We start from the raw sequence: 144,179 nt of genomic DNA, 5'->3' as shown, positions 1-144,179 counted from the left end.
ACAGACACAACAAGCTCACAGACACACATCTACACACTCACAGACACACACCCACAAACAGACAGATATCACACACTTAACAGACACATGCACAGACACCACATACACACGTATCTACAGATACACAATAACTAACACTAAAACAAATACTCCTCATATTACAACAGAAACACTATCACTAAGACATACACTATCATTATCACTAACACTGACACAAACTACAAATAATAACAGTAATGCTATCATTAAAACTAACACTACTACTACTGTTAATACTCTAACAGTAACACTATAATTATAATTAATATTAACATGAATTCGAACATTAAAACTAAAACTATCAGTAGCGCTATCATCATTAATACTCACATGAACACTAGCATTAAAACTACCAGTTGTACTCTCATTAATATTAACATGAATACACTAGTATTAGTATTAGTTGCTACCCATGACGTCACATCACTCTTTGTGACGAACGCGAGACACCTAGACGCGCACAGTGACCTGACGTCTGTTGCTGTGGTTACCATACTTGGTATGCATGTAAACTGTTACTTACATACATTTATCAACTTGGAAAATAATTTTCTAGCTCTAGGATACAGTTACCTAAATAATAATATGAATAATCATTGTTTAATTTCAGATTGAACATTATTAACATTAAACGAACTATGGTAATTGATCGATACAATCTTTATTGACTGTTTTCTAGATATTTAAAACAGGGTCAAGAACGGGAAAAGAATCAGTAGTCACCAATCGGTGAATTTAATCGATTATTCTACAGTTCTTCAGGTGAATTAATTGTTTGTCGACAGATAAGTGATCAATAACTCTCCTCCGTGCGCTCCGCGCTCCTCCCGCGGTCTCGTTCTCTGATCCCAGCGCTCTGGCTGGTGTCTGTGACGTCACAGCGCTCTTTCTGACAGAGCAGAGCGCGTCTCCGCTGGACGAGACTCCTGTCCGGAGCCCGGGGGGCTTTTCTTACAGATATAACATCTCCAAAAAGAACACACCGGGCTGTGAAGAGAAGCGATTTATAACAGCTGGAGAAGGAGAGCGACAAACCGAGGAATGAAAATCATTAAACAGGAAAAAAAAATAGTTTACTTCGCAGATTAATGTGTTACAAAGCATACCCGTGTGGAGCAGTAGAGAACGAGCACAAGTCCCTGTAATAAGCGCTTTTAAATGTTTTAAACGAATCATCAGAGTATAGGAGCCAGGAGGAACAGACTCCTGATCCTGGAGGTTAAAATGTGTATCCTGGCTTTATTTCCAGCCAGCTCTCAGTTTCATAGGTAGTCTGATGATTGAAATTAACTGTATAACTGTTACAAGACTTCATTTAATTGTAAATTTATAAGACTGTCTGCGAGAGATGTGTGGGAGACGCTGAATCCCAGGGCTGGTGTGGAATCACACACAGACAGGTCTTCTTCTGTGTGATCTGAGTACCACTGCTCAGAGCTACAGACTGGTCAACTAGTCACTATTGGAGACACAACCATCAGACCATTGGCTACTAATACTCAATATACTGATCAGAGTGTCACTACTGGTGTTAATTACATAAATACTAAGATAATTCCACACTCACGTGTGTTATAAAACATTTATAGAACATGTCTGGAGGCTGATATACAGTAAAGAAAGTAATACTAAAGGGTTGGAAGTCCTGGAAAGGGTTAATAGAAGCTTCTTGCTTCTGCCCTGGAACAGAGCCCACAGCTGCCAGATCAGTGACCCCTGAGCCCAGTTCACAGAGAGGAGAACCAGGAGCTCTTCTCTGTCTCTAAGCGGCTGTGAGGAAGGAGAAAAGGGGGAGATGTGACCCGAGTCCAGGCTGTTCTGTCTGATATTATTCATGTAGCAGCACTGATTGTCTGAAAATCTTCTGGTTCTGGACTGTCAGGATGGAGACCAGTATAGAGCTAAGTGTCAGTCTGAGTGTGAGTCTAAGCTGTGAATCTGACTGAGAAGAGAATAATGATTTTTTATTCTGCCTCTGAGAATTCTTCTTCTTTGCCAAGTGGTGTTACATCCCCTTCAGATACTCTGCACAGACTGCCAGAGTGAGAGAAGAGGAGAGAGAGATGGACAGATAAGAGCACACACAGCGAGAGAGACATACTTCTTGATTTACTTTGAAGCAAGTGTTCATTTCTTTTCTGGAACAAGTTGTTTCTGAACTTCAAGAAATTCATACAACTTCTGAAAGATAAAATACAAATCTTGCTTATCAGGACAGAAGAAATACTGCAAGAAAAAGCAGGTAATTTTTCTCCTTTTAATGAAAAGTGGAGCAAAACAACGGCAGTGCATCTCCGTCGGCTTGATTTAGTTTAATACAAGTATTCACTTCCTTTTTTGGAAATTACAGCCTGCGAAAGATGAAATAAAGTTCTTGGTTATTCTTGGTCAGTGCCGAAGAAATACTGCCGGCTGGCAGGAAAATGTCAGCATTTTATTTTCTTTAACTACAAACGTGTGAATATTGAAAAGCAACGGGAGTGTGTCTCTGTATAGCTATTAAACAAAAGGCTGGTGGTTCAAGCCCACTCAGGGACGCGCTTCGGATTGTTTCAATGTGAACATAATCTCCGCTAAAAACCCTCTTGAACTTTGCAGGAAATGAGCGTGTTTTAAACCATTTTCACGTGTGGAATTTTATCTTCAGCTGGCTGTAGGGAGAATGCCTTATACACCCGTTGTGTATCCTTAGCAAAAATATTTTAAAATTATAACACAGAGTTGTTGGGGAACTTGACAATCCTTGACAATCATTATTAAATGAGCATTGTACAAATGTACATTGATATTTTTGTTGTATGTACCTTAATTTTAAAATATATAAACATAATTGTGCTGATATGGATGTTCATTTGAAGGATTTGAGGAATCTATAAAGGATCTCAGAACAACCAAAGAAACATTTGGGCATCTGCGTATTTGTAAAGATTAAAGAGCGCCGTAAGTGTGAAGTTTGCACACACGAGAGAAGAAATCAGTTTCAATGCACTTCATTAAACTGATGGTTTGCTTATCAATCGTGCATAAAATGTGTATAGCAGAGGATGGCTCTGATCCATCGACCTCTGGGTTATAGGCTTAGCACGCTTCCGCTGTGCCACTCAGCTATGTTTAAGGCAACTGCTTATGCACCTGAGAAGAAAAGTTTCAACGGTAAACGCAGACGTCACTGAGCACTTGGTCTTTTGTAGTACAAATCATCACAGGCTGCTCTACAAGCTCTACAAGCTGCTCTACAAGGGCGTGTCTTCAAGATTCCTTGTACAACTTTACTTGCCCGCTGAGTAGAGGTTAAAGCAACGGCAGCAGAAGTAGCAGTAATAGCAACAACGTGGTTAGAGTGTCACAATACACTCTATGAAAGTATTGCGGCTTCAGATCGTTTTGTTCTGTTGAAGCTGCCTACAGGCTCCGAATTGCTGACATTGGCTGTGATCTTTTTTCAGGTTTCATGAAATTCTTCACATATTTGAAATATTTAATTCGGGTTCGCCTAATACACGGTGCAAACCGTACCTGCAGCAGAGTGCTGTGGCACATGAAGCCGTTTTGTTTATCGTTTGTAAGGATTGAGGAGCGTACTACAAATCGAGCAAGCAAAAAGAAAATTAAACAGGAGTCACTTTTTGGATTGCTAATCCATTGTGCTCTGCTCGTCTAGGTTCAAATCCCATCCTTGTCACGGTTAAGGCCTGAGACGTGTGTGTTTTTTCTAAACGGTGTTCGCATTTGTTTCCTCTTTCTCTCCTGTAAACTCAGGATTTTTTTTCTTTGGTGGCAACAATACGCTTCTGCAATACAGTAAATCATAGACTATGCTTTCAAAATAGCTGCACCAGGCATTCGGATACAGATAAACACAGGGATTTAAAATTCAGGAATATGAATGGCCAATTGCTTACAGCTAGGGTTTTTACGTTTTCTTATTTAGCGATTTGTGTATCAATCTTTTAACAATTCATTAAAATGCTAACAATACGTAAAATCAAAACAACAGCACCGTTAAATGCTGGGGAGACAGGTAGTTTTTTTTTTCAGTCAGATGCCAATCTCTAATGCTGTGTGTGAGAGCTTACGTACCTTTCCTTTTCTCACATTTTCTGACAACTATTCCAAAGGGGCACCCTGTCAGCTCCTAAAACTTTTTTTTTAACTGTTTGGTTATTGTCGTTTTATTTAGAAAAAGTTCAATATTGATCATAACTAAAGAAAATTAGGATCACGAATAAAAAAAGGGCTGAAGATGCGAGTCGCTCTTGAATCAGAGCTGGGTGACACGGGCTTTTGTTCTGATATGATTGTACGAGAAGCAGGAGGAATTTCTTCTCTCCTATGGAGCATGAGCTGAATCAGGAGTGAGACATTTCGTATGCTCGTGCATATGTTAACGCATGACCTACATCGTAAAACTAAATTAAAAACTAACATTAAGTGGTCAAAGACATTCATTTATATACAAACAAGAGACAGACAGACATAGTAATGATTCTACATTAACTTGTCCTACACTGATCAGACTAATTGAAATGTATGAAAGCCCGTTTCCGGCAGGGAGTTAAAAAAAACGCGCTATGGTATTGCAGAATTCCGACAGAGTAACTCAGAATTTTAACTTAGTAACTGAGAACTCCGACTTTATATCTCACATTTGCAACTTCGAAATAACCCATATTTAATTGGGTGTCATTTTGTTATTATGCCAGATTCGGGTTCTAGGGCTTGTACCCTTGCTACTCCCACTCTAGTTCGTGCCTCACTGCATTGGCTCGAACCCAGGTCTTGCCAGCTGAGCTAAAGAACACTTTCTTTTGCCCCGGCGGCCAGCATCCCTGTTATGCGCAGGGGAGGGCGGTGCCGTCACCACACTGCAACCAGATTGTACAAATTGTATGTCGCAGATGAACAAGTAATAGGTTTATTCCATGCTGAAAAAAGGAAGAAAGAAAACACGTTTCAGCCGATAAAAATCAAATTAATTACATTATTTTTTTATGGAATCCCATTTCCGCCAGTGAGGCTTCCATAGTACCCGGATGGAATAGTGGACGGTGGGCTTTTTTAAAAAAAAATATTGAAACACCAGAAATACAAAAGCGGAGACAGAATATGATATAAGATAGACAAATAGACACTTCACATCCAGAGGAATTCACAATTAAAAAATCTGAAACTTATACTTTTTACATATTTTCATTGTATGTCCTTTTTTACTTAAAAAAGAAGGTCTTCTTTAGCTCAGCTAGCAAGGCCTGGGCTCGAGCCAATACAGTGAGACACGAAGTAGGGTGGGAGCGGCGAGGGGCACAAGCCCTGGAACCCGAATCCGTTACAATAACAAAAGGACAGACAATGAAATATGGGCTATTTCGAAGACGCAAATGTGAGAGATAAAGTCGCAATTACGAGATATAAAGCCGGAATTCTGAGTTTTTAAGTCGCAATTCTGAGTTTTTAGGTCGCAATTCTGAGATTCTAAGTCAATTCTGAGATACCATAGCGCGTTTTTTTTTTTACTCCCTGGCGGAAACGGGCTTCCATTGGTTCTCAGTGCTGCGAAGCAAAAGCAATCTCTGGAAAATCAGACAAATTATTATCAGATCATGTCAAAAGCTGATCAGTATTTCTTTACTGGGAAGCAAAGAAATGCTTGTATTACACATTTTAATATGACATGCAATTACACATGAAAAATAGTAAAATTATTTTCATTGCGGTACGTGTTGATAGAACAGCCCCCTCGATAAAGCAAAGTGTGGACGGACGTGTCGCATGTTCCGTACTCTGTCTGACAGCGAGTTTAACACACTGTCCTCGGAAATTAGAAACTAATTGAACAATAAATTAATCTGAACAAATTTTACACGTGTGGGTGATTTAATTCTGTCGAAATTGCGTGGAACTCCTCCGCTGAGGTCAGATACACACGGGAAAGTGTGCAGGCGGCTTCACGGAGTCCCGCCTCAGACTGGAAGCAGGTTCTAATTAGACGCTGAGAACAATCCGGGTCTCTGTGTGTAACTGATTGTGTTGATTGAGCGGTAGTGTGACCAGGTGTGTGGAAGCAGGTCCTGCCAGTATAAAAACCTAGTCACAGCATTCACACTTTATGCTCTCTTGCTTCAACACAGTTTGGTGGTTTACTTATCTTACTCCTGTAGCAATTTAGCGGGACGTTAATTTGGCGATGCGCTCGTTTCTCTTTATACTGTGCCTGTGCACAGCGGCCGGGCTCCCCGCACTGATCTCTGCTGGGCCGGCTGGCTGGGACTCTCGGGCATTAGCGCTCCAGGCCGACTTCCCGGCTCTCGAAGACGCAGCCCAGTCGGAGGACTTGAACCTGGCAGATGCGCCCTCCGAAGACCTGTCTGCAAGCGAGAACGACTCGCAGTCCTTGGCTCCCGACTTCCGCCGTCTTCCCGTGTCCAGAGACGCGTACTCGCCCTACTTCGACAAGGAGAAGATGAAGCCCGAAGCCGGCAGCCGGCCCTTACCCGCCTACATCAAGAGCGTCCTGTTTCCTCCCCAGCGAGGGCGGCAGCCGGCTCGCCCGGCCATCGGGGGCACCCGAGGAGTGGCCGTGTGGTGCGACTCCAGGAGGATGTACGTGAGGGTCAGTCGGCTCCTGTTCGGCTTCAGCTGTCGGCCATCGGAGGTGACCTTGGGCAACTGCAGCGTCAGCCGAACCACACGCCGTTACTTCTACTTCATCTACGGGCTTCACGAGTGTGGCACCGAGCGATCGGTAAGCGGGGCTTCATCTACAGGCAGTGTATCGATGTGAGCTGTAGGGCTAGTGTCAGGGTTGCCTTTCCTGGGAATATCCCTTCCTCTGTAACCCTGCAGGTTGTCCAGGGCCGCCTGGTGTACTCCAACACTCTCCGCTATGCACCGCCCTCCTCCAGTGCGCCTGTGCATCGCTTCATTCCCTTCTCTGTGCCGGTCCAGTGCTCCTACAACAGGTAGGCAGGGCTCTGCTGCTGCTGAGAAGCCGCTGGGACAGTGTCCAGAAGCCCCTCATCCCCTCTGTCCTGCAGGTTCCACTACTCCTACAAGGTTGGTTATGTCCCCACGTGGGTCAGGAGAAGGACCTTCTTCAAGGACCTGAAGAACAAGCACAGCTTTGTCCTGCTCACCACCAACTGTAAGCTCCTTGAGTGAGTGGCTCCTCCTGCCTGCAGGGGGTGCTGTGTGCAGGTGTAATGCTGCCTCTCTCTCCAGCCCGCTGGATCCGGCTCTCTCCTAAGGATGAGTACTTCCTGGGTCAGCCCATGTACTTCCAGGCCACTGCCTACTTTGCCACAGTGGAGCAGAGGCTGTACATCCACTCGTGTTACGTAACGGAGAAACCAGACCAGCACTCCCAGCCCCGTTTCCCTGTGATCGACAACTTGGGGTATGGCCCCTTCTGGGAGGAGAGGTGGGCAGGAGCCCTGAGAGCCTGCAGGGGTTCATCCTTGTCCTTGTCCCCAGGTGCATGGTGGACAGCAAGGCAGATGGCTGCCTGTCCAGGTTTGTCCCCTCCAAGCAGAAGGATATGCTCCGCTTCACAATTGATGCCTTCCTCTTCCAGAAGAAGCTGTCCAGGAAGGTACTGCTTTCAAAGGCTGCTCAGCCTTCTTGCTCTACTGATCCATTGTCTGCTTTTCCATCCATGATCTAGATGTGAACCAGACTGTGGCAGCTGTAGTGCCAAGAGCTGCCAGCTTGCCTTCACTGATGGCAGAAGGTCCTTCTCTGTCCCTCGATTGGCCTTGATCCCTTAATGCTGTGACCTTCCCTCTTGCAGCATGAAGTGACTGAGCTGTACATGCACTGTGTCATGGCTGTGGCTCCTGCTAAAGCAACACCAGGGACCAAGTCCTGCACCTACAACAGGGAGGCGAAGAGGTACTTCTGCAAGGAGCCTGCTGAGGGTGCTCTGGGACATGCCAGGTGGAGGCCTCACCTGTCCTCCTCTCCTCCAGGTGGGAGGAGCTGTATGGTGACCATGAGGTCTGTGCCTGCTGTGAGTCCAAGTGTGCTGGCAGTCAGAATGAAGGTGGGTCTGGTTCTCTATCCCTTGTGGATGCATCTCTGCCCAAGAGACAACCATGCTTGGACAACTGAGGAATGATCCTATGCTGGACAAAGGGACTATTAAGATGAGTAGCATCACTGTGGGACTCTGGGTATAGCGGATCCCTCACTCCTGGGTGCTGCTTGTCCACAGGTACCAGGAGCCTGGTGACCAGCAGTCGGGTGGCTGTGGCACCAGTAGAGGGTCCTCTGGATGTGGGAGCTGACTGGACTGAGGATGAGGAGGGAGACCCTCAGAGCTCCAGTGAGGATGTGGAGGGAGCAGAGGGCTTTGGAGATGTTGGCGAGTGGACAGGTAGGGTCTGGCAGGAGGAGCTCCTGTAGGGGTGGGTGTCCTGCAGTTCAGCTGGATTGTTCTCCTTCTTCCTCCCCAGGTGCCTGAATGAAGGCTCCAGCCTGGCCCTTGTGACTCTCCTGCCTCCACTCGCCTTGTAATGGCAACATCTCAATAAAGCTGTGAAAGACCCTTCTGTCTGCCCTTGTTTCTTTATGGTTTATAGGTTTGAATGGGGTGGAGGAATTCAAGGGAAGTATTTGTGGGGGTTCCCCTTTCAAGAATGCTTCCCATATTGCTGCCAATGAGGACTGAAAATGGCTGGAGTAATAAAGCATTGTACTGGGGGAAGATGGCCACACTATTCCTTGGGCAGGGCAGTGTGACTTTTTTTTACTGTGGGAGAGACAGAGGTGTTCAATATACTGGAAATCCTCCCATTTCTGAGAGGGGTAGTGCTTATGGAGTGTGAGTTGCTACTGTAGTGCCCAGTAAGAGTGAGATCTGGTGCCCTATTCCAGGCTGCACAAACTGACTAAAAGAAACACAAGGAAGAAATTGTCAACAGGGGCTTGGTGTGAAGTAGGCCTTCCCTTCCTTAGCAGAGGAACAATACTGGTGCGTGAACATCAGTGAATAATGGTACAGTTAGAATCTCGGAGGTCTTATCTTATGGGTGTTGGTTTCACAGCAGTGGTAGTGGACAGTCATGAGAAGTATTAGGATTGAGACTGGAGATCCCAGCACTTGATCCGGAAGACGGGTGTTCACAACCACCTCTACCAGCAGCACAGACTGTGTAGATTGAGACTGAATGCTTACTACACAAAGCCTCTCCACTGTTTCAGTGTCCCATGTCATGGATTTCAAGTGAATCCTAGTCTTCCTTTGTGACTACCTATTATTTGCACGAATCATGATGGCCCACTAAGGCTGTCAATTCTTAGCCCTACTGCAGTGCCCTATTAAAGTTTCAAGGATTTAGAATAAACTATTTTATATAATGGTTCCGAAGGTGGCTCCTCAAAGCACTTGACAGAATTACAATTAGAATACACAGGATAAAACAATTCCAATAGACTGAGAAGACCATGGATGGCGGTACTAAGAAAAGTAGAAGCAGGGGGGTAAAGAATAGAACCAGTTCAGTAAAGGCTCTTCTACAGAACAAGGTGTTGAGTCTGAATTTGAAGGAGTTTAGGGAAGGTGACTCTGGTATCCTTGGGGAGAGAGTTCCAGAGCTTGGGGGCATAACAGCAGAAGGCCCTGTCACCCATACAGTGTAGAGGGGCTTGGGGGACAGTTAGGAGACCAGAATTAGAAGAGCAAAGGTTATGATGTGGAGAGTAGGGTGATAATAGATCAAAGTGCTACTGAGGTGCAACTGAAATGTGAAGGCATGTTCTACAGTTTATGCAAGAAAGGGTAATGTTAGGCTTTTATGGGACGGGGGTAATGGCAGCACTTTTGAGGACCGTTGGTACAACGGCAGTGCTCAAGGATTCATTTCTAATATTGAGGACAATGGGTTATATACCCATCGTTCTTACCAAAGGATCAGAGACCTTTTGCTATATAAAAAGACTCCTTTCCACCACTAATATATTCAGGTTTGGTTCGTTTGGGTTTTATCAGTTAAACATTTAATATTGTATTTGTCAGTTTGTTGATGCCTGTACTGTATATCACAGTGATCTGCACACACACCTTTGACTGAATATGGGCTGCCAAACCTCTCCACCAAACTTATGTATCACGGTATGTACATAAGAAGTTTATTTGTAATAACAGGGGTGTTGGTGCCAGTAGTCAGATTGGGTCAATTGCAAGGTAAGAACAGTATCACATTAACTGGAGATGATCCAGAGATTAACATGCAGCTCTGTACGCCAGATTAATACCGATTTGCAACGCGCTCGTCTGCTGACTTTAGTCCCCTGCTCAGTAATCACAATGTTCCCAATTGCAATGAGCCCAAGGAAACAGCTGCTGCTCTCTAGAGGACACTACAGGACAGGACTAAGTACAATTCCTGCAATAGACTAAGCAGTTTAGTGCCAAACTAATGGAACACTGAATCCTATGGGACAGTTCCGAATGTAGTAACAGCTTAATACTGAAATAATATCGTAAACACCTTGTGATCTTAAGAATCTGTCGCTCTTAAAAAGTATTATAATAAGCTAAAATTGTACTGCAGCCACAACACAGTGGACCTGCAGCTCCTCTCCTGATCATACAGAAAGATGTCATCACTATAACACCTGTTAACAAACATAGCGCCTGCAGTCTGTGAAAGAGAGCTCTGAGGTGAATATTCCTTGCAGGGAAGTGAACTGAAAAACAAGCAAATACATCACTCAGATGAAGAGCAACGACTGTCGCTAAAGAAAGTGAGCGAGGGTACACCTATAGTAGTTCATCCACAGAAATTCAAACATAAATTCGTGATGCACCAGAGTACCACAAAGCTAGAAGCGTGCCTTCAACTGGAGTATTGTAGCATGACTATTTATAAGTAATATTAACTTATTCCAGGCGTTCATCTGGTTTAAGAATACGAATCGATGCCTTCAAATAGACCTTTAACAGTCCTTTGATGTAGAATTATGAAAATGGGGAATTATTTGATCCCATTCTCAATCCAGTAGTTTATTGACAGGCGCTCTCAGCGGACTGTGTGCAGGAGTGATGGGTGATGTGGAATTCTATGGGCTCAGTGGGACTCTGGGAGTCAACTCAGGGCTCTGCTGTAGATTCCTGTAGAACCGGTGTGAAATGATAATGTATAGTTGGCTGGTATTGTTAATGTAAAGTTTACTGGTACGTTTCGGCCAAAACATATTTTCTTTCTTCTTTTTTTCAGCATGGAATAAACCTATTACTTGTTCCTTTGCAGCCTACGCATGCTGACGCAGGTACCCACCTGAACTACAAATTGTGTCGGTCGTTCCATTACACTATAATGATGAATCGTACAAGATCATAGGATCTATAGGCCTGAAGACTTGTCTTGTACAGTGCCCTGATAAAAATCAAATGAATTACACTAATTTTTATGGAATCCCATTTCCGGTAGTGAGGCTTCCATAGTACATGGATGGAATAGTGGACGGTGGGCTTTTATTTTTTTTTAATTTAAACACCAGAAATACAAAAACGAAGACAGAATATGAAATAAGATACAGAAATAGACACGTCACATCCAGGAGAATTCACAATTATAAAAGCTGAAACTTATACTTTTTACATATTTCCATTGTATGTCCTTTTTTACTTAAAAAAGAAGGTCTTCTTTAGCTTAGCTAGCAAGACCTGGGTTCGAGCCAATGCAGTGAGGCACGAACTAGGGTGGGAGCAGCAAGGGCACAAGCCCTGGAACCCGAATCCGTTACAGTAACAAAAGGACATACAATGAAATATGGGTTATTTCGAAGTCGCAAATTTGAGATATAAAGTCGCAATTACGAGATATAAAGTCGGAATTCTGAGTTTTTAAGTCACAATTCTCAGTTACTAAGTCGGAATTCTGAGATACCATAGAGCGTTTTTATTTTTACTTCCTGGCTGAAACGGGCTTCCATAGAAATGCAAAGGAACGAGTAATAGGTTTATTCCATGCTGAAAAAAAGAAGAAAGAGAACACAACGTTTCGGCCGTGGAGCCTTCTTCTCCACGGCCGAAACGTTGTGTTCTCTTTCTTCTTTTTTTCAGCATGGAATAAACCTATTACTCGTTCGTTTGCAGCCTACGCATGCTGACGCGGCTACCCACCTGAACTACTTCCATAGAAATGGTCAGATTCAGAGCCATTGCAGTTCGTGCTAATTACAACAACGCCAGTACTGAGCCCTCAGCACCGTACTGACTACTGAGCACAAGTTCAGCTGCTCGCCAGCTTTGTTAAGCACAGTTTTGCATTGCTATTGAGCTCAGAGCAGGAGCTGATCTTCAGACAGTACCGTGTTAAAAAAGCAACATAAGCAAAAAGTAAAAAAAACGTTTTCTATACTTGTCTGTTTAAAAATATTATATCTTTAAAAAAGACAAAGGGTTTGTGTGTCGCGCTTAAGTTTCGATTCATTTCAAACGCACAGAAAAAACATTTTCTTCCAAGAAATCATAAATTTGTCTCATCCTCCATACTATAATTCTCTCTTGTAGTAGTAAAGCATTTTGAGTCAAACCGAACAATATATTAAAGGAACAAGTAATAGGTTTATTCCATGCTGAAAAGAGAAGAGAGAAAACATAACGTTTCAGCTGTGAAACCTTCTTCAGGTTTGTTTTCTTTCTTCTCTTTTCAGCATGGAATAAACCTACAGTATTACTTGTTCCTTTGCAGATACGAATGCTGACGTAGCTACCCACCTGAATATATTAAACGTTTCATCTATATGATTAACATAATGTTCTCTTGAATAAGTACTCGAAAGAAGCCGCAGCTCAGGTGTTAGAGAGATTTGAAATCGGATCGGTGGATTTAGAGTCCAGACTGCGAACCGACAGCTGATACAGGTCTTTTATAGAACCGTTTTGATTTTCTCTACTTTGTCCCCGTGACGTCATTGTCCTGCTCGCAGCCGAGCCCGACACACGGTACCGTCTGGTTTCTGTCGCTGGGCGGGTCTGTGTGGGTTCTAATGCCCCAGTATAATGACGGGGACACTAAACTGTAAACAGGTGCCGTCCTTCGGCTGAGACGTAAAACCAAGGTCCTGACTCTGTGGTCATTAAAAATCCCAGGTCGTCTCTCGAAAGAGTAATGGTGTAACCCCAGCATCCTGGCCAAATTTCCCATTGACCCTTACCAGTCATGGCCTCCTAATAATCCCCATCTCTGAACTGGCTTCATCACTCTGCTCTCCTCCCCACTAATAGCTGATGTGTGGTGAGTGTTCTGGCGCACTATGGCTGCTGTTGCATCATCCAGGTGGGGCTGCACATTGGTGGTGGTTGAGGGGAGTCCCCATTACCTGTAAAGCGCTTTGAGTGGAGTGTCCATGAAAGCGCTATATAAGTGTAAGCAATAATAATAATAATTATTATTATTATGTAAAATGCAATAAAAATATCATATTTGATTCAAAATCGATTAATGTAAAAACTGATAAAACTAATGCTTTTTTCAGGGCTATATCTACTTTTTTTTATCAAAGAGAAGTCTGTCGCGATTGTGAAAGTTAGAGAAGGTGTACCAGCGGGTGCCTTCACATCTCTAGCTTCAGTCTCGCCTGTAGCTGCGAGAAGGTTAAAAGCGCACAAGTGATCTGTCTTTCGTCAAAGGAATTGCTGGAGCAGTAGGACGCAGAACAATATCTGGCAGCAGTAGATGTCTGGGAAAGAGAGATTCTGTTTTCAGCACAGGAAGTGAGAATGAGCTCAGTCCAGCTCCCAGCAGAATCTATTGTAACGCAACGGGGGTTCAGGCGGGCGCCCTTGCCACATTAGGTCGGCTCTTCACCGTCGGGGGCTCGAACCCGGGACTCCCGCGTCACTTAGCAGGGACCCCGCCCGGTGAGCCAATGAGGGATCTCTCCACAGCCCAGCGGCTGTGGTCCTGCTATTACTGGGAAGGGCGGTGACGTCACCTGCTCTGGTAAGCCGGCTCTTACACAGTACCTGTCGGCCGTAAGCATTACACTATTCTGGTTTGTTTACTGTGCGACAGTGCGTCTGAGGCTCTTTGAATCGCAACGTGAAAAAAACAATTGCTCACATCGTATGACTTCCATAACAGGAAGGGAAGATATCACTTAAAAAAAATCAGAACTGAAGATTTGGATCCGGGGCCTCAATTTTATCAAATTATTAAAATAATAATTATTAAAATATCAGATTGTGTTTCTGCAACATTTCGTGCACAGTACGCCATTTTTAAAAAAAAAAATAAAACAACAGTCACAACATACACGCAGTCTGGAGATATTTTCCCCTTTTATATTTTTGCCACTTTATATCGAACCTGTTTTACTCCCAAAAGTGCAAAGTAGCGTGAACGTAATAAAAATGTACAATTCACCGCTGGTATAAACAGATGTGTGCCGTGTCTGCCTTCGTAAGCATTTGTTTAAAAAAGAAGTTCACAATACGATAAAAACACAGAAAGCACAAACTTAATAATACAACGATACAAAATCAATACCAAATCATAAAGAAAATTAAGTACCTATCCTTTGAAAACAGAGAACACCTTTATATCTAAAATAATAACGTGACATTTGTATATACGTTTGAATAACAAAGCAGACAGAGTAGTCCCTGAATTCAAAGATCAGATCTTGGCCAAAAACAAGAAAATCAGGCAGGAGCTGAATTCGGAACAATAGCCTCTGCTTCGTCGTTTACTGAGCTTTTGATCAACGTCTGAGTGAAAAAGATTCCCTATTTTAACTCTTTGATTAAAGTACACAAAAAGCACCTTCTTTCGAGCCAGAATCAAACTAGCAACCTAATGATTTCCCGCTGTTTTCACTACAATCTTTCACTCTACCAACTGAGCTATCGATCGAAAATCAGATGCTGCTCTCTGGCACATACTGCCCAATGTAGTGAAATGTTCCGGGTGATTTAAATCCCAGTTCGACATTAAGTTTCAACTCAAGACTTTCCTTAGTCTTGTTTACCTTAAATTTTAGTCAAGAACCAGGATTCTACTGTATAAACTTCCGAGATATTACAAAATGTTTGATGGGGCATCAATCATTCCAGGGGGAAATTGATTCCTTTTTTTTCTCGAGGGATCATATTAAACATTTCATTAGGATGGAGAGGAGGACCACCATGAGACAAAACAAACAGTTTCTTTCTGTCTTTTTTAGAAAGTAGCGTTTGTGCTACATTAATAATATTTTCGTGCGAATATAGAAGTTGTAAATTTTAAAACTTATATTTGAATCGAAATGTGGTTTTGAGTTTAATATTAGCGTGTTCATGTAATTAGTTTGTGTTTGTGTTTGTCATTACTATATACTATATACTATATACAGACACACTGACTGACTGCACACTCCAGTACATTAACACTGCACTGAGAGAGAGAGGGGTTCATACAGACACACTGACTGGACACTCCAGTACATTAACACTGCACTGAGAGAGAGAGGGGTTCATACAGACACACTGACTGGACACTCCAGTACATTAACACTGCACAGAGAGAGATAGAGGGGCTCATACAGACACACTGACTGGACACTATATTGCAACGCTTGGAGCGTCACATTAGTATTTTGACGCACAGCTCATAAACAGACAATTTGCCATTTCCAGTGTGAATCGAATCGGCACAACTAGTATTTTAAAAAGTATTTGTGTTCTCTGCAAGCCCGTCCTGTTATTCCTCTATGTGCAATCGTTTTGACAGTCAAAATATCACATCATAAAATGATCTTTTATTACTGTTTAGTAAGATAAACCAGATTAAACCTATATAATCAAGTACATTCGAGTATGCCTTTATTATCGGGAGGCGCGACAGATGTTAATATAAACAAAACAAAAAAATATAGCTAGCTTTCCTCTTTGATCTCTGTGAATTCTTTTTAACTTGCTCTCTGTCCTCTGGAAATATCTGTCCGTTATGAGGGGAGATTAAGTTGAACAAGCACTTTTATATATACAGTGGTGTGAAAAAGTGTTTGCCCCCTTCCTGATTTCTTATTTTTTTGCGTTTGTCACACTGAAATGTTTTAGATCATCAAACAAATTGAAATATTAGACAAAGATAACACAATCACACACAAAATGCAGTTTTTAAATGAAGGTTTTTATTATTAAGGGGAAAAAAAATCCAAACCTACATGGCCCTGTGTGAAAAAGTGATTGCCCCCCCCCTGTTAAAACATAAATCAACTGCGGTTTATCACATCTTTGGAAAGCTGAGTTCAATTTCTCTAGCCACGCCCAGGCCTGATTACTGCCACACCTGTTCTCAATCAAGAAATCACTTAAATAGGACCTGCCTGACAAAGTGAAGTAGACCAAAAGATCCTCAAAAGCTAGACATCATGCTGCGATCCAAAGAAATTCAGGAACAAATGAGAAACAGAGTAATTGAGATTTATCAGTCTGGAAAAGGTTATAAAGCCATATCTAAAGCTTTGGGACTCCAGCGAACCACAGTGAGAGCCATTATCCACAAATGGCGAAAACATGGAACAGTGGTGAACCTTCCCAGGAGTGGCCGGCCGACCAAAATGACCCTAAGAGTGCAGCGATGACTCATCCAAGAGGTCAGAAAAAACCCCACAACAACATCCAAAGAACTGCAGGCTTCACTTGCCTCAGTTAAGGTCACTGTTCATGACTCCACTATAAGAAAGAGACTGGGCAAAAATGGCCTGCATGGCAGAGTTCCAAGACGAAAACCACTGCTGAGCAAAAAGAACATAAAGGCTCGTCTCAGTTTTGCCAGAAAACATCTTGATGATCCCCAAGACTTTTGGGAAAATACTCTGTGGACTGCTGAGACAAAAGTTGAACTTTTTGGAAGGTGTGTGTCCCATTACATCTGCATAAAAGTAACACAGCATTTCAGAAAAGGAACATGATACCAACAGTAAAATATGGTGGTGGTAGTGTGATGGTCCGGGGCTGTTTTGCTGCTTCAGGACCTGGAAGACTTGCTGTGGTAAATGGAACCATGAATTCTGCTGTCTACCAAAAAATCCTGAAGGAGAATGTCCGGCCATCTGTTCATGACCTCAAGCTGAAGCGCACTTGGGTTCTGCAGCAGGACAATGATCCAAAACACACCAGCAAGTCCACCTCTGAATGGCTTAAGAAAAAAAAAATGAAGACTTTGGAGTGGCCTAGTCAAAGTCCTGACCTGAATCCGATTGAGATGTTGTGGCATGACCTTAAAAAAGTGGTTAAGGCTCGAAAACCCTCCAATGTGGCTGAATTACAACAATTCTGCAAAGATGAGTGGGCCAAAATTCCTCCACAGCGCTGTAAAAGACTCATTGCCAGTTATCGCAAACGCTTGATTGCAGTTGTTGCTGCTAAGGGTGGCTCAACCAGTTATTAGGTTTAGGGGGGAATCACTTTTTCACACAGGGCCATGTAGGTTTGGATTTTTTTTCCCTTAATAATAAAAACCTTAATTTAAAAACTGCATTTTGTGTTTACTTGTGTTATCTTTGTCTAATATTTCAATTTGTTTGATGATCTGAAACATTTCAGTGTGACAAACATGCAAAAAAATAAGAAATCAAGAAGGGTGCAAACACTTTTTCACACCACTGTATGTTTATATGCACATTTTATGTATTAATAAATGTATTCTCGTGTATTAGTACCTGTGTGTGTGTGTTGTTTGAGTTATCCCGCATGGTTGGATTCTAATGCCATTAAAAGAATCATTTTGTGATTTACTGCCACAATTAACAATTGTCCCAGTAAATGCCCAAACCCCTAGATTGACTGGTGCCTCGTGAGGGGATACTACACCAGTAATCCACTGCATGTGAGAATGTGTTCTAATGGCAGCAGTGATCAGCTCATTAACTGATCTCCACCTGGTGTGTCTGTTCATAAATGACAGATGGCCTGTAGGGGTGTAGCAAATCCTTTCCACTGAAATTGGAATCTTGTTCATCTCTTGCTGTGCTGTACAAGTCATCAGCTGTACTGAACAGCTCAGGTTTTCTGTGCACTGCACTCAAGATAATATATTTGCTATGCCAAAGTCTGTATTCATCAATGTATGTGTGAAAAGAACACATTAAAAGCAAATTCCATTGAGATGAAGCTTTTAGATCTATCCTTGCTCATTTGAGATTTTGGGCTCAAGCTTTTCTTTTGGTGGTGGTGGGGGGTTATTGTTAGTGGAAGAAAAAATAGACTAATGACTAAATTTAAGAAGTAAAAAAAAGTGTTTAAGGACTGAAAATATTTTCCCTATCATTAAAAAAAACATTTCAATAAAAAAATACAATATATAATTATATACAAGACCTTGGAAGAAGTCACGCGTGCTCTTGATTTTGCTGTTCATTCTGCAGCTGCAGGTGTTAAGGATCACATGCAGTGCTTTTCCTGCGGAGGGCGGCTGGGAGACTGGGAGGTGGCCAGTGACCCCTGGAGGGAGCACGCCAAGTAGTTTCCAGAGTAAGCATTGCAGATTCGCTGTGTTTGACGACCAGGAGGAGAAAGAGCACACCCATCGAATAGCACTTTAATCACTTCCAGGTCATCGCATCAATTTCAGCTCCCTTTTATCCAGTTCAAAGTCACAGTGGCTCAGAGCAGCAGTGCTAACCTCTGCGCCCACTGTGCTGCCCTGCCCTCCATTTCAGGTGCTGAGGTGTAACTTCTAAATTCTGTAACCATTGACACTGAATGTCAAAAGAATCTAGAAGCCTGAATGCCTGCAAGCTTCAGAAAAAAATCAAATATTAGGTTTCAAGATATCTACTCTACAGATTTTGGATACTGATTAAAACTTTGTCATCTTTTTATTTCATCATTCATGGCTGTCTAGGACACACTGTACTTGAGTGACTTTGCCTGTTACACTAGAGCTCAGCCACCTCATTACATCTTGGAACCTGGAAGCTGGAGTCGGTCACCTCTGGTGCACCTGCCTGCAGTGGAGTAGAGTCCTCTTTAGCAATGAATCAATGCAGTCAGCCTTTGTGTGGATTTATGGGAGCCTGAAACAGATCTGCCTAAACAATATGAGTGTCTAATCACTACAGAGCTCTTGAGTGCACTTTACTACTTTGTTCAGACCCTGAGAGCACTGCTGCACACGTTACAGGTTCGTTTCAGCATGACCGAGTTCCAGGAGCACAACACGCGTTACTCACGTAGCATGGGACAGCTTCCTTCTGCGATGAGATGCATGCAGTGATTGCCCTACGTACCGTACATGAGCCCTGTAGAAGTCTGTAGGACTTACTGGGACAGTGTGTGTTGTCCAGTGGTCTTTCAGCCCTAGACAACTGTACGCTTGTCCTCCGTATCTGACATAATGGAGAGGAATGGGACTGCCTCCCATGAGACAGCATGTGTAGCCTGGTACCCAATATAGAGTATGGGATGTTCCCATGGGGACATTTTAATAATCAATCTTTTTAGAATGGTGGCCCAGGGAGAGAGTCACATGTGCACCCGAACGGTAGAACCCGTTTTACAGTGTAGTGATGCTAATCTCCCAGCAGAACAAAATCTAACCAGAGAAAAAGCTCTGGTCTAATTTGAACTGTGTAGCAAGCTCTTCTCTTCTCTCCTCTCTCCAATACTAATATCCAGGCAGCTAGGCTGCTTATTGGGCTTATTGGGCTTGAAAATCCCAAAAACACATCTGCAAAGTATATTTCTCATCTGCCAGTAGCCATGTCACCCTGCAACTCACAACTGGCAGCCCCCCACTAAAGCTCAGCAGGTGTGAGCCTGGTCAGTACCTGGAGGGGAGACCTCCTGGGAAAAACTAAAGTTGCTGCTGGAAGAGGTGTTAATGGGGCCAGCGGGGGGCGCTCACCCTGCGGCCTGTGTGGGTCCTAATGCCCCAATATAGCGATGGGGGACACTATACTGTAAACAGGCGCCGTCCTTCGGATGAGACGTAAAACTGAGGTCCTGACTCTCTGTGGTCATTAAAAATCCCAGGGTGTTTCTCGAAAAGAATAGGGGTGTCATTGGCCTCCTAATAATCCCCCTCTCTGAACTGGCTACATTACTCTGCTCTCCTCCCCACTGAGAGCTGATGTGTGGTGAACGTTCTGGCGCACTATGACTGCTGTCACATCATCCAGGTGGGGGCTGCACATGGGTGGTGGTAGTGGGATTCCCCATGACCTGTATAGCGCTTTGAGTGGAGTGTCCAGAAAAGCACTATATAAGTGTAAGCAATTATTATTATTATTTCAACCAGACTTTATGGTTCCACACAGAATCCTGTCTCTCTATTGTGAGATATTCATTGAAATATTTCAGTCCTTCATGTGAGGATCTTACATGCTCTCTTCACCTTATTTGGTTTTAAGACCCTAACTAAAACAAACTCAGGAATATTGTTTTTTATTAATTATGCTGTTACTCTTTTTTTATATAGCTATAGGCCAAACATTACTTTGTCAACAAAGTGAGTGAAGAAACTGAGATAAGGAGAGGAGAGTCAGAAAAGTGAGTACAGAATGACTGGTCTAGCAAAGACTACCTGGAGAACCTGAACTTCACTCCAGACTCAACAGCATTTAGAATTATTATATCAATCCATCCATTTTTTAACTGCTTCAGCCAGTGTAGGGTTATAGGAGAGCCGGAGCCAATCCCAGCAAGCAACAGGTGCAAGACCTGCCCAGGCACACACCCTGGACACCCAGTCCATCACAGGGGACACACACACTCACGGCAGGGCCAGTTTTCCCAGAATCCAGTTCACCTACCAGCATGTCTTTGGTACCCCAGGAGTTGAACCTCTGGCCCAGTGTTGCGTGCCAGCAGTGCTCACCAAGGCCATTACCGTCTCCACAGCCTCGTCAGAAGAGATCCTCCGTAACGTATTTGAGAACGAGTGCTCTCGAATTGAGTCCTACTTCCAATGGCCAAGCGACTCAGCTGCAGTCCCATCCAAACTGGCGACAGCTGGCTTCTTCTACACAGGTGAAGAACGGTAACTCACAAATCTAAAAACAACAGCACTGTCATCTGGCATCTGTGCTCACCCGATGTCAAGCTTTTTATACATATCAGTTTAGTAGCAATTTTGTTATTTTTTAATAGAAACACTGGTGTGCTTATCCCATATATGATGTGGTGTTGCCGGGGGAAAACAGGTGTAAAAGAGATGTAACTCACACCACACTGATCTTCTTTGTTCTTCGTCCGTAAGTCTCTCCAAATCCGTTCCGCAATCCGTTGCCAGTATCCTGAAACGATCCAAATTCCCAAGTCCGTATGTCCACACTACTCCGCGCCGTATCCAAGCCGTAATCCTTAATCCTAGTCAAAAACCGTATTCAATAGTCTGTTTTTCTTAAATTCCTTCCAGCACACTCCTAAATCTCTCCTTCTTTTCGAAACGCTTTTTCGAAAGCTCATCGCTTCTGGGGGATTTATATCCTGTTTCCTGATGTAGTTCAGCTGTGTCTCCTTGTTTCGCTGCATAGGCTTTTCCCAATAGCAGGTTAGCTGGTTATCCTGGGTGGCCATCTTGCCCAGGTCTATATCGAGTATTTTCAGTGTTTCGTTCCGGAAATACCGGTTATAAATGACCCTTCCCCGGGTCCTCTTACAACGATCACAACTGATTTTTCTAAAGTCTGCTGTTCTTGTCGTGTTTTTATCAGTGTTTTTGTTGTGGAATTAGTGGACAAATTTAATTTCGGTGTGGCTGGTAATTTTAAATCAGTCAATCAGTCTTTTGTTTTCTCTGGAGCCCTTTGTAAAAATGTCACAGAGTGCCTTACAGATTGCTATAGCAGGTAAACGGCACCTGACCATGTGGCCAGGAAAGAGGAGAAAACAAGCCCTCCCCCGTGGGTGACAAGAAACCTCTGGAGGTCCCAGGCCCCAGTGGCGACATCACCCACCCCTCCTTCCACTAATGTTTTTTTTTATACATTGATTATCTTGAATCTGGAAAACCTGTGAGGTCCAGGGCTGGTTTCCTGGGTCTGCCAACGTGGGTGCAGTATGCTCAATGTTGTGTTCTTGCGCTGGGATCCAGGCAGTGGGAACATTAAATGGTGAAAGAGCGCATTGCAATAATGGGCGGGTTTGTGAATTGTGACAAAGGACACTTTTTAATGTTTTCACAAGTACTGCACATGCGAGTCATCTCCAATATCCTCTAAATCCAACCATTTAGTTTGTTTTTACAGCAGTGAAACAATAAAAAAAAAAACTTCTGATAGCACAGGGTTATCTCTTAGATTGTTTCAGGACGTTCTACAATTTAGTGGTCCTGTAGCTAAAGACAGTGCCCCCAGCAGTTATTTTGTAATTTCTTGGGTCCACTATGTAACCGCTGTGCTCTGCTTGGTCTGTTTTTAGCAGATCACTTAAATAAAGGGGCGGTAGACCCTTAAGTGTTTTGTGAAGCAGAAGAAATGCTTTAAAGTCTGTATTGTTTTTTTTTTAATTCAAGTTGAGAGACACGTTTCAACATTTTGAACAGGGTGAAGTCAGGATATAGTGCAGTCTTCTGTACCAGACAGCAGCAGGTTACAACAGTCTGGTCTTTGTAGAAAAAAGTCAATATTGTTAAGATCTTTCTGATGTGTAGATGTAACTTGAAAATGTATCTAGGTGACGAGGAAACTGTTCAGTGTTTTCAGTGTGGTGGGAGGATTTCACATTGGCCTGGAGGAGCTGATCCATTACAGGAGCAGCAGAAGATCTTCTCACAGTAAGTTATTCTTCCACAGAACAGATTTTTTAAGTTGCTAAGAGTCACTGAGTTTGCTCAAATCAACCTGTTGGACACCTGCAATAAAACTTCTAACTGCAGTTATTAATGTCCTGCAGCACTGAGTAGCATGAGCTATTTTCTACAAGTTTTCACTTTTAGAGATGCATATTTTCATTGCGCAAATCAGTCTGTGAGCTTGAGAATGGAAGCACCTAGACGTATAGAATTTTAGATCTTTTTGCATATATGTGCAATGGTATTGAATTTCCTCAGGAAGGATTTTTAAAGTATCTTTATAAGGTGTCAAGATATATCATTAATCTTATGTTATTAATATACAAATAAACGTCTGCTTTCAGATGCCAATATGTTATTAACATCAGTCAAAATCCTCAACAAAGTGAGACTGCAGTTAGCCTCAAAAAGGTAAGGGTTTGGATAGATTTTAAAACTTCCACCTTTCCATCTTGATTATTCAGCTCTGATCCTTGGAGTGCTATCTGTTTCAAGATTGCTCAGAATCAGCTGGAGCACTAAAAAGACCTGAGAGTTACTGAGATCAAAGACCTAGAGAGGAAAAAGGAGGGAGGATTAACAGATGACTTCTGACAATTCAAAAATGTAATTGTTTCCAACTGCTTGTTTTCAATTCCTCACCCTCTTAATGATCTTAATGACTGAAGCCTTAATTTAAATAACGTGTTGATTCATTGGAGTATTTTTAGAAGTTTTATTTTTCTACCCCAAAGTTTGGAATTTGAGATTACTTATGAGTAAGTGTTAAAAGCGACCAGACATGTTGTCATTTCAAATTAATCCTATTGCTGAGTCAGTAAAGGATTCAAGTGTGTAACTGAAACAAAATCCAATTCCAACCATCAGAACAGTGATTGGAGAGTGATTAGAGAACCTGTCTTGATTTAAAAACTTAAAACCTCAATCAGAAAACTTTCTTCCAACTCATTGCAAAATTCTATGAAGAACAGGAACACAAAGATGTATGCAAAATCCAGCTAAACAATAATGATAAATGATGAAAAAGCTAGAATCACTATCAGGAAAACAGGGCATCAGGAAATTTGGGGGATTTTCCAAGACATTATTTTAGAGGCATCAGGCATGAAGACCAAATACTGTAAATCACTAATCTTAGAGAAAACATCAGCTATCACTCAGGAAGTGAAAGTGCATGAACAATTGGAGGTATCAAGTGATATCATGAAAGGAAGACATGAAAAGAAATATTGGCACAAAAGTTTCCCAGATATCATCAGTGATTTCAGGGCTTTATTTTACATTAGCATTTTAGAAAAAAATCTAGGAAGCTAGTTGTCTTTCAGTGTGTACTGGTGTTGTAAGATGACCAGAGGAAGGGTCATCCAGGACAGGTATTTCAGGAACGATCTGCTCACTATACTTGACTTAGACCTGACCAAGATGGCCGCTAAGAGAAGTCAGCTGACCCGCAGATGGAAAGAGCCCAGTTCACAGAGTGGAGATCCAGGAGCTTTGCTCTGTCTCTAAGAGGCTGTGAGGAAGGAGAAAAGGGGAAGATGTGACCTGAGTCCAGGCTGTTCTGTCTGATATTATTCATGTAGCAGCACTGATTGTCTGAATATACTCTGGTCCTGGATTGTCAGGATGGAGATGAGCTTCTGTCTGTTCAGGAAGGAGGAGTTTGGGTAAAGTACTGAGGGACTCAGAGCTCTGTGTGTGTCTGAGCTGTGAATCTGACTGAGAGGAGATAAAGATTTTTTTTTCTGCCTCTGGGAAGTCTTTTCCTTTGCCAAGCAATGTTTCATCCCCTTCAGATACTCTGCACAGACTGTCAGAGGGAGAGGAGAGGAGAGAGAGAGATGGACAGATAAGAGCACACACAGCGAGAGAGACTGGATGGGGGAGAGAGGAGAAAGAGCAGGAAGACAGTGCAGGTGTTCAACCACATTGTGACCACAGGAGACAGGAGGCTTTTCTCAGCTGCTGAGGAGCTCAGTGCTCATGGCCACTCAGGCTCAGAGGCTCTGGCAGCAGTCAGGTCTGAGAGCTTCTCCTCATACTGACACTAGAGCTCTGAGAGTCAGCCTCCATTCTGACAGGAACAGCCCCTCCTGTTCAGCCCTGAGAGACACACTGAGAGAGCTGTGTGGGGAGAAGACCTGTCACCCTGTAGAGCTCTGAACACTGGACTCTCCTGTGTCTCCCTGTGCAGCACTGGAGCTCTGAACACTGGACTCTCCTGTGTCTACCTGTGCAGCACTGGAGCTCTGAATACTGGGCTCCCTGTGTGTCTCTCTGTACAGCTCAGCTCTCAGCTGCCTCATCACACTGACACCCACAGCCTCACAGTACAGCCTGGCTTCCTGTGCTGGAGGAGCTCGGAGGAGCACAAACCACAGACTCACTGCAGAGCCTGACCTGTAGCTCCAGTGAAGCTCTGCTTCAAAGCACCGTTGTATTAACAAGGACTAAACTTTGTTTTTCATAATTTTGTTGCTTTTTCAAATTTGAAACTGACTCCTGCTCTGCGGCTCCTGCTGCTGCAGCTATTATGGTGAAGCTGTAACACAGAACTCTGCTATATTGAACAGGAGGATTTAAATACAGCATAACTACTAATACTACTCCTGCTACCACAATTGCTGCTGCCGCTGATACTACTAATATTTTACTGATGCTCCTACTGCTGCTACTACTACCTATAAGAAAGGTGGAGGAGGTGAGCTGTGTCCTCACTCTCTTCAGCTTGGTGGTGTATCAGTGTATCAGTATCAGTTCAGCTCCACTGTGCTGTTAGAGAGTCTCAGTCATGCAGTCGGCTCCGCACAGAGAGACACTGGGGCCACAGCTGGAGGGGCTGGAACATCTGTGTGGACTGGAGCTGCGCAGGGACAGACTCAGGGTCTGAGGGACTCAACTGGAAGAGCTGCTGTCCAACAGGCTCAGTACATAGGGGGCAATTACTGCTGAGCTTTTCTTTCTTTTTCATTTAAACTATTGATCTCTGATCACAGTCACAGGACAGCCAGTTCTCATTCAGTCCGCCTTGTCTCCGTATTCCTGTGCTGACCTGAATGACCTTACTGCCACCTTGAGCACAGGCTCTCCTCACACTGCCCTTGACCAGGACCAGAAGACATTACTGTCTGGAGACACAACAACTCTGTGACTCACTGCAGGACACCAGTCATTGGACACTGCCTGACACTGACAGCAAGGCACACAGGACCATATTCAGGACACCAGTCACTGGACACTGCCTTACACAGACAGAAAGACAGGACCACATTCTAGACACTTCCTGATACAGACAGCAAGAATTACAGGACCATATATACATAATTGATTATCTTGATACTGATTTAAAAATATAATACTTGTCTACAATTTTTTTTTTAGTTTAATATCTGATCTCTTCCTGCCCCTGCAGCACCTGTAGCCCTGCTGTCTGTATCTGTATCTGTGTTTCCTCCAGTGAGACACAGAGCTGCTCCTGTCTCTCCTCCCGTCCGCACTGCTGGGAATGTCTTCAGGAGAGGAAACAGTGATGTGGCTCTGATATATTTGGAGAAGACTGAAAGGGCCCTGTCTGATTGGCTGTCCTGCCTGTGTGAGAGGTTCCTGCTGTCAGTCTGAAAAGGCAGTGCTGTGTGTGATTGGCGGGGCGGGGGGCTGTGTTGTTACTGGGGGTCCGGGGTGCGGAGCAGCAGCTCAGTTGCCCTGTTGGCTCAGGAGTGAAGACAGGGGTCTCAGCTGCGCTCTGTCCTGATGACAATGGAGAGCTGCCTGTCCATCTTCTCTCTCGCTGTCCTGGTGCTGCACAGCTCAGCCAGTAAGTGACCAGTCTTCTCCTGTCCAGACAGACAGACAACAACTGGAATTAAATTAAGTAAAGTTTTGATGTAAATGGAGCAATAAGTGGGTTGAACAATTTTTAAATGTTAATTTTACATTCAGCTTTGTGGGTATTCATAAAAAATATTAGAACTGTATTTTATCTTGGTCTGTAAGTAAGGAAATATAATTAGGTGTGTCTAAATATAATTAGTTGCTTTTAATTTTTATTGGATTTTATTAAAATATTCTTAAGATTTCTAAACATTATATAATAATAATGTTTTAGATGGAGAGAGCAGAGGCTGGCCATTATCACCCTCTATTGATAATTTGTGAAAACATGAAGTGTATTAAATCTTTAAAAAGTTATTTAACTTACTCGTTACTGTAATAATAAACTTTATATATAAGTGATAATTTGAGTGATATGCTGTGACGTGAAAAAGTCTTCATTTACTCGAAAACAAAAAAAGTGTGAGCAATAAAAAATGTTTCTAGAATAATATCATATTATACAGGATGATTCAGAAATACCCTGGGTTGTTTATTGTTTTATTGTGATCAATTCTGACTCCTCAGTATTGTATTATTACAGACTGGTGCATTAATAGAGATACACGTCTTTTTAAATAGTGAATTATTATTGAGACTGATATTAAATTATTACAGACTGATGTATTAATAGATATACAGTAAATGTGTCGTCACCACCTAAAGTGTTTATGCTAGAGAATTAAGACTGGAGTTTTAATGCTGTCGTTATACTGTATCTTTGGCGTACTCAAACAGTCCAGGTTTCTATCGTTAGGCTGTGTGATATTCAGTTGCTGTGAAAACAAGTAAAAAATGATAGGAAGTCATGAGTGTGAATTCTTCATTTTAAAGGCATACAATTACATTTTGAAAATGTAAAGCATTTTTAGTCATAGGACAATTAGCTCTTGTATTTTTATACTGTGAAAATAAAATTGATATATGTATTACTTGGTTCATAAAGCCCAGGTTTGCTTGTTTTCACATTGAAAAGCACAGGCTGATAAACGTTACATTCATTATTGGTTTATAAGCTATAAAATGAAAAATATTTACAAAATTATAGAAATTCTTAGTATTGTAGGTGTATTATTATTAACTGGGGTCTCATCAGAAACTGAGGTGTAACATTAATAATTTAACAGCTACAAGACATTGTGGCATTACTGGAGGAATTAAAAAATGGTAGTTGTGTTTTGTGTTTATACAGAATTTGTCTATTATTTAACAGCTGAATAATTTAATTTGTGTTTTTAGGTTAGTTATCCAATGACAGGTTTTTTTTTTGTAAATTGTGAAGTTTTAATAAGAATGCTTTATTGTTTTTGACTACATTAGAAATCTGAAATTATTATCAAATGCAATTATATAAGTATGAGTAATACAAATTAAATATTTCATTACATGTTATCATACAAATGCAATATTTAAAAATTAATTCGTAATCACAGGACTCAAGTTTAGATTTTTGAGCAGTTGCTCAGGACAACATCACAATAAATGTATCTGTGTCTATTTGTTAAACCTGTCTAGTATTTTTGAAAAATGTTGTTCTTTAATATGATTTAATCAGATAAGCATGTGTTAAGTTTAGATGTTGGAAGTTAAAGGCTAGAAAATGGGAATATACGCCTCACATACATTTCAGCACAACATGTGAAGCACAGGTCAGCCTCTGACCACTGTAGTGACCACAGGTCCCACTAACACAGTAACACTGGTCCAAGGACTTGGAAGCCACAGAGTAAGTACAGTCATTGTCCAGTATGGTGACAACAGCATCCTGGAACCACTACAGTCATTACAGCCACTGCCCACCGTAGTGAACACAACATGCAGAAGTGCTTTTCTGTTTAATTTAAAACTCAGCTTTATGGGTATTCCTTAAAATTATAATTGATTTTATTCTGGTGCTATAAATAAGGAAACATAATAAACAATTTGCAGTATTAACAAGAACTTCACCTCTACAATTAATCATAATTAATTGTGATTAATTGTATCATCAATTTCCCTACGGGATTAATAAAGTATTATCCATCTATCTATAATATTAATTCAGTTTATATGTTTTTTAAACTATTTTCTATTAATGCTGTATTAATAGTTTTATATGCAGTTATACACTATTACACACAACACAGACTAAGGATAATGTTTTTTAAGTACTAACATATAATTATTATAACTATTAATATTGTAGATATTTAGCAACCTTATCAAAACTGTTGTACAACTTGACAATCCCTTATCTATTACCATAATAATAAAATACCAAATTTTGTTTGTAATTTGGGTCAAGTGCAAGGACTTGTGGAAATTTTCCCATTTGCAAACAAAAAGGAATACAAATGTTTTAACAATAATACAATGTCTTCAAAATATTTACCAGGGGTTGTTTATTTAATTGTGCTCAATTCTGCCCTCTCTAAGGGGTATAACAGACTAGTGTATTAACAGAGATCAGAGTGTTTTTAAACAGTGTTGTATTGGTCTGACTGATATTTTATTTTGCACTCTGATGAATTAATATGTTTTATTAAAGTAATTAATTGATGTGTTATTAAACACTGGAGTATTTTTAGACTAATATTTTAACTGAGATGTGTTATTAAATACTAGAGTATTATTGAGACTCCAGTATTATTACTATTGACACATTTTATATTTACTGTATTATTAAAGTAACATTAATAATAATAACATTATAACATTATGGAAGTGTTATTAAAAAATAGAGTATTTTGAGAGAAGGTGACAATTTTAGTGCAAAGAACTATTACAGACAGGTGATCAGAGATAAAAGTATATTTAAGGCCCGTCTCCGATTAAAAAAATAATATTAGTAACTCGGGCCCTATTGCAGGTGAATGTGCTAATACAAATAGGAGTACTGAAGGTAAATGTATTAAAATATTTTTGATCCATGGTTATTTTTGAGAATGATTACAGTAGTTTTAGATACTATGGTAATTATATTACAGAAGGATCTAACATTATAACATGATTGAGGACAAGACATATAGTTGTGTTTATTTGTTATAACAGTCAAGTTCAGGTAGTAAGTATTTTTATTGCAGTGTGTTGTAGTTTGATGACCTGAATCCATACTGGGTGCTTTTAGACAACAGTGTCCAGTTTCAGTAACAACACAGCAGTCCTGAGGCAAATCTTAGTTTTTTCAACTTTAAACAAAAGTCTGGGATCTGTTCAGACTGAAGTTTTATTTGAGAAATGTGTCTATTATGTTGAAAGAAATGTGTATTTGACCTGGAAGTCCTTCATTTTAAAGTGATAAAGGTTTAATTCTTGTTCCATGTTTATTCTGCATTTGACTGATATTTCACAGCTAAATGAATTGGTGTTTGTAAGTCTTAGATAACTAATGATAGGGATCATTTTTCTTACATCATGGAATTTTAAAAAAGAATGATTAATAAAAATAACCTGTGCACTGTGCTTTTAGAATATATTATTAAATGCAACTATAATTCAATGTGAATTATGGATTAAGATCTTGAGAGGTAAAAGCTAGAACACATTGTTCACATATATATCATGTTATCATAGTAAAAATCATATATGAATAAAAAGTAGTATTACAATGAATTGTAGTATATGATAGAAAAAAATATTTCACACTCCAAACTGAAGGTGATTGAATATTTAATCAAAAAGAACAAATCTAGTTACTGTAAATGTGCCCTGGACAGTAAGTATAAACACTTCACGTACAGACTGGGCTGGGACTGACTCGCGTCAACAGCAACATTCCCTCGAGCGCTCACCCTGATATTCAGACTGGGTCAGGACGTCTTTCAATCAAACCTTCAGTCTTTCAATCAGGCTCCCAGTCACGCTAATCACCTCTCTAATTGAAACTGTTCAGAACACCGAATCTCCATCATAGAGCTAAACCTTTTGAACCTGGCGATCACATTCCTCTCATAGTCAATTTTTACTCTGATATTTTCATATCTCACTGCTCCTGCTCTTCGATCCTGAAATATTTTCTCTGTTTTAATTTTTTCCCTTTTCTGCTCCGACTCGCCAGCCTCTCTTTTCTTTATTTCAGCTGGGAGACAGGCGTCCCTCTTTATTTTTTCTTTCTGCTCACCTTTTTCATTCAGCCCAGCAGCCTGCATTCGATCTGTTACTCCCTGATCATTCAAACTCTGAAAGAGCTCAAAGTCCCGCGCCTGGGTTTCAATTATATCTCCTGCTGCAGATTTTCCAACTTTCTGCAGCATTACACTTCACATATTTCCACACAAGTTGTGAAGCATCCATCTATTAAGAAAAGATTTTATTGATTCTGTTTTGGATTGTATAACTTATTTTCAAAGTAGAATGTTGAAAAGACTTATTAGTGTTTAAATCTCTTACTTGATACAGACATGCGGTCAGTATCCACTGTTAAGTACATGCAGGGCCTGAGACACAGATACACCAGATTTCAGTGATTCAGTCTTCTGGCACCACAGCCACTGTCCATTGTACTGACCACAGCCCCCAGAAACACAGGAACACAGTCATTACAGCTACTGACCACTATACTGACAACAGCTTCCAGAAACACAGGAACACCGTCATTACAGCCACTGTCCACTGTACTGACCACAGCGTCCAGAAACACAGGAACACAGTCATTACAGCTGCTGTCCACTGTACTGACCACAGCTTCTAGAAACTCAGGAACACCATCATTACAACCACTGTCCACTGTACTGACCACAGCTTCCAAAAACTGAGGACCATAGTCATTACAGCCACTGACCACTATACTGACCACGGCTCCAGAAACACAGGAACACACTCATTACACCCACTGTCCACTATACTGACCACGGCTTCTAGAAACACAGGAGCACAGTCATTACAACTACTTTCCACTCTAATGACTACAGCTCCCAGAAACACCGGAGCACAATCATTACAGCCACTGTCCACTGTACTGACCACAGCCCCCAGAAACCCAGGAACACAGTCATTACAGCCACTGACCACTGTGCTGACCACAGCAGAACAGCCCTCTGCAGTCACACAGTGATATGGACAGAGAGATATATAACAGGATCCGGACACAGGTGTGTGGAGGGAGAAGTGAGATGGGTGCTGGTGGACTTCCTGTCACTCCACTGTCTCTTCTTCCCCATGGGAGGGACTAGCCATCCAATCAAACAGGTAAAACAAAATAAAAATTTCAGGTGTGCTTCTAAAATGTCTTAGTATAAAAATATCCTGTAGACATCTTGATAAGTTTTGTTTCTCTCTCTCTGCAGGCAGTGGTAATGTGAGACTGGTGAATGGAGCCAGTCCCTGTGAGGGCACAGTGGAGATATATCATGGTGGAGAGTGGGGAACAGTACTTCACTATGGCTGGGATCTGAATGATGCTACAGTGGTGTGCAGACAGCTGGGCTGTGGATCTGCTGTTTCAGCACCAGGAGGAGCTCACTTTGGACCAGGGTCTGGATCAGTCCTGCTGGGTTATATCTCCTGCAGGGGGTCAGAGTCTGCGCTGAGGGACTGTGGAAACACTGAATGGAAACAGTATGGCTACCCTCATACCTATGATGCTGGAGTGAGGTGTTCAGGTAGGAGACAGACTCTTTCCAGTCTCCATCACTGAGGACAATTAAAACTTCTCCACTGATCTAGAGTCCATCATCATGATCCATCTGTCCATCCTCCCATTCCCACTGCTCCTGTCCTGCTGAGAGCTGAGACAACACTCCTCACTGTCATTGTGTGCCTTTTCTCCTTCTGGATTGTATTTCCTCCAGTGTGTAGAAAACATATTGAAAACTGTCTGAAACCCCCAATCCCACCTGTATGCTTTCTGTTAGGTTTTACTATGGACAAATAATGAGGCCAAAGGAAAGTCTGTAAATGTACAGTATGTGACCGTTAGATCTGTCGTGAACAAATGTATTCTTGGTCTTGATTTTGAAAACTCCAGTTGGTCCTTCTTGAAATTCACCAGCATCATTTTTACTCACAGTTCTGCTGAGTCTCTCTCACTTCTCCCTTTTCTCTATTTAAATTCAGATTCAAAGAGCTGTATTGATCAAAGATTTACAGCATTGACATTGAACATCAGTTGCTCTTCTCTGACATATTTACAAACATTAGAACAACGATCGCATTCTGTGAGATTGAGTGAAACAAATTAGTTACAACAATATCTAAAAACTATAGAATAAAAGCAATATGACTGATATGTATTCTCAAAAGACCTATTACAAAGGAAAGGAGATTTCTCAGCTTCCTGGTTCATTTGGTAGTCAGTATTGATCCAAGGATCTCATCTACTGTTTCTTCAAGAAAGCTGGGATATCTGGGTAACTTGTTCCATATTCCCACAATCCTTTAGCAAAGGGGCCCTCAGTTCTCAGTGTACATATGTAACCTTTTTTAAATATATATGAATACTGTCATGGAAATATAACTATCAAGGAAGCCACAAGAGAGAGTTCTCACCTGAGTAAGGTCTTTATTTCAATATTGCAATATTGGGAGCCCTGCTGCCACTTCGCAAAGTGCAACCAGAGACTCAATTTGTTACAAGCAGTACAGGGTTTTTATAAGACGTTGCACTGTAAAAAAGTTCAGCACTTGGTCCCTTCTAAAACTTCCCCTTTCTCTAAGAGAAAACAGATTACATCATAGAGCGAGAGAAGAAAAACTAGATTTGTTATTCAAAGCTTATCAGTTACTTTCAGCTAATTCTAATGACCCAGACAGCATATATTGTTTTGGTACATTGTCTTCTAAACTAACCTAAACAGTGTACTTTGTTGACAAACTGTTTTCTAAAATTCTGCACGTACTGTAGCACAGCAGTTACATCCTTGAAATATATTATCTAAAAGCACCAATATATTTTTTTCAAAGCTCTCTACATTTTTAAGAATCAATTTACTTATTAGATTTCCACTTCAATACATTCACATTCTTAGAAAATAACTAAACAATCTGATATAAAACTCTGTTTCTGTAGGGAAAAATGTCCCTCTCCCTCTGTTCCATGTCTTCCAGGGGAGCTTGTGTTGAGCTTTCAGAAAATAAAAACACTTTGTAAATCAGTGTCAAACAGCTCTTTGGATAAACACAAATACAGCCTTCATTTCCAAAGTAGTGTTTCGTTATTTACAGAACAATAAAAACAACCCAAGAACATAACCAAAAATGTAGAAGCTAAACTTCTGAATGAGAATCTTCACCTGAAGTAATACAACAGGCAGTTAAGCCGCTCACCAGCTCTGTTGCTCTTTAAAATCTCTCTTAAAAGTGATCAGTCCGTTCGTCTGCTCCCATCTCCTCTGGGTGAACTGCTTCCTGCTTTTAAATCTCACCTTACAGGTGACTGAGGATGGCTGATCATTCTCCATGGATTTGACAGGAATCACAAACTTGTCCTGTCTCCACATGCTCACCCCTTTACAAATCACAAAAGAATATATAGGCACTTTACCTGACTGGTCAGGTACTGTGATCTCTGTTACTGTTTTGATATTCCAGCTCATCGAGGGGTCAGACTGGTCAAGGACAGTGATCTCTGTTACTTTGTTCTGATATTCCAGCTCATCTAGGGGTCAGACTGGTCAGGGACAGTGATCTCTGTTATTGTTTTGATATTCCAGCTCATTGAGGAGTCAGACTGGTCAGGGACTGTGATCTCTGTTATTGTTCTGATATTCCAGCTCATCGAGGGGTCAGACTGGTCAGGGACTGTGATCTCTGTTATTGTTCTGATATTCCAGCTCGTTGAGGGGTCAGACTGGTCAGGGACAGTGATCTCTGTTATTGTTTTGATATTCTAGCTCGTTGAAGAGTCAGACTGGTCAGGGACTGTGATCTCTGTTATTGTTCTGATATTCCAGCTCATTGAGGAGTCAGACTGGTCAGGGACTGTGGTCTCTGTTATTGTTCTGATATTCCAGCTCATCGAGGGGTCAGACTGTTTAGGGACAGTGATCTCTGTTATTGTTTTGATATTCTAGCTCATCGAGGGGTCAGACTGGTTAGGGACAGTGATCTCTGTTATTGTTTTGATATTCCAGCTCATTGAGGAGTCAGACTGGTCAGGGACTGTGATCTCTGTTATTGTTTTGATATTCCAGCTCATTGAGGAGCCAGACTGGTCAGGGACTGTGATCTCTGTTATTGTTTTGATATTCCAGCTCATCGAGGGGTCAGACTGGTCAGGGACAGTGATCTCTGTTATTGTTCTGATATTCCAGCTCACCGAGGGGTCAGACTGGTTGGAGGCAGTGATCTGTGCTCTGGGAGACTGGAAGTGCAGCACGGAGAGACCTGGGGCTCAGTGTGTGACTCTGACTTCGACTGGCAGGACACAGAAGTTGTCTGTCGAGAGCTGTACTGTGGGGTTCCCTCACAGGTGCTGAAGGGGGCTCATTTCGGGAAGGGGGAGGGAGAGGTCTGGACAGAGGAGCTCCAGTGTCAGGGAAGTGAATCTCACCTGTCCTTCTGTCCAAAGTCCTCCACAAAGACACAGAGCTGCACCCATGAGAACGATGTGGGACTGGAGTGTTTTGGTAAGAGGAGAATAATCCATTTCATTTTGTTTTGAATGGAGCTCAAAACTGAAGCTTAGAAGAGAAACAGATGAGTGTTGCTATAGCTCTGTTTCAATGCTGGGGATTGGTGTTTAACACTGAAAATTCAATACGCTGATCTTCTGATCAACAGTAACTTAATTATACCTTAAATTACCACCCTTGCTGATGAATAAAGTATTTCAGATTGAATTGGATTGAACAGTAGCACGTTAGTGAGGTACTTGTAGGACAGTAATTTAAAGCTCAGGATTGTAAGTAAAATGGAAGGTGTGATTGAGGGTTATTGCTGTTGTTGTTGTGTTGTGAAGCTGTGTCTCTGCTCTCTCCCCTGTCCTATCTGCAGGATACACAGAGTTCAGGCTGGTGAATGGCTCAGACTCCTGCTCTGGCCGAGCGGAGTTACAGTGGCTCTTCAGGGACTGGGGAACAGTGTGTGATCTCTACTGGGACCTGAGAGACGCTACTGTTCTCTGTCAGCAGCTGGGCTGTGGGGAGGCTGTAGCAGCGCCAGGACAGGCCTGGTTTGGACAGGGCAGCGGACCAGTATGGGCTGATGTGTTTGAGTGCCGGGGCAATGAGAGCCGTCTCTCACACTGTGCTGTGTCTTCATGGGGGAGAGCAGGGTGCTCTCATGGACAGGACGCAGTAGTCATCTGCTCTGGTGAGAATTGGGTGTTTAAAACACAGTAACACCCCCTCTACTTAAACACAGCAGCACACTATTACAGTAGTGTGTACATCTAATAATAATAATAATTGCTTACACTCATATAGCGTTTTTCTGGACACTCCACTCACCACCACCAATGTGCAGCCCACCTTTTTTCAGCATTTATTTCAGATCATTACACAAATACAGTGAGGACTAAAAATCAGTTTTATATTTATATTCAGATCACTAATGGTTATAAAATGATCTAAAATACAGTATCCAGTAACTAACAACTGTCTCATTTAATTAGTTCTTTATCCCAACAACTAATTCACCAAGAGGCTGAAGAAAAAGCAAGAGTCAGATAGTGAAGATTTATAAATTGTGTTTCTTAGCCCCACACATAGCTGACACTCCGCTGGTGAAACATCACTCCTGTGGACAGAAATGAGAAAAAATATATTCCTTAAATGATGTTATATAATTAATATAATAATTATATTAAATATAATAATTAGAGCCCAATTAAACAGTAGGCTGAAGAAAAAGAGTCAGAAAATCAAGGTTTACAGATGTTACAGCTTATCCCCTCACACAGCTGAAATTCCATCTCTTTTACAGCCTCAAAAATCAACAGAATTTCACCTGGAGCAGGTAAGGAGAGAATGAGGACTGTCTTTATCACATTAGTGCTGTTTTAATTGTAGTTTTATTACTGGTATTAAATTGCTCATCTGACACACAGCTCACACTCTGATTTCTCTCTGTGTGTTTGACAGGTTTCCCGTCTTCAACAGTTCCTTCCTCACTAACACCAGGTATGAACTGGCTCTTGTTCTGTATCTACAGGGCTCTCAGTGTGTTGACATCTCTGTTGCTCAGTTCTATCCTAGACTAAGCTGCAAGGCAGCAGGTGTGTGTGTGCAGTTTGCTCTGTGTCTCACACACACAGTCTGGGTCTTTGGGATCTACAGCAAAACATGTGAAGCTATTGTCTCTGTGCCCAACAGTGGATCACAACAGTAACACATGTGGTATAGTGCTGATGATCAGCACGGAGTCTGTTACAAGTATTGGATATATTAAATTAATCAAAAATCAAGAAACACTGTACTTGTACTGTATCTGTTCAGGTGGGTAGCTCCGTCAGCATGCGTAGGCTGCAAAGGAACAAGTAAAAGGTTTATTTCATGCTGAAAAAAAAGAAGAAAGAAAACACAACGTTTCGGCCATGGAGCCTTACCTTACCAGGTAAGGTACCTGGTATCTTACCAGGTAACATACCTTGTCTTACCAGACACCTTACCTTACCAGACACCTGAAGAAGGCTCCACTTGTTCCTTTGTACTGTATCTGCTGTGCTTGTGCTTGTACTGTATCTGCAGTCCCCAGTGGCAAGAGGTGATGTTCAACTTCTAACAGTAGACCGTCTCTACCTAGAGGTCATCATTGTGATATCTTAGTACTGCACTGACTTCTGACCTCTGACCTCTAATTCTCTGCTCCTAGGCCAGCTGTCCATCAGGCTGGTTGGAGCAGGAGGCGACTGTGCAGGGAGGCTGGAGGTTTATCACAGTGGCTCCTGGGGGACAGTCTGCGATGACTCCTGGGACCTGGCAGACTCTCAGGTGGTGTGCAGGCAGCTCCAGTGTGGGGCGGCCCTCAGTGCCCCAGTGCCAGCCTCCTTGAGCCACGGGACTGGACCCATCTGGCTGGACGAGGTGGGCTGTCTGGGGAATGAGTTGTCCCTGGGGGAGTGTCCCTCAGCATGGTGGGGACAGCACGACTGTGGACACAAGGAGGACGTGAGAATCCTGTGTTCAGGTAGGGGAGCTAACTACAATTATTCTACAGTTACAAGGATCCAGATTCTTTAATCCCACATTGTTAGAACCATATGACTTTCACCTGGAGTGTCTTGATTGTTTTAACAAGCTGGATTCAGGATTTTAAAACGAACATCTGTATTTCAGACACATTTGTCACCACTCATTCACACTGTTTTGCAGTAAACAGATAAAGAAATTCTGGCACTGAAGCTGCCAGCTTCAGAAACTCCCCTCCAGCAGCAACTTGAATATGTTGTGTGGACAACTCATAGTCTCTGTCCTCTATGATGTCTAGGACTCAATCTGTAAACTCTCCCCATCAATTTGACCTGTTGTCCTTCATCCTCAAATGTTTCATCTTGATTTGATCCAGGAGTCTTTTACTCTTGGTGTTGAATGTCAAGCCAATCTGCAAGTTCTCCTTTTACAGTGCTGCCTCAGTCACCCTGACTTGTGTTGCTGCTGAATGGCCAAGGTGATCGGAATGATGCTGCTGATTTGCAACATTTAATTAAGCTTACAGTCACTTAATCGTTCAGCATCATTTCTCATCTCAGATAGGGCTCCATGTGTGCTGTTCAGGTGCTGAAATCAACATGAATACATACTCCTGGCACCTTTATGTCAGCTGTGTGATTGTAAAGCTGTCATTGCATGAATCCTGAAATTACTGGAAGTACACAGCAACTGGGACTGTTTACTGGTCACATTGTTTGCCTGTTGTTTCTTACCAGTTCAGAATGAAACTCAGGATTTGTTTCCTTTGACTTTCCCTGATGTCTTGGCAGATCACACTCTACTGAGACTGTCTGCAGGCTGTTCAGGACAAGCAGAGGTTTACTATAACGGCACCTGGGGCAGTGTGTGTCAGAATGGCATGACTGACTCCACAGCTGCAGTGATCTGTAAACAGCTGGGCCGTGGAGACAAGGGCACCGTCAGAGAGACAAACTCCAGGCTGAGCCCGGATCCCAAATGGCTGGACTTTGTCTCCTGTCGCAAACACGACTCCACCCTGTGGCGGTGTCCCTCCCCCGCCTGGGGTCAGAATGATTGTGAAGACCGGGAAGTGGCTGAGATCACCTGCTCAGGTACAGAGTGAAGAGTGATGCTCTCTTCCTCTTGAGCAGCTCTACAGTGATTGTCTCGTCATGAGCTTTCAACAGAATTCTTAGCAATGTATATCCAAACAAGTATAAAAATAAAGGAAATACTATTGTTGTTCTTCACTATTTTCTGTGAGTTTGATTTTGTATATGATCATTAAGCTTTGAAGGTCCTAGAAAAGAAGCTGACAGAAGCACTCCAGCCCCTCAGGAAGAGCAGCCTCAGCGGTACTGCCCAGGTGAGTTCAGTGTGTAAAACAATCAGAGAACTGCAGCCCTGAACTGAGGAACAGTAACCATACAGCTCTCTTCTAGAGCCACTCAATACCTCACTGATCTCTACTACAGTCACTCAGTAACTTCTCTGCTCTCTTCTAGAGTCACAGAGCTGAGGATGCTCAGTAACCTCACTGTTCTCTTTCAGTCCCGCTGGCTCTGGCCTGGTTGGAGGCACTAACTGCTCTGGCCGGGTGGAGCTGCAGTATGAGGGCTCCAGGGGGACAATCTGTGACGACTCCTGGGACCTGCAGGATGCCCAGGTGGTCTGCAGACAGCTGGGCTGTGGGGATGCAGTGAGTGCAGCAATAGAGGCCTCATTCGGACCAGGGAGTGGCGCCATCTGGCTGGATGAGGTGAACTTCACCTGTGGGACTGCTGTCACTCTGGACTGAATCAGAGTGACTGTCGGCACAAGGAGGATGCAGGGGTTACCTGTACAGGTGAGGGGAGTCTTAGCACTGTAGGTGAACAAGGTAGCAGATTGATGGAGAAGATACACTGAAGTTACACATATTCTATAACTGTTTAATATCTAATTGAACCAGCTAGGATCATCAGTCATAAAACTAGGATGTTGTGTAGCTCTGTGTGTGTGAACAACACTACTCTTCAATTCAGAACCTGACTTCTTTCATCTCTGCAATCTTACGTTTTACCTCAAGAAATAAATATATTTTTTATCAGCTCCACTGTAGATTCAACTTGCTGTAAAACCAAAGGCAAAATATTGACAGTTCTCGTATCTCTTTCACAGGTCTTTCAGAGACAACAGCCAGTCCAACAACAGCTACAGGTGAACAGAAATCCTTCTTGTCATTAATAACTCCCGTCTTTCTGTCTCTTCAAATTCCCAGTGTAGCTGTAGTGTCTCCTCTCCTCTCTCAGTGTGAATATCAGTGTCTTTTCAGATTCTCAGTATAGCTGTAATGTCTCCTTTCCTCTCTCAGTGTGAAGATTAGTCTCTTCAGATTCCCAGTGTAGCTGTAGTGTCTTCTCTCATCTCTCAGTGATTTTCTGACAGTGTTGATGTAGCATCCTTTACAATTCTTTGTTGAGATGGGTTAACCCTGAGGACCTAACACCTCCTGATGGGAAACTCAGGGACTTTAATGTGTTAAAGCCTGTATGAGCCCAACAGCACAACTTGTCATCCCTGTTCATCTCCTGCCTCCTTCTCCCTCAGGCAGCACCAGGACACCACTAACAGGGCCAGCACCACGAAGAGCAGAGCCCCCAGCAGCAGGAGGGCCAGGGGTGAGACGGACAGACCTCCCAGCGGCTGTGTCTGGGTGAACACACAGTAATGCAGTGAAGTTGAATACTCATCCAATCTTTGGGGATTCAGATCTCCTGCAGGCACAAAGAAATAGTTGCAGGCTTGTTGCTGTCCAATCCGCGCTCTCTGGCTCCGTGCCAGGCTGTGCTGTGCAGCTTGCGACGGTGCGCTGCTGATGCTCACTGACCCGCTAGTTAGTTTTGGCTGAAACTAGCAAGAGTTTGTGCACAGGAGAAAAGATGACTGTGGGTCCCAGCAGGTCAGGAAGAGGACCGCGGATTGGACAGCAACAAGCCTGCAACTGCTTCTTTGTGCCCAGAGATTGGATGAGTATTCAACTTACTGCATTACTGCTCGAGAATTCAATTGTTATCCCAACCAGTTGATATCAATTTAATTCCTAAGAGTTATGTACTTGTTTTGAGTATCTAGTGTAGAAGTTGTGACCAAGTTCATTTACGAAATGGTCTAAATGAATGATATACTGAACGTATGTCCTCTTGATATAGGTAACTCTTCGTAACTGAATGAATATATATCTTTTGTATTCTGATAACCCTCACGATAAGATCTGTTAGGTTTATATGCATATTTTATGTATTAATAAATGTATCCTCGTGTATTAGTACCTGTGTGTGTGCGTTGTTTGAGTTATATCGCATGGTTGGATTCTAAAGCCATCAAAAGAATCAATTTTGTGATTTACTGCTACAATTAATAATTGTCCCAGTAAATGCCCAAACCCCTACAGAACTGGTGCCTCGTGAGAGCACACTACATTTCTTTCGTTTGTTTTTATAGTTGTTAGAGCACTACAGGGATTTACCTAGGTTCCTGGAAGACTTCTCGTTTTGTGGTAGTTTTCGGGTTACAATTTTTTTTCTATTGATAGGACCCTACGCTATACTGTGGGACTAGTTTACTTTAGTTCTTACATTCTACCTGAAATTACCTCAAAAACTAAAACTCTTTTTTTCTATATTTAACTACAGTTGCTTTCCAGACACCACAACTATTCACGGTGAATCTTATGAATGCACGCCTTTATGAATAATAGTATTATTTATTATTGACTTTAATGAATATCTTTATTCGTAGCTGTATTACAGGTAATGCATGTACAGCCTGAGAAAAAGTTTGATGAAAGGTGTCGCTCTATACTACTGACGTTTTAGCCTTCTCTCAGCTTTTTAAAGACTGTCATAAATGAGATGTAATCAATTTACTCAAGAAGTAATAAATTTCAGTTTGAAGTCTGTTTCTGTTGATTCAGAGACTCCCTCTCTGAAGAAGTTTGCCGTCACCCTGCAAGGGAAAAGAGCCATCAATCACCGAGGCAACCACTGAAACAATTAACATTAAACACGTGAAATGCGAGATGTTGTGATTTTTTTTCCCACTTAAGGCTTCTATCGTTTCTACTCTAACGAGAAAGACCTCTTTATTAGAAGTGAGATTTGAACAAACATCTCCAGGGTGAACTGCAACCTAAACGCCTTAGATCACCAGCCATCTTGCCTGTGGTTCTTATAATGAATTATATATTTTATTTATTTCTCCTCGTTGATAAGAAAAAAAGTGAAATCATGTAATTAGAGAAATGTCTTTTTTTTCATGGGGAAAACTAGCACGAGCAAATGTAAAGTTTAGAGCAGTGCTCAATAAAATCGATCAGAAACCGAAAGCGCTTCTTATGCGGATCAGTATATTCCAATACCGCTGGTTCTGCAGAATAAGAAAAGCCGAACTCCTAACATTGTGTTGCCATTAAGGCTGCTTAGTTAAAAAAATATATATCATCGTTACAAATTATACGCTGAGCTGTTTTATGTATCCTGGCACCTCTTTCCTTCCTACTTTGCCGTGAGCACAATTCTTTCAGTTCTTCTCTTGTATTTTCCTTGCTATTTTACTGTCCCTTTCCCCCATGTGGCGATGGATCCACAATCGAAACCATGTTTTCACCATGTGTTTCTGCAGCTGCAGTCTGTATGAGGAGAGGGAGTTATACAGCTTCAGTGGCGCAATCGATCAGCATGTGGTACTTATACAGCAGTACACAGCAGAGTTATGCTGAGGTTGTGAATTCAAACCTCACCTGGAGCAGTGTGGTCTGTGTCTTTAGCTACTGAAAGCAACTGACGAGTTTAGGTGCTGGAGAGGAGGTTTAAATTAATTTGAAAGAAACAAGTAAAGGTTTATTCTGTATCACACCCAAAGAAGACTCCACTGCTGAAACATTGTTTCTCGTTTTTGTTTCAGCATGGAATAAGTAGTTGCAAGAAAATCAGCCCCCTGAATAGGGACCCTAAGATGAAAAGTTCGATATTCTACTGACTGGGCAATTCACGTCTACTCAGTTTCTTTCTGAAACAGCATTTTTCAAGAAATAATTACAATTTTGTGAAATTTGAAATACAATCTTAATGCAGATTATTTTTTTCCCCAAAAACTGTAAATGGAGAAAACTGACCTGTTGGAGTCTCTGTGGTACAATTGCTTAGTGCAGTCAGGTGGGGACTAAAATGATAGTAAGGTGCTGGTTGAAGCACAACCAGGCATGCCTTTCTCACTGATCCAACATGAACATCATCTAGGGAAAAAAGGGCATGTAATGCTTAAAACATTATTGACCTTATTGATAATTGGAGGGAATACAAATGCTTTGCATTTATCGAATTACAGCACATAACAACTGAGTACCTGTGTCGATAGCAATGGGCAATTTCCAATAATGACCATCATCATCTACTTCAAGTAAAATAAGATTCACACATAGAGTTTTATCTTGGATTGGAGGGTGGGAGAATTCATTTATACTCCCGTTGCATCTTGAGCTAAACTATTTTAAAAATATGAACAGATTTGTTCAAGACACTTGTAATCACCTTAAAGAGAGTTTTCATGAAGATGTACGTTGGCTAGCTCTCCACTGTTAATTGGTGGGACTTTTGAAGAAACTGTTCTCATACAACCAACATACAAATTACACATCTTAATAAACATGAAGGGAAATCCGTGTTGTGAATAACATAAAACTGTCACTACACGATTGAGTCCTTGAGTCTGGCACCTAAGACCACTCAGCCATCCTGACAAACAGTGGAGGCTGGTGTATTGAATGCGCCCACTACTTTGTCGAAGGATTATTAACAACTACTGATAGTTCTTTTCTTCTTATTACAGAGATTTCTACATTGCAAGACAATTGACAATATAGATTAAGTAAAGTCTTGGTAAACAAAACAGGCACGGAGAGGGTTTGAACCCATCAACTTCAGTTTATGAGATCAACGCCTTACCACTTGACCACCGCACCTTCAAGTGAACAGCTTCCAATCAAGGCTAAAATGTTTTTAAAATTCAGAACAAAAAACTATAAACCTTTGAGTACAAATTGCAAGAAGAGGAGGAGTAAAACACGCTCAAATGTGATTATTATTGTTGTTCAAATTATTTTTTTCTGAATCTGGTTTACATCGCCTGGAGGCAGCGATAACAAAAGAAGTGATTCTTAAGAAGGAGATACGCAGTATTCTAATTGTAGAATGCAGATCTGTGCAGCAATCGTACTGGATTTGACTGGGATTCTGAAATACTTCTTGCAAAGGTATTCAGACTTTGTTGATCCTATAATAAAAAACAGACCTGAAACTCCCTAGCTTCCAATCTCTGATGTTACTGTCCTTAAACTCGGACGTGATGTGCAGATGTGCAGTGTCCCTTTACTCTCGTGTTTTCAAATCAATCTCCATTTTTGAGCGTAGTTCAAGTGGAACTGGCCTGACTGCAGAGGAAAGTACGGAATGATAAAATGTTTCTACAATTCTACAATTTACAAATTGTGGGTTCAAGTCCCACAAACATCCCGTGTCATTTTGATTCAACCTTTTGAAATCCTCTAGGGATTGGCGTTGATCAAGTCAAATAGAGGACTTCTTCAGAGTCAACAATCGAAAATGAACCCGAGGACACAAGGGAGGAATTAGCACCAGACCTGGTCAAGCAAGTAATTGCATTACTCCTGTCCTGTAGTCCTTGCTCTTGCTTCATGTTGACTTCAAAATTCTCATGCTCAGCTATAAGGCTCTGCATGGCTTGGCACCTCAGTACCAGTTTGAGCTATTATTGCCCTCCTCCCACCTCACAACCTCCGCTCTTCTAACTTCCAGCCTTTGAAAACCTAATTAGTAAAACTGAAAGAACCATCTCCATAGGTGTTGGTAGTGCACGAGGAGGAGCTGTGACAATAGAAGAGGAGGAGTGAGAATGGTACGGATGGAAACCCGTTTTCTTGTAGTAATCTGGAAAAAATGAAAATAAAAGCCGAAACCCGAAAAAATAATAATAGCCATAAGAGGAAATGGCTTCTAGCAGCATGCAAGCACCCCTTGTTCATATAGTTGTGACCATCCCCATATATCTCATGGGAGACCGGGGTTCCATTTCCCGACAAGGAGACTGTTAGCTTTTCTCCCATCAGATTTCAATCTTTCATGCAGTGTGAGAAAGCGTACATAATTTTCCTTTTCTGTCATTTTCTGATGGCTATTTCAAAAACTCCTAAATGCTTTTAGAACATCTACCAATGTATCTGATTATTTTTTTTCCCCAAACAAGTTCATTATTGATCATAACAATCTCCAAAGAACAAAGAATGTGCCGAAGATGTGAGGCGTTGAATCTTGAATCAGCTACATGGGTATCTGTTCTGTGGTGGTCAAGATATATTTGTACGAGAAACCAGGAGGAATCACTTCACTCCTATGAACTTTTATAATCTATCTTCTTTGTGGAGTGAATGTTGTATTTGAGAGAAAAGCAAAGATGCTCACTAAGGTAGGGATGACCAAAAGGTCTGGCTATGCAGGAACTGCAAATCATATTCGTACGAGGTCATGAGAAAATAATGTTTAATAATGTTTAATTGCATTTAGTGGCTGTTAAAGTGTATATATATTGCGGGTCCTGTCTGGTTTAAAAAAAATTGCATTGAAAAAAAACTGTTAAAAAACATAAAAATATGGATTAGTAATGGTGCCAAAATAGATTTTCTTATTAAGAGAGATTCATATAATATCTCTGTTTCCTCATTATTTATCCATTATTGCATACATATTTCTTGTATTTGATATTTATTCTCTCTGGGGGTAAATAAAATGTAGATTGTGCAACAAAGACTTTGAGCTTTTTGGTAGATTTTAATCAGATGTGGGACTTTTTTTCTTAAGAGTTACAGTTAAGGAACCTAATCTGTTTTATACACATTTCTTGCTCAAAATGTAAAATGTAAGTTAAAAGCTGTCACACAATTACAAGCCTATCCAATGAGAACAGTCTTAATTGGAAATTAAACAGGACTAAACTTAACATTCCAAGACCAAACAGAAATAAAGAAATCAATTTAGACTTAATTCATTTTAAAACTGAATAAAACTAAAAACTTTATACATTTTATTATACACATAAAGTCAATGGCATGATTAAAACTAATTCTGTTCTAATCAACCATAAGTAAGGGTAATAACAGTCAAAATTTAGTTGACTAGACTAAATCAAAAGTTGGTGACTACAAAGAGACTATAACAAATAGACATTTTAGGAACAAGTAAAGGTTTATTCTATGCTGAAAAGTGAAGAAAAAAAACACAATGTGTCAGCTGTGGAAGCTTTAACGAATGTCACATGCTAACGCAGCTACCTACTTCAACGAATAGTGATTTCAGTGGAAAACTGGTGACTAAATTGGTGTGTTTTCCCATACTAACTGTAGCTTAATGAACTAACTCGCTCCTGTGTGACTGCATTGGTGGATTCTGAAGGTCTCCTGTGTGAGTATGCTGGTTGGCTTTTAAGGTATTTGAGTCACTAAAACCCTTTCCACACTGACTGCAGCTGAAAGGTATCCCTCCTGTGAAATTAAGGGTAGTCTGGTGGCTCTGTGGTTAAGGATCTATGTCTGTGGGTGGAAGACTGCCAGTTCAAATTCCTCAATTGACAGAGGAAGACTACTCTGTTGGACCCCTGAACAAAGCCCTTAATCCTGATTGCTCCAGGCATGCTGTACAAAGAGCTGATCCTGTGCTCTGACACCAAGCTTCTCTCCCTATCTGCAGGCCTCATGGTGAGCATGTTGTGAAAAGACAAATACCTAATACAAGAAATTGTATATGGCCAATAAAGGGATCTTATTTTATGCGCTGGTGAGCTCTTCAGGTGATTCAGTCATTAAAACTCTTCCCACTCTGACTGCAGCAGAATGGTCTCTCTCCTGTGTGAATATGCTGGTGTGTTTTTAAGTGACCTGACTGACTAAAACTCCTACCACACTGACTGCAGCTGAATGGTCTCTCTCCTGCATGAATACGCTGATGTGTTTTTAAGTGACCTGACTGACTAAAACTCCTACCACACTGACTGCAGCTGAATGGTCTCTCTCCTGTGTGAATGCGCTGGTGGGTTTTTAAGGTACTTGACTGACTAAAACTCTTCCCACAGTGACTGCAGCTGAATAGTCTCTCTCCTGTGTGAATGTGCTGATGTCGTTTTAAGAGGTGCAAATGACTAAAACTCTTCCCACACTGACTGCAGCTGAATGGTCTCTCTCCTGTGTGAATGTGCTGGTGTCTTTTTAAGAGGTATGAGTGACTAAAACTCTTCCCACACTGACTGCAGCTGAAAGGTCTCTCTCCTGTTTGAAGGTGCTGGTCGGGTTTTGATTTGCTAGACTGACAGAAACGCTGCTCCTCCCTGTGCCATAATGGCAGTTTGTCCACTCCTTCTGAGCAAGGCCTTGAGTGATTCTTCCTCATCCTCTGATCGTGCTGTGGTCTCTTATTCTGCAAATGCTCCATGGAATGGTCTTGCTCTGTGTGCTGAAACTGAGATTTGTTTTCTCCATCGTGTCCTTCAGTGTGCTGGTCAGCAGTGTGAATCAACTGGGGCTCCATGTCCTGCTCTGTAACATTAAACTTACTCAGTTCTTCTTTGAGTTCATGTACAGTGATGCAGTAAAGTTCATTACAATGTTCTGCAATATTCTTGGTATCCAGATGATTAATCTTCTCCGTTAATATTAAGAGTCCAGGTGTCTCACACTCAGGTTCTATCTTCATCATGGGCACAGAGTCCAGATCCTCGACACTCTGTCTGCTCTCTGTGTGCTGCTCACTGAGTGTCTCTTTCCCTTCTGCAACAGTGAGCTCTGTCTCCTGCATCAGATTGGAGCCCCACTCCTCCTCACTGTGCTGCTGTTCAAGAGGAGCCCTTTCCCCAGCATCAGGGAGAGCACTGGCCTCTGAGCCTGTAAACACAGGACAAGAAAACAAGACCTTTATAATAATAATAATAATAATAATAATAATAATAATAATAATAATAATAAACTTCTCAAAGTGCTCTACATAATGCCAACAACAACAACAAAAAAACCACAATATAAGCATGATGGGAATACACTGTTTGAGGAGACAGCAGATTGTGGTACAAAATACAGTAGGAGCAGATGGGTAAAGAACAGGTAAATAAAGGCTCTTCTAAAGAAGAAAGTTTTGAGTCTGGATTTAAAGGAGTTTAGAGAAGGTGACTCTCTGATATCCTTGGGGATAGAGTTCCAGAGTTTAGGGCATAACAGAAGGGCCTTTCATTCATAGAGTGTAGACGGACTGGGGGAAAGATAGGAGACCAGAAACAGAAGAGAGATGGCTGTGAGGTGGGGAGTAGAGCGATAATAACTCAGACAGGTACTGAGGTGCCAAGCCAAGCAGAGCCTTATAGGTGAGCAGGAGGAATTTTAAGTTGACACGAAACTTAACAGGAAGCCAGTGCAAGGACTCCAGGATAGGAGTAATGTGAACACTTGTACTAGACTCACATAATGAGTAATGTGAACACTTGTACTAGACCTGGTCAGGATTCTGGCTGCCAAATTTACTGGAGTTTGTTCAATGTGGATTTAGAAACCCCAGAGAGCAGAGCGTTATAGTGGTCGATTTGGAAGAAGAAAAAACTTTTCAGCCAGTTAACGATAATATAGGGTGTAGTTGAGCAATATTTCTGAGGCGAAAGAAAGAAGTTTGTTTTGACAATATGTTGCACATGTTGGTCAAATGTCAAGCCTGAGTCAAATATCATCCCCAAGTTTTTCCAATTTAGACTGAAGCTCAAGTACAGAACCATCTACAGATAGGGTTACAGGACTGGCTTTACAAAGTTGATGGGGGGGTTCCAATAAGCATGACTTCAGTCTTGTCACAGTTTAGATAAAGGAAATTTTCAGTCATCCTAGTTTTTATGTCAGAGATGTAATTAGATAGAAAAGAGACAGCTACATCAGTGTCAGGTTTGGTATGGATGTATATTTGAGTATAATCAGCATAATAATGATAGCTGAGGCCATGTGATCTAGTATTTAGCCCTGAACTTTAATACGAGCTTAGAGTAGCGCTCAAAAGGAAGTACTATCCACGGAAAAAGTAGCTTACATTTTAAACTTGAGATAGCAAAGATATTATTTAGTAGCATGTAATTTAAGTTTTAAAAACTCATTTTCCAAACTTGATATACATCAAAGATTCAAACACATTTAATCTCTTTTAACACAGATAACGTGAAAAGGGATTAAAAATACAGCAGACAAGTACTTTACATAACATTTTTACACAAATTCATGTATAGCCATTTAGTGGTGAACAAAAAAATTCAAATACTGTAAATAAAAATGTAAAGAATGTGGGAAACATAAAAAATTCAACTCTTATACACCATGCAGCTGAGTTCCTCTTTGGGAACTAGTCACTAGTTATCATGCAGCATCACCATCGATATGACAAGTACAAAGAGGAAAGGCAAGTCAAGAGAAGTTAAGCTGTATCACACTTTTTATTATACTTTAAACTACATACATGCATGTACTAGTACACTCCCAATCGATTTGGGTTGTTTAAGCAGAGGGGAATAAGTGGGTATAAAGGGGTGTTCTGATTATAGGCGATTTTATAAATACAAGCTATGTTAGAAACCTAACTACCATGAAAAAGTAAGTCTACTGTAATAATATCACAAGTACATTACATTTACACTAACAGTGCACTGAAAGAAAGAGAGGGGTTGATCCAAACACACTGACTGGACACTCCAGTACATTAACACTGCACTGAGAGAGAGGGAGGTTAATTACACACACTGACTGGACACTACAGTACATTAAGACTGCATTGAGATTAGTTAATACAGACACAGGCCCTGGAGGACTGCAATACTTAAACCAATTAAAATTATTTTGTATACACAATCATTAGCATACATATAATAATATAAACCAATAAAACGTAAAAACAATATATATATATACACATAAGTCTTCTTTCTTAATTACGTTGTATTATTATCTGATTCAGTGAAACACTGTAACCGGACAAAACAGTTCAGTTTCCAGTTAAGAATCCCGTTGTTACATCACGCAAGTCTTTCCCACTTCACTCTGCGTCTCTGCACTATATTCTCACCAGTGAGGAAGTTAAAGACACTGTTTTTAAACTCACACACACCCTGACTACATACAAGTCACCCCACTGACCTGAGAGCTGCAGTTTCGTGTCCATTTCTTCCTTTATTCCTGCAGGGACTTCACAGGGAAGCGTCTGGGTACCCTGATCTCCTCCTGCTCCCGACTCCTTCTCCCACAGCTGCAATCTCCACTTCAGGCTCTCGTTTTCCTTCTTCAGCTGCGCCATTTCACTCCCGACACTCTCCTCCACACACTGTGTGATTTTAAACACGGCCCGTCTTACCAGTATCTGGGAGATGCTGTGGAGTTTGTTTTCAATCTCATCCTCAGAGTCAGACATCCTGCTTCGAAACACTCGTGAAACTTCATACACGATCGATTTGAGCAAAACCTCCATGAAAACGTGAAGCTCAGTTTCCAGATTGAACAGTAAAATTGTCATATTTAACCAAAGTTGATCACAAATACAGAGAGAGTGCTATGCGGATACTGAAATGACAAACACTAAGACTCCTACGCACCTACGGGTCTATATGATTGCAAGGGTTTGAATTCATACTTGAAGCAGGAACAGGAACTGAGCGATCACTCCTCCTACATCCTGCCACATGACGCACTTCCTTAGTGATTGTTGCTATGCACTTCACGTGAAGGACTTTCAGTATGTTGTATCTTGTTGAATATACAATGAAAAATAATGTAGCATTGTTTACAAATATATGTACATAAAATATACACATCTATATATATATACACATACAAATATATATATGTTGTATTTTCATATATTTCCAGATCCTTCGCCTGTATTGAAATAAATAACAGTACTTAAACGTGTATTGAAATAACGGGATCAAACTTTTAATGTAATGGATTCATATCTAAACAATGTCTGCTAATAGACGGTAATGTGAACAATTCCTGTTGCCAATTGGTTTGATATCTCCAAGACATCCAAGAGATCAGGTATTGAAAATCATTTTTTAAACAGAAAATGTGAAATGGAAAGTAGGTCAAAAGCCTTCTGATAATCTAAGTACACCATTCTACATGTTCTGTGCATCCATTAGTTCTATGGGCTTTATGGCATGTAATTAGTTAGACAAATTATATTTCTGATTACAATAGATAGTTTTATATCTCTATTCATAATAAAGGTTGGTTTTATTATAATTTATGATTTCTATAATTTATAGTAATCCTTTGTTTCATTTTTCAGAAAAAAGACTGCAATGTTGATAGAATAAGAAAAAAAAGTCCCTAAAAGACTGTGATTTGAATGAAGCATTTTTTGTCCACATTTAACATTTTGCAGCTCTCTGACAAACCAGCAGCATTCTGACAGAAAGAGCACTTGTAAACTCATTGTCTCAGTTATCCAGAGGAGCAGAGTGACTGAGAGGTCAGAGCTGTTAGCTGGTATTGTCAGTGTGAGAACAGCTCTCCAGCTCCGTCTCATTGACTTCACACCACCTGAGTGCTGAAGCTCTTTCTCTCCTGCTCGTCTCCTCTCCACTCCCGTCTTTTGTTCTTTTGTTTGATTTATCAGCTGTCCCTCATACATGAAGGAGGCACCAAAGCCAAAACATTGTGTCTCTTTTCTTTTCACTATGGAATAAACCTTTACCTGCTCCTGTCTCATTCACTCTCTTTTTCACCTTGTCTGCAGTCTCACCTCCTGCTGCTCCATTGTCTGCAGTTTCTGTCCAGAGTTTCACCTCCTGCTGCTCCATTGTCAGAATGAATGGTGAGTCACAGGACTGTTCTCACCTGTTAACACCCAGTAACATTTCTGCCCAGGTGGCAATTTAAATACCTGATTCTGTATTTTAATGTGTCTGTTTTGTGTTTAATGTCTTCATCCTGCTCTTTTTGTAATGAAATTGTTGTACTTGAAGTTGTAAAACTCAAACCTTGGTTTACCATGAGATTTTAATGTGATTTTCTTGATTTCGTGTTCATCTGCATTTGATATGTTTATATTTCACTATATTTACTCATAATCATGTGTACTCATACATACTCCATGTAGATAATGTAAACGAAATCTCATGTCACAGTAAAGGCTCACACAGAGAGAATTCTTGAAGAATAAAATCACACTACACAACTTTGGATCATCACGTCCAAGTTTAGTGACAGCAACATTAGAGATTTTAAGCTAAGAAGTTTCAGATCACCTTTTTATTAAAAGTTCAAGCAACTTCGAATAACTTTGCAAGGAACATTTCAAAATCTCAATCAAATCCAGTACAATCCCAATGGATTAATCTGAACTTACTCCCTGCGATCCCGACAAGTTGGGAAACAATTTTATGGTTCTTATGGTAAGAAAAATAACACAAGACCACACAGATTCTTTAATGCTTACATCATAATGTTATTAGACTAGGACACCGATGTGAATATGTGTTTGGGTTTCGATTCGCCGATTCTTGTTGAAGAATTGATGATTTACGATTAAAGAATCAGTAGTGTCGGAAAGCAGGAGCTCTGTTTCTCAGCGATCTTGAAGGCATGTCTATGTAGAGCACAGTGTGAAGATCTGTACTAAAGAACACCAAGTGCTTAATGTGGCATCTTTTACCATTGCAACTTTTCATCTCAGGTGTACTTTTAGAAGGCATAGAAAGAACAGTTGTGTTGACACTCTCATCACACAGCAGAGTGGCGCATCTGACGGGTGCTGGGCCCATAACCCAGAAGTTAATGCAGCAAAACCCTTCTCTTCTATGGACGTTTTATGGAAGACTTAAGCACACCATCTGGTCAATGTAGTATAAGAAAAAAAACATAAACAAAGTCTCTTTGTATAAGTCCCGTTCTAAGTTTCTTGCTTTTGTGAGCAAACTTACCCAGATCTGCAATATTTTAAAATATATGGAATAATTAATTGGAAATAACTAAATTATCGACAATATCCAGTTATATACTTGAACAGACAAAAAAAAATGATTATGATATTACATATACCCACATACTTCATATCCTACATATTAACATACTGACCAGAATAATTAAAAAGCTTTGATTCTGAACCCCTGCAGTTAGTGTTAATTAGAAAAACAACAGTGCTGCAACCTGAGCACAAGTTCAGCTGCTCTCCAGCTTTGTTCCGCACGGTTTTTCATTGCAATTGAGCTCAGAGCTGGAGATGATCTCCAGACAGTATGGTTAACACCTGGTTAACTAGTCCGCAGCTCTGTGCTCCATTCAAAAGTTTGTTCCAATTGACCCAATGTGTGGTTCTATAGCTGTCAGGTGCAGTTCCCTTACATAAAGGACATTTATTACTGAGGAGCCCGATTGACAAGCCAGGCAGGAGTCAGATCTACAATTTTCTGATCCGCATAATTCTGAACACTTGATTCAGGCCCCTTTATAGCTCTCTCTGTTCAAGATACAAATAAAAAGGTTCAGTACGTAGCAAAGAATCACCAATAAATTGAATGTGGAAGTTAAGTCCTGTTCTAAGTTTCCTGCTTTTGAGAGCAAACTTACCCAGATCTGCAATATTTTAAAATATATGCCGTTGTAGAGTTGGAAATAACTAAATTAAAATATCGATTTCCAGTTATATACTTGAACGAGACAGAAAAAATAACAATTATGACCTACATATTAACACATTGATCAGAATAATTGAAAGGTTTTGATTCAGAACCCCTGCAGTTAGTGTTGATTAGAAAAAAACAACAGTGCTGAAACCTGAGCATAAATTCAGCTGCTCTCCAGGTTTGTTCCACGTGGTTTTTCGTTGCAATTGAGCTCAGAGCTGGAGATGATCTCTAGATAGAACCGTGTTAACTAGTCCGCAGCTGTCTGCTCCTTTCGAAAGTTTGTTGCAATTGACCCAATGTGTGGTTCTATAGCTCTCAGGTGCAGTTCACTTACACAGAGGACATTTATTACTGAGGAGCCTGATAGGTTTAAAAGCAACACGAGTCAAGCAGGAGATGAACCTACAATCTTCTGATCTGCGTTATCCATTGCGTTACTGCCCTTCCTCTCACATTGCTGAACTGCACCAGAGTGAGCTCAGCACCGTAGTACCATCTATAATATATGGGGTGGTGCGGTGGCTAGGGATCTGTGCCTGTGACACAGTTCGTGTCTCGTGGCCAGCAGAGAAATCCTCTTAATGTTAGATGCAAGACAATCAGATGTCAGGAGAATCTTAAAGCTACTGAAGCAGGAGTAGCAGTAACAGCAATGAGGTGGGTAAAGTTTGGCATTTCTCATTTTCTTCTGCACAGCCACCGTGTCAGAATGCACTGCTCGGGATATAAAGGGAATTACGACTTCAGATTATTTTTACTGAGCTCCGCATTGTTTTATTCATACTGCCTACATGCTTTGAATTGCTGACATTTTCTGCATGCATTTCTTTTTCAGGTTTCATTAAATTCCTCACATTGGAGCCAACACTTAAATATTTCATTCGGGGTTGCATAATACATGGTGCAAACCTTATTTACTGTGGAATGCTGTGGCACATGAAGCTGTTTTATTCAGTGGGGAGGTTTGATGCGCATATTACAAATCGAGCGGGCGAGTAAGAAATCCAAGAAGACATCCAATTAAAAGAAATGAAAAGAATCCAAGATGCGTAGAAAACTGCAGATCTTAAAAATGCAGAACAGTTACACAGTACACTGTGGTGCAGCTTTTATATTTCGGTCTTACACATTTGAATACATACTTTACCGTAAAATCGTGCCTTGATTACAGACACCCCAAACAGTTCTTAATTCACAAAGCAAAGGCTATCTAAATGTGCCTCTGTTCCTTTCCCTTTCAGGATATTATTAAAGATTAGAGAGTACCATAAGTGTGAAGCAAAGAGAGAAACTCAGAACGGAGCTTTAATAAACACAGGGAAAGGGAGTCTTCTCTCGCATTTCAGTGAATCTAGGGTATGCTCATGAACCGAGCATAGCAGAGGATGAATTTGACCCATTTATGTCTGGGTTATGTGACCTGAACGCTTCCACTGCGTCACTCACCGTAAAATGCTTTAACACAACTGTTCTTTCTGTACTTTCTAAATGTACTCCTAAGATTCAAAGTTTCAATAGTAAAGGAAGGTGTCACCTTGAGTACTCGGTGTCTTTTGAATACAAATCATCACACTGCTCTACATAGACCTGTCTTCTGGATCCTTACGATTGCTGAGAAACAAAGCTTCTGCATTCCGAGGATACTGATTCTTTCACCGTAAATCCCCAATTCTTCAACAAGAATCAATGAAAACCAAACACTTATACACACTTGTATCCTAGCTTGAAAGCAATATGATGGAATCTCCTTCACAGCAGAGATGAGAATTTCGATTTCTTCCCCATTGCAGAGCATGTATGGGCACTCCCTCAGTACCCTAGTTTGTAAAACCACGACTTAAAGGTCGAAGCACTTTTTAATATTCTGGAGTCTCTCATTTGATGGCCACAAATAAACAAATTTATGTCCGAACTTGAAAAGCTTTCTAAAATTGTTCGGTACTTCTTATTAAAAGAAATGACAAGAGCAGTCTGAACACCTCCAGGCTATCAACTGCTTAATATAGTGATCAGCAGCTTGATAACCAGTTTATAAGGCTGAAAATGATCCTGGAAGTACAGCAAACTTCTAACGGCTACTACTGTTTTGGGTTTTACAACCGAATAACAAAACGGCTTCAATTCCGTCGATTAGACTCAGTGAAACTTAAACACCTATAATATTTGTGGGAATTGTAAGTGTTTTGCACGTGTCGAACCTAACGCCAAAGAACGTTCACCATTGTAACCAAAGCAACCACAGGAACAACATCAAGAAGCACAATCAATTCCCCATTTAAATCTTTCCTGTAAGGTGTGCTTTGTGAAAGCATGAAGTAAACCCCCAGATTGCTTTTCAACATGGACAAAGTATTTCTGATGGAGCGCTATGCGCAAAGATTTAATAAGCTTTACCCCTGCTGATGATTCGGCGTGAAGAAGTAAAAGTTTCACAGACAGTTTCCCAGAAAAGCAGCTCGCCACCACAGCCAATAGTAAATGTACTTGCCGGCACACTACCATGTACACTGGGTCATAAGTGATCTCTTATCCTTGATGTTAAGCTGACAGCCTGTCTTTTAGAAAGTCTATCTCTGAACACCTTGCGCAGCCTCTCAACAGACTCTTTTACTGATCGTCTTGCAAATCAGAGGAAACAAAGTCTTAAAACAGTGTCATTTGGCAGCGGTGGGATTCAAACCCACGCCCCGAGAAAGACTGTAGCCTAAATCCAGCATCTTAGACAGCTCGGTCACGCTACCTTCTGCAGGGCCGATCTTCCTCACGTTGCTGGCTTGGAAAATGCCGGGGGCTTCAGCTCTTGTCATCAGATCTAATGATGGTATCATGACGTGCGGAAGTGACTGCAACTTCATCTTCTGTGATGCTTTCAACAGCGCAAACCGGCACAAACGTAGCAATAACGAGGGAGCTGTTTCATCCTTTGTGCTGTTTGTAGCGGCGCGACTCCACGGAAATCGAATAAATTGAAGAGCAACAACCAAACTCCTCTGCTATTACTGTTGCTTTTTTCATAGTTTCTTCAAATCCTTCATTTTAACATCGATTTCGAAGGATATTGATGATAATACCACGTGAATTGTGGTTTTCTTTTGATTGCCAATTTTATTCAAATACCAGCCTTTTTTACAGTTGTCTTGCGTGTTTCACAAGGTATAATAGCCCCCCTCGCATCCTCAGCTAACATATTTTAAGGAACAAGTAATAGGTTTATTCCACGCTGAAAAAAAGAAGAAAGAGAACACAACGTTTCGGCCGTGGAGCCTTCTTCAGGTGTGAGGTGTTATTTTAACATGTTTTAGCTGACAGTGTAACGGGAGTATAAATTAATTTTCCTGCCAGCCATTCAAAGACCAAATTCCATGGGTGAACATGATTTTCTCCGACGTTGCCGGTATTGGACTTTTCCGGTGGTATTGAATTATGTCTACAACTGTTGTAGTAGTTCGTACTTGAAGTTCGACATGTGCAAAGCACTCGCAATTCCTGCTAAAATCATAGGTGTTCAGAACTCCAGAACTCTTTGTACTGCTGAGCCTGGGCTAACCCTCGTTCCTGTTGCTTCACATAGGGTCTTTTCGCTCTCCTGCCTCTCCACGGTATGTCCCTTCTGACATCTGTGACAGAATGCTGACCCATCTACGACCCCGCGAGCGGCGCTTTTTTGTCTTGCCGCAGTTTTTTCTTTTTCTTCGGGCTTTTTTTTTCAGTTCTCCTATTCTAATCGCGGGATGCTACTCCTGACTTCCGTGTCTGTGAGCGGGTCATTCTGTGTTATGCCGTTCCGACATACACTCCTGAATACCTGGCTTTCCTCAGGTTGTCTCTCCTGGCATCCGTGATTGAATGTTGAGCTGGCCCTCCTGTCATCATCGCTGGATATCACTCCATTCTTCCGTGCCTGTGAGTGGGCCCTGTGCCTGGCTCTCCTCAGGTAGATCACTTCGATATCAGTGATAGAATGTTGAGCTTTTTTCCTGCTTTCCTGTTCTCATTGCTGGATATCACTCTGAGCATCCATGTCTGTGAACGGGTTTCGTGCCTGGCTCTCCTCGGGTTGTTCATTCCGATATCAGTGATAGAATGTTTAACGTGTTTTGCCCAGTTTGTGGTATTTTTCCCAGGTTTTAGTCTTTTTATTTTTTGTTTTTTGCTTGGTGTTTTGATTTTTCATTTTCTGGTTTCCCCTCCTATTTGGTCCCCCCTGCTCCCTGTGTCTCGGAACTTTTGGTTCCTACCTGTTTTTTGTTGTCACCCTGGTCTCCCAGGTTTATGTTTGTTGTGGTTTGTGCTTGTGTACTTGTCTTTTTTTTTTGTTTTAAGCCTCCGGAGCTCTACCTGACCCCCCCCTTCCTCTACCCAATAAAGGTTTATACCCTGGAGGAGGGGGCAGCTCTCAGCCATGGATTCCCAGAGGTTTCCTTTCAGTTAAATGAGGTTTTTCCTCCACCCAGTGCTGTGCAGCTCATTTATCTGCTGGGCGTCAGGAGCCGCCCATGAAGGGGTGGAGGAGGGGTACTGTCATGCCCTCTGTAGCCAGAGGGTTCTCCTTCTCTGTCCTGTCCCTAGTTTCCTGTGCTTTGCTCTCCTTCCGCTGTCTCTCTCTCTGGGGCTATATATTTCCGGGTCACTTATTCTGCTTCGCTCAGCATTGACCTTCGGATGTTCTGAGACCTGCCTAGCACCAGGTCGCCGCTCCGTCCATGACCTGAGGGCATAGGTTTCTTTACGGCACTCCAGAACTCTTTGCACGGCTGACCCCGGCTAACCCCCGTTCCGCCGCTTCACATGGGGTCTTTTTCGCTCTCCTGCCTCTCCACGGTTTGTCCCTTCTGACTTCTGTGACAATAGTTAATTTAAATAACAAATATGTTTAGAAACAGCTGGGTGAGACTAAAGTGTTACTGTTATTCCTCTTAAACTTCATTTAATAATACAATTAGTCAGCATGTGTAGGCTGCAAAGGAACAAGTAAAGGTTTATTCCAATGCTGAAAAGAGAAGAAACTAAACACAAAGTTTCAGCTGTGGAGCCTTCTTCGGGTGTAAGAAAGATAGGGCAGACAGCCAAAACATTGTGTTTCCACAGCCGGCGTTGTGTTTGCTTTCTTTTGAGTATGGAATAAAACTTTACATGCTTGGTTAATAATTTTTGTTTTTTTCTTGAACAACCTAATTTGGAGTCAATTTGCCTGTGAAAATGTTCTAGATTTATTTTGAACCATTCACTTCCTGCACTTTGTTTCTGTGCTCCAAACTTACTTACTGACAGACTTAGACTAGCAGACAAACAGGTTGCTGCTTCTAAAATTCAAAAAACTTTTCATCTAAAGCAACTTCCAATATCTGAGTAATCCGAGTACAGTACCTTACTCATTAATACAACAGCAATGACTGTTCTGTAAATTGATCATTTGTGGTTACTGTCTAACTTTCATAATCAAAGGACTGCTGCAAATAAGAAATAATTTTCTAGCACAGTTACAGTGACATTTTGCTACCAAGGCATACATTGGCACAAATCTACCAGACCACAGACAAAGAAAAAGAGTTGCTTATTTTTAATCATTCCCACACAAAGTTCCAAACAAATCTATTTTCCTATCCTCATCTAGTTAATATAGTAGCACTTTTAACCCTTAACCCTTCAATATGATTCACTTGTTTAAATGAGGCTCACAAAGTGTCCTGGAACACCACCCCTGTCCATGTTACCTTAACATGGATTAAATGCTTAAATTCTGTGGTAAAAATGCTAAATATACAGTGCTAATGAACTAGCACAGCATCTGTGCTAGTGGGCAGTAGCACTGCCCACTAGCACATCATCCAATCAGTTTTAGTGAGATTAAATAACCTTTTTTGGTTAGCATTGGCATTACCTCCTCCTCTTCTTTCTTCTTTCTTTCACTTTGTTTTTATCTGCCCTACTCTGCACAGTATAAAACATGGGACATTCCCACAGATGAATAATTCATGAGTTTCTCAGTTTCCGGTTGTCAGTTTCACTTTCTTTTTGTCATGTATCCATCCTCAAAAAACATGATACAGACTGTATTTTGCTCTTTAAGATAATCAATGTAACGGTCATTTTAAGTAACATACTGTACTGCTGTTGACAAGAACAACAAACATCAACCAAAACACAAAAGAAAACCCTGCATATTCTGTCTCAGTTTAGCTAATAGACTTTCGGGACTGCTGTCCAATCACCAACAATTTCTAAGGTGAGCTTTAGCTACAGTAATGTCCAATAGGCCTCTGTTTTATAGTTTTTGTAGGATTCAGTTATAAAATCTTATTTCCTGTGGCAAACTATATCCTGTGGTGGTTCCCTGTGGTGTGTGTGACTTTGTCAAGAAAGTCACACATTTCATCCCATGTCATTTTAAAAAAAAATCTTTAAAATATATGAAAAATGGGTGAATACCTCTTCTCTAACTCAAGTGTTTTCCTGACAGAATCCTTTTTTTCTCAGGTAAGAAATAATGGGATTAAACCACTTAAGAGACATTCCAGGAGAAATTTCTATTAGATGTTACGAAGACACAGATCCTCTTCTCCACTCAGTCTGCCTGAGCTGTTAAATCGCCATTGCCGCATAAATAGCAAGAAGTAATCGGAGCAGAATGATGGCAGGGCCACTCATAATAGGAGAAAGAAAGATACAACTGCTCTATTAAACAACTACATCTCTCTTTCCCTTAAATGTTGCGCGAGAAAACAATTAGAAAAAAAAGGAAGAAAAACATGCTTGTGAAAAGCTTCCAACTGAAAATGTTGTTTTTATTGACCAGAGCAAAATGTATTTTCTCTTTTGGTTTTGTTTTGCTCATGCGTGCATATTTACCATTTTCGATATATAATGCTGTAAAGGTTTATACTGTATGTGTTTGTTCTGTATTTGAACTTAAAAGTTGGAAAAAAAATTCTCACTGCTCAATCCAGGAATGAGAAAATCTCTGAATCTCAGGGAACATTTAGGGCACAAGAAGTGACCATTTCATAGACAATAACAATGGGAAACAACCCCTTTAGATAATAGACAGTGTATATCTGGAAAAACAAAAATTTACATAACATTTTTTTTACAGCTAAGAAAGACTGGAATAACACCTGTGTGATAGCAATGTGGAACAATTGTACAGTGTTTCATCAGTACTGCAGAAAGTGCATCTCTATCTCTGCTTCTCCTGCTGGCAGTGGGAGCACAATTTGTGCTCTCTGGACAGTCAGGTCTGTCTGTGACCAGTTTCTGTGTCCAGACTGTGGTCACTGAGCCTGTCCTGTCTGAGCAGTCAGGTTTGTGTGTGTCCAGTTTCCATGGCTAGGCTGTGGTCACTGGTTCTGTGTTCTCTGGGTAGCCTGGTCTGCCCAAATACATGTCAATCATCATATTTTATTTTTTTGCAGACATTTTCTATAGCATATCTTAAGTTCAGATATTAAGTTTAATAACATTTCGGAATATTAATATTAAGTGTCCAAATAGTTTTGCAAGGCACCATACTCACAAAATTTCCTACACAACCTAATAAATGTCTGCTACAGTACATTTTTTCAGTCCTTTGTAAAGCAACTCTTCAGGTCTCCTATCGCAAATGATAGACAATTAGCAGCAAAGGGGAAATTTTACTTTCACTTTCCATTTCCTGTAAGCAATGTGTTGTCAGCAATATTCTGAGAACAAAATGAACTGGAGTGAAAAGGTCTGTATTTACATGTTACAGGTTGCAATTATGGAAGGAAGATTCTTTTACAGAGTGAAAACGGACTAATCCAAGGTTATTAGCACTATCAAAATTCTTTCTGGAGACAGATGAGAAGAAAACTGGAAGTCTGTATATTGTTATATAACAGCAGAAATTATCAGGTAAGTCATAATGAGAGAGGTGAATCCCCCCTAACTGACTATCAAGGCGGCCAGCTGCTGTGCATTTTCACTTGTAAAGTGTCACCTCTAAAGTGTCCCATTTGGTCCCCACAGATCAATACTAGCAGACAGCCTGATTCCAGCCGGGATTCAGTCACTGTCTCCCAGACATGCTCCCTCATTGTTTCCACCAGCAATGGATTTAATTACTTCAGCAAATCATCAGCAACTCAGCAAGAAATCCCAGCAGTGGATTTCACTGCTTCAGCAAATCATTTTCACTAGTAAATAACTCAATTCATTGGGGTTTACTGGGAGAGTCTTACACTGGGAAATGCTATATATTGATGATTAATATCTATCACTATGGAAGTGTAGGGGTTTTGTGCATTTACCGAGACAATTAATAATTGTAGCAGTAAGTCACAAAATGATTCTTTGATGGCTATTAGAAAACTGACCTTGCGGAAGAACTCGGCAACGCACATGTAACGAAAGCGTTCTTTCAGTTGCCCTATGCAGACAACACGATCCGGGGTGGAGTGAAGAGAACACAGGAAAAAAAGGCAGGCAGGAGACGGGAATGAAAACGGGGGGCGTGTCCAAAGTGCGCAGGTGTCCAGGGGGGGTGAGTCCGGGGCAAACAATCCAAAACAGATTCAAAATGGGAAAATCCAAGACGAAGGCAAAAGGTCCAAAGCCGGGCGGTACAAACGAGACTGACGATTAAAACCAGAGCCGGGGTCAGGACCGGCAGGGGAAATGGGAACGGGAACAGGAACAGGAACTTAAAACCATAACGGAGCCAGGCGCATCCAGATCCCGGGCTCGCACGATGCGGGAATCAATGCAGAGCCCCGAACTGAGTGGGCATCTGGCTTTTAAGGGGGGCTGGAAGGAAGCTGAAACGGGGCAGGTCCACAAAATCAAGTCCGAAGTGAAAGAACCGGAGCGCCCTTCAGGGGGAGGGACTACAATCGTGACAGCACACACATGAACACTAATAAACAACAATACTTTTATTAATACATAAAATGTGCATATAAACATAACAGATCTTATAGTGAGGGTTAGCAGAATACAAAAGGTGTATATTCAATAACGAAGAGTTACAAACCAAGAGGGACATACATTCAGTATACCATTCTTTTAGACTGTTTCGTAAATGAGCTTTGATTACAACTTTTACACTAGATACTCGCAAGGAAGTACGTCACTCATAGGAATTAAATTGATATCAACTCAGGTTGAGGTAACAATTGAATTCTCGAGCTGTAATGCAGAATGTTGAATACTCATCCAGTCTGTGTGGATTCAGATCTCCAGCAGACACAAGGGAACAGCGACAGGCTGTTGCTGCATCCAATTGGCGTCCTCCGGCCCTGTGCCAGGCAGTCCTGGTTCGGCGTGAGGTGTGGAAGAAGGAAGGGGAGATTCTTGCTGCTGCGCGCAGGCAGTGGGCTCTCTGAAGACCAGCTAGTTAGTCCCGGCTGAACTAGCAGAGCTTGTGCACATAGAAAGTGACTGTGGGTCCAAGCAAGTCACATTCTTTAGACGGGAAGAAGACCAGTTTGTTCCCGATGTAGCGCTAGTCCTGAATCCTGAGATTCAGTTGTCGACAGTTCTGATCGTTCTGATTGAGGTGGAGGATGAGTAACAATGACCTCTGACCTTAGGGTTGTCAACCTTGGGATGTGACTCTCCCATGGAATCTCCCAGACAGTAAGGTGCCAGAGATGACCATTTATTAGGGTGGCTGGTGAATCTCAGCCTTGGGAGCTGTTCCTTATCAGGAAACTCTATCAGCTAGAAAAGCACCTCAAATGTGAACCAGATGGAATGGCCTCTCTGTATCCAGCTGCACTGAGATGAGGGAGAGAGGGACTGGCAAGGGAGCAGCAAACTTAATTCCTGTATTTTAAATAAGCCTTGTCGCTACAGAAGTATCCTTAGAAGAAAAACATCTTCTATGATAGTGGTACAGTCCATCACGCCCCTCCTATAGCCTTTCAAAGAGAAAAAAAACTGACAACAAAGTATGTCTATTTGTGGTAATCAACCAGGTCTTACAAACGTTCTAAACCCTTCAACCTCCTTTCATTGCAAATGATTTCTACATGTTAGAAGGTTAATTTTGGCTTCTGATATTATGGTGGATTAAGAGTCCTGGAATCTTTGTAGAAGGACAAAGATGAAAGAAAGGGCAGTGTAATCATGGCCGAGAGAAGGCAAATGTTGGACTATCTGCTTGGAGTGAATGGAGCAAGACGTAGACAACTCCTTGAGCAGAACCTGCTTCATCCTTCAGACTGGGGTTTCTGAAGATTCACAATCCAATGGGACAACGACCCCAAGCATATAGCCAAGACAGTACTGGAGTAGCTTCAGAACAAGTGAGTAAATGTTCTTCAGTGGTCCAGCCATAGACAAGACTTGAATTCCATTGACAATCTGTAGAAGTACTTGATTCCAGTTCACCCATCCAACCTGACAGAGCTCGAGCAAAACTGCAAGTAAGACTGGCCGAGCATTCTGAACTCTAGATGTGCAAGACTGACACAGGAAGACTAAAAGTTGTCATTGCTGCAAAAGGTGCAAAGCACAGAGTATCAACTGAATGACAAGAATGACAGGTGGATACTTCAGTAAGCCAAATATTTGTTTGTCTTTTCTTACACAAATGAAAACTTTTTGCTCCCTTTAAAATGTTGCAGCTGTCGTGTGCATCACCAGAAAATCAATTTCTAAGCATTAAAAATCTTGCTATCCTTCTGATCATTAAAGTGTCATTGCCCCAGCACTGTATAGTCTTACTTTGGACGCCTGTCTGAAGTTGGATCCATTTCTAAGAATGGTGACTCACATATCCCCATGCTCACCTTTGGCTCAACCACACAAACTATGACGTTAATCATCTGCTTTTGCTCCAAGGGTTTATGTTACTAGGCTCTCTCCTGGGGATCCTTGTGTTCAAACATTGCCCTTTCTGTGGATGATCCGTGACAAACAGAATTCTAATAACTCACAGCTCAGATTCTGACTGGGCAGACTGTCATTGCCTGGTGTGAATGTGTGCATATCTGTTTCTGTACATGTTCTGTGGCCTGCTGTACAGTACATCACAAATGAAAGGGAAATGGAAAACTAAAATAAGACTCAAGTGTTTTATCTTTCATTAACAGTTTTTCATTAGTATCTGTGCTAGATCCTGTCATCGACTGCTTACCACGACAGGCTCTAGCACAGGATAGTAGCTAATACTGCACAATGTTGTTTATTCAAGGGCTGATCTTCTGTACTTTTTCTTTCACTTTTCATTTCCTAGAAACTCAGTGCTGCCAGGAATATTCTGAGAACAAAATCAATCTGAGTGAAAATCTAAGCAGAGGAAGATTGTTTTACAATCAATTGTTTGTCATGCCCTCTGTAGCCAGAGGGTTCTCCTTCTCTGTCCTGTCCCTAGTTTCCTGTGCTTTGCTCTCCTTCCGCTGTCTCTCTTTCTGGGGCTATATATTTCCGGGTCACTTATTCTGCTTCGCTCAGCATTGACCTTCGGATGTTCTGAGACCTGCCTAGCACCAGGTCGCCGCTCCGTCCATGACCTGAGGGCATAGGTTTCTTTACGGCACTCCAGAACTCTTTGCACGGCTGACCCCGGCTAACCCCCGTTCCGCCGCTTCACATGGGGTCTTTTTCGCTCTCCTGCCTCTCCACGGTTTGTCCCTTCTGACTTCTGTGACAATAGTTAATTTAAATAACAAATATGTTTAGAAACAGCTGGGTGAGACTAAAGTGTTACTGTTATTCCTCTTAAACTTCATTTAATAATACAATTAGTCAGCATGTGTAGGCTGCAAAGGAACAAGTAAAGGTTTATTCCAATGCTGAAAAGAGAAGAAACTAAACACAAAGTTTCAGCTGTGGAGCCTTCTTCGGGTGTAAGAAAGATAGGGCAGACAGCCAAAACATTGTGTTTCCACAGCCGGCGTTGTGTTTGCTTTCTTTTGAGTATGGAATAAAACTTTACATGCTTGGTTAATAATTTTTGTTTTTTTCTTGAACAACCTAATTTGGAGTCAATTTGCCTGTGAAAATGTTCTAGATTTATTTTGAACCATTCACTTCCTGCACTTTGTTTCTGTGCTCCAAACTTACTTACTGACAGACTAAGACTAGCAGACAAACAGATTGCTGCTTCTAAAATTCAAAAAACTTTTCATCTAAAGCAACTTCCAATATCTGAGTAATCCGAGTACAGTACCTTACTCATTAATACAACAGCAATGACTGTTCTGTAAATTGATCATTTGTGGTTACTGTCTAACTTTCATAATCAAAGGACTGCTGCAAATAAGAAATAATTTTCTAGCACAGTTACAGTGACATTTTGCTACCAAGGCATACATTGGCACAAATCTACCAGACCACAGACAAAGAAAAAGAGTTGCTTATTTTTAATCATTCCCACACAAAGTTCCAAACAAATCTATTTTCCTATCCTCATCTAGTTAATATAGTAGCACTTTTAACCCTTAACCCTTCAATATGATTCACTTGTTTAAATGAGGCTCACAAAGTGTCCTGGAACACCACCCCTGTCCATGTTACCTTAACATGGATTAAATGCTTAAATTCTGTGGTAAAAATGCTAAATATACAGTGCTAATGAACTAGCACAGCATCTGTGCTAGTGGGCAGTAGCACTGCCCACTAGCACATCATCCAATCAGTTTTAGTGAGATTAAATAACCTTTTTTGGTTAGCATTGGCATTACCTCCTCCTCTTCTTTCTTCTTTCTTTCACTTTGTTTTTATCTGCCCTACTCTGCACAGTATAAAACATGGGACATTCCCACAGATGAATAATTCATGAGTTTCTCAGTTTCCGGTTGTTAGTTTCACTTTCTTTTTGTCATGTATCCATCCTCAAAAAACATGATACAGACTGTATTTTGCTCTTTAAGATAATCAATGTAACGGTCATTTTAAGTAACATACTGTACTGCTGTTGACAAGAACAACAAACATCAACCAAAACACAAAAGAAAACCCTGCATATTCTGTCTCAGTTTAGCTAATAGACTTTCGGGACTGCTGTCCAATCACCAACAATTTCTAAGGTGAGCTTTAGCTACAGTAATGTCCAATAGGCCTCTGTTTTATAGTTTTTGTAGGATTCAGTTATAAAATCTTATTTCCTGTGGCAAACTATATCCTGTGGTGGTTCCCTGTGGTGTGTGTGACTTTGTCAAGAAAGTCACACATTTCATCCCATGTCATTTTAAAAAAAAATCTTTAAAATATATGAAAAATGGGTGAATACCTCTTCTCTAACTCAAGTGTTTTCCTGACAGAATCCTTTTTTTCTCAGGTAAGAAATAATGGGATTAAACCACTTAAGAGACATTCCAGGAGAAATTTCTATTAGATGTTACGAAGACACAGATCCTCTTCTCCACTCAGTCTGCCTGAGCTGTTAAATCGCCATTGCCGCATAAATAGCAAGAAGTAATCGGAGCAGAATGATGGCAGGGCCACTCATAATAGGAGAAAGAAAGATACAACTGCTCTATTAAACAACTACATCTCTCTTTCCCTTAAATGTTGCGCGAGAAAACAATTAGAAAAAAAAAGGAAGAAAAACATGCTTGTGAAAAGCTTCCAACTGAAAATGTTGTTTTTATTGACCAGAGCAAAATGTATTTTCTCTTTTGGTTTTGTTTTGCTCATGCGTGCATATTTACCATTTTCGATATATAATGCTGTAAAGGTTTATACTGTATGTGTTTGTTCTGTATTTGAACTTAAAAGTTGGAAAAAAAATTCTCACTGCTCAATCCAGGAATGAGAAAATCTCTGAATCTCAGGGAACATTTAGGGCACAAGAAGTGACCATTTCATAGACAATAACAATGGGAAACAACCCCTTTAGATAATAGACAGTGTATATCTGGAAAAACAAAAATTTACATAACATTTTTTTTACAGCTAAGAAAGACTGGAATAACACCTGTGTGATAGCAATGTGGAACAATTGTACAGTGTTTCATCAGTACTGCAGAAAGTGTATCTCTATCTCTGCTTCTCCTGCTGGCAGTGGGAGCACAATTTGTGCTCTCTGGACAGTCAGGTCTGTCTGTGACCAGTTTCTGTGTCCAGACTGAGGTCACTGAGCCTGTCCTGTCTGAGCAGTCAGGTTTGTGTGTGTCCAGTTTCCATGGCTAGGCTGTGGTCACTGGTTCTGTGTTCTCTGGGTAGCCTGGTCTGCCCAAATACATGTCAATCATCATATTTTATTTTTTTGCAGACATTTTCTATAGCATATCTTAAGTTCAGATATTAAGTTTAATAATATTTCGGAATATTAATATTAAGTGTCCAAATAGTTTTGCAAGGCACCATACTCACAAAATTTCCTACACAACCTAATAAATGTCTGCTACAGTACATTTTTTCAGTCCTTTGTAAAGCAACTCTTCAGGTCTCCTATCGCAAATGATAGACAATTAGCAGCAAAGGGGAAATTTTACTTTCACTTTCCATTTCCTGTAAGCAATGTGTTGTCAGCAATATTCTGAGAACAAAATGAACTGGAGTGAAAAGGTCTGTATTTACAAGTTACAGGTTGCAATTATGGAAGGAAGATTCTTTTACAGAGTGAAAACGGACTAATCCAAGGTTATTAGCACTATCAAAATTCTTTCTGGAGACAGATGAGAAGAAAACTGGAAGTCTGTATATTGTTATATAACAGCAGAAATTATCAGGTAAGTCATAATGAGAGAGGTGAATCCCCCCTAACTGACTATCAAGGCGGCCAGCTGCTGTGCATTTTCACTTGTAAAGTGTCACCTCTAAAGTGTCCCATTTGGTCCCCACAGATCAATACTAGCAGACAGCCTGATTCCAGCCGGGATTCAGTCACTGTCTCCCAGACATGCTCCCTCATTGTTTCCACCAGCAATGGATTTAATTACTTCAGCAAATCATCAGCAACTCAGCAAGAAATCCCAGCAGTGGATTTCACTGCTTCAGCAAATCATTTTCACTAGTAAATAACTCAATTCATTGGGGTTTACTGGGAGAGTCTTACACTGGGAAATGCTATATATTGATGATTAATATCTATCACTATGGAAGTGTAGGGGTTTTGTGCATTTACCGAGACAATTAATAATTGTAGCAGTAAGTCACAAAATGATTCTTTGATGGCTATTAGAAAACTGACCTTGCGGAAGAACTCGGCAACGCACATGTAACGAAAGCGTTCTTTCAGTTGCCCTATGCAGACAACACGATCCGGGGTGGAGTGAAGAGAACACAGGAAAAAAAGGCAGGCAGGAGACGGGAATGAAAACGGGGGGCGTGTCCAAAGTGCGCAGGTGTCCAGGGGGGGTGAGTCCGGGGCAAACAATCCAAAACAGATTCAAAATGGGAAAATCCAAGACGAAGGCAAAAGGTCCAAAGCCGGGCGGTACAAACGAGACTGACGATTAAAACCAGAGCCGGGGTCAGGACCGGCAGGGGAAATGGGAACGGGAACAGGAACAGGAACTTAAAACCATAACGGAGCCAGGCGCATCCAGATCCCGGGCTCGCACGATGCGGGAATCAATGCAGAGCCCCGAACTGAGTGGGCATCTGGCTTTTAAGGGGGGCTGGAAGGAAGCTGAAACGGGGCAGGTCCACAAAATCAAGTCCGAAGTGAAAGAACCGGAGCGCCCTTCAGGGGGAGGGACTACAATCGTGAAAGCACACACATGAACACTAATAAACAACAATACATTTATTAATACATAAAATGTGCATATAAACATAACAGATCTTATAGTGAGGGTTAGCAGAATACAAAAGGTGTATATTCAATAACGAAGAGTTACAAACCAAGAGGGACATACATTCAGTGTACCATTCTTTTAGACTGTTTCGTAAATGAGCTTTGATTACAACTTTTACACTAGATACTCGCAAGGAAGTACGTCACTCATAGGAATTAAATTGATATCAACTCAGGTTGAGGTAACAATTGAATTCTCGAGCTGTAATGCAGAATGTTGAATACTCATCCAGTCTGTGTGGATTCAGATCTCCAGCAGACACAAGGGAACAGCGACAGGCTGTTGCTGCATCCAATTGGCGTCCTCCGGCCCTGTGCCAGGCAGTCCTGGTTCGGCGTGAGGTGTGGAAGAAGGAAGGGGAGATTCTTGCTGCTGCGCGCAGGCAGTGGGCTCTCTGAAGACCAGCTAGTTAGTCCCGGCTGAACTAGCAGAGCTTGTGCACATAGAAAGTGACTGTGGGTCCAAGCAAGTCACATTCTTTAGACGGGAAGAAGACCAGTTTGTTCCCGATGTAGCGCTAGTCCTGAATCCTGAGATTCAGTTGTCGACAGTTCCGATCGTTCTGATTGAGGTGGAGGATGAGTAACAATGACCTCTGACCTTAGGGTTGTAAACCTTGGGATGTGACTCTCCCATGGAATCTCCCAGACAGTAAGGTGCCAGAGATGACCATTTATTAGGGTGGCTGGTGAATCTCAGCCTTGGGAGCTGTTCCTTATCAGGAAACTCTATCAGCTAGAAAAGCACCTCAAATGTGAACCAGATGGAATGGCCTCTCTGTATCCAGCTGCACTGAGATGAGGGAGAGAGGGACTGGCAAGGGAGCAGCAAACTTAATTCCTGTATTTTAAATAAGCCTTGTCGCTACAGAAGTATCCTTAGAAGAAAAACATCTTCTATGATAGTGGTACAGTCCATCACGCCCCTCCTATAGCCTTTCAAAGAGAAAAAAAACTGACAACAAAGTATGTCTATTTGTGGTAATCAACCAGGTCTTACAAACGTTCTAAACCCTTCAACCTCCTTTCATTGCAAATGATTTCTACATGTTAGAAGGTTAATTTTGGCTTCTGATATTATGGTGGATTAAGAGTCCTGGAATCTTTGTAGAAGGACAAAGATGAAAGAAAGGGCAGTGTAATCATGGCCGAGAGAAGGCAAATGTTGGACTATCTGCTTGGAGTGAATGGAGCAAGACGTAGACAACTCCTTGAGCAGAACCTGCTTCATCCTTCAGACTGGGGTTTCTGAAGATTCACAATCCAATGGGACAACGACCCCAAGCATATAGCCAAGACAGTACTGGAGTAGCTTCAGAACAAGTGAGTAAATGTTCTTCAGTGGTCCAGCCATAGACAAGACTTGAATTCCATTGACAATCTGTAGAAGTACTTGATTCCAGTTCACCCATCCAACCTGACAGAGCTCGAGCAAAACTGCAAGTAAGACTGGCCGAGCATTCTGAACTCTAGATGTGCAAGACTGACACAGGAAGACTAAAAGTTGTCATTGCTGCAAAAGGTGCAAAGCACAGAGTATCAACTGAATGACAAGAATGACAGGTGGATACTTCAGTAAGCCAAATATTTGTTTGTCTTTTCTTACACAAATGAAAACTTTTTGCTCCCTTTAAAATGTTGCAGCTGTCGTGTGCATCACCAGAAAATCAATTTCTAAGCATTAAAAATCTTGCTATCCTTCTGATCATTAAAGTGTCATTGCCCCAGCACTGTATAGTCTTACTTTGGACGCCTGTCTGAAGTTGGATCCATTTCTAAGAATGGTGACTCACATATCCCCATGCTCACCTTTGGCTCAACCACACAAACTATGACGTTAATCATCTGCTTTTGCTCCAAGGGTTTATGTTACTAGGCTCTCTCCTGGGGATCCTTGTGTTCAAACATTGCCCTTTCTGTGGATGATCCGTGACAAACAGAATTCTAATAACTCACAGCTCAGATTCTGACTGGGCAGACTGTCATTGCCTGGTGTGAATGTGTGCATATCTGTTTCTGTACATGTTCTGTGGCCTGCTGTACAGTACATCACAAATGAAAGGGAAATGGAAAACTAAAATAAGACTCAAGTGTTTTATCTTTCATTAACAGTTTTTCATTAGTATCTGTGCTAGATCCTGTCATCGACTGCTTACCACGACAGGCTCTAGCACAGGATAGTAGCTAATACTGCACAATGTTGTTTATTCAAGGGCTGATCTTCTGTACTTTTTCTTTCACTTTTCATTTCCTAGAAACTCAGTGCTGCCAGGAATATTCTGAGAACAAAATCAATCTGAGTGAAAATCTAAGCAGAGGAAGATTGTTTTACAGAGTCAACAAGGTCTAATTCAAGGTCATCAGCACTAACAACATTCTCTCTGGAGACAGGTGAGAAGAAAGTTGAAAGTGTGTATTGTTACACAACAGCAGAGACTCTGAGTTATGCTATCATGAGAGTGGTGATGGATTTTTTTCATTGCTTATTTTTGCAGGTTCTGTACATTTGAACTTTCAAAGTGACTAAAGTAAAGGAGTTTTCCCTTTTTACCACATAATTCCCACACACTAACAGAGAGTCTAATTCCAGCCAGGTTTCAATCACTGTCTCTCAGGCATCCCAGCAGTGGATTTCATGACTTCAGAAAGCCATCTTCACCAGTGGAGAACTCAATGCTCTGAGGTTTACTGGCAGAGTCTCACACTGGGTAATGTTATATGTTGATAAATAATGTCCTATGGAATTCTACTATTGATAAATTCTACTATGGTACTGCGATGTGTCCTGAAAAAATCTTCTATGATAGTGGTACAGTCCATCACACCCCACCTACAGCCTTTAAAAGAGAAAAAAAAACTGACAACAACAAAGTAAGTCTGTGGTGTAATCAACTAGGTCTTGCAAACATACTTAACCTCTTCCAGCTACCAACATTACAAATGCTGTTTACACATTAGATGGTTATTTTTGGCTTCTGATATTATGGTGGAAAAAGAGCCCTGGAATCTTTGTAGAAGGACAAAAGATGGAAAGAAAGGGCAGTGCAACCATGGCCAAGAGAAGGGAAATGTTGGGGAGAGCTTTTTTCATACACTTTTTATCAGTTTTTCCAGCCCAACAAAGATCAACATATATGAGCATCTGCCTTCCTTCCAAGCATACAGAAATTTCAGTGAATTAAATATTGGCATATGAAAATACACAAAAATATGCAATCACACATATGCAGTTTGAGCAAACATAAGACAATAACCAAGTACCACAAACTACTAGGCATCTAGTATTATTAGCAGTTCAGGTGGGGAGCTGTGTCAGCATGTTTTAGGCTGCAAAGGAACAAGTAATAGGTCTATTCCATGCTTAAAAGAGAAGAAAGAAAACACAACATTTCAGCCGTGGAGCCCTCAAACCTGAAGAAGGCTCCACGGCCGAAACATTGTGTTTTCTTTCTTCTCTTTTCATCTAGTGTCATTAGCCTTTTAACAGTTCCTATCAAAATAAAATAGAAATGGATAACATTCTAGGGAGAGTTTGAAATACCAAGGTACAATTTAAACCATATTTCTTCCTCTACAACCACAATATTTTGGAGAGATCGCTGAACCTCACTGTTCTGGCATGTCCGTTAGCCTCCGTCCTGCTTCAGCAATGAATGCAGCGGGGCACATTCTGAGGGAGATGAGGTCAATCAGGTTGCAGGAAAACCACGCTATGCTTTTTTTTTTTTAGATCCTGAAAAGGACAGAGGGGCCATGTATATGTGTGCAGCTGGATATGTAATTGCAGGTGGCGTAGCAAATTCTGCTGAAGCCCCACTGCCTGGTGTGGACGGTAGCTGTGCATGTTGCAGCAGAATTGTGCATGTGAGATCAAGGGGGCATGTCATGTGTTTCAGCACTTCACTCCCTTCAGTAGCACATGATTCCCTGAGTCCAAAAAATTTGTAAGTTCTTTAGATGACCTGTGGACCGATCTTTCACGATGAAGAATTCCTTAAGAAGAATAGATCTCGGCCCACCATCCCAATGCCTCCATCTCACAACAGCAACCTCCCACTGCCCTTAGTCTGCAAGGCAGTCCTTTCAAGTGCGATGACGATGCCGGGACCTTCGTTGCCTATTGTACGAGCTGAACTTTTGTGCTCATCAATTCAATGCTCTTTCCATCAACTCATCTTGTCTTTTGATGCTTCGTGTTTTGCGCTCCTTTGACCATCGGCATATCGGGTGACTGCAAACACTGAAGTTCTTGCTTACGGAGTGTGGAGCATTGTTTTGAAGTGATCGCTGTTCTGTCATGCTGACGCCGAGTGAATCTTTCTTTGGCAACATGGGCAGGCTGACAGCAGCGCGAGCGAAAGTAATGGCAAATTTCTTGACTTATTTCTGAATGTGAATGTTCTTTAGTCACGCATTCCAGACGTGGTTATGAGCGACCAGTTGCCGCAAGTGTTTGTCTCACCAATACATTTTTGGTCTGTTTCTGTTGCGAGTCCGTCTTTCAGAACTCACCTAGCACAAGTCTCTCTGGCTGAAGTGGCCTCTCTGCTTCAGCATCGTGCCCTCACTCAGCCATTAAAAACGTCACTCGGACTTCTGACATGCTGACATGAAACGTCAGGAGAGAATGGCGGAGACGCTTAAGCCAGAGAGAAGATGAAAAGGGGGCGTGGCTGCGAAACGCTTGACAGCTGCACGACGCTCTCCATGCAAGGCGTGACCACAGGCTAAAGGACACCTTTCGGCACATTAAGCTCTAAGCACACACCTGGAGGATGCGGGAATCAATCCCGCTACCTCTCGCATGCAAAGCGAGCGCTGTACCACGCAAGCTAACCCCCCTCGCTGGGGTTCATGCCTCGTTGTCGCTTAGTGCCGCTTGTTCCCCTCTTACCGGGCGCAGTTCACTGCCCTTCGTCTGCAAGGCAGTCGTGTAATTGCGGCATTCTTGACTAATTGATGAAGGTCTGACTGGACGAGCGAATGACGCCTCTCCCCCGTCCTCAAGTTTGCTGACAGATTGAAATGACAAGTGCTGCTGTGGCTCATTGGTCTAGTGATATGATTCTTGCTTAGGGTATGAGAGGTCCCGGGTTCAACTCCCGGGCGCGCCCTTGTGTGCTCCTTTCCTCCTCGTCCACAAATCTGGGAACTGATATCCACATCACTTCGCAGTGTCTGCTTATGGCAAACAATGGAATGTGACTAATGACTGAACGAGCCTGGTGAATTCTCATCACGTGGCACAATGAGAGTGTGCAGTCAGCCGTCCAAGGCGGCAACCTCATTGCTCGTTCAAAAGAACACGTCCTGAGAACTCATCACCACTATGTCGTAGATGAGGACCGCGATTGCTTGTTGTCATGCGTCCTTACTTGGGAAATGCAGAAGCAAAAACTGCCCTCTCTCAGCCACCGAAACGTGTGCGGCTCGCCTTGCGCTCTCTGCGCCTCGCATATTTGTGGAGCTGTCTGCTCTTCTTTCTGTTGAAGTACTCAAGTTACGGGGTGTCCTGCAGCCTATGATGTTCTCACTGAGAGCTTTCAAGATTTGAAGGAAAACTACGAGCTTGATGGCTCAAGTCGAACGAATGTGATTGTTAAGCAATCGATGATCAAAAGCACGTCTTCTAACAATCTGTGAGAGTATTATCAGCACTGTTTTCACTCGGATATACTTTTCACTTGCTAAGCTGACAAATTGGACGAGAAAATGCTGGAGACACACTCAGTGCAGACTGAGGTTGGGAAGGAGGTGTGGCCCTTCAACGCTTGACAACTGAAGCACATTCTCTCCGCAACGGAGGAGCACCTGTCAGAAGTTGCAGAGGCTAAACGAGAGCACCGGGCTCCTGGAGCTCCAAACTCAGACCTGGAGGATGCGGGAATCAATCCCGCTACCTCTCGCATGCTAAGCGAGCGCTCTACCATTTGAGCTAATCCCCCTCGCTTCATGCTTCTCGGCATCATGTCTTACCGCCTCTGCCCCTCTTGCCGGGCACCGCCCACTGCCCTTGGTCTTGTAGTGGTTTGATGGGTTTACTGAGACAATTATTAATTGTAGCAGTAATCACGAGGTTGTTCGTTGGGGCTTTTAGAAAATCAATCGTCAGAACAACTAACAACGCACACACACGGGTTCAATACACGAGATACATTTATTAATATAAACTGTGCACCAAACATATACTAGTCTGCCTGGATACGAGCGGCAGACCTTACTGTGAGGGTTATCAATATACAAGGTATATAATCTCGAAGAGATGCCAACACAAAGAGATACACAACAGAGAATATATGTCAATATATATCGTTCGGTTACCAAATCGCTAATCAGTGTTATTACCCACTGTTACTCTAAACTCGGAAGTAAATACATTACTCATGAATTAAATTGATAACAACTTGTGTTGAGGTACAATTGAATTCTCGAGACGCAATGTAGAACATGGGGTTTACTTATCCACTGTGTATGGATGTGGAATCTCCCGGCACGAACACCAAACCAGCTGACAGGCTCTGTTGCAGCCTCTGTTGCAGCGGTTGTCCAATGGGCGTTGTCCTGGCGTCCTCTGGCTACCGGCCAACCAGTCGAGGAGCAGCTTGGAGTAGGACGGGCAGAGGAATCTGACTGCGGCGTGCAGGGCAGTCGTTGCTCCGAGGGGATCTACCAGCAGTCCGGCTGGCTAGTAGAAAGTCTCTATGCACAGAGTGTGACCGCGAGTCCTCACAAGTCACTCTTTTGCCTGGGAAGAAGCTGGTTCGTTCCCGGTCCAGCGCTGCTTCTGAATAAGCTATTCCGGTTGTCGACGAGGGTCCAACTGTAGGCTGCCGTTGATCAAGCGGAGCATTCCCGTTGGTAGAATTCTGAGTACGTACGGGATCCTCGGCCTCGCGCTTAGAACAAAGTCCAAGTCCCTTTGCAGACAACAGCAGTTGTCACGTGATTGTCTCTGAGGATGCGCGAAAATGGCCAAGGAGAGCCCCGATCTGAGCTTGCGCTCCCTTTTTGACCAAGACCCAGATGTGTGCTGATTGGTTGAGAGTTTGGCGGGCATTGGAGACCCACGTGGTATTACCACACCCTGCCAGTCCCTGATTGGTTGGTCAAGGTGAGATATAAGTCACTTACTCTTGACACTTAAGAATGCAGTCCAGATGTCCATTTGGCACTCCCTAGACTGATAGGCGCCAATGGATGACCATTGATCATGATAGCCAGGCTTAGCTAAGTGCATCCCCGTCTGGGAGCTTGTTCCTTATCAATAGAAAACATCCTAAATCAGCCTGCATGAATACTTTCTCTGTGGCTGCACCACAGAGATGGAGGGTGAGATGGGGCCTCCCTTAGGACAGCATACCAACACTTAATTCTGTCTTATTAACAAGCATTGCCGCTACACCTCCATAGTGGGTTTTTATCACTTCAGTTAGCAGTGACCATGACAATAAGGCTGAGCTTCACCTCTGTAATTATTACAGTAGTACTGAGGTGTTAACTATTTTAATTAGCAGTCCAGGACAGCTTAAACTTTCACTTTATCCTGTCTGTCCGTTATTTCTAACGGCCCAGGTCTCAGCTCAGATAGCTTAGCTTACCCAGCACCTGAGACCCCAGAGTCTCCTCTCCATTACAGATGAGTCAGAGCGGTTCTCAGGTGAGACTCACTACAGCACCAACACCCACCTGAACAATCCAGTCACACTGAAAACCTGCAGGCATTAATATGTGGACCTACACAATTCACAGGAATAGGAGACTCACTTGCTGAAAGAAAACTCCATACTGTTATGCCACGGCCCCGGAGGACTCATCATTCCACCTCACATTCCAACACAGTTCCCAATTTGCCCATTTACCCCTGCCTACTTAATGCTTCTTCACACTCTCCCCTGGGCTCATATGAGGGTTTTTCCTGGTTAGAGCTACTTCTATTTTTACTACGACTTACTACTTGGTTTTTGGCTTCCTGACCCTGGTTTGTTCTCTGACTACGTCTCCTGGTTTTGGTTTTTGTACGTTGGGTATCATTCTGGTTTCTACTCTCGGCTTCCTCATGGCTCCACATCTGGTTTTGTACTTTTGCACCAGCTTGTTTAATACGGCTTTCGGACCTCGGATTGTTATATCGACTACATCTCTGGAGATCGTTATGGTTTTCTGCATAGGGCTCTGCTATTTCGTAACAAGCAGTGGTTTAGAGGACGCACTGTGAAATTATTTGCAGGGCCTTTTCCATTCTTAGCTAGGGTCCTCCCTATGTCCTGCTGTCAACTGTGTGGTTATCCTTGATGCTACAGGAAAGGACCTTTCTGAGGCGGCTTGGCTGCGTTTAGTCAGGGTCTCTAGGAGTCAGGGCTCTGACGGGAGTTAGCTGATTGCAATTGTAATTTAAGTATTTTTCTGTGTAAAGAAATGTACGGTACACAGGGTTAAAACAATTACATCATGTCAGACAGGAGGTATGCTAGAGGTCACAGAAGAGACGAGACTGGCTGTTGCTGATACAGTATGTCTCCAGCTACAGATAAAGACTTGACTTGTTCAGACATTGTCCTCATTGGTGGTTATAGAGCACTGTGTGGTTAGTTTCTGAGAATAAAATAATCTTGTCTGTATGGACAGGATAAAGTCAAAGTAAACTGACATATTTTGTGTACTGCACATTTCTACGGGGCCTATCTCTATAGACATTTCCACAGTATCTCCAAACTTCCTCCTCACCACTGGGCAAGAGCGCTACACTAGTTTAACCCATCAATCCCAATCCAACAATATTTAGACAGGTTTATGAACTGCACCTTAGACCCTTTAATATAACCAGATTATGTGAGTTGTTTCAGTTGCAGGTGCTTTATGGAAACAATTCAATTAACATACAAAGTAGTCTAAAACCTGTTATGATTAACTGTTTAGTGCTTATATTTCAAAGTTTTATATTAGAAAAATGTAGTAGTCTCTATAGGAAGTTTTCTTTCTCTGGGATTTCCGCGAGTAGTTTATCAGTATGAAAAGTTGAAAGTGAAAGGAGGGATAGTTACTTACTCCCTGTTCTAGTCATGATAAAACTCGAAAGTGAAAGGAAATGTGTGTCTATAAAACTCCAGCGCGGTAATCTCCTTCACCACCTTACAGATTCGCACCACAGAGGAGGACCGGAGGATACAGGTGAGATGATCATTTGTTTCGATCAGTCACAATCTCAAACTCAGCACAGCCTTCAGACAAGGAGGTATCGTGTGGCGCAGATTGCTGGCATGTTAGATTTCTGCTTTAAATACATCTGAACTAATAATAGTTTTGAAACTAATAGAAAGATCTCCCACTCTGGACCTGTTTCAAGTACAAGAAATGAGATTAGTTTGGAGTCTAGGCTTTTTTTGTTACTGACAGGAGATTTAAACGTAACTATCGAAAACTCCAGGGTAAAGGGCGCCGGACAGGATAGAGCTGTACAGCTTGGAACTGTCTCCTCCTCCTGTTCAGATACAGCTGTAGGAACGGTTTTAAACAGAATCGCATTATACAGAACGCTGAGTTCACCGTGTTTAACAATATGCAGCGATCGAATGGATTAACCCAAGTGTCTCCAACCTACGGTATCTTTATCCGGCCCGAGAACAGAGGAAAGCGTCACCACTGCATGCTTACGCGCAAGTGTTAAATTAAATAACCTTTACCTCAGGTTCACGTTTGTTGTGCGTGAGTTTTCTTGCATTGTTTATTTTACATCGAAATGTCACGAGCTAAGTGGAGAAACGTTGACGAAGAGTGCCGTATTTTTAATAAGAAAACTATTTCGTGATTGAAAGCAATAACAAAGCGTTGTGCTTAATACGCAGAGAAACCGTCGCTGTTCTCAAGGAATATAATATCCGAAGGCATTACGATACGAAGCACAGAAATACTCAGATGTGATTGGCAAAATGCTTTCAGATAAAGTAGAAGCACTGAAGAAAAACTTAATTTATCAGCGTGAAATATTTAAAAAAGCGATCACAACAATCAGAATCCATTGTAAGGGCGAGTTTCAAAATAGCACGTCATAGCTAAGGCAGGGAAACTATTTACTGATGGGCAGCATATACAAAGAAAAAGTTGCTTTGCTCGAACAAATATGCCTGTCATCTAATACAACTGCTCGTCGCACAGAAGACCCGGGAAAAAACGATTATTTTGCACTGTATTCATCATCATTCATCAGCAGGCTTTGTGCGGTAAAAAATTACAATTATCTGAAGTAATGGATAGTGACAGTGAATTTTATATGACAGTCCTCCCTTAATCGTCGTCAGTTTAAAAACGTCCTATCTGAAATCGAGAGTGAATATCTGGACGTTCCGTACCACTGAGGGGTTCGCTGGATCAGCAAAGCCAAGTACTAGAGATTTAGTGAATTACGCACAGAATTCGATATTTTCATGACTCAAAGGACACGACCTATTCTATAATTTCAGATTTGTTTCAGATTCTATAATTTCAGATTTGTTTTCACTCGTAAAATCCTTCAGACAAAAATTCTTCAGACAATTCTTTTTGGACAAACAAGTGGCAGCAAACAATTTTGTTCAGTTCGCAACTTGTGAAAAGTAAATGAAAGAAATGAATGTGCCGAACCTTTTCCGATTCCGTTCGCTTTACATGTGATTTCACATTTGAAGCAGCAATTTCAGGACCGTTTTCAAGATTTTAACAGTATCTCACAGAACCTAAGATTGTTCAAGAACCCTTTTGCAAGTGAAGTTGAAGATCTTCAGCCTGAGTTGCCGCTCGAAGTAATTGACTTTGCTGCGAATAACTTGTATAGGGATCTGTTTAAGGAAAATGATTTGTTAAACATATAAATCACTGCCTGAAAGGTGTTTTAAGAACATTCCACGAGCAACTTTTCTAACGTTTTCTGTCTTCTGCCTCCACATTTTGTGTGAACAAACATTTACAAAGATGAAATATGTAAAATCCAAATGTTGAACATAACTTTCTGATGAGCACCTTAAGCAGATTTTGATTCGGGGGCGACTAAGTTTGAACCAGAATTTGAGGACATTCTGTCACTGAAGCAATTCCAAATATCGCATTAAATTTGCACACATGTATGTGAATATTTCTTCTAGTTCTATTTGTTCATTTGAATATTACAATATAAGGGGTTTCATTTAATTTATTATAAGTGTAAATTGTGTTGTTTATTACGTATTCCTCCATCATAAAATACCTACCCTCCCAGTGTCTGGCCATCTGGCCTTTCTTCCGAAGCAAATGTGGCCCTCGAGGAAATTAAAATCTGATTAGGACTGAAAATCTTTTTTTCCAGTCAGTCACCACATATCTGACAGCAACAAGCATTTTGAAATAAAGTCACGATTTATCCTTGTTTTGATGATCAAGCGTGTTTACATCGGATAACAAGTTAAAGAGAATCGCAGACAGGATCCGCCACCGCGCAAGACCATGCTGTCACTGCATGATACAGGTGTGAGAGGAGTGAGCAATCGAGTGAAAATCTAGAACCCAACTCAGAGAGCCTCTGTACCGCAGAGGTGCTTTGGTCTGAAAACAAATAGTTTCCCCCTTCAAATTGGCTTAGCTGAGCTTAATTAAGTGTAAAAGGGGAAAAATACGCGTTGTAGTACTTTAAGGTAGTGCAAAGGGGTAGTAAAAACTGTGCAAAGGGGTCTTCTCAGTTAGTAAAGCACACATTTCCACTGAACTCATCTTTTAAATTGTCGAGGATCTAAAGACTTCCTTAAACCAATTTTAAAGACATAGATGGATGAAAATCGTCATTTATAGTGAAATTTAGATAATCATTTTTTTAATGACTTCCCTGAATGTGTAATAAACATCACTCTATGAAGAACAATAGTGCAGAATGTTCACAAAATGGCACAAGCAGAGCATCGTTAAACATCGTTCAACCTTTTAATCTTAATGTTTTAAGCATAAAAGAATCTCTTCCTGCACCTTTTACATTATAGAGAAAGCGAGATTATTCGTTAAACAGATTCAAGAACTCCCGTTCTAATTTCATTTTCAAATACTTTGAAACAATACAAAATCCATAGAAGTGTCTCCACCCACATTTACGTTAGAGAAATGGGTATCTGTTTGCTTTAAATTAGACATTTTATCATTTCTGATTTCTCCTCTTATCGGAGAAGCTACAGATATAAAAATATTTAACCTAACTGACTAACACAAATGCATTTTTTTGTGGTTAAAAGCAACATATAATATAGCTGATTTATTGTGCACACCAGATCATCGTTGTAGAACTGAGCTGTGGTCAGGACCAGAGGGGAACCGCACAGAAATTGAATCGTACTGACCGATTCCGGCACAAAGGTGAGCGAAGGAAATCACTCCTAATACCGATTGCAGAGGACTTGGCAGCTGAAATTAGTCGCTATCTCTGCACTAAAATATATCCTCTGTTGCAACAAACACAAACAGCTGCTGCCGTCTAGAGGTTACTACACTAACCAAGTTAGTACAGTGCTAAGCGGATCGCAAGGGAAAGTTCTGAATGACGGAGAAACGCATTACTGAAATAATATCGTTAATATGAACTTAATTTAAACATTAGTGGCTGTTAATATACTGTATTGAAATATAAAACTGAAATTGTATTCCAGTCTTGAAGCAAGTGTCATCATTTTGATAATTTGTGATAGATTTCTGGGAGACATACTGTGACGTAGATTAATATTCTATGGAGTGAAGTGAACTAAAATCTAGGCAAATACACCTTAGTAAATGGGACTCCTATAATGTTTTTGCTTTCTTCTAGTTCTGCTTCTAATAGTCCCACTAATCCTATGTTTGCCTTTGTATTTCATATACATAAATGTAGCTGTCAAAATCTCGACATTGAATAGTTTGGAAGCACAGATAGAATAGATTAGTAACGATGGCACAAGTGCCCAGAAATGCAAAGGTGTTTATTGTGAGGATGTATCTTTCGACCTTTTCGGCTCATGATTACAAGACAGGCCGCTGTGTCAAGATCATTCAATTTCAACGAACTTTCAGATTTAGCACGCTCTGCTTAAGCTCCGGAGTACTTAATGCGGTACTATCAGGAGATCATTTCCAGCTCTGAGTTCAGATGCAACGAAAACTGCTGGGGACCAAAAAAAGCTGGGGACCAAATGAACTTGTGTTTAGTACGGTGCTGAGGGTTCAGCATCGTTGTTGTTCAAATTAGCAAGAACTGCCGGTGCTCTGAATCAGAGCTTTTCAATTAGTCTGTTCAGTGCGTTAATATGTCAGCCATAATTATTCATTTATCTATCTTGTGTTAGTATATAACTGAATGTTCTTGGCAATTTAATGTTAATTTGAATTTAAGAACGGCATTTATATTGAAATAAACCAGAGAAGGTAACTGCTTATGAGATACTCAATTGCATTTAATCACAAACGAACAAACTATAATAGCAGCTGCGTGTTAAGCTTGAACATGTTTTATAGCAGTTTTTATTTCCATTGATAAGTTATACTGATTCATACAGAGATCCTTCAGACAAATAAAGCAAACACATTGCTATTTCGGTGTTATAATAGGCATAAGCTACTTTTGTGTCTGCAATAATTTTAACGTAAATGTTATGCAACTTCAGGGGCTGCATTTGTTGTAATGTTTGTTGTACAACTCATCTACATTAAGAGTTTTTAATTAAAATAAAGGCGCGTAGTGCATTTTCCTTACAGCTGAGTGAAAACAAATGTTACACAAAGCATCATCTAATGTCGAACAGCGTTAGTCATTTTATTTTTTAAATAGAATTAACATCAATATGTGGATTTGATCTACAAAAACAAGTTACATTTACAGCTCTAAAAAGAAAAACTTAGAGCTCTGTAACAGATCTTTTCAGTTAATTGCTGTTCCTCTGATCTTGAAATTTTAAAACCACCTTTTCCTTGCCTTTCATGTGGTCTGTGTGTGTACTATTCCATTAACAGCACCGTCACTGAGGCATGTGCGGTCTTGCTCAACCCTGTTACCGACTGGATGGGTCTCCTGTTCGTCTCCAAATCTTTCCGCACATTTCAACACCATTATTGTTGGACCACAGCCACAGATACGAGAAAGGACACTGTTCCAAAGAATTGTCTTAGATTATCACTTTTAATAATATGTTTTTTTTCTTTAACTTACCCATACCTTTGCCTATACAGTACAACTTATTCTTTGCATCCCCAATATCCCTGCTTTCCCTGAGAAACACAAGTGAAGACTCAAATCGCAAAGAAAAATACAACAAATCTATTCAATTAACTCCCAGATGTAACAGAACACATGTAAGAATTACACTACATTTCAATTTGTATTTCCTTGATTTCAGTTCTCTTCCCTCCCCTGGTTATCTGAAAAATTAACTATCACATACAAAAGGGTTAGTGTTAGGTTAAACATGCATTATCTGTAGTACAGCTACTGATAAAGATAGATATTAAACTTCATTATTAACAGATTACACTTTTATTAATAAATACTTGTATTGATAAATAAGTGTTGTGTCTGGAAAGCAATTTTAGGTAAATTTTACAATAAATGTCAAGCTAAAGATGCTAAGTTCATCATTTAGTGAAGGTATCATTTCCACTATGTTCAGGAAAGTTCTAATGGGATCCAGTGCTTAGTCCGCTACTGAGTTGCTTAAAACCTGTGAAGAGGTGGTTTAAATTAATCTACTACTACAATAATATCTAGAGGGCAGCAGTTGTTACTTTGGGTTCATTGCAATTCAGGACAGGTTCAGAATGGAGCTGTGGACAAATTTCAGCCATGTTCATTGCATTTGATCTTAAGTTTGCTCACTAGTTTTGCACAGGCTGAACTCCAGTTGGTTCGCTGCTTTGGGGTCGATGCAATTGGTCCCTTGAGTTATGCCACCAGGAGAAATTATTTCCAGATTTGTGTTTCTTTTGTAAAACCCAAAGCACTGGAAACACATTTTGCTGAGATTAAGTTAAAAATAAGGATATTAAATTATCAAAACATTAAACAAGTGAGATCCCATGTAAGTAGATAAAGTCTCAAAACCGTCCTGTTTTATTGTTAATTACAGTTAAACCAGTAAATCTGAGATACTGAAGTTTGGAAATATGCAGTACATACTACAATGTTGACAGATAAAATTGTATTATTCAAAGTTTAAGGCTGTTTTAAATGCACAGTGGAAACAAACGTAATGAGACTGAAACAGAGCCCTTTCTGTATTTGTGACAGTGTGTCCCTTACTATGAAAATTAAAACAAGCAGCTATGCAGTTGTTGGACATGTTAATATATCTTGTTGAATGGAGAGTGCAATTCTTATATTGAATTTCTCTGTGCAACTGTCTGGTGCTACAGCTGCCTGTCAGTTCCCAGGTGAGTGAGTCACTGTTCATATGTCCTGAGCTTTTGAAGGAGGAGAAGTCTTTAGGAAAAATCCTCCTGCTGAGTTTTATTCATATTGATAAACTGCGAGTCTCTGCAGTGCTGGGTTTGAGAAGTCGTCTGTTACAGGCAGAAATGACCTCTGGGGGGCTAGGCCTTTAACTGGTTTTACACATAGACTGTTGATTCACATGGTTTAAGTTCCATTCACACAAGCCTGACAAGCAGCTTTGCCACTTCCACAGCCCTGGGCCTTCAGCACTCCTTCAGAATGAGTCCCCAGTCTCACTCACTTCCTTCTCTCCCCTTCCGACTTGTACTTGAACTTGAACTTGAACTTTATTGCCATATGTAACCGGTACTGATACAATGGAATTCTTACTTACAGAAAGTCTCTCGATTGTAAAACAAGTGTAAAAAACAAAACAAAGTGCAAACAGTGCATCAAGACAATATACAAACAAACAATAGACAATGTGCAAGTAAACATGTAGACAGTTTGAATGTACACAATACAGACGTTTAAACAATGCCTGGAGATGTGCAATAGATAAGAAATCATAAAGAGGTAGATGGTGATAGTGTAGGTGTGGTCCGAGGGGGATGGCTAAATGTGTTCGCCAGTCTCACTGCTTGTGGGTAGAAGCTATTGAGGAATCTGGTGGTCAGTGTCCGTATGCTCTTATATCTCTTGCCTGAGGGCAGTGGGGTGAAGAGCTCATGCCCAGGGTGGTGACTGTCCTCTGTGATGGCCAGAATTCTACCACAGCAGCGGTCCTCATAGAGCTGTTTAATCTCGGTGAGACCGCAGCCGATGATCTTCTGGGCCATATTGACCATTCTCTGCAGTGCCTAAGCAGCTGTACAACTTTATCCCTGTAAGTGGACTCGTCATCATCACTGATCAGTCCTATTATAGTGGTGGTATCTGCAAACTTAATGATGCGGTTGTCGCTGTGTCTTGCTGTGCAGTCGTGAGTGGACAGGGAGTACAACCTTGGACTCAGACAGCAGCCTTGTGGGGTTCCAGTGCTCAGGGTGAGTGGTGTTGATGTTTTATTGCCTATCCGCACCACCTGTGGTCTCTTGATAAGAAAGTCCAGCAGCCAGTTGCAGACAGAGTTGCACAGACCTAATCCCCTGAGCTTTGTCACCAGTTGACTGGGTATGATGGAATTGAATGCTTGAGGCACTGCAGACATTTCTCCAGGAGAAATGTCAACCTCCTTTGTGGTCTGGGGAACTCACACACATAGCCACCAGCTTTCACAACCTTCACACTATACCCCTTAGTCCACTACAGTGGATTCCTCCTACTCTACACACTATTTCTTTACTTACTATCAAAAGAATCCGTGGGGTCAGAGTGCAGGGTCAGTCATTTATATAGCACCACTGGAGCAGCTGGGGTTAAGGGCCTTGCTTAGGGGCCCAACAGAGCAGGAATCCTCTTCCTGCCACCGGATACGAACGGGCAACCTTCCAGCCATAGGTGCAGATCCTTAGCCACAGAGACACCACACTACCCAAATTAATTAACATTCCTACATGGCAGAGTCACAGTGGAGCCTGTGTAACATATTTTCTTGAGAAGAGGAAGGTAGGCAGTCCTTTTCCTCACAGTGAGGATAGTTTTACATGGGTCAGCTTTGCTGTTATTATCAGGAAAAGACAGGTGTGGAAACATGCTCACAAGCGAGTCATGAACATGCAATGTATACACATTGGATAATATGAGCACATATCTTCTAGACAATTGCTGGAAATAATAAAAACATTAAGAAAGAAACGCAAAACAAAATGTTAGATTATACATCTATTAGAGCAGAATGCAAATCAGGGAATGTTATATTAGTTTCAATTTAAGCTGTCAACCAGGCCTCAACTGTCTGAACTTACAAAATTAATACAGAATGTTTCAGGGGACATTATTCCATCTGGAAATGGCCTCTGGACATATGACAAACAGGAGTACTAAAAGGTTAAAATCACACAATATAGTAATAGTAAGGCCTCATTTGGTATACTGTGTACACTTTTGGTCACCACACTAAAACAACAACAATATATATATATATATTTCTGTTAGAATTAGGTCTGATAACTACCAGATACAGTTTGGGACTCAGGAGAATGTCCTACACTGACAGACTGAAGGACCAAAGCCTTTATGTCTTGAACAGAGAAGATCAAGGGGATTTGATAAAGTATTCAATATCCTCAAAGGCACTGACAAATTCATCACAATTAAATACAAATTAGAAGACACAAGTGAGGACTACATGGAACTATATGTAAAGCTGAGAACAGGAAGCTGTGCATCAGATGGTTTTGGAGGGTTGCCTGAATCTTCAGTAAATCATGTACAGCACATGTGACCAAAGCTTAGGCACTGCTGTAAGCACTTTCCAGCACAAGTCCAAAACCATGTGTCCTAGGTTACTGAAACACCAATAGAAGGATAAAACAGGTCTTGTGATCTGGTGTTTATCACCACACCAACCCTTAGATGACCATATCCTCTGAAAACACAGCCAGTTTAATGTGATAATTAACACTGTGCTGAACATTCCAAATTCAAGATAAAGGTGAGGTTGATCTGTGTGAATTCAAATCCAGATTCCTTCAGTTTATTAAAACAGATGAGTTTATTAGAAATACAATTAATACAACAAAGGCCTTTGGAAAGGAAAGTGGAAATGGTTGGAAATAGAGAATTTGAAAAGTGCAAGTTGCTAAGTTATAGAGTAGTGTTAACAAAGTCAAATTCTAATTTGAGGCAGAAGGCATCATGTTACATTAAGTCTTTATCAAGATAAACCAAACACAAAGTTAATAAATATATATATTAAGGAACAGTGCAAACTAAAAAAGCTTTGCGTCTGTATTGCTTATTTCTTGGATAGCGGGGAAGTAGGCATCATCTGGTGCGGATTTGTTAAGTAGAAGACTGCTGTGACTCTGCTCAGAAGCTGATCCAGAGTTGCTGTGGAGCTCAAGTAGATGGGCTGCTGGCTGGAGAGGGTGGAGCAGCGGATCAGACTTTACTCCTCTTGTCTAGCTGAGCTCTTTGTTACTTCTTCTCCCTTGTCTGTTGACTTCCTTTAGACTTGACATCCACTAGTAGGACCTAACGTCTTCTAAAACTTCCAGACTTCCAAAGTGTGGCCCTTGGCTTGCTCTATTGATTAGCCTCAGACAAAGACATACCAGAGTCTTTTCTTCCAGGGTTCTGGTTGGCCAGTTCAAACCTGTGATTTGCATATCTCTCCTTCAGAAATTTTTATTGCTTCTAACAGGAAAGACAGGATAAAATATCCAATAATTGAGAAAACTCAAAACTTCTTCTGAGTAAAACTTACAAATTTAATATTAGATTATTAGATTTCTGACCTACTCATGCTTTGCCCATTCATTTGATACCAAACAAGTACAGCCTGTTTATTTCTGAAATGATAATGATGAATTATATTGTATTTTAATTTAATAATTTAGGTTTAAGCTTTCGTAAGGGAATGAAACATGTGGCAACACATCCAGTACTTAATATAGTCTTTTATCAATACAGAATGAAGGATGCAATTTTAATAGGTCAAAATTCTGACTTGCTTTACAAGCAATTGGAGAGGATTGTATCCTCATGTATTCACTAGACTCAAACCTGGACCCTCAATCGATGTTGATGGATCAGAATAATCTGAAAAATCCTTTCAGTAATGCTTGTTGTAACCAGGATTCCGATTGTTCCATCTATTTAATTATAAATTGCCCTTTAATTTAAGACCATACAAGTGATACAGTAGTTACAGGCATTTGCTCAGATATCCGTTGTATCTCTTAGTTTAATGCAGTTGGTTCTGTTTCTTTTAAATGTGATAAATAAAATATCTATTTATGGATGATTTTAAGGTATGTTTGGGCAGTTCCTTTAAAATGAATCTTAAAAAAAGTTCTTCTTGCATTTCTTACTAAGTAGTGGCCCTTAAATTATGGCCTCGTGTCAGGTGTTGGGAAATCACCTCTCTTGACTTGAGAATCACTAGCCCTGTTTTGTTTATGGCTAAATGGTTTTATGTCTGTTTCAGTACAATTCTTATCTCTCCTTGAGAGAGGTTCACAGTCCTTCTAGCCTTTGTAGAAACACAAAGTATAATATAATAACCCCATTATTCAGAGATGCAGGCATGCAGACTTGTTAGCAAAGTTTGGAACAAGCTAGACAGTAATATGGTTAAATTTAACAGCCTGTGTGACATTGTGTGGGTTTTAGCGACACCTTTCACCGGTTTCAGGCTCAATATCCCAGACAGAAGTAGAAAGTCAGCGTGTAGTCGCTCCATATTTAGCTTTTCGGAAGGTTTTTAGGGCAAATGTTAAAACTCAGTTAAGGATTTTATTTCTCTGAAGTAGAGAAGAGAGGATTTTCTGAGCTGAGGGCTCATGGTCCTGGCATGAATGCTTAAGTAGCCACTTGAGCCTTTAATATAATGCTCCTAATTAAAGGTGATGATGATTAGAGAGATATTCACTTGGCTGTTAGGGAAGAGTGATATTGGTTTTCTCGTGTGGGGCCCTCTGGTGGTGATTAGAGATTTGGGAGGTGATTTGGGAGGTGAATTTATTTTGTTTTCTATGTGACACCTGTCTTTATTTTTCAAGAAACAGCTGAATGAGTCCCCAGATCAATTAACTAACTACCAAATGGGAAAATTAGCCAAATGGCATTTTTCATATTTATATTGCTCTAATCGAGTATAACCATAGGCAAACCAGTTTTCCCACAGGTCACATTTTTATGCCATCCAGTCAGAGCTGACTTCATGGTTTCAAATAATCTTGCATAAATCAGAACTCTGTCTACTCCCTTAAGTTATTTGTGATCACAAAATAATGAATGTTGCCTAGCTGCTGTTGAATCAGGAGTTAGTCCCCAACTTATAACACTGTTCCATTATATAATCACTTCCAAGTTATGACTTTGACTTATAATGCAAATTTCAGAATCAATTTGTATTGCTGGTTCAAGGAATTGTGATAATGTGTAAGACTAATCAATATACATTAACTGTTGACAGCTATAGTACGTATATATGTTTTTACAGTCAATTTGTTGTGGCACAGGTATCCTGAATGAATTAATAAGAATCAGAACCTATAGAATTTTTACAAAATTCACATAGTATAAAATAGTGAAAAATGAGTTAATGTATTCTTAAGTTAGTTTTCTCTTATTTTACCAGGAGCAGAATAGGCATGATGGCAACTCCACAGATATTCATTGAGATCCAGAATGATAAAGTTGTACTCAATGAGAGGGCAGCTGAAGTTCTGTCAGGAATGACAGGTGTTGCAGAGGTGATTGGCATTGTGGGTAAGCACAGGACTGGAAAGTCTTACCTGCTGTCTCGGTTCTTTAACCAAGACCAAGGATTCAAAGTTGGACATGGAGTGGAAGGATGTACCAAAGGCATTTGGATGTGGTCCAGACCACACCCTTTCCACACAAATGCCTGTCTCCTGCTTCTGGATACTGAGGGATTGGATGACTGTGAAAATAGGCTCATAACTGATAAGACTATATTTTTACTGACAACACTGCTGTCCAGCAGTATAATCTTCAACATCAAAGGATGTATAGACAGAAGCGCTATTGAAGAAATTCTGTATCCTTGGGAAGAAAACATTTTAAACTATACAACAATATAAATTACTAAAAAAGAAATCTTGAGCTTTACATAATCCTCCAATTTCATGAGCAGATTTAGTTTTCAGTTTAAAGTGAATTCTGGGGTGAGCTGTGGTGATCTTTGTTTATGCTGATTTGTGTCACCCATGATGCCCAGTACTGTTACTGTACCAGCTGTGTAGAGTTGTCTAATTGGAGAATTAGTTAATATCATTGCTGGGTCACTTCACTTCACCCCTTTCAGTACTGAACCACAAGTACATATGTGCAGTCAGAGTGTTAATGAAGTCTGCTGTAAAATATTTTTTATAATCTTATGACAGCTTCTAATCATATGAAACTGAAACTGAAACAATCTAATTATCTAGAACTGCAAAAGTCCAACAAAAGCCAAAATAAAAGCCAAAATCAGATTTCTGGAGCATTTCAACAGGACATTACAGGAAAAAAAGGACAATGAAGACTTATATTGGAATTTAAAACAAATATCAAAATTATTGTTTCTGACTAACAAAGAGATTATAAATAAGAAAATATTATTATCCATGTTAAAACCAGGTGGTGCATTGGCACTGTGATTATCATTGCAGCCTTGCAGCACTGGGGCCCTTGCTGTAATTCTTGGGGTGCTCTCTGCATACTCTTTGCATGGGTTTCCTCCAGGTGCTTAACCAAGTGGTTTGGTAGAGTTGGCCCTGGTGTGAGTGTGTGCCCTGCGATGGATTGAAGTCCTGTCCAGGGTGTATCCTGCCTTTTGCACATTGATTCCTGGGTAGGATCCAGCTCCCCTGGGACTCTGAAATGGACAAGTGCTTATTGTAAGTGATGCAGTGTTAAGAATTTTTCAAATAGGAACTGTTCAGTGATTTAAAAATATCGGCAATGTTAAACTCTATTTTTTAATTAAAGGCCATTATCAATGTGACGTCATAGATTTTTTTTTCCTGAAACCCAGTACAGCTGCCTCTTACAGGTTGTACATCAGATGTCTTTCGTCAGTGAGGAGAAAAATAAGTCACTTAAAGATTACCTTCCGAACTTGTTCTATATACTGATAAGAGATTTCCAGTTTGAAGAATTTGATCATGATAAGTTTAAGGACAAGTTTCTGAATGCCTTGGATAAAGAAACAAAGACAAAATATAAGGAAGTCTTTGACAAAACAGAAATTCATATTCTGCCACAACCAGCTCTTGGGAAAGCGCTCAAGTAAGTATACTTTTTATTTATATATAATAATATAATAAACTATTCAGGAATTGCCAAACACTTAAACATTCTGTTCTTGTTATTGAAAGTTTGCTGTGCTTTATATAATTTCTCCTTTCCAGTGTGTGTACAGTATTTGAAAGGAAGGGTCAAATATCATCTGTACTCAACAGACTCTGCTTACTTCTGTCTGTAATTTCCTCTCAAACTCAAACCTTCTGTTTTTGTTGTCCCCTCACATTCTTGCTAATGTATTAGGATTTGTTTTGGTGAGGAAAAAACAAATGAGACACAATCTATTCATAGATCATCTTTTCTTCCTTATTTGCTTTTCACCTCTGCTAAACAGTTTTGTTTTCTGTCACTTAGTCTTACCCCTGTACCCCTATTATTTTGATTTGCCTGACATCATAATATGATATTAATTATCACTCTAATTATTATAATAATTATAACATTCTACTGTTCCTAAAATCCTATTCTATCTTACCCGATGGATCCACATTTTAAGTAGTAAACTATAATTTATAAATTTAAGTAAACTATAATTTCTATTTACATTTCTTTATTATATGTAAGTTTGGTAATAAGAGCATGCTTACTTAAGTGTTTTTAACATATGTACTTGATTCCTCTTCAGAAACCTCCCGGAAATGAAAGATGAAGATTTAGATCATGACTTTCTAACATCACTCAACACCTTTGTGACCACTGTTCGTGATAAACAGTCTGCTCCCAAGGCAGTGAAAAGTCACGTCTGCACACCAGGAGGTAAAGGCTTCACAAGCAGCTCTGTTAAATGACAGTGGATATTCAGTTATGCGACTGTTGTCAATTACATCTCTTGATTTTCTTGTTCAAATTCTAAAAATGGAATGAGCTGACGTAAAAAAGCACTTTTTTAGCACTTTGGCTTTACACTTTGGACAGTACACCTGGCTGAGGAACTGACAGTGCTGGTCGGAGATTAGTGTTGCCTCCTTACTGAAGAAGGATGAGCCAGGGGACCTGCTGCAAAGGATGTTGGGGTGGAGGGAGGGGTCTGTTACATTGGCACATTGAAAATGTCTCCATTTTCATCCTTTGTTTTAGCATATTTATGGGACAAATTAACCTCCTTTATACTGGGAGGTAATAAAATATCATACATGGTTTTGGTTCCCCAGAATTATATAGTGTATTCAAGAGTGATCATTAAACTAAGATGTCAATGCATAGAGAGACTTGGCTGAACCCATGTTCCCAGGCTATAGGGTGAGGAAACTTTAAGCCCAGTTCAGAGAAGAGTGAGGGGCTGGTGCAGAGGTGGAGACAGGGGGAGGAATGAATTCATGAGCAAGGAGGAGAAAACCTTTACGTTTACAGTATATACACTGATATACACTGATCATTGTGTCAGTGCTGGTGTACATTAAATAAATAATAGTAAGGAAACATCGTCACATTTTGTAGCAATAATGTTTTGTGATTGTATGTATGATTCTTCTTCTTATATTACCTTGAAGAAACTAGAATTTAAAATGCTGTCCTCATCAGAATTCAAAGAACAAATAATTAAATTGCAGATTTCTAATTGCAGTTTCATTTTTATTCCTCAGTTTCTGGTGAAAGATGTGATATTTTTCCTGAAAATACTTATTTGCTTTGTTACATTTTCGTGCAGAAATGTGTTTTTTTTAAACAGGGACAACCAATGAATTTTTACATCATTAATGTTTCAAATAATTCTGAATGTTATCACTGCAATTGTTGCAACAGTAATGTGTTTCATTACTGTATATTGATAGTAATAATATGAAAAGTGTGTTAATGAAAGAATGTGTATTTTTTAATTAAGGAAATTACTTCAGGAATGCTCACAAATTAGAGCAGCTGAGGGAAAATCCATCTTTGTTGTTAATGTTGTAAACGACATTAAAAACTAATTTTATTAATTTCTGAAAAATCAGTTAACCAAATGTAAAAACTCATCTCAGCACTTATTTTACTGCTGAGAAATATAAGAATATTAGATATATTCTTATATATATAAGATATAAGAAGAATATAATATATATATAAGATATAAGAAGTGAGATATAAGCAATCTTCTGGGAAGAAGTCAAAATGTAATCTCACCCCCTTCACCAGGTGGAAGAAGATTTCCCAGAGAGAAAGAAATGCTTCTGTAATATCAAAAAAGTCCATGTGGCCACTGACAGCAGCACCTGGAGGACACAAAGGTTCTCCAGTATTGGACTCATTCAGTGAAGAAAGGAAACTCAGCCCCTTGGTCTTTAATTTCTTTTGACATGTTGCCCCAACTTTATGTCTGGGAATGTCAATCAGATGTGTCTCTTAATGCCTCAAAGTGCAAATATGGATCTCACACAAAGCATTATAAATATTAATGTTTACTGCCCTGTAATATTATTAAATATTTTTAAAATCCAGGAAATATTACAAAGAACTTTTCATTATTTTATTAAGTGTTTGAGGCATTAAAAGCATTACAGGTGCTGTCAGTTCCAGTAATTACTGGTTGTATTTTTATGTTTTTTTAGTATAAATATACACATTTTGTTTGTTCTCATTTGCTTAATCTCAACATATCACCACCTGACATTACTCTTTTCCTCTCTGTGAAGCCTTTGTGGAGCTGGCTCGCTCCTACATCAACATGCTGAACAAACAAGACAATGTCTGTCTGACAGTAGCTGCTCTGGAAATGAATGAGGCCTGGATAAACAAAACATTTCTATTAGCAAAAGATAACATGGAAAATATTGTAACAGAGATGGAAGTTCACCTTCCACACAATGAAGATGCACTGTGCAAAGACTACAATGAAAAATGTGACAAAGTAATTGAGGAGTTCATGAAAAAACTGGAATATACCAGTGGCATGAATCAAAAGGAAGAAAAGAAGAAGGAGTTACAGGTAAATCTAAAAAATAAAGTTTGTCAGTAAATACTAAATACTAAATTAAAATATCAGTAGAGAATGAATACTGTACTTGATTTCATTGTTAAATAGTTCTAACTTGTTTACTTTGTTTATAAAAAGCATACACATTTGCTACATATAAATATCAATAAGGCTGAAATGGTAATATTTTCTGAAAACCTGAATATCTCCCATCTTCCTAAATAATTTTTTAATCTAGTGAAAATAATTACACTGTTTATTGAAGAGCAATGAAAGTATAAGTGTCTAGGTTTTACATTAATAGCTCCTTCATTGCATACATGAATATTAATTAGTCAGCAGATAGGTGTGTTATATGTTCTTTGGGATAGCAAAATACTGAGCTCAAAGCACAGATGACCGATGTTAACGAGTTCCTTTAAAATCTGTATAAAAAGCCAAAATACATGTTTTTTTTATGCAAGAATGGTGAAGGTTTGCCCTGCTTGAGTAAAACAAATTGCCTGGTTAACAACAAGACTCATTCATGCCATCAGTAGTCCAGGAAAAAAAAAACAGACAACCACAGAGGTATTTACTGATCTTTAGGAAGTGATGTAATAGAGAATTACCAGATGTAATAGAGAGTACCAGAGGTGAAGGAGACATTGGTTGCTCCATTTTAAAATCAACTGTGTCACATTAAGGAACAGCAATGCATTGCAACACATTCACCAATATTTCCCAAGTAACATTCGCCTCCTAAATTAATTTTCATCATGCCATGCTGTGTGTTGTATCATATTTCACAAAAGTTTTTCAAATTGTTTTATCATTAACAGAAAAAGAATACATAGATGCACAAGTTTGATAATAAAATAAAGGGAAAAGTGACATTATGGTTTTGTATGCCTTAGTAGATATGGTCTAGTGCAGAAAAAGGAAAGAACAAAGTGTATATCTTCATTGAAGCAGCAAACATATTGTTAATTGAAACTTTAGGAAAAGCACTTTAGGAAACCTGTAATTATTGTTTATATTCCCTTTTCTTTGCTTATTAAAACATGAATTTCCATCAAATTTTACCATTCCACTTAGAAACTGAAAGACCAATGGCTGAATGAACTTTGTAAAAAGAATTGCATGAAAAGATTTACGAATCTAAAGGATAAATACACTAGAGGTCTTCAGAATCACAAAGACAAAGAAATATTTAATGAAACAATGAAGAGCATAAAGAAGATCAGAGAAGAATACTTCAGGTTTCACAGTAAGTTAAATTGTCGGCTCAATTTAATTGAAAACAATAATTTTAAAGTTGTTTTATCAATTGTTACAGTTTACTTCTGTTTTTTTAAGAACATTTCAGTACACAAAGAATGAGCTCCCATGGTGCTCTTAGTTTTTGGCCTGACATGCTTTGTGCACTTGAGTGTTTAAACTCAGTGTTTAAACTTGTTTCCACAAGGCTGTACCTTTAAACTGTTGCTTGGTATGACTGCGGACCAGCAATTGACTTTAAGTTGTCTTGTGTCTTCCACAAACGCAGCAGAAAGTTAATTCTCTGCTCAAGGATCGTGGTATATTTATATGATACAGTATACAGTATATACAGAAGCAGCCATTCAAGGTTCACAGTACAAACCCATACCGCACGCAACTAACCACAAGCATATGCCGCGGTAAGTGATTGGCTGTCCAAAAATACCGACAGGGGCACTCGTGGTGCATTGGTCAGTACTGAAAAGATTTAATCATTTAATCTCTTTACTGTGCACATTTTAATCTGCTTAGTATTGAATATTTATATGGAATTTTACCACTAAAGGGAAATTTTAGTAGCTGAGCATAAAAAGAAGAGGAACATAAAGGTCATAAACGATATTAATTTAGGAACATAAACATATTACTGTATGTAAACTGTACTGTATATGGCTGGTCTTGGTATTTTAAAGAAAAAATACACACCAGTATTCCATTTCTCCCTAAACATTTTAAGCATCAAAGTCTTACAGTACATGTGGTTATTTTGAAATGTTTTTACTTGCTCCTTCTGACCATATTACTGTACATTTATATACTTCGTGAAAAATTGATCTTTTTAACCTTTGCCAATACGCTCGTTATCGAATAAACAAAAGCATACTTTTAGAATTGGATAAATAGGGAATATAAAATGGATTTGTGTATCTAAATAAATTAATAACGGTATAACTATAGTTCTATATTGATATGTGTATTGCTGTTTCAGTGGATGTCTTATTATTCGCCTTGGTGGCGTGACAGCTTAAGTGACTGATGTATAAGCATGAGGTTGGATGTTTCAATCCAGCAAACTCTGTGAGTTTTCTTTTAACAAATAAACATTTCTTTGAAAAACTAAAATAGCAAATATTATCTACACTACAGTATATTGACATTTTTTATATTGCTAAATATCACATGTTCGTACTGTATGTACACAGCGGTACCACAGGTTGTAGGGCGTAAATCCACATGAGCCCGAAAGCCCTACATTAACGTTGTGCATTCGCCTGGCACTGCGTGGTTTACATCTCTCTCTGCAGGAGTGCTGGCTGTGCCGAATTAAACCGGTGTCACTGTTTTTTTCAAAGTAGGATAGGACGAGTCTTCCAGCAAAAGACACTCCACCTTCCCCCACGAACACATGTTTTCTTAGTAAAACAGGTTCACAGTGCGAAGCTGTGTCAGTCTTATGTGTAAAGAAAATCGGTTTGAACACCATGGGGGCTGTTTTTAATAAGCTGCTGAGTAAAGAATAGGAATTTTCCTGCTGTCAGCAGTATTGTGTATATAGTTTTTTGTACAGGCTGTGAAAAGTTTCACAAAAAGAGGTCTTTAAAATTAGGCTGGTCAAATGATTATTTTAATTCTTAAAAAATAAATCAAAAACAAGATATAATGATATGTTCCTACTTAGACATTGCACGACTTTAAAAGCTTAAAAAACAGGTTTCGATAGTTAATAACCACTTGATTTTTCTTCCTCGTGATCAGCTTAGAATCTCTGTTTACACTGTAAGGTTTTTACTACTTAATTAAACGTTTAAAATACACGAATTTCATAAAAACAACACACGTATCGAATAAAAAAAAATATTCTGTTATCTTCCTGGTATGTAGAACAGATCAGCAGTTTTTTTTCCCCCTATCAGAGGCTCTGAAAACAGTGTTCTGCCCACTGCACTGTGTCAGAGGGAGAGGTAGCATTGGAAAGGAGAAAGCGCGGAGCTCAATAATGCACAATGGCTGTGAAGCACCAATTGCGTTCATAACTTAGTGTTTAAAATTAAACAACGTAAATAATTTTCTTTGACTTCTAAGTCCCTTTATTATCATCAAGCACAGGTTTCTTTTTTGATACCATCGTTAGACAAAGCAGGAACTTATTGTACTTTCTAATGACATTACATGTGGAAAGATTACAGATTACAGATTTTAATCGTCTTTAATTTTGTTATACATTTTAGAAAAGTTTCATCTACGCATACACCACAAAACTATTTTCGATTGTAATTCTGAATGCTATGTATTAAAAACTTTTGAATGGCTGCATCTGTATTACAGACATTTACAACAAAGACATATCATAAAACATTTACATATATTGTTAAGTTATTACTTTAAATATATACTTTAAATTACTGTAAATATATTACTTTATTTTATATAACACCTTTACAACTGGCATCTCAAAGCAATACAGGATTCTGGCTATCAAATTCTGAACATATTGGAGATTGCTCAGTGTGGAGTTAAATAACCTAGTAAATAGGATGTGCATCTATTAATTGTATTGAAAAAAGCCTTTCTTGATTTCTCTAGTTCCTAGTTTCTCTATGTTCCCTTTAAAATAAACGATTATCCCACAATGCTGTGTACTACATGGCCGGTAGGGAAACTAAAGGGAAACTTTAGTAGCTGAGCATAAAAAGAAGAGAAGCATAAAGCGTGTGATGGTCATAAACTATATTAATTTAGGAACTGCATCAGAGATATTTTTTTAACTGCACTACATTGGGGAGAATCAGTATACATTTATATAGAATGTATAGAAATACATTTTTCCTGCATCAAAGTTTAACTCGTTCAGAGTGCCCTACATTACAGCCCCAGTGCTGCAAGGTAGCAATGCCTACCACTTCACCACCATTAAAAATGGATGGATATCTTAGTTATCTTTCTAATTCACAGGTTTGCATGCATAATTTAATTTTGAGAGCCACTGAGACATCTGGTACTACTGTTGTATTTATGAAAAAAAAACATACAAAAAGAATACTAACAACTGTGCCATCCTATTCCTTAGTTAATAAATTTTATTTTTAGAAACAGTTAACATTTTTAGCAAAATATTTTGAATTATATTTAGCCTATTTTTTTCTTTAATTTTGTATTTAACTTATTTTATGATAGAAAGATTTAATGTATATTTGAACAATAAAAATATGGTATTACAAGATGTGCGGAAAAGTGCAACAATTTATTACAGTGCTAAATTTAATATTATTGATTACTAATAGTTTATGCTAACACCTAACTTTCTTAAGTAGATGTATTAAAAACAGGTGGGTAGCTGCGTCAGCATGCGTAGGCTGCAAAGGAACAAGTAATAGGTTTATTCCATGCTGAAAAAAAGAAGAAAGAGAACACAACGTTTCGGCCGTGGAGCCTTCTTCAGGTATTAAAAACAGGTTTGCCCAGCCTAAGAGGTGGGGTCAGCTGACACTCCTCCATACACTCAAGTGAAAAATTAATAATGCCAATGTAAACGTCAAATTCTCTCTCGCTTTGGCGAATGAGAATTCTGTCTGGCATTGCCAGATTTTGAAAAAATAAAAGTATTTTAATCAAGATGGGGGCAAGGAAGTCTTATCTATGACACCCTCCCTTATAAAATTAATGTGAAACAAACAAAAACTAAAAATAAGATACAATCTACAGACATTCACAACATAGACATATCATAAAACATTTACATATATTGTTAAATTATTACTTTAAATATATACATTGAGTTACTGAAACAGCTCGTTAATAAAATGGTCGCAATTTTGTTCTTATTTGGAGGCAGGGATATTCTGACAACAATTGATTTAAAGACGATCTGTCAAAGTGCAGTGAAATACAATGTTGTTGTTATTGCTGTTTTTATCCTGTAAAGCGCTTTGAGAAGCCACCTTGAAAGGTGCTATATAAAGGTGCTATATAAGGGTGCTGATTCTTATGGAATGTGTTTCTTTCTTCTTTTTTTCAGCATGGAATAAACCTATTACTTGATTCTAATGGAAGCCCAATTCCACCAGGGATTAAAAAAAAAAACACACACTCTCTTGTTTCAAGCACCATGTCTGTTCCCGATAAAAAGAGGAAACTTTTTACACTTTAACTCTTCAGTTCACAGCTAAATTTCACCAGAGCCACTCACTAATAGTTTATGCCAACACCTAACTTTCTTAACACACAGCGGTCCCCCCAGGTTCCAGTTAGTGCGTGATTACGCATCAGTGAAAAACCTTAAAAAAAAGGTTTAAATAAAAAGAATTAGCTCACTGATAGTTTTATGTGGAGGCTGTGAACATTTTCACAAGTCATGGTCTTCAAAGTGCATTTGTTTTGAAGGCTTTCTGTGTTTCCCTTCCAAATATATGGATAGAAGAATATTCGAGCGTGGTCAAATAAATGGCTTAAAAACATTATAGTGAAGGCTGTGAGTTATGTGAGTCAGATTAAGAATGAATAAAAGCATTTTATTAAAAACGCATTTGCGTTTGTCTGGGTGCTGTAAGAAAACACATTCCATAAGAATCAGCGCCTTTATATAGCGCCTTTAAAGGTGGCTTCTTAAAGCGCTTTACAGAATGAAAACAACAATAACAACAACAACAACAATATTGTATTTCATTGCACATTGACAGATCGTCTTTAAATTAATTGTTGATTTAAAGTTTGACAGTAAATGTTTATATTGTAACGCATACAGCCTCCATTTCTTTATTAAATTTTTAAAAATTGTTTGCGCAGTCTAAGGGGGGGGGTCTGCTCTCATTGACAGCTGACACTCCTCCATACACTTAAGTGAAAAATTAATAATGCCAATGTAAACATAGTATTTACAATTTGTTGATAATAAAAATGTTAAGTTCTCTAAAGCTTTCTCAGTCAAGTACGATAGTTTACCCATGGAGCTGTGTAAGCATGCGAAGGCAGCAAAATATCAGCTAAATTTGAAGATGTGACACCGAAAATATTATTAATAACCTTTTAAATCTGAAGGGAGATCTAATCCCCACACGATCAGAGGGCAAGACGGTGATTATTCATTGTTATTAAAAAATGACTTAGATTCGAACATGTTGTGATATTTAGAAATATAAAAAAGTCAGTTAATTGTCCATAATATTGCTGTTTTATTTTTTCAAAGAAATGTTTGTTAAAAGAAAATTCATAGCACTAGCTGGATTCGAACAGCCTACCTCTCACTTAGAAGTCAGGCACTTAGACCATCACACCATTCACATGATGAGTGGAAAATTAAATCTTTTCGTTTTCAAAGAATGTGGACCAGGGTAATACTTTGAGTTTACAGCTTGTCCAAGGTCATTCATTATTAATACTATTAGTATTATCTTTGGTAAAGACTTTGATGGCAACAGCTCAAACGCTGTACATGAGAGGTTGAGCTTTATTAGCTCCAGCTTGCGGAAATTCCAGATACTATTATTTTACTTGCGGTACCATGCGGTATTATGCAAGAATATACGGTATTAATACAGTATTATACGGTAACTTGAGTTATACTGCGACAAGCATTATAACGCAGTATCGCCCGCTTGTTTTGAATGGCTGCTTCTGTAACTCCACCTGGCGGTTTTATAAGGTGATTCCGGATACTATTAACATAATCTAATTTCCAAGAGGTAAAATGCGGTATGACGTGAAATGACTTGTTATGACGCTCGTTTGATGCAACATGCCCACTGCGTTGTACTGCAGTGTACCCCGCTTATTTTGAATGGCTGTATCTGTAGGACAAAATATTTAATCTCCGCATCAAAGCATGAAAAATGATGTTGGAAGGCTTTAATATTGGATAAATTGAAAGCACTGGTCAGTTGAATTTACAGATTCCCTCTTGCATTATTTTAAGAGCTCATCTCACATTGATTGAAACACTTGTGTGTGTGTTTTTTTTTAAGTATGAATACTTATTCAATCAGTTATTTTCTGGTTTATATCCATAATTCATTTGGCAGGATCTGTAGAATTGGCTACACTTCGATATTATAAAGTATTTTGTGCAGATCAATGGCATAAAATCCCAATTAAATACTCAATGATTCCATATTGTAACCCAATAATACATAAATATATCCAACGGGAGTGAACACTTTTGATAGATAATGTATTAATTATATAAATAATGAGGCAGCTGCAGAGTGAATTCTGAGGTTTACAGAAATATTTGGGCCATTATTTTGAAGAAATGACTTCCATCACCACCATCAGAATGACAGTGACCCGAAACACACCATCCCAGCAAACCTCGAGTTATCTCAGACAGTCCAAGTCAAATCCAATTGAGCAGCATTTAATATAATGGGGGGGGGGGGAATAGAAAGAATGGACAAAACTATCCTGTTTTGCTCATTAAAACATCTTATTAAAGCATCTCAAGTGATTACGTTTTTAACTTAAAGTGGATGTGTCTCGGTACTTATGGTGACTTGAAATCAATGGAACACAAAGTAAGTTGTTGTTATAATCTGATCAAACGTATGCATAACTTACCCAGAAATAACATATGGATGATTTACCAGGAATAAAATAACTCCCCAGAGCTATGCAAGATTTACATAAATCCAACATTATGTAAAATCCTGACCTGGGCGAAATAAAGACTTATTAAATATGAATTTTCTTTTAGCTTTATTTACACATTTTAACAGACAGCCTCCAAGTAAAAACCAAATGCTCCTACCTTCTGAAAGTACAAACTGAAAACCTTGAAAAATGGGCTGAATTATTCTAATTATTTCCATAATCTTAGATGTAGAAGTCAGACATGTTGGTCTGTAATCACACTTGGGTCAGTTTCTTCACTCTTCTTGTGGCTGGGCTCTATACTGGCAGTGAGCCTGCTTGGAGCAGCTGTTGGCTCATCAGAACCCCTTCACTGCAGAACATTATTGTGCTCTTCTGCCATGCCTTCCTGATTTTCTTGTTGAATAACCTCATGCCTTACAGGAGAGTCAGGGCAAGCTATAGGATCACCTTATATTCTGCATTTTATTGAATACTCTGGTGAGATTCTGCCTTGTTAGAGTATTCATTAATTTTAATTGATTAAAAAAACAATATAATCATCTCTTACAGGTGGTTAGTAATTTTTAAGTTAAAAAAAAGTTTCCTTAACTCAGTATATCTTGAGGAGAAGGGGACACAGAATCTCAGTCTGGTTACCAAAAAAAAAATGTTCAAATATTTAGTTTGTTAGTTTACAGTTTTCTTTCCTACTGATGGCAGAGCTGAAATCCGATGGAAGTAGATCCCAGACACAGTCCAATGTTCTAAGCAAGCCTTCCTTCAAGCCAATTGAAAACCAGTTCAAGAGGCTTACACATTAAGCACTAATACCTTCAACACAGTGCTATGGTTTACCTGTTCTAGAGAATTACCTTTATCAGTTCATGTGATATGAATGTCATGAATGTGAACTCAACAATCTCTCCTTTCTGGTGTGAGATAATAGCAATTTATTTAGGTTCTAGGACTCACAGAATACAAAGAGATTTCACTTCTGACAGCTTAGTCTTTCCTGTTGTACATGCAAAGATGTTCTTTCTATCCAAGATCCAAAACTGTATGAGATGTATCCGATTTGTTTGACTTTTAGTGCTGTCCTAAAATTATACAATCATTATTTTCATTTGAACTAACCTTTCATTTTTTTAATAATCCTGTCCTGTTCTATATTGAATCGACAAAACACTGTGATTAATGAATACAAAGTTTTGCTATTTTTTACTGGTGCTTGTACTGTATTACAGGGGTTGTCATGCATTAAGATTCCAAAACAAAAAAAATTAAAATTTCTGAAATTCTCACTGAACTTAATGAACATAAAAGGTATCAGTCATTCACTTGAGAACTATACATGTGTTTATAAAGACACATTTTCTAAAGATTGTGTACATCTTTAAACATTGATATTCACAGGCTAAGTTTTTTTTTAATGTGCTTTATGCTGTTGGAGTAAAGCACTTAAAATGTTTTTATTTAGGGTCTGATGATATAAGCAAGACTGTGTTTTCTGAACTTGGCACCCTTCACCTGGACCCTTTGCTTAAAGACTCCTTGAAGGTAAATGTCATTAAATTAAAAACTTCTTATTGAATTGTTTGGTCTACCGGTTTACTGAAAGAACTATTATAGAATAGTGGTACTATTGATACAGATGCAGCCATTCAAGATGGCGGTATAAACCTGTGGTACGGTAATCTACCCACAAGCCACCGCAGGGCACCGTAGGGCACCACGGTAAGTGATTGGCTGGCCAAAATGACCGACAGGGGCACTCGTGGTGCATTGGTTGGTAGTGAAAAGATTTAATCATTTAATGTCTTTACTGTGCACATTTTTATCAGCTTAGTTTTGAATATTTATATGGAATTTTACCACTAAAGGGAAATTTTAGTAGCTGAGCACAAGAAGAAGAGGAGCATAACACATCTGAAGGTCATAAACGATATTAATTTAGGAACATAAACTTTACTGTATGTACGTAAACTGTACTGTGTATGGCTGGTCTTGGTAGTTTAAAGAAAAAATACACACTAGTCTTCCATTTCTCCCTAAACATTTTAAGCATGAAAGTTTTATGAAACGGTACCCAAATATGCGATTGCTGTATAGGATGAATTTTAATCTTAAAAAATTATTTAACACGAAAATTAAGCTGTTTACATCTTCCGCCTGAGAACAGTCACCCGTTGCTACCCAACGCAGAAACACAGCCACTAACTAGCAAAGAGAGGACATTAGCTAGCCAATATGATAAAGAAATAAATGATTATTTTGTTTATTTCTTTTGCACATTTATTTGAACATTTCCATCGATTGTACTAGCACTTGGAAACTGTCCAATCCCTAGTTCATCAGGCATTTTCTTTTACGCTGCGGGCATTCTCCCGGTCTGGCGCCGATCTGTGTCTTCTAGGATATAATGCCAGGGAACTCTTGTTTTTATGTCCGCTATAACAGACAATCTCCTTTGCTTTAACCGAGCGTCTAACCCCTCTGATTGGAGAAAAAAGATGTGCTGGTTTGCTATACATACTGTACCAGGAAGATGATTTCTTTCTATTCGAAACGTGTATTTTAAAAGTTTAAGAAGTAAAAACCTTACAGCGTACACAGATTTCTAAACTGATCAGGATCGTTATCTTTGTTTTATCCATAATAATGTTCACCGCTCTGTCCAGCAAATTAGTAATAAACTTTATTTTATATAGCGTTTTAAACGAATAAGTAATTAGATTGCTCATAAACCTAATCACTTTTTCTACATAAACACAGCGTAATTGCTCTCTGAACATGCTTTTTCTTTTTATTAAGGCTCAGATTTCAACTATAGATCGTATTATTATAAACTTTCTTGGAAAAATGTATTTTATGTAAACCATGTTTGCTATTAATTCATTTAGGGCTAGAATATGTTCATTGTCTTCCAATTGAGTCGAGTTGACATTAGAAGCTTGCCACGCCCGGACTGTTACACCAACTCATTAGCAAATCCCGCCCCCTTCTACTTTGAAAATACCTGTGAAACCGGTTTAATTCGTCACAGCCAGCACTCCCGCAGAGAGGGGGGTTGTACTCGTTAATGTCTTAGCCGGAACACATCATTATATCTCATTTTGTATTTCTATAAAAAAAATCGTTTGCCCAGCCTAACACTATTATTGTTATTGTTTTTATCCTGTAAAGCGCTTTGAGGAGCACAGCTTTCTCACCACTTAGATTACTTTTTGATACCAACCTTACACAAAGCAGAAACTTCTTGTATTTTCCGATGACATACAAGTGGAAAGATTACAGATTTTAATCGTCTTTTTTCTGAACCAGGGAAAATCTGATCATGTTTCTCTATAACAATAATAAAAAACTTTATTTTACATATCACCTTTAAAAGTGGCATCTCAAAGCAATACAGTAGATGTAAACCACAGATTACAGAGTAAATACCCAGACAAATGCAAACGCGTTTTTAATAAAATGCTTTTATTCATTCAGCAGAGAGAGAGAGAGAGCGTAAAACCTGGGCGTAACACCTTTTTCTGATCACTCGCTCTCTGGATAAACGTCTCACCTGTCCTGTTCTTTGTTTTCCTAATTTGCTGATTATGCCTTCTGCGATCCACTCCTGCCCTCACACCTAAAGAAGACTATTTTAAATTTCTTGGCGCGGTCCATTGTGCAATTAACCCTTGTATGTGCTGTCCTTAAGGTGATATCATATAAAGGTGATATGTAAAATAATGTTTTTTATTATTGTTATAGAGAAACATGATCAGATTTTCCCCGGTTCAGAAAAAAAGATCTAAAGTATACTAGTTTGTCACTAGTATACTTTTAATACAGTCTTTGCTGTGCTCTAGAGGATCCTTGTGAAATTTCGAGCTCTGGTTGAATGATAAGTGTCGCAGTTTAAATAATTTTCGTAGTTGGAAATTATGAAACGCTCTGTTAAAAGCAAGGGAGTTTTTGTGTCCGTTACAGTAAAAGAAAATGCCTGAAAGAGTAGGGCTTGGACATTTTTGTAAAGTCCATTTTTGCAATTTACATTGCATTGTGCTGCTGTAATTCAGTTTAAAATAATTAAAACTCTAAACTGTATCAGCTTTATTTCTGGGTTGCAATTTTAAAAAAGTAAAAAACCGCACTCAAAATGCAATTTAGAGCTTTCTGGCAAGAGGAGACACCCAAATTAATAATGTAACATGCCACTGTTTGTGTATGAACAAGGTTATATTGCTATTTCCTTAGATACGCGATTAAAAAAAAATTAAAAAATTTGAATCCCCGGCGGAACACATTCCATAAGAATCAGCGCTTTTATATATCGCCTTTAAAGGTGGCTTCTCAAAACGCCTTACAGGATAAAAACAGCAATAACAGCAACAACAACAATATTGTATTTCATTGCATTTTGAAAACCAAGTAATAACTTAACTATATGTGCAAACGTTTTATGATATGTTGCTGTTGTGAATGTCTGTGGAGTGTATCTTATTTGCTTGTCTGTCCTGGGTCTCTCGCTCGCCCTCCCCCCTCTCTCCCTCAGTTCAATTCAATACAAGGTGCTTTATTAGTATGACAGATGGGTACAATCAGTGTTGGGTATTTACTTTGCTTTGAGATGCCACTTTTAAAGGTGATATATAAAATCAAGGCTTTAACTTTCTTTAACTCCGCAAGTCTGAGTTCTCATGTCTGTCCTATCCGAATTTGAAAGTATTACAATATGTATCTTTATAGCAGGTGGTGTACAGCTTTTTAGTATAGATTACACTTTTCTAAAATGTATTTAAAAAATAAGAACGATTACAATGTAATCTTTCCATGTTTGATCCCAAGATCCCAAGAAAAATACATCTAAACGGGGAGAAAGCTATGCTGAAAGTTTATTAAGATACTTAGAAGACAAAGATATCAATTTATGTTGCATTTGTCTGATTGTGAATCAAAAAACACATATATTTAATACCGCGTTTTCGATTTAAATCAAAACGCGATTTAAATCAATATAAATGTTTATATTGTAACGCCTAGGTGACTATTCATTGTTATTAAAATGACTTAAATTCGATCATGTTGTGATATTTAGAAATATAAATTTGTTTGGTGCGAGTGAGGTCTTATTTAATCTCTGACGCAGGGAAACGTTTCATTTTTTCAAAGAAATGTTTGTTAAAGGATATTCATGGCTCCCGTGGGATTTGATCACAGACGATATGACATGGGAGTCAGGAACCTAACCAACTGCGCCACCGGCAAGGTCACATGCAGAGTGCTGAAAAAGCACTACAGAAACATTATCAACAGACAATGTACAGCATGTATTATTCTTGTGTTGCGGTACATGAATATAATTATATCGTTATTAATTTCTTTAGATACGCGATTCCATATTATATTCCCTTTTAATCAAATTCTAAAAGTATGCTTGTTGACTCCGGTATCACGTTAGTTAAAGACTTCGATGCTTACAATGTTTAGGGAGAAATGGAATACTGGTGTGTATTTTTTTCTTTAAAGTACCAAGACCAGCCATATACTGTATGTTTATGTTCCAAAATTAATATCGTTTATGGCCTTCACACGCATTACAGTATGCTCCTATTCTTTTTATGCTCAGGTACAAAGATTTCCTTTCAGTGGTAAAATTCCATATAAATATTCAATACTTAAACGGGCACAGTAAAGACATTAAATATACATATACATACTGTATACAGTACAGTTTGCATACGGTAATATGTTTATGTTCCTAAATCAATCTCTTTTATGAGCATGTGAAAGGCATGGTGAATCGATTCTCAAAAATTACTGTACTTTGCATGATTGGAAACAAATGCGTGATTACGAAATGCTGTGGTATTACTTTTACAAAGACGGTCAATGAAAAAAAGAATGTGGACCAGGGCAATACTTTGAGTTTACAGCTTGTCCAAGGTCAGTCATTATTAATTCTATTAGTAATATCTTCGTTAAAGACTTTGATGGCCACAGCTCAAACATGAGAGGTTGAGCTTTATTAGCTCCACCTTGCGGAAATTCCGGATACTATTATTTTGCTCGCGGTATTATAGGAGAATTTACGGTAACTCGCGGTAGACTGCGTAAAGCGCACCGCAAAATAATGCGGTATCGCCAGCGCATTTTAAATGGCTGCATCTGTATATAAATCACAACGTCTTTCACTAGTACAAACTTATGTGCAAAAATTGCTTAGGAAAATAAGATGCACAACATAAAGCATTGGAGAAATGCAAGAACACATTAAGAAACAGTCTCATGACTTGAATGATCTCCTAATTTTGCAGTGCAGTGTTTTGTCACTGTCACTTATTAAGTAGACCACAGATTTTGCTTTTAATTATCTTGCAGTCTATGGGAGAAATTGTTTTGAAATTGGAATTTACATGAGCTAGAGTTGGAATTTACAGTTTTTCAGGGTTGAACCTAATTTACTCTCCAACTTTTTTGGAAAAAAGCTAAATATTTTAGAGGCCACAGCACACCATATTTATATATTAGTGTAATAAAAAAATTGATATGCTTTTGTATAAGACGGTTTAGTCATAACAGATATAATAGGTCATGATTGTAAACATTTAACTCACAAAGCAAAACAAATATCTGAATTTCACATTAATTAATCTGTGGAAGAATGTCAATACTTTTCTGAGGATGAATTAACAGACATAAACTGTTACACTAAGGAGAAATCAACTGAATGGATCTACTATCACTATCTTACCATCATCATGGATTCACTGAATAATACTTTAGGTTCTTGTCATTTTTTCCAAAACTGTAATTTATGATGTTTTAAATGAACACAACAGATCTGGTAATTGCATATTAACGTAAAACATTTGAAAACACATAAAACTAAATCAGTATAAATATTTTATTTTTTTATTATGATAGCAGTTGGTACGCTATCAAAAAACTAAATAAACTGCATTTACCTTATTAATCACAAATTGGAAAAAAAATTTAAACCTGAAGGCACATGAAATCTGGTAGATATTTTCTGGATGTGGGTAAATAACACAATGAGAAACCTAAATATAGTCTGATCAAGGACCATTGATCACAGGACCATTTTCAGGGTCCTGTCTTGTGTGTCGAAGTACATGAGATATCAAAATGGTACAAATAAGATACAATGTTTTATTATGTAGTAATGTTCAAATGTAATGTTCTGTAAATGTATACTAATTGTATAATATATAATATCTAAAATAATTCTGATTCTTCTAGAGGTTGTATACAACAGTGTTCCTTTATGTTTAGTACAATGCATTGTTTTTTTTCTAATTTCTGTGTCTTTCAACAGACATTCACATATTACACAGTCCTTCTGTACCACAAAAAGAAGACAGAAATTGACGACTTTGTGGGATCTATGAAAACCCTGGCAGAGGGCATTGAAAAAACCCACAAGGGCACTGCAGTAGGCAGCATTGTGGGAGCTGGTGTTGGAATTGCAGGATCAGCTGCTACTATTGGTGGGATACTACTTGCTCCTTTTACTGCTGGTGCCTCTTTAGCACTTACAGTTGGAGGGGTTGTTGCAGGAGTAAGCGGTGGTGCCACTGTCCTAACCTCAGATCTCACTAAGTACTTTATTACCAAGAACAAGACAGACGATGCTAAAAAAAATTCAGGAAGAAATACAGAAACACATGAGGGAGCTCCAAAACATAATTGAATATGTTGGCCAAATGATGAAAGTATTTAGAGAAGATCATGCTTCTTACATTGAAAATATGGCAAATAATATGCTGTGTCAGTGCTTCCAGGCTGTGAACTTACTTGGGCCTTTAGATGACATTATAGCTGCGGGGGCCAACGTTGCAGGCCGCGTTGTCAGAGTGGCTGGTGGAATTCTTGCCGCAGCCACCATGATTTTTGATATCATAATCATTAAAAATAAAGCAAAGGAATTCAAAGATGGTTCTGAAATTGCTAAACAAATAAATCATTTGATAACAGGCGTTGAAAAGGATCTCAATCGAATTGATGAGCACATACAAAAGTTTGAAAAACTAAGTAGTACAATATGCTGTGATAATTTTGAAAATCTTGCTTGACCTATCAAAAACAATGATTAAAAGAAATTACAAAAGGAGTAAGAGATCAACCGCACAAATTAAGAAAAAAAACACAAATCGAAAAGTACAGGAAATAATGCAGTAGAACTTCAAAATACTGTAGTATCCACAGCATTGATCCACCCAAATTCCATGTAGAAGTAAAACAATCTTAAAGCATATTTGGTTCACAGTAAGATTCAGTTTCTAAAAGACACTTTGTCATGAAAGATGTCAATATCCACCAATGCAAATACGTTAATCGATGCACAGCAATCATCATTTTCTATTCACTGAACCTTTATGAATACTGTAAATAAATGAGTAAATTATTGCATTAAATGTATCAAATGCTACTAAATTGGAAAACAACACAATGCATTCAATTCAATGACTGTAAAATAAATGCAAATCATTCAAATTAATACTACAGCATTTCCAGAAATTTCAAAAATGATAATCGGACAAGCGAAGACATCAAAAGAAGAGACACGATGTATGATACAAATGCTACAAAAGAAAGAAATGAGACTCTGGAAACTGTGTGAATGGATAATCTATTGTGAATCATGATGACACCATGCACAGAACCTTTAAACAACACTGCACTGTAGTCAGAAGGCTGCCTACACATCTGAAAGAGGACTTGCTATTACACAAAAAATTGTAGTCATTTAAGTCTGATAAAATCTTAATACAAATTGAAATTAATATTTAATATTCTCCTGGGTAATGACATTCAGAAATACTTCAGTCATGTATTTTGGATACATACTAGCTGAACACAAGTTTAAAATTGTGTATTGCATATTGTTCCATTTCTGTTTAACCTAATTCATATGTCTGTGAATAGAACATGCTTTATTTCTGTAGCCTAGACAGATCGCTGTGACTGAATGTATACTGTTTTCCTCTGTAACATGTTTAATATGTTTTTTAATAAGATATAAATGTGGGAGGTGGGAATGTAAACCAAGATACCCAGCCATGTTGTTAAAGTGGATTCATTGGCTATTTTCAGGAAACAGCTGGATGGAATCCTCAGATTATCTGTTTTTGATTATTGTTTGATGTTGTTAAATAAAGAACTATCTTTGAAATTAATAACAAAAGTATATGTGCTTTTTGCTGAATAGTTAATTCACTTGTACAACATTAAATACAGTGCTCAAGCTGATTTTGACATTTCATCAAATACAACTAGAATGTGGTTTTGTTTATTATTTTAATTATAATTTTGCCATTGAGACATATTTTAAAAAAGGCATCTTCGTCTCTTACTGTCTCTTCTTGTAAAACAAAACACTTTCTCCTATATAATAACTTCCATTTTGTCTCAATCTTATTCTAGTGTATTTCAAATCACCTTTTATAGATTGCAACTGGGAGTAATGTTCTAATAAAGGCTAAATATACAGATAACATACTTTGTATAACCATGTGAGATGTAAGGATACAGATGCAGCCATTCAAAATGCACGGTAGAACCCCGTACCATGTGAAATTATCTACAGTTATACCGCAGTACGTGATTGGCTTGCCAAAATGACCGACAGGCGGCACTCATGATGCATTGCTTGTCAGTGAAACGATTGCTTCATTTAATCTCTTAACTATGCATGTTTTAATCTGCTTAATATTGAATATTAATACGGAATTTTACAATTGAATGGGGAATTTTAGTAGCTGAGCATAAAAAGAAAAGGAGCATAACGTGTCTTAAGGACATAAACGATATTTATTTAGGAATATAAACATATTATGTATACTGTAAATGGCTGGTATTGGTAGTCATGCATGATTACTTTCTAAACATTTTAAGCAGTTCATCGCAGATGCATTTCCCGGTAGTGCAGTGAATTTGTCAATTGATAGTCTGTCTCGATAACCTGGGTTCAATACCTGCTTACTACCAAGTTTTTCTTCTAACAAATACTTTTTAAAAAATGAAATAGCAAATATAATGCACACTGTATTAAAATGTTTTTTTGTATATATATTATAACATATTCAATGTTAAATTATATTAATAATGGCATAAAAATGTGAATAAGGAAACGTGAATACTGTCAACTGTTCAACCAGTTTAATTCAAAACACTTTATTCAGTGGGGCAATTTAACAGACGCCTCAAGTCTTAACACAAAATCATATAGATTGTAATTAAAATCGAGAATAACAAAGCGGTACCTGGTTGCATTTTTAGAAACCTTAGTTTGAATAAACCAGATCCCAGGTGCAAGTGACTTCATAACGCGAGAAGGCATTATGCTATATTTTTTATGCATCAGTTGAAGCCTTCTGAAGTCTCTCAAAAACATAAAAATGTAACATAATATTGTGTGGCATGATGGGCAACTGATTCTTTTAATTTTAAAGAAAATCAAAAATAAGAAAAAACGTGTCTGCCTAAAACAGACACTGCATGATTTTAAAATCTAAATAGCTAAAAACACAAAATCCACTAAAAATGGGTGATTTTCCTTGTGATCAGATTAGAATCTTTGTGTTAGCTGTAATTTTTAAAATTTTTTAATTAAACATTTTAAACACTTTAATTTTGTAAACGCAACACACATTTCATACAGATACAGTACAATCACATTCTCATGTCTTCCCATGGTATGAAGAAACTTAGCAGGTCGCTGAGAAAATAGTGCACCCACTGAGCTCAGTCAGAGAAGATGTGGTGCTGTAAGAAGACTGTTCTGCAGCTTGCAGTGTTTATGGCACTGAGTGTGTCTGCCTTTAAAACATAGAAAAGGAATGTCAATCATTTAGTTTAACTTGAAATCTTTTAATTATCATTAAACATAGCTTTCTTACCAGTTAGTTTTATATTTGAAACCATCGTTAAACAAAACATTGTTGTACTTTCTAATGACATTACACATGGAAAGATGATACAGTTTAATCATTTTTATTTTTAAATACATTTTAGAAGAGTTTAATCTACACGGATATCACAGACTATTTTGGATTGTATTTCTGAATGTTAAGTCACAGTTCAATATTTTATATACATCTAAAAGTCAGGCATCAGGTGCATAACTATTAGTAATCAATAATTAGTATTAAAATTCTCACTGTGACAAATTGTTGCACTTCTGCATCTTGTAAAAACATTATTTTCAAAACTGTGTTCAAATATACATTAAATCCGACTATAAAAACAAGTAAAATATTAACTTATAAAATAAAAAAGAAAGTAAAATATAATTTAAAATTAAATCAGGGTTAATTTTTTTTCTGTCTCTTGCTACTCTCTCTCACCCACTATGATTCAGACACAGAATGGTTAAAAATGGGAACAGGTCAGGCAGGCAGAGGGAAGGGGGAGGGGGGAGAAGGGAGGCATCTTCCCACCTTTATGACTAAACTGCCAAAGAGAAAAGGCTTGAGAGACATACAGAGCCGAAAAAGTTTGGTGCCGTCTTCTCTGGTTTAAAGGTACACTCCTTGTGGAAGAATTTTCACCTCGGATATTTGCACACCAGCTGACACACAGAACCAAACTGAATACAAAATGTACTTGCAAGAATAGCGATTACAAACATTAAAAAACATACTTGCTTTACACTGTTATATTGTACAGTGTAATAAAACAGTCTATGGTCACTACACTGTAAGTAATGCTGTTCACTAAACCTCTTTCCCACAATTTCACAGGGCAAGGTCACATAGCTCATTCAAAACTGGATATAATTTTATCTTGCAAAAATTGTGATATTTGTCAACATATTTACTAAAACTATCCATCTCAGCAATCTCACTATGTTAGTCTCACTGTACCCCCCAGTGCTCACTCAATGCTCACACTCCCAGTAAAATAAAAAAAACGTTTTCCACATTATCACCTCGCACCAGGGGGGAAGGAAAAGTGCCCGCTGTCATTTTTTTTCACTGACAGACGAAGTTGATTAAAAATCATTCAAAAGGGAGTGGTGTGTTAACACAAACTCTGCTTAACAGAGCCGCTTGTAAGAGAAAGGTGACTTTCTTCTAAACTAAATAAAGCTACAGTACAGACAGATTTTAAATTCTTCAAGCAAAATTAGCTGTTCGTCAAAATCTGCTATTTTGCAAGCAGTACACGACTTCTCAAAAGGTACCTTTTGTCTCTCGTGCAAACTCAACACAGATATATTTTTTATAATTCCAAAATTTGAATGGTATGCCTCAGGGACTCATTTTAGTATTGTAGCAAATACGGTTTGCGCAGGAAAAACAAAATACCTTCCCCCCCTCCCAGATGGGTCTCGCCTCCTGCTGTTCCAAAGCTGTATGGTTTCAAAGTATGTGTGAAATATCTCGTCTTCCTCCAGTTATTAATCCGATCTATTTTTACTAATCCGGCTATGAAAAAAATATGGCCAAAAGGATCGCTGCAAAGGTTAAATTCCAAGCTGAAAAGACAAGACTCAGCATGTTGTCTCTAACTCTTCAGTTTACAGTTCATTGATGGTCGTTCATTATTAATATTGTAACAAACGGCAGGCTACAGGTTTTCTGTAGCTCAGCTGAAAAAAACCTTCTGTTAAGCAACACAGGAGACCTGGGTTTGAGCCCATGTGTTGAAGGGTGAACTGGGGCAGGAGCACTGAAGGCACAAGCCCAAGAATCTGAATTTGTTATAATGTTATTAATAATATATTCTGTATTGCATTTAAATTGGAATGTTTTTACAAATATATATAACCTTTGTCCCTCCTTTAACTTAAAGAATTGCATGAAGAAATCCTAAATCACAAAACCATAACTTTTAATAATTAATCCAGATACACACACTCACACCAACAACATGCTATAATAGTGGACTATTTTTATATATTCGGCTATGTAAGAAACAAAGTAATTCTCTGATCGCGCTTTGAACCGTCTGGGTGCAGCTCACTACATTACCACTACAAGGACAATAGAAGTTTTTTTTTAAAAGAAACGAATGTCAAACTGTTTCCAAAATGTCCACTTGTAATACTTTAGCTGCTTAGTTATACGATTCCATATTAATATAACAATCAAGTAATCAAGTGATGTTAAATCACTACAACATTTATTTTTTTACAATAACAGAAACTGGTGTTCTTACTACGTATTCTTAGAAAAGGATAAAACGTTATAACTTTTTATGAAGTACAGAATATAAGATTAATAATGTTAGAACAAACACATGTAAGTTACCAAGTTAAAGACTTTGATGCTGATACGTCCCAGTGTGTTTTTGTTATGTTCCACACTGCTGACCTTTGATTGTTCTCCCTCCCCCATTGGCCCACCATTACACCACTGTTTCAGTATGATGTCATCATCAATCAGCTTCTCAGCCAATCAGAGTGCATCTTATTCAGTATAAAACATGGTGGCTTTCAGAAGGAAGAGGCCTTTCGTTTGACTTCAATTCCGCTTGGCTTTGGTTATCGCTTCACTTTTGATTTTGCTTTGGCTTTGTTGGTTTCTGTTTGTTTCTTTGTACTTTCGTTTGTTTGTGTGTTTATCCTTGTTTTGCCATTACCTTGCCCTAACGTGTTATATGTTCACCTTTTGTGTTCCTTTGTACCCTGTTCCTGTTGATTACTCTCGTTTTCCCTTATTTGTATTCCTAGTTCACTCATGTTTTTGTGTGAACTTTTGTGTATAAGGTTAGTTTAGGTTGTTGAGTACATTCTACACACTTAGTTGATTTTGTATTAGTAACACTAGTTTAGTACGGGTGAGTTCTGTTTGTCTTGTATGGTTTTGGGCAGACAGTGGAGGTTAACTAGGGTGTTGAAGACGCCGAAGACCGTGTGTTTTGGGTTTTCTTTTGTAGTCAGGATAGCTTTCCCTCACTTTCCTAACCAGCTCCATTTTGTTTGTTATTTTCTCTTCTTTGGCACCACTCTAGTTCCTGACCCCTATGTGTTATTGTCTTATTTCATACCAGTCACTTATTCAACTTAAAATCATCACTTTTTTACCGACCCTTAATATCAAGCTTCCTAGTCCCTCACCAGAACCCACCTGCTTCCAAAAATTATCCTAAATGTTACACCCCTTTACCCCTAGACATTTGGGGTTGTAACAGATGCATAAAATATTCATGCATAATTAAAATATTTCTGATGAAGGTGGAGGGTTGTGTACTTTTGTCCTACTTAGCAATCTTGTTTAATAAAATATTCAGACTTTTAAATGTATAATGATTAACATGCTGTAATACACAGTTTAAAATTATTAAAACTCTAAAGAGTATACAACTCATTAATTGGAAAAAGATTTTCCCTAAGCACCAAATGGGATTCGAAAGAGGGCGTTTTCTTGCAACAGACCAAATGCTGTACATGAGAAGTTAAGCTTTATTAGCTTTACCTGGCAGTTTTACAAGGTGCTTCCAGATACTATTATCATATTTCAATTAACATGCGGTATGATGTGGTATATTGCACCATGCCCCCCCAGGTTTTAACACAGCATATCTCACGCTTTTTGAATGTCTGGATCTGTATGTAACCATTTGAGAAAAAGGAATAGGAAGCATACATTATAACTTATAGCTCATATATATCTCTTAAAAGGTAGTATAATAGTAGAATGGTCAATACTGTTATTTTACAGTTTTGGAAATATATAGAAATACATGACTGTGGTGCCTATTCTGTTCCTATACTTATCAGGCACAACAGCGCTCCAAGACTGCATAATTTTTTCCTGCATCACACCTCCACCTACTGACAAATTCCAGTACTGCAGCTTGCCGTTTCTAACAAAAGCATAAGGACTTGGCATCTTTCTACCTTTAACCATCTCATTTGTATCTATTTTTTTTCCTGTGTTACAACGCTTTTAGATATTTAATGGTGAAAATCATGCTTGGACTCTATGAAAAAAAGCATGTTTGTATGTTCATTGTTTGTGATTGGCTTCTCAAAAGTTGAGCTAATTGACAGCCAACACACGCCATCATGAAGACTCCTTCAAAAGTGATACCAAGCTTCATTTTCAATTTGCCTCCTTTACCTTCAATGGCAGCACTGAAACTAAGAGAATGATAAGAAATGGCTTTTATCTGGCACTTTCATGTCCAATGAGCTCAATATGTTTTCCTCTTCGAAAAGAGGAAAGAGGAAAATGACCCTCGCATATGGAGAAAGATGATTATCTTGAGCATACCCCCTCATTGGCAGTTGCGTGCCAAGATGGCCAAGTGGTTAAGGTGATGCACAAATACAGGTTGAAACACAGGGTTTTGGTTGTGGATCCATCTCCATATTGGGGAAGGGAACAGTAAAATAGTAATGAAATACAAGAGAAGAAACTGAAAGAATTGTGCTCACTGGAAATTAGGAAAGAACGAGATGGTTGGACAAGTAAAACGGTTTGTCTAACAATCTGAAACAACATTTTTGGTGTCAATCAGCACAAAGATTTCTCGTCACGTGCCTTCGAATGTACAATTTGTATGGTCGTTGAATGACATTGGTTTCTTCAAAAGTCAAGTTGATTGACAGTGGAGAGCTAGCCGATGCACATCTTCAAGGAGACTCTCTGTAAGGCAATTACACATTTCATTTTCAAGTCGCCTCCTTTACATGCAATAGCAGCACCGACACTAAGAGAAAAGATGAGAAATGGCTTTTATCAAGCAATTACAGCATTTGTTTGACCAAGAATCTCTGTGTTCTGAACTGGCTCCTGGAGAAGTACAGAACAGTAGGATACAAGGTTTGTTGAAATAATCAGAGTGTCTGATGAGTTCCTGTAATTATTACAGTATTTTTATAACATTAAATACATCTGGTGCATCATAGTTCATATTGCAGGGAAAACACCAACACCTTTTCTACCTTTTGGACTGAATGAAAACATACATTGACTACATAACCTAATGCAATTGAGCTCTTCAAAATGTTGTAGTCTAAGGAATAGTAAAAACACAATGCATCGATTTGGGTGAGAATATCAGAAGAGGAAAACCCCATTCAAGGTTTATTTTCAACAGCAAAAAAAGCAGTCAAATGGACTTTTTAATGAACGGGGTCATTAAACTTAGCTGGTGCAAAACAAAAGTCTGTGCTCTGCCCTGTGCTATTTACACTTGTATTTCGATTATTGCTGACTGTGCTGTTGAGTCTAAGGCCTCAGGTCCATGCCCTTCCCCCATTCCCTTTCCACACTCTCCTCTGTCTCTGCCTCCGGCATCCAACGTGGCCAAAGTTCTACTTGCTTGGTGACTTCGGCACCAGTTTCTTCTGTTTATGTCCCTGTTGTACCTGCTGCTGTCCCATGGCCCCGAGTTCATCCAGCAAACTACCTTCAGCATAGCTAGCAAGTAGCCTGCACCCTTCTTTACCCCCTGGCATCCAAGACAACTTGGTTGCCACCTCTGCTCATCCTCCAGCCCATCCTAAGACTCAAGCTTCTCTACAACATCCTTTGAGTTCTTTCACCCAAGCCACTGAGCTTCAGGACCCCTATCTAACCCCACCTAGCACAATCTGCTTTCTGCTCTTTTTTCCTCCTTTTCTTCCCCTATCCCCGGCATCCAACCTGGCATCAGTCATCTCATGCCTTTGGCCCCGGATTTCAATCTCTCTGCCCACTCTACTAATAGTTCCTCAGCCTCTTACCTCAGCCCCAACCTGCGGGCGTCCTACTAAATATTTTGTCTCTCCTATCCCCTGCCATCCAACATAGCTCAGTGGCAGCTCCAACTGTTCAACCCCTACCTTCTACTTCATCTATTCCATCATTCTCTCCCGCACCACCTGCTGGTCATGCTCCTGCTTCCATCTCTCCTGCCTCATTCCCCTTAACAGAGATTTTTTTTCTCCAAACAGCTTTTCCTCTTTCAGCTCCTCCTAATACACTGGTGTTTCGTCCTCCTTCCATTCCTCTCTTACTCCAGCAGCAAATTTTAAAAGAAATTTGGGAACCAGATGCATACTTGAAACCTTGTACAATACCTCGTTATTCAGAACTCTCATTCTTCTCAATCATCCTTTCCATCACTATCTCCAGGTGGCACTGGGCCATCCTGTCCTGTCAGGGATTGCTCCTCACACTCTTGGCTCTTACTGGACTGCCTGGAAAAGTTTCCAATCCTTTCACCTCTAAACAAACAAAGTTTCTATCTTTCGATATTCTCACCCTTTTATCTGCCATTATAGAAACTTGCTCAAAATGCAGGTATCCACTACTAAGGCATACCTCCATCCAGTTCTTCCACAAACTCCTTTTTGGCATGACTTGTCCATCTCTTATTCACCCTCAAATCACTCTCTTTCTAAAATGCTTCCAACGATCCGAGAAACCCCTTCCAAATCAATGCACACCATTTACCTAAGACATCCTGGCATCCTGCATTTATGTTCTCAGATCTGATTATCACACACACGAATCTTTACTCATGCTAGCATTCTTCGGCTTCCTGAGATGCTCTGAATTTACTGCTACTTCTGCATCCTTTGATCCTTCTTCCAAGCCTTGTTTATCTAAGATCAATAACTTATCTCCCAATACGTTAACCTTCTATCTCAAGAAAAGCAAAACTGATCAGTTAGGGTCTAGCACCCTTACATATTATTTCAAAATCCATTCTTACATCAGCCCATATGAGTCTCTATCCCATTATGTGCAACTTCACACCAGAGCTTTGCCTACTGATCCTCTGTTTGTGAATGAGAAGGGACCCGTGGCTGGTTTCTCCATCACAATGTACACCTGCTGGATTTCCTGATTAATTCTCTGGCTTCAGGGCCTCTTCCTCAGCTGCTTGACAAGGCATCCCAGAGTATCTTATCAAACAACTCGGCCGCTGGTCCTCAGAAGCCTATCATGCATATATTAAAACCAATCCTGATATCCTAAAACAAGCATTTTCTCTCCTCAGATGAACTTAGGTCAATGTCCATTGTTTTTTCTGCACTGGTGGTTGGGGTCCCACTTGGTTCATTTATGGGAGGTTGGCCCTCAGCTAAGAGTCTTCACATCTCAATAAACAATTCTACTTTCTCTCAATCTTTGGCTGTCATTCCTTGTGAATTGTTTTAGGGATCTCACCCAGCCATTTGTTTAGTCCAGATGCCTCCTGTGAGCTGTCTTTTTTATTGTCTCACCCAGGTCTTCTCTCCAAGACAAGAGGTGTCGGGTCTGTGCTGACTGGAGGTTGGTATCGACTGGCCAGTGTCTCTATGAGTCTCTATGAGTGTGGGCACACTAAGGGTTCCAAGCAACCTTAACATTGCTACTGTAGATGCTGTAATCAGCTACAAAAGCTAAATTTTACTGCATTTAGTGGTCACCATCTCTTATATGCTGGCCGGACAAGAGACCTCCTACTGACACAGACACAGACAGAGCAGTCCAAGACAGTCCAGGTTGGATTGGACTGTCATCTTTGGAAGATGCGGTAACAGGAGACAAAACAGATCATAGAACACATTGAGGGAGTGTTTGTACTGCTTAGCTGTTGACACTGACTGACTCTCCCAGATATCGAGAAGAGAGCACTGGCTTCTGTCTAGAAAGCAGATCAATTCATTTTAACTAGTCAGTCAGATCTAATGAGCTTTACTGCCCTTAACAAAACTGGACACTTTTCATCTCACTTCCTCCAGCTCCCCCCTGGGGCTATAACCCATATTAGTGTTCATGACCTTCAGGCCCCTCTGGTTCCCAGTAGAACCAGGAGATGGGGGGATTGTGTTTCTTTACATTGTCTGCTGTTGTAAAACAAGTTATCGCTTGGGTTTAAAGACCCTCCCTCTAATCTGGTGTGGCTCCTATATTTACCCCTTATTCTCAGGACTGACCCTGTAGCTCAGCTGGGTTCTTAAAAGCTCAATCAACAGTCTTCTAGATCAGCTAAACTGCAGGAGGCTGGATTTCACACTGGGGTATAACAGACCCTGGTGTGAGAGTGAAACGGGGGAGGGGAAGGGATGTGCTCCTGTAGAGCTCTAGCCCTCCTGACCTGCTGTCTTTCCTCTCCCAGTTACTCCTACCACAGTTTATAAACTCCAGCAGTGCTCTACTTGCTCTTGTTCAAATTCCATTTTGGTATTTAAACAAAATGGTTGGTTAGGTGTATTCTTGATACACCACAAGGGGGAGCTCTTCCTTCAACTCACTTAGCCACTGACGGAGACTCGTAAACTCATAAACCTTTACAGAGATTACGTGACGGAAGTCAGTAATGAGCTCAGTCAGACCCACTTTAATACTTTCACGCCAACACCCCTTAACCACAATTCACATTAACCACATTTGACATGCTTCCATTAATCATTATTCTACTTCCTATACCCTTATATAATAACCTTACCCAAATGAGGAACCTGGTTGAAAGCCCTATTTTTTGTAGTACTCTAAACATATACTCATAAGAGATACAATCATAAGCTTTCTCAAAATCCAAGTTTAGGACAGCTAATCTAATATTCCTCTCTCTCACATAACCTATGGTATCTCTAATCAGTATCAGGCTGTCCGTGATCCTCCTCCCTGCCACACCACAAGCTTGATCTGGATGAATGACTTCCCCCCCAGGACAGATTTTAGTCGAAGCGTTAAACACTTGGAGAGCAGTTTAAGATCACAATTCAATAAAGTTATCGGTCGCCAATTTGCCAGGTCTGTGCGATCATTCTTTTTGAATAGTAAGATCACAACTCCCGTCTTAAAGCTGTCCGGCAGTTCTTCTAAAAACTCAAATTCTTTAAAAATGGTTAAAAGATCCAATACTAAAATATCCCAAAAGGCCCTGTAAAACTCAATGGGTAGACCATCCAACCCTGGAGTCTTACCCGTTTTGAAGGTCTTCAAACTTTCCATTAACTCTTCTACAGAAAGGCCTTTTGATAACACAGTATCGTCTTTTACACTTTTTGGAATGACTTGCACAAATTTTTCTAACAAATCCTTAGACACTTGTTTCTTTCCAAACAACTCCCCATAGAAATCCTCAGCTACAGTCAACATGTCTTCCATACTAGTTTGCAAAACCCCCTCTCGTCCCTTCATTGTAGACATTAATCCCCTCCCTACAACCCTTTTCTTGAAAAAGAATCTTGTACATTTTTCACCTTCTTCAAGCTCTTTCACTTTGCTTTGAAACATGATTTTTTTAATCTTTTCTCTAGAGAGATTTAAAAGCTCATTCTTTAATTCTTTGATTTCCTCACTGAAGTCCCACCCCTCTTCTAATAACTTAACATACCTCTGCAATCTCTTTTGTAATCCATTTTCAACCCTTCGTATCCTAGCCTGTTTTCTCCTCCTCATCTCTATGAAGAATGCTTTTGTACGCTCCTTCACCTCCTCCCACCACTGTGCTCTTGTGAAAAACAGGTCGTACAAAGACTGCCATTCCTTATATCTTTCCCTGAATCTGCTCCTCACTTCCTCATCCTCCAGAAGTGAAATATTTAGCTTCCACACACCCTTCCCCACAGTAACAACCGTTGGAATAGCAAGTGTACATGACAGTAAACAATGGTCCGAGAAAAAAACAGGGGTTAAGCCTGCAGTTGTGCAAGTAAAATCACGTATCAAAACGAAATCTATACGTGAGGCTTGGGTCCCATTAGACTTGTGCCATGTGAAACTTGCCCTCCCCTGACTATGAAGTTTGAGGGCATCTTTCAGTTTAAAATCTTTACATACTGTTTGCAATAATATTGATGATTTATCAAATTGGACCTGTTTCTCACCCCTCATTCTGCCTTCTCTTTCTAAAAAGCAATTAAAATCCCCAGCTAAAACCAGTGGTTCCCATCCCAATAAATATTCTCTCAATTCCTGAATTAGGACATATCTGTCGTGTGGGCAACTCGGACAATACACATTTAAAATTTTAAATTTGACATTCATGAAACCCAGATACATCACCAGTGCTCTCCCTGGTTTCACTACAAGGTACTGATGTACCTCTGCCATCTTATTTTTAATTAAAACAGCTATACCATCAGATTTATTCTCATTGGACCCACTCCAAATTGATGGGCCCAATGTCCACAGTTCTTCCATATCCTTATAGCTGTTTTTAAAAGTAATCCACACTCCTGTAACAACATAATATCAGCATTTACCTTACTCACAAATGATAATATAGTCCTTGCCCTTAACTTGGAGCGAATGCTTCTCACATTTATGGACACAATGTTCAGAGCCATACTTAAAGTTAAACCAGGGAAGACTAAAAACTCTGGCTAGAATCGTTCAGTCTGTGACACCTACTATACAGGCCTTTTTCTTTTTCCATTTGCTCTCCTTGCCTCCTCCTCCACCACCCCTGCCATCAATAGGATGGTTCTCCACCTGCCCTCCTTGAGTCACTAGTTCTAAAGCTGGATCAGTAGGATTGGAGAGAACTAATCCCATGGGAGAACCTGCCATCTGAGGACTCTGAAAATGATCTTCCCTCACTTTTCCCACTCGGAGTTAGATCACTTTCTAAATCAGATGTCTCAGCAGACCTTTTAGACTGCACCCTCTGTTCTATACATTCCATTTGAGCGCTTTCAGTCTCCACGGGTGGCAGACGATCAGGAGAGATGCTACCACTCAATTCAGAGTCCACCTCACTTTCCACATTATTATCATTCTCTTCTACCTCAGCCTCATCTCCTTCACTCCATTCTGAACCCTCGCTCTCTTTTCCACTACTTTCTTCAACGTCAACCACATCCAGTTCCTGATCCAGAACCACTGCTCCAGCCTAAATACCTCTTCAAACTCTTCCTGTTTTTGCATCGGTCTTCCCAGTTTTGTTCTATTTGCAAAGGAATTTGGACAGTCTTTAAACACATGACCTTCACACTCACATAGATTGCATTTCCTCACGCTTGTACATTCAGTATATGCATGTCCAATTTCCTTGCACTTACCACACACCACCTTTGTACAGGCATCCACAAAGTGACCCAGCTCCCCACACCTCCTGCACAGTTTTGGCTGCCCTTGGTAGAACACAAGGCCTCTATTTTCACCTAATCCAATCAAAGAAGGAATGTGTTTAAATCCACCATAACCATTTTTGTCTTCATGCAACGAAATAGGTACTCTCCATGCACAGTTCCAGATCCCATCATCATCATCATCCAAGACTTTCTGAGGCTCACCTTTCACTAAACAATACTTAGACAACCATGTCACAATATCTTCCTTCATCACCATCTCATTAAACATGCGAACAATCACAGTCCTATTAGAAAGATCTGTCAGCTTCTGCCATTCAAACATTCTAATCAGGCCCACATCTTTTTTCTCCTCTATTTTTCTCCCAAATTCTTCCAATAACTTTGCCGATTTGAAACTAATGTCAAAACCAATTCCCTTCGGCAAAGTAATTAAGCAATTGACATCTAATGCCTTAACCTTTAACTCTTTCTGTAACACCTTCCTTGAAAAGTCCAACCGTGAAATATCACCCGAGTGAGCCGAGCCCTCACCACACTTGAACACCAAACGCGCGCAAAAGTAACGGCGCATGCCGACCCTACAGGCCGCCATGGCCGTTACAAATGTGACAAAAACAAACCAAACCTAAACCTCTTCTGTGCACCAAACCCTATTCCCTTAATCTTATACTCGTACAAAAACTCTACTCTCAACTTCTGGGCTTTAACCCTGTAAATCTCCGACACTGGCTGGAGACTCTGTGTGTCCGTGCTCAGCAGTTATATAGGACAGGACTCAGCGCGCAGCAGGTGCGGCTCATTGCTCTATGCTCCCCGTGCGGAATGCGCGTCTCCTCCTTCTAGACTCGTAACACCGCTGCATACATCCCTCTTAAATCCCAGAAACACAGAAACTCCGGGGTGTTTCTGTGAGTCAGTACTGGGTTTCTCTGTTCGAGGTTACAAGCAGAAACAAAAAAAGCGCTGAAAGCAGGAAGTTATTTCTGCTCGTAGGCATAAACGTGTAAAAATAAATTTTATGATTACTAAACCCCTAATAAAATCCATCTAAGTCTCCCTTTCGTTCCCAATGCACATAACTGAGTATAAACCAGTCAAGTTCAGGTACTTTTCTGATGTACAGTATCTGAATAGTTCTGGCGCGGCTGTTGTAACAAAGATACTTACGAACTTTTTTTTTTTCATACGAGCTGCTACGAGCAACTCTGAGGTTTTTTTTCATTGCATAACAGCAGGTAAAGGCTCTCTAGCAGTGTCTTAAGGTTTTTATAGCAATTGCAATGATTTTTATTCTTATTATTTTCTATATTTTATGATTTTTTATTATAGGCGTGAAATTTCATTCCAGGTCCAGTCTTCACAAAACATGATGTAGATTTTTTTCTAATTGATCAATTTGTCCAAAATTTTTATCCAAGCTAGTAGCCACCTAGAACAAGGTTTTCAAATCATTCCCAGGCCCTTGACATGCATATAGTTGAAAACTCTGACCTCTGAAGACCAAAAAAAAATGTTCGTCAGCTGTATTTTTTTGTTTTTTTTTTCATATGTTTGTCTGCTGAGTGGACACATTAAGAAATATAAGAAATTTGACTATTCACACTCAAAGCCAAGGGGGTTAGCTTCAATTTAAGACCTGAACCAGGCTCCTGTTATGTTCTGCTGCAGAGATATAACAAATGTTTAAGGGGGAGGATATTCCAGGCGGACATTGGCTAAATATGTCACTGGTAGTAAAAGGTTAAGTATTCTTGCCATTTTTAGCATATTGTAAGTGGATTTTTTGCAAATATTTTATTTTTTAAATCACATGAAACACAATCAACCCATTGTAACTTCACATTGATAATTCCTGAGCTTTATAACTGTGTATTATTTCTTTTTACCTTGTTTTAATTTTTTTTTATTATTTTTGCATTTTACAGAGCTTTTTAATATATTGTGAGCATTTTAGTGTCATTTTAAAATAGGACTATCAATGCTCCTGACTTTTAAACCTGTATTTATTCTGACATTATTCTCTCCACCTGCAGATGAGGGAGGTATTTGATTTTAAATTTGTTGATTTGGGGGGAAAATATACATTCATTTCCTTGTATGTATCACCAGTGGGAAACTTGGCATTTTTGGATGAATTGCAATCTTTACTGCAAGGCGTTCAGACTGATATAGAAATGACTGGAAATTTAAATGACACATTTGATAAATCAGACAGAAACAGCATAACATCTAAAATGGCAGAACCCTCTAAAGTACTGAAAAATGTCCGGCACATTCATAATAAATAAAATTTATTTAATTAAAAGCATAAAATTTGCTTTAAAAAGAAAACCACAATTTGTACGATATCATATTTCAATATCGACGTTCAGATGAAGAATTTGAGGATTTGAATATCAATGGAGAGTACATTGATTTTGGGACAATGTTTGCATCTGAATAATCCTCCCTCCTGGAAAGAAGGAAAAAAAAAGTTTTGAGTGTCAGTCTTTGGGATCCCCCCAAAAAAACGTGCAAATTTGTTTCCGATGTATTTTGGATAAAGATATAACTCTCATAGAAGATACATTTTATCAGTTGAATGCAGTCGATACTTTCGACTTTTTATATGATGATAGGACCTACATTTAAGGCTCAGTACTGATAACACTGCTGCTATTGATGGAGTAGAAATGAGTGATGTACTGGCATTTTTTTTTCTGAGGCAAGAGGTCCTAGAACACCTCCTATAAAAATGTTAAGATTCAGAGCAAGAAATATTTTTCCACCTCACCTAATGCTATTGCATTAACAAGGCTGAAGTTTGCTTCTTATTCGCCAGCTGCTGCTTTGCGTTTTTCGTTCCATCTTAAATGCTGCTGCTATGATGTTATGTCGTCTTTCGCCTGTAGATGGCTCTCTACAGTCGTTTTTAAAAATACTTATCCGGATGTATTACTGTACATTTCCTCAGTAAAGGGGAATATGTAAGTAGAGACTGTCCAAATTGCATTTTTGTATGAAACACATTTCAGAAACACAACTCACAATAAAACAAACTGGCATGTTATACCACGAGTAAATAAGACAAAGGCAAAACGTAAATTCACTGGCACTTTCTGCATATTTTCCACGACCTTGCCTTCTGATCATAAAAAGTCTCAAACTCTTGCATTTTACAAGAAATTTTAATATAGTAGTTTTAAATGGGACATTTAGAACATGGCATATGAGACTATATGGTTAACTGAGGATGAGCAGAGGTTGATCGAACCTACCTCCTGCTTATAAAAATGTCTAAAAATTCTGACACAGATGTGAGAGACACAATGGAAAAGACTATCAAAATCCTGAACTTCAGGACATTGTACTGTACCATTTTTTAAATACGACCCTCTGAACATGGCATGAGAGAATACATTGTCAAATGGTAAATGCAATGTTTGCTATATTGCTAGGGCCCTCCCTCCTGATTTTAAAATCGTCTCATATTTCTGACATCAAGGTGTGAGACACAATATAACAGACTGTCAAAATCCTGAACTTCAGGACATTTTATGGTACCATTTTAAAAATATGACCCTCTGAGCACGGCATGTGAGAAAATAGCATGTGAGAATGCATTGGGAAAAGGTGAATGCAATTTCTGCTGAATTGCTATGGGCCTCCCTCCTGATTACAAACTCGTCTCACAATTCTGACACTGAGGTGTGAGACAACGTGTAACAGACACTATTAAATTGTGAAGTACAAGAGATTATACTGTTACGTTTTTTTTTAATATTGACCCTCTGGCATGTGAGGACTTGTAGTCAACAAAATAGCACATATTTTGCCAATTTGCTTTGTCCCTCCTTCCGAGTTACCAAAACATCTTAGTATACCGACACTAAGGTAAATGTCTCTAAATCCAGAAGTTAAGTTGTCAAAGTATATCGGAGTCAACCGATACTGATCAGGTTCTGCTGATGCTGAGCCCGCAGCCTTCACCATAAGGTCCAATTCCCCAAGCCTACTGACCTTATATGTCCATCCCTTCTCGTCAAAATTTGTATTTTCACAGGGTACCCTTCAGAAATTGCAGTATAGAATGAAAAAAACTCCAATAGATATCAGCCACTGTTGGCGATTTTCCTTTAAGATAGATAGATAATACTTTATTAATCCCGTAGGGAAATTGACAAATGATTCTCCAGAAATTTTACGGAGTGTATCACTTTCACTGAGACCGAGAAGTGTTAAGCTGTACATGAGTCTTTGTGGCTCGGTTGTTAACCGAAAGGGTGGTGGTTTGAGACCTCCCAGGGACGCAATGAGCCTTTTAATGAACACACCCTCTTCACTTCATTTCTCCATGGCCGGTCTTGTACCGCAATCAAATACAGAGCCCGTAGGGGGCAGTAAGCCCGCATATATAGCTCACTGTGTATATAATGAAGAAGCGGAGGTTAGTTTCTCATCTGCATGTTGCAGAGCCTTATGCAACTCGTACCAACAGTTGGGGTTTGATCCCTGCGTGGGCTATTAGTTGAAAGACCATTGTAAATGACGTGTAACAGATTTATCCAGCTGGCTTTTATGTTTCATACTAAATTGCTATCTTGAAACCAAAATAATTAGAAATATGGAACACAACTGTTGTTCCCCATGAAGGAAAGCTGTTTTACACTGACGTCACTCCTTTTTATTTCATCCAGATTTTAAAAACAACTCCGCCCTATCAAAGGAAAATGTTACACAAAAGTTGGAAAGCACACTCTGAATCCAGATGTATATTTGATTTCCGCAATCCGTTCAAGGCTGCCTATGTTAATCGTAAGTGTATAGAAGAAACATTTAATATATTGTTCAGTTTAAATCAAAATGCTTTACTACTACAAGAGAGAAGTATAGTATGGAGGATGCGACAAATGTGTGATTTCTTGGAAGAAAACTACTTTTCTTTGCGTTCGAAATTAATCGAAACAATTGACACACAAACCCTTTGTCTTTTTTAAAGAGATTATATCTTTAAACAGACAAATGTATAAAATGTGTTTTTTTTACCTAGAGATTTTGGACAGGGGCGATGTATTACTAGTAGAGGCTGCTGACTAATTAACACTGTACTGTCTGGAGATCAGCTCCATTTGCAATAAAAAAACGTGCGTAACAAAGCTGGAGAGCAGCTGAACTTGTGCTCAGTAGTCAGTATGGTGCTGAGGGTTCAATACTGGCGTTGTTGTATTAGCACAAGCTGCACAGGCTCTGAATCAGACCATTTCAATTAGTCTGATCAGTGCAGGACAAGTTAATGTAGAATTATTGCTTTGTCTGTCTCTTGTTTGTATATAAATGAATGTCTCTGACAACTTAATGTTAGTTTTTAATTTAGTTTTAGTTTTACGATGTAGGTCATGCGTTGATATATGACATGTCTCATTCCTGATTCAGCTCATGCTCCATAGGAGAGAAGAGATTCCTCCTGTTTCTCGTACAACCATATCAGAACAAAAGCCCGTGTCACCCAGCTCTGATTCAAGATCGAGTTGCATCTTTAACATTTTGTTTTTGTTTCTGATCATAATTTTCTTTAGTTATGATCAATATTTAACTTTTTCTAAATAAAACAAAAATAATCAAACATGCAGGCAGATTTTTGAAAAGTATTAGGAGTTGACAGGGCGCTCCTTCGGAATAGTCGTCAGAAAATGTGAGGTAAGGAAAGTTACGTAAACTCTCACACACAGCATTAAAGATTGGAATCTGATCATAAAAAAACTAGCTGTCTCCCCGTCGGTAATCAAACCCCGGTTTCCCGCGTGACAGGCAGGGACACAAACAACATTACTAACTAGGAGCGCTTGCTAGCCATTAGGAGGCATTTACTCTTAAATATGTTACTGTTTTGGGTTTCGACTTTAATTTTCCCGATACCAGTTTTTTACAAAAGTAAAGGCACACGGCACATCACGTCTGAGTTTAGTGACAACTACCTCAGAGATTGTAAGCTGGGTAGTTTCAGATCAGATCACTTTTTTTTATCAAAGGTTCAAGCAAACCCGAATACTTTTGCAAGAGACATTTCAGAATCCCAGTCAAATCCAGTACGATTGCTGGATCCTTCGTATTCGACTGAACTATAGCACAGATCTGCAGTCCACCATTAGAATACTGCGGGTGTGTTGTAAAAGCCATACCGCCCAAAATAGTTCTAAAACAGGAGATGCATCCTCGTTTAGGAAGGTGGTATAAAGTGAAATGGTCTGGGAAGAGTCCTACGTTTGAACAGTTCAAAATAGACGTAAAGGGGTATTTATGGACTCTTTCGAAATGTAAGAACAAGCTGTGCGGACCTTATCTTTATTTACCTTGTGTAATCGTTTTTCATAAAGTGTAATTGTATTATAGCATGTGCCCCTGATGATTTTCTTGATACGTTATATGTGCTCTTGTTTGTATTGTATGTAGTTTTATTGTTCAAATAAAACGTAAAAGACTCAACTTTCCGGATGCGGCTGCTGTAAAAATAAAATGACATCAAGGGTGCTGTACGCAGAGGTCTGAAACCTGCTCCACAGAAGATCTTTATCCAGAGGTGTTAAAGAAGTCGAGATCTCGCCATGAGAGGGGAAGCATCTCAGAAAAAGCAGGTGCAGTCGGTTCCACGGTCATAACGCCACTAAGTCGGGCGACAAGAGCAAAACCCACCCGGCTTCCTCCGAGCAAGTAATGAGACAAAGAGACAGCACACAGCAGGTAGAGTGGCCGAGCGGTCTAAGGCACTGGATTAAGGCTCCAGTCTCTGCGGGGGTGTGGGTTTGAATCCCACCGCTGCCAGGTGCTTCTGTTGAGACCCCCTTTCAGCTGACTTCAGACGAAAGGGAGGGAACTGCTTTTTGGCAGTCTCTCGAGAAACTAAGCAAAGTGTTTAAAGATGCTTTCTCAGCTTGACATCAAAGCACAAAACAAGAACCTTCTTGCGTCCTCTCAACCCAAAAGCACTTTGCCACTTTTTGCGTTATGCAGGGAACGACGTCTGCCCAGATCACTTTTGTGTCAATGCAAATCGTAGTGTGCCCTCCGTTTTAATGTTGGCTGTGCTGGCGTGCTGCTTCTGTCTGTGAAACTTGAATGTTCTGCTTCTTCACACCGAATCGTTGGCGGGGGTTGAGCTTGTTAAATCTTTGCGCATAGCGCTCCTTTGGAAGTACTTTGTCCAAGTTCAAAAGCGATCGTGGGATTTACTTCATGCGTTCAAGAAGCATGCCTCGCACGACAGATTTAAATGGGGAATGGAGCCTGCTTCTTGCTGTTTTTCCTGTGGTTGCAGTTACAAAGTTGATCGTGCTTTCACATTCTGTTAACAGTATTCACTGGCTGAGCTTTATCAGTTGGTTCGTAAAGGAATCTCTGCTTCGGTTCCAGAAAAGTCATCTGTAGTGTGTTTTTTTTCGTGCCCTTGGCAGTCTTTTAAAGCTGGTAGTAATGGCGGCGAAGTTAATTTTTTATCCTCTTTAAAAGAATAAGGACGGGCTGGGGCGAGCTCCATTTACCACTCTTTCAGCTAACCGCCGAACTCGCGAACTGATTACACTGCAGAGCCACAGGCGCCTCGCTTTTCTCCATTCTCTGGGTTAGGGTGAAAAAAAAACACTGCTGGTATTAGCTGGCCTGCTGGGAGTACCTCTTCTTCACTGATAAGCAAGATTTGTGTTTCATCTTTCGCAAGCTGTATAGATTTCTTTCAAAACAAGTTATTCCAGAAAGGAAACGAACACTTGCATTCACCTGAATTAAAAGGCATGGGATTTGCCCATAAGGATAAATTCTGTACAGAAAGTCAGGAACTGATGGGAATCGGACCCAGGATCTCCTGTTTACTAGACAAGCGCTTTAGCCAACTAAGCCACGGCGCCGGCAAAGTGCTGTCCTTTGACAGCCACTTGGACACGTCTCAACTGCTCTGAGACATCTGCGTTCGGCGTGCACCGAGCCTGCTCGCCTTGCAAGTTGCCTCATTTACATGCGATAGCTCCACCACTAAGAGAAAGGATGAGAAATGGCTTTTATCTGGCACTTTTTATGTCAGAGGATCTCAATCTGCTTTCCGTGTACAAGAGGATGTCCAACTCATGTAGCTAAAGACGTAGACGACAGTGCTCCACTGAAATCTTGATCTCACAACCCTCAGCATGACTCCGCTGTGTTCTGCTTTAGACAAAGGGGGGAAAAGACTTCTTTCATCACACGTTTTGCACTGTTTACGGTGTTTGCAGTGCTCTTTCTTAAATGAAAACCAGGAATCGGCACCATATGAGGTGTGACTAGATAATATTGGAACAAGTAGCCTCGCCATTCCATGCGTGACGTGAGCAAAGTGTAATTCCTGTCTTTATAGTGTGCTTGTTAGAGACTTAGCTGGCACCCAGAGCGCTTTAAATCCGGGAGTCAGCAGCCCAAGACAAGAGAGCTTCCTTCGTCTATGTTTTTTGCGTGAAGGGGGGAAACCATGCGTGTGCTGCAAACGATCTTAGTATCGAAGTGCCGTCCCACATAACCGATCCGAACAATCTGCTTTACAGAGGAGCACTGCCGGAGCTTATCGTTGGCAAACTGAAGACCAGGCCGACCTCTTCTGTGACTCTTGAACACTGAATCTCAAGGTTGTGAATTCAAGCTCCACGCTGGCGGGAAATTCCATAGGTAATGATCACATTTTCTTGCATGCTAATCAAAAGAAATATTAAGAAACTTTTCCCGATACCAGTTTTTTACAAAAGTAAAGGCACACGGCACATGTATTTAGTAACAACTACCTCAGAGATTGTAAGCTGGGTAGTTTCAGATCAGATCACTTTTTTTATCAAAGGTTCAAGCAAACCCGTGTAGCGGCAATGCTTGTTAATAAGACAGAATTAAGTGTTGCGGTGCTTTCCCAAATGAGGCCTCATCTCTCTGTTCATCTCTGTGGTGCAGCCACAGAGAAACTATTCATGCAGGCTGATTTAAAGATATTTTCTTTTGATAAGGGACAGCTCCCAAAGGGGGATGCACTTAGCTAAGCCTGGCTATCATGATCAATGGTCAACCATTGGCGCCTATCTGTCTAGGGAGTGCCAGATGGACATCTGGACTGCATTCCTACGTGTCAGGAGTAAGTGACTCATATCTCACCTTGATCAACCAATCAGGGACTGGTAGGGCCGAGTAACCCACGTGGGACTCTGATGCCCATGGAACTTTCAGCCAATTAACGAGCTGAAGTTCCTCCAGGTAACAACAGGCAACACAGAGGGCCTGAGAGAATTCTGTGAACTTTTTCGGACAATTCAAAGGAGAATTCCAGGGCAGGACGGCCCAGGAGCAGAAGGCTCCCAAGGGAAGGACATTCTCGCAGCGCGCCTCCTGACCATCCTGAGACTCAGCCCGGACAACCACGGAACGGCCAGTGTGTCCGAGTGCCAGAACTTTCCTTTGTTCTAAGAGTCTAGAGCGGAGGTTGCCAGAGAGTAACCAGAGGATCCACCTGAGGTTAGCATCAGCAGTAAGCCTCGTGAACAGGTCGGAACTGTGGACAGCTGAATCACTATTCAGAACTAGCGCTTCATCAGGAACGAACCGGTCCTCTTCCTGACTTGCTGGGACCCACAGTCATCTTTTCTCCTGTGCACAAACTTTGCTAGTTAAAGCCAACACTAACTAGCCGGTCAGTGAGCGTCAGCAGCGCACCGTCGCAAGCAGCACAGCACAGCCTGGCACGGAGCCAGAGAGCCCGCAGGAGATCTGAATCCCCAGAGATTGGATGAGTATTCAACTTCAATGCATTACAGCTCAAGAATTCAATTGTTATCCCAACCAGTTGATATCAATTTAATTCCTAAGAGTTATGTACTTGTTTTGAGTATCTAATGTAGAAGTTGTAACCAAGTTCAATTACGAAACGGTCTAAATGAATGATATACTGAACGTATGTCCTCTTGATATATGTAACTCTTTGTAACTGATTGAATATATATCTTTTGTATTCTGAAAACCATCACGATAAGATCTGTTAGGTTTACATGCATATTTTATGTATTAATAAATGTATCCTCGTGTATTAGTACCTGTGTGTGTGCGTTGTTTGAGTTATATCGCATGGTTGGATTCTGCCATTAAAAGAATCAATTTCGTGATTTACGGCTACAATTAATAATTGTCCCCTTAAATGCCCAAATTCTACATTAGTATAGTGGCAAGTATCCCTGCCTGTCAAGCGGAAGACTGGGGTTTGATTCCCCGCCTCTCTCGGCTCCTCGGTTGTCATTTCTGCTCTGTAAAGGAATCACAGCACGTGTTGGCTTCCAGCACGGTGGGTCGGGACACGATGCAGGGGGTCGGAGAGAGCGATGTCTTCCTTGTTAGTATAGTTGTGAGTATCCCCACCTGTCACGCGGGAGACCGGGGTACATCAGGACGCGCATTGAGGTGAAAGCAGGAAGCGCTGCGACATGCATTGTGCAGATCCCACCACACTAAGAGGTGAGTGGGTCTGTTCGATCACAGCGCTAGGCGAATCCCCAAACAGTGTGCGTGGAGACAAAAGGCGCCGGTCTGTTTTCTCCCGGTTTCGAACCGGGGACCTTTCGTGTGTGAGGCGAACGTGATAATCACTACACTATGGAAACGGTGGGAAGTCATGCCCAGCGGCCCAGTGCTGAGCTTCGCCAATGCGATTCAGCTGCTTCCAGTGCCTTTATTGGAGTGCGCTGATGGACCGTGATCTCTCTCCAGAGACCAGCACGCCTGTCATGGACGGAGCAGGAAAGGCGGCGCCACATTCTACAGCCCTCTCCACACAATCGACGAAATCGGGCTACTGAAGTGGAGAAAATCGCCTCTCCAGAAAGTGCAAATATCATCTTGGAGAGTATAAATCCTATTGCCAAAGGTCAGCCCTGTCTACCAGAGTCACCCTCCCACCTCCTGCAGCTTTCCGAGCTGCAGCAATGATCAGTTCGTCTCACACGCGAGAAGTCTTCGGTTGGAAACAAGCGCCCCCTCTTCTTGCACGTTTTGCACGTTCGAGTGGTTTTAATGCGGCTCCTTCGTACACGTGCTGATCTTTTGGAAAGCAGAAGGCAAAACTGACACGCTCCCATACCGGGAGTCGAACCAGGGCCGCCGGGGTGAAAACCAGGAATCCTGCTCTTCAGGGCATCATGCAAGCAAACTACATAAATATGAGAAAACACGCAAGAGAGTTGTCACTCAGAGTGTCGAAGGGTCGATGTATACTGGGGCTCAGTTGAAATGCAACGTCAGGACTTTTCCGAATTATGTCACACGAAGAGAGCAGAGCCTTTTCCGCCCTGCCACGTGTGTCTCGGTAACTCGCCGTGATCGTATAGTGGTCAGTACTTTGCGTTGTGGCCGCAACCGGGTCACGGCAGAATAGGGGCGTCTGCTTTTACTACTTGCACAAATGAAGGCAAAAAAAAGCTAATCGATGTGAACGAACGGCGCTTTACAGAGGAGTACTGCCTGACTGGATCGTTGATGAACGACAGAGGCCACTCCGACCTCTTCTCGGTTTTCTTCAATGACTTACTAAGGATCTTCTTCACATTCGCCCATGCAGGGGAAGCCAGTTACACCAAAGCAAACGCAGGAAAGTGCATTTCAAGCAGAGACCAGGAGGGACTTGTTTACACCGAGAGTGGTCGGAGAATGGAACAATGCGCCCAGCCCTGTTGCTGGAGACGATTCTTGATGAGATTTTCGGCTCACTAAGAGGCCCCCGCTGGATGCTAATCTTTCTGTTGTTCTCGCAGGTGCTGCGCTGCTTTTGAGCCGACAGAGCTTGTCTTGGTCTGTCGGCACAGCCCAATTGCAAATGATCGGCTCCGCATACAGAAGGAATGCGCGTTTGGTACAAGAGTGCATGAAGGCACCGGAAATACATTGACTGGTGGCTCAAGACCTCTGTGAAGTACAGAAGCGTGCAAGATGAGGCAAACGTGATAACCGCTACACTACGGAAACCTGCAAGGTCTGCTGCTGGTGTCTCGCTTGTGTTTTGGGCTGAGAAAGGGAAGCGTCACTTTAGGCAGGGGACGCTGGAGAGAGGAACAAAGGGCGCGATGAAACAAAATGCCGAAACCCGAGATCTCCTCCCTCCTTTGCAGTGAGCACTATTTTTTTCATTTTCTTCCCTTGTATTTTCCTTGCTCTTTTACTGTCCCTTTCTCCCACGCAGAGACGGAAAACATGCCGAAACCCTGTTTCACCCTGTGTTTGTGCAACGTCAGTTTGTGCAGGCAAAGTCAATCGTGCAGCTTCAGTGGCGCAATCAGTCAGCGTGTGGTATTTATACAGCAGCGCACAGTGGAGTCATGCTGAGGTTGTGAGTTTGAGTTTTACCTGGAGCAGTGTAGCCTGTTTCTTTAGCTACTGAAAGCAACTTTTTAGTTTAGGTGCTCTTAGGTATTTGCTGGAGATCAGGTCTAAATTAACATGAATGAAACAAGTAAAGGTTTACTCTGTACCACACCCAATGAAGACTCCACTGCCAAAACGTTGTTCAGCATGGAATAAACCTTTACTCGTTCCTTTGCAGCCCATGCATGCTGACACAGCTACTTACTTAAATTACCATCAGCTGTGGACCCCCAGCTGGCCTGTACACAGATAGATGAGAGATATGTTCTTAGACGGGAGGAGCACGATGGAGTACCGAAAACGTGAAAAGGCTCTCGCAGTTAGATTCTGTGTTTTTGTTGTTCCCCAGATATGCTTTTAATGTTCTTTTACTTTTTGTTTTGCAGTGAGCACTGTTTTTTCATTTTCTTCCCTTGTGTTTTCCTTGCTATTTTACTGTCCCTTCCCTCCCAGGGGGAGACAGAAAACATGCCGAAACCCTGTTTCACCCTGTGTTTGTGCAACGTCAGCCTGCGCTGGTCTTTAGCTTCTGAAAGCAACCAGTTTAGATGCTGCTATGTATAGGTTGTCCTTAACACCTTATGCAGTGGGATTGTAGTCTGTTAGGTATTTGCTGGAGATCTGGTCTAAATTAACATCAAAGGAACAAGTAAAGGGTTTATTCCATGTCACACTTGAAGAAGGGTCCACGTCATGTTTCTTTCTCTTTTCAGCATGGAATAAACTTTTCTGTACTTCCTGTACTTTTTCCTTTGCAGCTCATGCATGCTGACACAGGTCACTACTTAATTTCCCATCAGCTGTGGACCCCCTGCTGATCTGTACACAGATAGATGAGAGATATCTTCTTATACGAGAGGTCTACTGGGACTAAGGGAGCACGATGGCGTACCTGGGGTACCGAAGACGTGAAAAAGTTCTCGCATTAGATTCTGTGTTTATGTTCAAATCAAATCAAAGTTTATTAATCAAATGCACAACAATACAGCGTGTAGCAGTAGTTTCTGGCAATGAAATGTCTTTTTCTGCGAGCTCACAAAAATCACAAGAATCACAAGAATCACAAAAACACAAAAATCACAAAATTGAGGTTACATTTTTGAAATTGAATAAATCTCAATATGAGTAGAGCTGTTATGTGTCCATGGTGTATGCAATATATACATGTATTGCAGTTATGCTGAATACAGTGAAAACTGTGTGTCCATGTAGCCATTACAGGTGATTTGCTGAAGGAGCTGCAGGTTGGCTATTTAGCAGTCTTACAGATGCAGCCATTCAAAGTGCGCGGCACAGAGACGTACCAGAGATAATTGGCTACGGCCTCGCGCTTTGTGACGCACGATGACGCAAAATACCGCGGTACGTGATTGGTTGACCGACAGGGGCACTCGTGGTGTGTTGGTCGGTCGTAGAAAGATTTAAATGTCTTTACTGTGCACGTTTTAGTATTGAATATTTATATGGAATTTTACCACTGAAGGGAAATCTTAGTAGCTTAGCATATAAAGAATGGAAGCATACTTTAACGCGTGTGAAGGCCATAAACGATATTAATTTTGGAACATAAACATACAGTATATGGCTGGTCTCGGTACTTTAAAGAAAACATACACACCAGTATTCCATTTCTCCCTAAACATTTTAAGCATTGAAGTCTTTAACTAACGTGATACCGGAGTCAACAAGCATACTTTTAGAATTTGATTAAAAGGGAATATAGTATGGAATCGCGTATCTAAAGAAATTAATAACGTTATAATTATATTCATGTACCGCAACACAAGAATTGTACACGGTGTATGATGTCTGTTGATATTGTTTGTAGGGCTTTTGCAACACTCCTTACATGGCACTGTGGGTTAGGCTCCTGACTCCCACCTCACACGTTGGGTGTTTGAATCTAGCTGGAGCCATGACTTTTTTTTTTAACAAACATTTCTTTGAAAAAATAAAAAGTTTCCCTGGGTCAGAGATTAAATAAAACTTCACTCACACCAAACAAATTTATATTTCTAAATATCACAACATGATCGAATTTAAGTCATTTTAATAACAATGAATAGTCACCTATGCATTACAATATAAACATTTATATTGATTTAAATCACGTTTAAATCGCCTTTATTTAAAACACATAAATAAAGCTGATACTGTTTAGACTTTTAAGTATTTAAAACTGTATTACAGCAGCACAATGCACAATGCAACGTAAATTGCTATCTTTGTCTTCTGCGTAATAATGTTCACCTCTCTGTCCAGCAAATTAACAATAGTAATAATAATGAACTTTATTGTATATGGCGCCTTTAAAGGTGGCTCCTCAAAGTGCTTTACAGGATAAAAACAATAACAACAATACTGTTAGGCTGGGCAAACAATTTTTTTTTTTTAAAGAAATACAAAATGAGATATAATGATGTGTTCCGGCTTAGACATTAACAAAGAGCATAACACGGGGGCGGCGTAGCGGTCGGCTCTGGCTTTCCCATCTATACCGATGCACTGCAAATACAACCCCCCCTCTCTGCGGGAGTGCTGGCTATGACGAATTAAACCGGTTTCACAGGTATTTTCAAAGTAGAAGGGGGCAAGATTTCCAGTGAAAGACACCTCCCCCCTCCAAAACCCAGTAAGTACAGTACTTACTAGTTAAGAAAGCTAGGCTCCTCAATGAAATCGCTTTAACATGCTAATGCTTGGTGTAACAGCAAGCTTCTAATGTCTCCCGACTACGGCGAAAGGAACCCTTCTTTCATTGAAGACAATGAACATATTCTAGCCCTAAATGAATTAATAGCAAACATGGTTTACATAAAATACATTTTTCCAAGAAAGTTTAGCCTTTGTCACTAATGAAACCACTAAATAAATACATAAATAAATATTTTTTTTTCTTATAAAATATACTTTAATCAGAAAAAAACATCTCAAAAGAAAACATCTCACACATTAACACTCCATGTAATAAAAACAACGGTGGAACGGCGGTGATTGTCCGTTATCAATCATTGCAAGTGTGGGAGGATTTGCGCTATTATGAGAGTCCCTCCAAACCCTATCACTTGCTGTTAACCATTAATCCCTGTACAGGGTCCATAGTCCTTTCCAGTGCTCCTTTGCCGTGGGGAAACCCCATTTGGCAACGTCGCGCTTCATCCTCCTCCTGAGGTCCGCCAGGATCCTCTCCTCCAGCTCCCTCGCTCCCCACTCGATGTTGTGCCGGATGAGATTGTTCCTCGCGTCCCACAGGCCTTTCTTTGTGAGGGACAGCAGCAGCCACATCAGGAACTGCGTCCCCTTGTCCAATCTGGTAGGTGCCAGCCCCAGCAGGATGTACTGGTAACTGAGCACCGCACCCGTCTCCAGGAGTTGCATGGTGTTGTCCATTCTGCCCCACACCGCCTTGGCGAAGGGGCAGCTCCAGAACACGTGCTCCTGAGTCTCCTCGATGAAACACGTGTCCCGGGGGCAATGCGGGTTCCTGGTGAGCGAGTGTCTGTAGAGGACCTCTCTGGTGGCCAGTCTCTTGTGTACGGCCATCCAGTTGAGGTCCTTCAGTTGATTGTCCAGTTCTTTAGGCTGCGTCCTTTCCCAGACTTGTCTGGGAACTTGCAGCCTTTCGTCGGCGACCAGATGCCCCCTCACCTCTTTGTACAGAGCTCTGTGGTTGGTGCAGAGCTCTGGCTGTCTCGTGGCCTCGTACCTCCTGCTCCACTTGACAGCGTGGGTGTAGAACTTCGGTCGCCTCTCTGCCTTGGGCCCAGTGTTTGACCACTGGACCAAGTGCCTCATCGGGACGGAGAGCCACAGCCTGACAAAGTACTGGTACTTGTGGCCAATGGGCTCCCGCAGCGCCCGACAGAGGTTGCAGTAGAAGATGCAATCGAGTTTCAGGGGGAAATGTGGGACATCTCGACCCCCTTCCTCGACCGGCTGACACATCCGGTTTCTCATGATGTACTCGTACTTGCCGCCCCAGACGAAGCCGAAGATCATCCCTTGCAGCGCTCGTCTGAGTCTGGCCGGCAGCGGGTACACCACCGCCAGGTAAACCAAAGCTGGCAGGACGTCTGCTTTCAACACCATCACTTTCCCTGTGTAGGACAGCGACCGCGTTTTCCACAGACCCAGCTTCGCGTTCACCTTGGCGATCCTCTCGGTCCAGTTGTTGGTCTCGTTGTCCTGGCTCTGGAAGGAAACCCCCAGTATTCTGAGGGGCTCCGTGCAGAGCTCGAGACCCTCTGGCGCCGTCGTCCTGTGCTTCCAGGGCCCGAAGAACTTCAGTTTGCTCTTTCGGCGGTTGAGCTTTGACCCCGAGGCTCTGGAGTATTGCTCCATGACCTGCAGGGCCCTCCTCAACCCCCTGTCCGACCTCAGGAACAGCGTCGTGTCGTCGGCATACTGGGAGATCTTCAGGGTTTCCCCCGCGCCTCCCGGTATCTCCAGGCCGTCGATGACAGTTTCCCGTCTCACCGCCTCTGCTAAGGGCTCTGTGAAGAGAACATAGAGAAGGGGTGAAAGGGGGCAGCCCTGTCGTACTCCGGATTCCTGGGGAATGAAATCCCCCAGGTTTCCGTTCACGTTCACTCTGCTGCCCACGTCAGAGTACAGAATCTGAATCCAGCGGCTGAAACTCTCTCCGAAACCGAAGCATTCCAGCACCCTGAACAGATAGCTGTGGTTCACTCTGTCGAAGGCTTTCTCCTGGTCCAGGCTGACCACCATCATGGGCATGTTCCGGTCCTCGGCCCAGGCGATGGCGTCTCTGGTCAGCTGGAGGTTCCAACTGACGGATCGCCCCTCCACCCCGCACGTCTGGTCGCTGTGGATGATGTGGGGGAGGGCGGTTCTCAGTCTGCCGGTCAGGAGCTTGGACAGGATCTTTAAGTCCACGCAGAGCATCGTGATCGGCCTCCAGTTTTTGAGGTCGGCGGCGTCTCCTCCCTTGAAGAGCAGGGAGATGACGCCCTCCCTCATGGTGTCTCCGAGTTTCCCCCGGCGGAAGATCTCCTGCGCCACTTCCACCAGATCTGCCGCCAGGGTGTCCCAGAAGCAGGTGTAGAATTCCTTGGGGAGTCCGTCCGGCCCCGGCACCTTGCCATTCTCCATGGACAAGAGCACCGCCTTCAGCTCCTCGGCCGTGATTGGACCCTCCAAGTCCTCCCTCACCTCCTCCGGTACTCGTGCCTTCAGCCCCTCCAGAAAAGCATCGCCTGCCTCCACCTCCGTCTGCTTTTCTGAAAAGAGCTCCGTGTAGAAAGCGGTGGCCGCTTCTACTTTGTCGTTCTCGTCCAGCACTTCCTCTCCGTCTCCCCGTCTCAGGCTGTGGATCACCCTCTTTTTCTGGGCTCCTCGGACCTGATTGAAGAAATAGGAGGAACAGGTTTCATTATTTTCATAATGCTCCCTTTGTGCATTGACCAGGAAAGCCTTGGCTTTCTCGGTGTGCAGTTTGCGGAGCCTCTCCTTCAGGTCCCGTGCCCGGGCTGAATTGAAGGCTCCTCCCCCGTTAGCCGAGCTGTACTCCTCCTCGAGTTGCCTCTGGAGTCGTGCAGCTTCCTTCCTCTCCCTGGCCGCCTTCCGTCTGCAGTACGTCTGCGCCAGGGTTCGGGTCCTGTCCTTCACCGACTCCCACCATTCCACCACGGAGCTGTAGCCGTCTCTCAGATCGACCCAGCTCACGTAGTCTTTCCGGAACAGTGCCCTGAAGTCGTCTTCCTCCAGTATCTCCCGGTTCAGCTTCCAGTACCCACGACCGAATGCCGGCAGGCTGGTGTTAGCCACCACCGTCAAACGCTCGTGGTCGGAATACCACGCCGGGGACACCGTCGCCGACTCCAGGGAGCAGGTCGTGTGCAGGAAGATGTAGTCCAGGCGGCTGCACACTCCCCGGGAGTTTTTCCAAGTCGTTCCGGCGTCGTTAGGGCGGCACCGTCTGAAGCCATCTACCAGGGAGACCTGCTTGAGTAGCGACTCCAGCTCTGCCGAGCTAGCGTCGCTCCCCTTCTCCCAGTCGATGTTGAAGTCCCCGCCGAGCACCACCTGTCTGTTGGTGGTGCAGCAGCTGGCCAGGTCAGCAAACACTTCCTTCCGGAAAGAGGGTTCGGTAGGAGCATAGACGTTAATTGCTCTCAACTTCTGCCCCCTCCAGTCGATGTCTGCGACCAGGACCCGGCCCTGCACCACCGAGAAGGAGGAAACCAGCGTCATCTCTGGGTTTCTGAGGAGGATTCCCACTCCGGAAGAGTGGACCCCTCCTACGCTCCAGCATGATTCTCCCTTCGTCCATTCCCTGGTGAATGTCAGCTTGTCGCTTTCATCCTTCAGGTGGACCTCCTGTGAGAAACAAACTGAGAAAGACTTTGAGGCCAGATCATGAAAGACTCCCCGTCTTTTCACCGGGTCTCTCAGCCCTCTCACGTTAGTTGTTAGGAAGGTTAGTTTCACAGTCATGATTAAACTAGTGAAAGTTAAACCTCCTCTCTGTGCTTACAGTTGGAACTTGGGAGTCTACATCTGGGCACTGTTTAGCCTAGATGTAACTCCTCTCGTTCGGGTCCTGGGGGGAATATGCTGGGCTCCCTCCAGGTCTCGCTGGGGACTGAAAAGTAAACATGCTGGACAGGTCAAACCCTACCATCAGTCCGGGTTCCAGGGCGGCTTCGAAGTAATCCTCGTCTTCCTCGAGGATACTCTCCGCCACCGCTTCGGGAAGACTCCTTTCTTCCCTTTCTCCGGGAGTTTCGGGGACCTCCAGTTGCTCCTGGGCCTCGGGGGAGGGGGGCTCCAATTCCTGGGCTGCCTCTTCCTGTTGTTCCTGGGCCTCGGGGGAGGGGGTTACCTCTTCCTGGGCTGCCTCCTCCTGTTGTCTGTGGGACTCGGGGGAGGGGGGTTCCGTTTCCTGGGTTGTTACTTCCTGTCGTCCTTGGGCCTCGGGGGGGAGGGTTTCCATTTCCTGGGCCGCCTCCTCCGGTTGTTCCTGGGCCTCGAGGGAAGAAAGTTCCGTTTCCTCTAGGACGAGGAAACGGTTCTCCCTTACCACTCTTTTTTTTCTGTCCTTCCGAAGGTGGATCCGCCCTGGCTCTCTTCTCCCGCTTTCGCTTCCCCTTCTTGCTGGGAGTTATCCAGGGCTCTTCCTCCGGTCGTCCTTCTTCCTGGCGGCCATCTTGTGGCACCGGTGCGGCTGGGGGTGTGGCCTCGGCAGTTTCAGGGTCTCTGCGGGGGAGGTGCGGGTTCTTTGTTCTCACCTCTCTCCCTTTGTCTGGAGACCGGTTTCTGCTGGCCGGCTTCCACCACCTGCGCAAACGAAGGTTTGTTTACCTTGCATTGGTGAAGGAGGTGTCCCTCGGCGCCGCATCCATCGCACTTTTTGGCTGCCCGGCAGGTTTTTGCCAGGTGCCCGTCTTCGTTGCAGTTGTGACATCTGACGATGTCACACGTGTTTGCCTTGTGGCCGGACTGTCTGCACTTGTTGCAGAAATCAGGCATCCTGGGGCAGAAAAGGTACCCCCTGTCAGCTCCGATGTTGAAGCGAGCCGGGGGGTGCTGGAAACCGTCAACGCCCTCTGGGTCCTCTTTCAGGAGGACTCGGTACTGGCGTTTGCTGTACCAGACGCCGTCGTCCCTGATCTCTGTCGGTTTTCCCACCACAGTTACATACCTCCCTAGGTACGCTGTTACCCATTCCGTTGGTAC

At 40.6% G+C, this 144,179-nt stretch overlaps 3 protein-coding genes, 1 long non-coding RNA gene and 1 other non-coding gene across 5 annotated transcripts; 3 read left to right on the top strand and 2 right to left on the bottom strand.

The window, feature by feature from the left end:
* The first annotated feature begins 6,223 nt into the window (after positions 1–6,223).
* On the top strand, positions 6,224–8,704 carry LOC148825078 (zona pellucida sperm-binding protein 3-like). Its single transcript, XM_088926308.1, has 8 exons — positions 6,224–6,781; positions 6,883–6,998; positions 7,074–7,180; positions 7,258–7,432; positions 7,510–7,627; positions 7,826–8,003; positions 8,249–8,410; positions 8,616–8,704. The coding sequence occupies exons 1-8, from the start codon at positions 6,224–6,226 to the stop codon at positions 8,702–8,704; spliced, it is 1,503 nt and encodes a 500-aa protein (XP_088782434.1).
* Positions 8,705–26,522: 17,818 nt separating this feature from the next.
* LOC148825077 (scavenger receptor cysteine-rich type 1 protein M130-like) lies at positions 26,523–40,373 on the top strand. The gene is made up of 10 exons (XM_088926307.1): positions 26,523–26,580; positions 31,901–32,215; positions 34,865–35,179; positions 35,547–35,864; positions 36,635–36,673; positions 37,365–37,679; positions 38,473–38,775; positions 38,953–39,029; positions 39,169–39,191; positions 40,253–40,373. Exons 1-10 carry the CDS (start codon positions 26,523–26,525, stop codon positions 40,371–40,373), a joined length of 1,884 nt encoding a protein of 627 aa, XP_088782433.1.
* Positions 40,374–46,566: 6,193 nt separating this feature from the next.
* LOC148825076 (uncharacterized) lies at positions 46,567–50,295 on the bottom strand. The gene is made up of 2 exons (XM_088926198.1): positions 49,923–50,295; positions 46,567–47,648 (listed from the first exon to the last, which is right to left on the bottom strand). The coding sequence occupies exons 1-2, from the start codon at positions 50,293–50,295 to the stop codon at positions 46,567–46,569; spliced, it is 1,455 nt and encodes a 484-aa protein (XP_088782324.1).
* A 24,699-nt stretch (positions 50,296–74,994) lies between these two features.
* trnaa-agc (transfer RNA alanine (anticodon AGC)) lies at positions 74,995–75,067 on the bottom strand. The gene has a single exon. It is a non-coding gene; the product is annotated as a tRNA-Ala (tRNA).
* A 20,331-nt stretch (positions 75,068–95,398) lies between these two features.
* On the top strand, positions 95,399–109,552 carry LOC148825074 (uncharacterized). The gene is made up of 3 exons (XR_016091761.1): positions 95,399–95,564; positions 103,599–103,678; positions 109,446–109,552. It is a non-coding gene; the product is annotated as an uncharacterized LOC148825074 (long non-coding RNA).
* Positions 109,553–144,179: the final 34,627 nt, after the last annotated feature.

Source organism: Atractosteus spatula, chromosome 10 (assembly GCF_055471065.1).
Source record: "Atractosteus spatula isolate fAtrSpa1 chromosome 10, fAtrSpa1.hap1, whole genome shotgun sequence".
Lineage (NCBI taxonomy): Eukaryota > Metazoa > Chordata > Actinopteri > Semionotiformes > Lepisosteidae > Atractosteus > Atractosteus spatula.
Note: the sequence above shows the minus strand (reverse complement) of the source record. Positions and strands in the feature narration are given on the sequence as shown.

What these genes read in the sequence shown, in the direction of transcription:
- LOC148825078 (XM_088926308.1), top strand. Translation starts at nt 6,224, where the DNA reads ATGCGCTCGTTTCTCTTTATACTGTGCCTGTGCACAGCGGCCGGGCTC. An exon ending in AGTGTGGCACCGAGCGATCG is followed by an intron (nt 6,782 to 6,882) that starts GTAAGCGGGGCT and finishes GTAACCCTGCAG; the next exon opens with GTTGTCCAGGGCCGCCTGGT. An exon ending in TGTCCTGCTCACCACCAACT is followed by an intron (nt 7,181 to 7,257) that starts GTAAGCTCCTTG and finishes CTCTCTCTCCAG; the next exon opens with CCCGCTGGATCCGGCTCTCT.
- LOC148825077 (XM_088926307.1), top strand. Translation starts at nt 26,523, where the DNA reads ATGGAGAGCTGCCTGTCCATCTTCTCTCTCGCTGTCCTGGTGCTGCAC. An exon ending in TCCTTCCTCACTAACACCAG is followed by an intron (nt 36,674 to 37,364) that starts GTATGAACTGGC and finishes CTCTGCTCCTAG; the next exon opens with GCCAGCTGTCCATCAGGCTG. An exon ending in CGTGAGAATCCTGTGTTCAG is followed by an intron (nt 37,680 to 38,472) that starts GTAGGGGAGCTA and finishes ATGTCTTGGCAG; the next exon opens with ATCACACTCTACTGAGACTG.
- LOC148825076 (XM_088926198.1), bottom strand. Translation starts at nt 50,295, where the DNA reads ATGACAATTTTACTGTTCAATCTGGAAACTGAGCTTCACGTTTTCATG. An exon ending in CACGAAACTGCAGCTCTCAG is followed by an intron (nt 47,649 to 49,922) that starts GTCAGTGGGGTG and finishes CTGTGTTTACAG; the next exon opens with GCTCAGAGGCCAGTGCTCTC.